Below are 141192 nucleotides of genomic sequence, written 5' to 3' on the forward strand. Positions count from 1 at the left end.
CTATACCACAGCTCATGGCAACACTGGATCCTTAACCCATTGAGCAAGGCTGGGGATTGAACCTGCGTCCTCATGGATACTAGTTGGGTTTGTTATTGCTAAGCCACGAAGGGAACTCCTGGCATCTATTTTTTTAATAAGCTCCCTATTAGCTTTGGGGATCATGTTTGTATACAGTAGGTGCTGTATAGCTGCTGGTGTCCTGGGAAGGGCGGGAGTCATTTTCCGGCTGTGGTTACACTAGCTGGCTTGCAGTTGCCCATGGAAAGAGAGTAGCCCAGACCTTGTGTGGTGGACATGGCCACTTCCTGCTGCTGATCCACATCCTCCCTGGTGGTGAGGTGGCCCTGCTGATGGGAACTAGGCCTCCCGTCCCAGGAGGTATCAGAGCTCCAGGGTGTGGGACACTTGAGAAGACGGCCAGCTTGAAATGGGCTCCTCTGATCAGTTCCAATCAGGCCACCTCAGGATGACTCAGAATGTCAGGCCTTCTAAAATTAATCTGTGGCCACATCTAAAATCAGCACCTTGTTTAGAGTCAACAGCCCCTCCTGGATCCACAGACGTTTTGGGAATGAAACACTGGACTGGGTCTATCTTTCGGCCCCTTAGACATTTGTCTGACTTTAGACTTGCCAGCAGACAGTTTTCCTTCTGCTTTTCCTTTTCTTTTTCTTTTAAAATTCTCTCTCTTTTAACTGCAAGCAACGGCTATTTTTATGACCAGGGGTTTCATTTCTCAAAAAGCAGATGACAGGAGGCTGATATTTTAGTACCATGTTCTTAGTTCTTATTTATGGAATTTAGGTGCAAATTTAATCCAAGATATTCAGAGCTCTTTCTTTTTTTTTTTAGGATTTTTTTTTCTGATTAAAAGGGTTGACTATAATTATTGTAAAAGTTTTAGATAATACTGAAAGTTCTAAAGAAGGAAGCAATAATTACTGGAAATCCCTCCCCCAGAGAGAAATACTTGTTGGCTTCTTGGTGCATTTACTCCTAATATATTTTTTTAACAAATTCCTAAATCCCACAGATTAAACAGATTAAAGTATATGATCTGCACATCTGGGAAGAAATGTTAAGCCCAGGAAAGTCTTTAGATTCTTCGTGCAAGGCAGTCTCCTGGAGGGAGTGGATTTTTAGAGTTTTTACATCAATGTTATTTTAATTGCCTTTCACTCTCATAATTTTTTTTTTTTTCATCTTTTCATGGCTGCATTGTGGCATATGGAGGTTACCAGACTACGGGTCAAATCTGAGCCGTAGCCACTGGCCTACATCACAGCCACAGCAACGTGGGATCCGAGCCACATCTGTGATCTACACCATAGCTCACAGCAACGTGGGATCCTTAACCCACTGAGCGAGGCCAGGGATCAAACCTGTGTCCTCATGGATATGAGTCTGGTTTGTTTCCGTTGAGCCATGGTGGGAATTCCCACTCTCGTAAACTGTTGATTGGATTATAAATGAAAAACTTCTGGAAGGCAAACTGGATTTATGTATGAAAAACCAAATCTGACTACCTTTTGATGCAGCAAGCGCAATTATAGGAATTTATTTTAGAGCAGAGCTTTCCAAACTTCCTCATTTCTTGGTGCTTTCGGTGTCTCAGAAAGTTTTTCACAGCCCCTCCTAGGCCAAAAGAAACACCTAAGAGTTCCATTTAGTAAGCAGTTTGGTCCCCACAGCTGAAGTAGTTATTTCAAAAGGTAATAGACATATTTTGAAAATTTTAAAAAAAATTTCAGACTTAAGTAACATCAGACAGCCACATTGATAACATGAAGAAGGCAAGAGAATAATGTCTTCAAAATTCTGGGGGAAAACGATTTGCTGCCAGAAATATGGTGCCTTGTTTGGTTCGTCCTGGTTTTCCAGAACCTGAGTCAGGGTTTGGCCAGATTAGATGCTCTGTATTGAATATATGAATAAGTGAGAAAATGGAAGAATGAACACATTTACAGGACCTGCCTGTTTCTCCAAAGTCCTTGGAGGAAAGGGGATCACTAAAGCCAAGCCTCGGAAATGTGGGCCTGCATCATAGGCCAGGGGAGGGCTGCAGGGGAGAGGATGTGCTGATGCCTCCAATGATTTGTCCTATTAGACCAGGGAGCCCAAGTGAACCCAGGGCGCAGGGACAGGAAACAAATGGCCCTTTTCAGTCAAAGCCTGTTTGGAGGAGGGTAAGACCTAAGAGCCACAGGGGACTGTGGATATGGACCAAAGACCTGGTTTCAGTTAAATCATCTGCATAACAGGAATAATAATAATACCTATCTTATAGTGAGAATTTAAGGAGATTTGCAGCATCCTGGCATACAGTTAGCATTCCATAAATATTAGCTATTAATACTAGCAGTTACTCATGGAACAGCTTTCTCGACTCTAAAAGGAGGGAACATCTAGCTGGCAGCAAGGATGGGAGCCGCCTGAGGGCATTTTCCAGGCTCACTGCGCCCTGTGGCAGGGCAGGTACATCAGTCCACAGTGGGAAGCCCTGGCATGGTCCTCTTTTGCTTTTTCCCTTCCATCCCAGTCTCCCTTCTTCCTTTCTCTCCTGCCCCTCCTGCTTTCCACACCAAAGAGAAACAGGAAGTGAAAGCAATAAAAGCAGAAGAAACACAGGAGCTTTCCTGTAAATTAGGGATATCGCTGGGGTCCCTTGGTCAGGATCTGGGATTTGGGCTCCTGGAATGCAGCTATGAGGCCTTCCTGTGAGTTCTGTGTGGAATTCCCTAGAGAGTTCTTGTCAGATTCTGGTCCTGTCCAGCCCGGCTCATTGGGGATCAGAGGACTCTGATCGTCCCTCTCCCTCCAGCACCCTAGTCTGCTCACTCCTGGGAACCCCATTGGTCCAGGGACTCCTTGGCGATGGGAGGGTGTTTGGGGGCTAAGGGATGGTAGCAGGGAAAGCTGGTCATCGTGGCTTCCACATAGCCTGGAGTTGGCTCTATTTTGTGACATCCTCCTGGTTCTAGGCTCAACCAAGCGAATTCATTCAGGGAATGCTTGAAATGGACAAAGGGTCCATTTATACTGGGCAGAAAAAGTGCTATGAAATGGGCAGGTCCTGTAAATGTGATCATTCCTCCATTTGCTCTTTCATTCATGTATTCAATACAGAGCATCTAATCTGGCCAAACCTTTACCAGGTGCTAGATAACCAGGGCAGACCAGAAAAAGTGCTGAATCATAATCACCATCACACAGCAGCTGTTCATTCAGCACTATAGTGAACCAAGAATCATACCTGGCTTTCTGTGTACTTTATCTCCTTTAATAAATGAAACAGACCACATGCACTATGTATCATTTATCTCATTTTGCAGATGAGGAAACTGAGGTTCAAAGAGGTTAATGTTTGTCCAAGGTGACAAAACTAATACTGACCACAGTCCCTCTGACTTGAAAATTAGTATTAGGAGATATGAGAATATTAATCAAAGAGTCGATGTATGATAATTAATAAAATAATTAGTGGGAGTTCCCATTGTGGCTCAGTGATAATGAACCTGACAATATCCATGAGGACTTGGGTTCGATCCTTGGCCTTGCTCAGTGGGTTAAGGATCCAGCGTTGCTGCGAGCTGTGCTGTAGGTTGAAGACATGGCTCAGGTCCCATTTTACTATGGCTGTGGTGTAGGCGGCAGCTGAAGCTCTGATCAGACCCCTAGCCTGGGAACTTCTGTATGCCATGGGTGCAGCCCTAAAAATACAAAACAACAACAACATCAACTCCCCGCAAAAAAATCCCCTGGAAATCAGCCTTGATCTCCAGTAATAGGATAACAAATAACAGGTAATACATCCATACAATGATTAAGAATGATGCTGCAGTATTTATTGACATGGAAATATTTACACAGTATATTCTTAAGGATAAATTGTCTATATAATGTGATTTCATTTTTCTAAGATAAAACACATGCTGTAAGACCCTACAAATATTGTTAGTAAAGAAAAAGATCATGCATGTGTAGAAATAAGTCTAGAAGGATACATGCCAATGTGTTAATCTTGGATTTTTTTAGGGTGAGGTTATGGTGATTTCTACTCCTTTCTTCACATTGATCTGTATTTTCTAATTTTCTACAACACCCATGTATTACTAATTTTAAAAAGGCAGAGGAGGAGTTTCCGTGGTGGCACAGCAGAAACGAATCCAACTAGGAACCAAGAGGTTGCAGGTTTGATCCCCGCCCTTGCTCAGTGGGTTAAGGATCCAGCATTGCCATGAGCTGTGGTGTAGGGTGAAGATGTGGCTCCAATCCTGCATTGCTGTGGCTGTGGTGTAGGCTGGCAGCTATAGCTCTGATTCAAACCCTGGCTGGGGAACCTCCATATGCCACAGGTGCAGCTGTAAAAAGGGAGGAAAAAAAAAAAAAGAATTAGGAGCTGTGGTGGGTGGGAGAGTTCCAGAGACACAGTCCTTCAGCATGGTCCAGAGGCATGAGACTGGAGGTTGGTGGATACAATCAATAATCAGGAGACCACTCTGTTACCATCAGTTCATCAGCATTGGAAGCTGGTTCAGAGCTTGGGCTTAGTGTTGAACAGACTTGGATTCCAGTCCCAGTGAAATCTCAAGCAAATTACATATATTTTTCTAAGCTTGCTTTTTCACCTGCAAAATGAGAATAATAATGAATACTGAGCTTATAGGGTTGCTCTGAGCATTCGAACAATCTGTTTGGAAATTAGTTCCAAGTGGTAGACTGACTTCCAGCCACTTTTTCCTATTCCAAATCCTTAGAAACATCAGAAAAGATAAATACATATAATCCATCAGTGTTCTGGCAAACAAGAAGTGGTAACCTCAGTGGATTTGAAATTGTTAGGAATTCCTGAAAGAAGAAGTATGGTGGAGTTGGAAGAAAGAAACCACTGGCCAAAATGTGTGTAGGAGAGATTTGCCAAAGAAGGTGAGACATAGCTTTGAAGGTTCTTCAAGCTTGAAGACCGTGGATGGGGATGGTGGTATCTGGTAGGGTAATGGCTTAAGATGTTGCTGTAGGAACAACCAAGACAATCAGCTACCTACTTCTCCCAGCCCACCTTCCTGCTTAGTCAAATAGCAGCAGTAGCAGAAATATCTGCCTCCATCATGTAAATGAGGGCACTTAAGCCAGAGAGGCAAGGCAGCACCCAGGAAGAATGGGCACTGGATTGGCACCCCTTTTCCATCAGATTTTTTTCTTACCCACTGTCTTACCTCTCACATAGTGACTGGAGACATTATCTGTAGGTTAGGTTAAAAAATAATCTCACATCCAAGGGTCATAAAACACTGAGGAAGAACACTACCAAGAAAGAGGCACAGAGCACAATGAATGAGAACAGAGCAGGCGGAGTAAACATTTAGAATAAGCATAAACATCCTCAGTAAGTTATGAGAAAAAACAGTCTGAGATCTCAGAAATAAAAATGAAGTCTCAAAAGCAGAGTTCCCATTGTGGCTCCTTGGTTTAAGAACCTGACATTGTCTCTGTGAGGATGCAGTTTCGATCCCTGGCCTTGCACAGCGGGTTAAGGATCTGGCATTGTCACAAGTGGTTGCTTAGTCTGCAGATGCGGCTCAGATCCCATGTTGCTGCAGCTGTGGTGTAGGCCTGCAGCTGTAGCTCTGATTTGACCCCTAGCCTGGGAACTTTCATATGCTGCAGGTGCAGCCATAAAAAGGAAAACAAAGCAAAACAAAAACAAACCCCCCAAAAACTAAGATTCAGAGCATACTCAATAGATGATCTATGAACATCTATATGCCATGTGAATAATGGTGTATAAGTGAGCTGGAAAATCAAGTTGAGAACTTCTAGAATGCAGTGGGAAGAGAGAGAGAGGTACAAGTTAGGATTAGGATATATGAAGAATAGATTTAGAAATTTCAATATCCATTCCATAGAAGTTTCAGTAAGAAGGAATAAAGAGAGTGGACATGAAGAATACTGTAATAAAATACATGAGGAAATTTCTCATGTCAGGGAAAGACACAAGTCCTCGTAGTGAAAGGGCCCATCACAGACCATGCAGAACAGAAAATAAGATGACGAATAGACATGTTTTGATGAAATTTAGAACATGAAGGATAAAGAAAAGCAAAAGAGATCACTCATAAAGGAAAGCAGATTCACATCAGATTCAACCGCAGCATTGCATGCTAGACTGTCTTCAGAAAGCCCAGGGAAAATTATTTGAACCATGCCAACTATCATTCAAGCATGAGGGTAAAATATATAAAGACAATTCCAGGCATCCAATGATGATAAAATAAATCACTTTCAGTCTCACCTGTGAGAGGATGTTCTCTAACACAGTGAAAATAAATCCAAGAGAAAGCTACTGAATTTAATACAAAAATTAACTCAAAATGAATTAAAACAGAGTTCCTATTGTGACTCAGTAGGTTAAGAAACTCAGTATCTGAGGATGTGGTTTCAATCCCTGGCCCAGCTCAGTGGGTTAAGGATATGGCATTGCCATGAGCTGCAGTGTATGTCTCAGACAAGGCTCGGATTTCCCCATTGCTGTGGCCGTAGCATAGGCTGGCAGCTACAGCTCTGATTTGACATTAGCCTGGGAACTGCCATATGCCACAGGAATGGCCCTAAAAAGAGGGGGGGAGTTCCTGTCGTGGTGCAGTGGAAACGAATCCGACTAGGAACCATGAGGTTGCAGGTTTAATTCCTGGCTTCACTTAGTGGGTTAAGGATCTGGCATTGCCATGAGGGGTGGTGTAGGTTGCAGACGTGGGTCAGATCTGATGTTGCTATAACTGTGGTGTAGGCCAGCAGCTGGACCCCTAGCATGGGAACCTCCATATGCTGTGGGTGCAGCCCTGAAAAGCAAAAAAAAAAAAAAAAAAAAAAAGGCATTAAAATGCCAAGTGTTAGAGCTAATACAATAAAACTTTTAGAAGAAAACATAGAGAAAAAGCCTCTTGACATGGATTTGGCAATGATTTCTTGCACTCCAAAAGCACAAGCAACAAAAGTAAAAATAGATAAGTTGGATTACATCAGACTTAAAAACGTTTTTGAATCAAAGGGCACAATCATCAGAGTAACTATTCAATCTACAGAATAGGGGAAAATATTTGAAAATCATTCATCTGAAAATAGGCTAATATCTAGAAGATATAACGCCTGCAATTAAACAACAACAAAACAAACAACCTGATTAAAAAATGTGCAAAGGGCTTGAATAGACATTCAACAAAGAAGACATGGCCAGTAAGCACCAAAAATGTGTTCAACATCAGTAATCACTAGAGGAAGGCAAATCAAAGTGACAGTGAGATGCCATTTCACACCTATTAGATGGCTACTGTTAGAATAAACAACAAAGAGAGTAACAAAGAGTGATGAGGAAGGAGAGGAATTTGAACCTTTGTACACTGTTGTCGGGAATGCAAAATTGTTAATTCACTATGGAAAATAGCACGGTGGTTTGCAAAAAATTTGAAAAACAGAAATACCATTTTATCCAGCAATGCCATGTCTGAATATATACTGCAAAGAATTGAAAGCAGGGTCTCAAAGAGATATCTGGACACCCATGTTCATAGCAGCATTATTCACGATAGCCAAAAGTTGGAAGCAACCTCAGTGCCTATCAGCCAATGAATAGAGAATCAAAATATGGTACATATGCACAATGGAGTACTGCTCAGCGTTGAAAAGAATGGAAATCCTGACACCTACTGCAACATGGATAAATCTTGAGGCTTTATGCTAAGTGAAATAAGCCAACTACAAAAAGACAAATACCGTATAATTTCAATTTCATGATGTCAAGTTCACAGAACAGTAAGTAAAGGGGGTTGGCAGGGGCTGGGAAAGAAGGGGATGGGGTGTAGTTTAACAGGTACAGAGTTTCAGTTTTGCAAGATGATGAGTTCTGGAGATGGGTTGCACAACAGTAGAAATGAACTTAGTGCTATTGAACTTAAGTTTTTAAAAACAGTTAAGATGGCAAATTGTATGTCATGTGTATTTTATCACAACTAAAAACAAAATAAAGAATAAAGAACTTTTTCACCTACCATGTTGATAAGAATAAAAAAAATCCAACAACACACTGGTTTGGACACAACATGGGGAAATATTAACTCGAATTGCTGTTGGGGATATACCCTGGGGCAGCCTTGGGGTGCATCTACCGAACAATTCCCCTCCAGATACACTTGCAGGCCTGTGGTTGAGGATCTGCATAGTCCTACTGTTGTGACAGCAGAGTCTGGAAATCATCCAGGTTCATAGCAGCGACTGATTTAACAAAGTAAGGTACCTTCTTGTAAGAGACTGCTGTGCAGCTGTAAAAAAGAATAAGGAAGCCTTCTATCAACTTTATACAAACGTATGTACAAAAGCTTGCCAAGATATAATACATAAAAAACAAGACAATGTACATAATAATGTGGTAATATTGGAGTCCCAGTCATGGCTTAGCGGAAATGAACCTGACTAGCATCCATGTGGGTATGGGTTCAATTCCTGGCCCTGCTCAGTGGGTTAAGTATCCAGCGTTAGCATCCTGTGGTGTAGGCTGCAGACACGGCTCAGATCTGGCTTGCTGTGGCTGTGGTGTAGGCTGGCAGCTACAGCTTCAATTTGACCCCTAGCCTGGGAACCTCCATATGCTGCAGGTTTGGCCCTAACAAACAAGGAAAATAAAAGGTGGTGATATTATTCCTCTGGTAGTTTGAACATATAGCCACACATTCTTTGACACTCCTCCCATGGCGGGTGTGTGTGCGCCCCACTCCTTGAGACCTGGCAGAGCTTTGTGATCATCTTGACAGCAGTGATTTTATGTGATTTCTGAAGGCAGGTCGTAAGTGTTCGTGCACATCTGCCTTCCTCAGCATCTGTTCTTGAAGACCGGACCTCCATGATGTGAGGAAATCCAAGCCATCCTGAGGGACCACATGCAGGATATCTGTTCAACAGGCTGGGCAGAGCATGGGAGCTGGACAGGTGAATGAAGAAGCCCCCAGTTGACTCCAACACCCAGCTGTTTGAGTCTTTCCTGTTGAGATCCCCACATGGTTGGAGCAGAGGTAAACAACCCCCAGAATTCTGAAAAACTCCTCACCCAGAATCTGTAGCATTAGCAATGGCTGTCATTTATGCAGCTAATTTAAAGTGTTTTGTTAGCCAGGGAGACTGCTTCCTGGGGAGAACACAGGTGTTTGTAGACCCACAGACTCTGTAGAAGTGTTCCCTGGTCATAGGGACTCCTCCCAGGGAAGAGCCCCCGGGGATTGGGAGGGGGAGGAGAGACACTACCTTTCCACTTTGGTGTCTCTTAAAATGGACATTCCTTTGACCAAAAAAGGAAATAAAAAGCATACATTCTGGAAAGGAAAAGATGAAACCCTTCTTGTTGGCAGATAGTATAACCTTCTACCTAGGTAACCCAAGAGAGTCATTTGGTAAGTGGTTAAAATGAATTAGAGAATTCAGCATGTGCTAATATCATGAAGCGAACAAGACCTTTCCTGTGTCCCAGGAATAAGCAAGTTGAAAATGTACCAGCACCACTGCAAAAAGCCATCATTGGTGACTTTTATTTTCTTCACCATGCTGTCCTTTAACAAGTAAACTGGCGCAGTGGAAACAAATCTGATAAGTATTCGTGAGGTTGTGGGTTTGATCTCTGGCCTCGCTCAGTGGGTTAAGGATCTGGTGTTGCTGTGAGCTGTGGAGTAGGTCACAGATGTGGCTCGGATCCTGTGTGGCTGTGGCTATGCTGTAGGCCAGCAGCTGTAGCTCCAATTTGACTCCTAGCCTGAGAACTTCCATATGCCACAGGTGTGGCCCTAAAAAGCAAAATAAAATAAAATAAACAAATAAAATAAAATAAACAAATAAAAAGCAAACCCTCCAGAAAAAAAAAGCAAACTTAATCTCTTAGGTCAATTGTCTTTTCTCCAGAGTGAAGGGGCAGATGGGAAGATGGGTGCAGACAGCAAAGGTAGTTTAAACCTCCTCTTCAGCCTGGAAGAGCTGCTATTCCAGGAGGACCAGAGCTGGCAGCACCAAGGGGAACTGGGACAGCAGTGAGAGGGCTGGGAGGCCAGAGACAGAGAGGAAGTTAAATAATGACCGTGGGCCTGCAGCCAAGGGCCGGTTCTTCCTGGTGGGGAGCCCCTCTCCTCTTGACCTCACCTTCCAGGCCTCAGGCTCTCCAGAAGCCACAGTCCAGAGTTGGGCAAAGTCCGAGGAGCAGAAGGGTTAATGCCTAAGCTGGTGGCTCTCAGCCTTTGATACCCCCAGAGCCATCACAGGCAGATGCCAGGACATCCTGCTCTCACGAGCCCACCTCAGGAACTCTGGCGGGGTCCAGCGCACAGCTGAGTAGGGAAACCCTGCCCTGAACTCATGCACTGGCAGGTGTGGGCCTTCAGGAGAGGACTGGAAGCTGCCCTGCCCACAGCAGGTCCAGCCCGAGTTGGGATGAGGAAATGAGGGAAGTGGTCTCCCCACTCTTTGGGGCCCCATCCTCCCGCTCCCTCTGCTCATCTCCCAACTTCTTTGTTTTATCATCATCCTCTTATCATTTCCAACTTTAATGAGGGTAACAACAATTTAAAAAAATCCAAATGCTCAGGCCATTACCCTAGACTAATTAAATCAACATCTCCCTGGCAGGGCAGGGGCTCATGTCTTCTGGAAGATCCTGGATGGTCTGACATGCAGCATAGGCAGCCAGTCCCAAGGGCGACCTCAGCGGCCTGGCTGCTAATTGGTTCAGGGATGGGCACATGACCTAGTCCTCCCCAATGAGATGGAGGAGAAGTTGGGGTGAAGCTTTTGAAATTCTGTCAGTTCTGGAAAATTATTCAGTCACAGCAAGGGTGGAATACTGATCCAAGCTGCCATGTGGATGCACCTCAGAAACATGGTGCAGAGTTTAAAAAGACAGTTAAAAAGACGACCCATTGTATTATTCTACTCACACGAAGTGTCCAGAATTGGCAAATCTATAGAAACAAAGCAGATGCGCGGGTGAGGCTGGGAGAGGAAGAGGAGGAGGGTGGTGCTTGGTGACTCTGGGTCTCCTCCTGGGCTGATGAAATTTTTCTGGGGCCGGACACAGTGGTGGCTGCACAGCTGTGAGTGTGCCTGGTTTTGTTGTGTCTTCTACCATGCACACACGCACCAGGTATAGTTGTTCTCCAGGAGAGTGGGCGGGAGAGCTGGGTGCTGGAGGAGAAACCCCAGGTCCCCAAGCAGCCTGTGGTGGAAGCCAACACTGGGGAAGCATCACAGAGCCTGGGGTACACCTGGGTCACAAGTGTTGTGGCTAAGCCTTGAATCCGTGCCCTGGGGTCTATCCTGCTCCAGGCACGCTGTGATGTTGACAATACCTGCCTTCTGGTTTAAGTCTGTTGGATCAGGGTTTAGGATCAAACATTTTAGGTTTTCTCCTCATTTGTAGTTATTGCTGCCTCCTGCCTGAGCCAGGGTGCCCACAGGTGGGCAGCACGGTGGGACCTGGCTGGAGAAATTGTGCGTCATCAGAGAGGTGGTCAGAAAAGGGGAATCAGCCCAAAAGACTCCTGTTCTGGCCTTGCTGGGGGAGAGTGGGGGTGGGGTGGGGAGGGTACAGAGCTTGGTCCACAAGTCTGCCTTCCTGGTCCTCATGACAGAGCCACACTTAAGATGGGCATCAAGGTGACATAGTTCCAGGATGGGGTCTTGAGTTGGGCCAAGCATTTCCCTTTGCACTGAGCCAGCCTCACCCAGAGATTCTGAGAAGAACTTGGGCTTCCAGTGGCATGGCCCCCCCTCCCCAGTAAGAGGACGTGCCAGGCTGGGGAGGGGTGGGGGGACCTAGGCCCTTGGCAGTGAATTTTCACTGTTGGTTCAAGCCTTGTGCCTGTGATGAGACCACTGGCCTGTCCCCAGTGTGACTGAAAGAAACCTACAACACAAAAGTTGTGAGTTTGAGTTGTCTTTGGGGAACTTACTGAGGGCTACGGCTCTGAGGAGCTGCCCTGAAAAGGTGGGAGAGGGGCCAGAAGAAAGGAGCTTTTTTGCTGGAAAAACATGTCGTCGAGCAACAAAAGATGACTGCTAATCATGGAAAGCAGACAGCTCAAGTTGCTAAGTTTAGTGCTTTTCTGTGGGGAAGATGCAAGACCTGGGGTCATCTGAAATTCTTCCCGAGGTCTGCATCCATCTTAACTATCTAAGGGTCAATATAACTAAGGCAGGAATGTTCTTTTTTTCCTCCATCCTGAGTCCCCCTCAGGGCATGCTATCTAGGGGCAACTGGAGGCCTGATCCCTGTAGAACTGGAAAGATAGGCAGCATTTTTTTCTTTCTACCTGGGACTGGGTGACACCAGGTGGCCTGTAGGCCTGCCAGGCTGAGCCCACCTCCATGTGGAGTGTCCACCAGCCCCCAGGGCCACTCTCCAGAGCCAGGGCTCTGTCCAGAGGGGCTCTGCCAGAGGAAACCCTTGAGTGGAAGGGCAGGGGCCTCCTAAAGGTGCCTCCTGTTTTTCTGGAAGGGGAGCAGCTTCTATCTGATCCTGCACATTCAGCAGCAAGAGATTATTAGTATGTCAGGAACTCCCAAGCTTGCCGGGAAAATCACCACTAGCCTCATGGGCAGCTTCCTCTCAGCCTGGGCCTTGTGAGGGAACCGCGTGTGGGAGGATGCAAGTGGTGGGGGGAGGACTTCCAGGCACTGCCTACAGCTCTCAGACCAGGAGGCATCCAGGCTTATCCTGGGGCAGCCACAACCGCCCCTGCCTCCCCCTCCCCACCCACACTGAGTAAGCAGTGTCCAAACCCTGTGGGGCTCCTGTTTCCCTCCCCAGGGTGTAATATGCACCCCTCATCAGAGCTCCTATTCTGTTGCTGAAAGGTGCCTACATCATTAATATTGGGGTCAACCTCTGTCCCTCATTCACACTGTGGATGGACACAGACACTAGTGCACAAGCTTCCCCTGAGCCCCTGGCTCATCTCCCATACCCCATTCCCTGTGGAGGGGGGCTGCTCCTGACCCCCAGAGCACCCTCATTTATCCCCTCACCCGCCTCCTCCACTTCTCCTCCTTTCCCAAGGCCCCACCCTCTCTCAGTCAACCAGCTCCGAGGCCTTCTTTGTTCACTGATGCCTCAGTCTCTCCATTTAAATCTGGGCCAGCGTTGGGGCCAGCGGACATCTATTCACATGCCCAGCTCCCCCCTCACCAGTCCCTGGCTTCCCACCTGCTGTGTCCAACTTGCACTGGGCACTGGGCGGGGCTAGGCAATTGCCTGCCTCACCTCATCTCAGCCTCACAACAGACTCAGGAGTAGGTGTAGTCTGTGTGATAGCACAGCTGGATGAATGAATGAATATCTGCCTTCCTGCACATGTGGGCTTCTCTAGGGCATCTGCCTGTGCTCTGACACATGGCCAGAGATGGCTGAATTCAGGGTGAACCATTATGTGGTACTGGGGATTCTCAGTGCCTGGATCTCAGGGACGAGGAATGAGAAGCCAGGCTGACTTGTCAGGACAGACATCCTGGACTGGGGGAGGTGGCTGACAGGATGCTGGTCTATTGTCCTTAGATACTTCCTGGACAGGCAGCTGAGATGGCTTCCTTTCTATCCATCTGTCCATCCATCTGTCCATTTATTTGTCCATCCATCTGTCCATCTATTTGTCCATCCAACCATTCATCAGCCATCTGTCCATCCACATGGCTTGGAGTGGCCATCTATGGAATGTGTGGGCCAATGGAGAAGATGAGGAGGAGGACAAGTGGACTGTGATGAGGACCATGAGAAAACAGGGAACAGGGTCTGATTCAAAGGGGTCAGCTCAGCCAATTACTGCCAAGAAAAAATGTGAGCCCAGTGGGGTCTGCTACCTTGATTTTTCTAGAGAATCCAGTAATGTGAGTTTTTACGTAAACTCTCCTAATTGCTATATGTTGACAACTAGTCACATTGTGTGGGTCGAGCAATGTGTACAGGCTGGAATCACCAGGACTTTCTGTGTGCAGTGTCTGGTGTAGGGTCCAAAACTCAGGCTTTGGAGTCAGACGTGGAGCCTGCCCTTCTTCTGGCTAACTGAGAGATGTGCAAAAGGCACTCATCCACTCTGAAACTCAGTCTCCTGCTCTGTGCACTGGGGTGAGATCTACCCACCTCACAGGGCTGAAACGAGGGTTAAACAGATAAGGCAGGACAAGCATCAGCCCAGCGCCTCCTTGGAGCCCTGCTGGAGATGCTGGCTGTTACTTTTCCAGCACAGCGATGAGCAGCTGCTCTGGCCCTGGCCCCGAGGTGGACTCCCAGCCAGCACGGAGACTCCCTTCTTTCCTTCCACCTTCCTCTTGCACCCTTCCCCAGTCCTCTTCCCTTACTTCTCTCGAAAGTGAAAAGGGGAAAAGGGAATTTTTAAAAAGCAGAACAGAGGTTTGGTTTATATATATTTTTTTCTTATTTGGCCATCCTGTGGCATATGGAGTTCCTGGGCCAGGGATTGAATCAAAATCCTAGCCAGAGCTGCTGCAACAACAGATCCTTAACCCCCTTTGCTGGCCGGGGATCTTACCTGTGTTCCTGCCGCTGTAGAGACACTGTAGATCCCAGTGCACCACAGGGGGAACTCATGGGTCCTATTTTTGTCTGTTTGCTTTTTAAGGCTATTTGAAGTCTCAGTTTCCAGAAGAGCCAGCATTCAGTGGGGGTCACGGGGTAAGTGCAGGAGTGTGCATGGTCTGTGCTGTGGTCAGGGCCTGGGGTACTAGGGACGAAGAACCCTACTCTCAGGAGCTCTCCTCCTGGGGGTCTGTGCTCGGTGAGTGTCCTGGGGGAAGGGGCTGCAGTGTGGGGTAGGGTGGTGTGGGGAGGTGGGCACAGGGACAGGAGGGCCCTTGATTTACAGCTGCATGTGTCACAGATTCTGCTAGTTGCTCTCAGTTAGTGTCTGTCATTTAAATACCAGGTGAAGCTGCTTTGGTTTCAGGGAGCAGTGCCTGGCCCACATTCTTACAGGCTGAGGATGGGTTTGCTCTGGTCCACGGTGTCTCTGCTCCTGGTCTGGGCCCAAAAGGCCCCCTCTTGCTTCTTATGATGTCATTACAGCTTCTGTCTTTCCTGGGACTGCTGTCAGTCCAGCCAGCTGCCCCTCACTTTGGCCTGGGGCGGCTCTGCTCTTGCATTCCGTGTGCACTGTGCTTCCCTCCCCTCCCCCGCTTTCCACTCAATCTTTCTCTAAGTGTCTCAGTATCTTAGTCTCTCTGCTTAGTCTCTCCACGTGTTATCTCACTCCTGAGTGTTTCCACCTCAGGCCTCTCATGTTAGCATCCGTTGCTGACCAGAGTTCCCCAGAACCCTAGGGAAGGGGCCAGTGAAGGCTTCTGGTCCCTTGGGTTCACCATCATTGTCCATCAGGTCTTTGGTTGCTGGTCTGCACGCTCATGGATTGACTGTCCTGTATGGGTCAGGTGTGAGTTCCAAGTACTGTGTGACCTTGAGCAAATTCCTTCAGCCTCTCTGATCCTCTGCTTAACCCACCTTAATATTTATCTTACAGAATCTATAACTTTTTATATTTGATATATTATTATATAGAATCTGTAACATTTATTTTATAGAATTATTTTATAAAATGCAAAGAACAAAAATACAATCTCAGTGCTGTGAATTCCCTGAGGTCAGGAACAATGTCTTATTCATATTTAGATCCTTAGATTCGGATTCATGATTGTGCTCAGTAAATACCTTTTTTTTTTTTTTTGTCTTTTTGCCTTTTCTAGGGTCGCTCCTGTGGCATATGGAGGTTCCCAGGCCAGGGGTCTAATCAGAGCTGTAGCCACTGGCCTACGCCAGAGCCATAGCAACGCGGGATCCGAGCCGAGTCTGTGACCTACACCACAGCTCACGGAAACGCCAGATCCTTAACCCACTGAGCAAGGCCAGGGATCAAACCTGCAACCTCATGGTTCCTAGTCAAATTCGTTAACCACTGCACCACGATGGGAACTCCAGTAAATGCCTATTAAATTAAGTTTTTTGTAAGTGGTTTGTGTATGTATGAATTAAGAATGCTTTTTTGGAGTTCCCGTTGCAGCTCAGCTGTAAAGAACCTGAATAGTACCCATAAGGATGCCGGTTTGATCCCTGGCTTTGCTCAGTGGTTTAAGGATCCAGCATTGTCATGAGCTTCGGTGTAGGTTACAGATGCAGCTAGGACCTGGTGTTGCTGTGGCTGTGGTGTAAGCTGGCAGTTGCAGCTCTGATTCGATCCCTAGCCTGGGAACTTCCATATGCCCCAGGTACAGCCCTAAAAAGACAAAAAGAGCCAAAAAAAAAAAAAAAAAGCTTTCTGCTATAAAGAACAGAAAAATCCTCTTTATAGAGGCCTAGAGCAAATTCCTCACGTTAGGTAACTGCTTGCATTGGTTCAGCAACTCATGATATCAGTGCAAGCTTATCTGCAAGTCTCTTGCTTATTGTCTTATGATCACGAAATAGCTGCTGTGGCACCAGACATTTTATTGGCATTCAAGGCAGCATGAAGAAGGAAAAGCTGTACATTTCCCTTTAATCAAGAAAAGGAGAAACCTTCCCAATCCCAGATAATTTTCACTTAAGTCCCAATTCTGTGCCAAATGTCTACTTGGTTCTGGGGGAGACTGGTGAAGTAAGTATTTAAGAGCCTCTCCCAGGCTCTTAAAGGGAAGCAGCAGGGAACAAGGGAGAGAAATCCTGTTGGTTTAGCCAACTGCTGTCAGCCCCAGCCCTGTTCCTCCTGCTCTCCCTTCTGGTGGGATTGTGGAATAGAGCATTTGTAAGGATACAGAAAGTAAAAGTTCAGTTCAGGATTCAGGCCTGGGGGCAGGAGGTTTGTGTGACTAGAAGTGTGGCCACCAGCTAGTCCACTTCCATCTCTGGACTGGGGCTTCCAGGATCCTTAGTGAGAATCCTGGACAGGATGGTATCTGAGGGCTTTCCAGCTCTCATAGTCTAACTTCGTGACATCACCATGTAAAGCCAAGAAGGAAGAGAAGAGTGGGAAGCAAAGAGTTAGAAACAAGTGTGTATAGACATGTGCATAGCTGTGGATGCGTTTTAGGTACCAGGAACTGAGATGCTGGGTTGAAGCATCCTTTGCAAGGGGGCAACCAAGACAAAAGTGAGAAAGCTGTGATTGAGTACAACTTGGGCAGGCAGGAACCTCAGGAGGGCAGGACCCTCAGCTATACTGAGCTCCCAGTGTGGGCATGTTCAGCATGCCTATACATGTAAGGACAAAGGAACTGAAAACAATTCTTTTTCTTTTGCTTTTTAGGGCTGCACCTGCATGTAGAGGCTCCCAGGCCAGGGGTCGAACTGGAGCTACAGCTGCTGGCCTACACCACAGCCACAGCAACATTAGATATGAGCCTCATCTATGACCTACACCACAGCTCACAGCAACGCCAGATCCTTAACCCACTGAGCAAGGCCAGGGATTGAACCTGTGTCCTCATGGGTGCTAGTCAGATTTGTTTCCACTGAGCCACTATGAGAACTCCTGAAAACAATTCTTAAACTCTCTTTAATAGTTTAGTCCAATATATAGGGAGTTTCTGTTGTGGCTCAGTGGTAATGAACCCTAGAATCCGCAGGCTCCCTGACGCCACACGCTATGCGAAGGCGCCTGGCCTCGGCCATCCTACTGGTGGTGACACTCAGTTTCATTGCTTGGCTGAGGAGTGACAACCTGCTCTTCCCACTGTGAAGGAACGTTTTATCTCACAATTAGCATGTGAGAGGGGACAGCGGTTTGGCCCCATTGAAGATCCCTGCTCCCTAGCACGCTCTCAGCCGGAGGAGGTTTAGCATCAATTGAGGACCCACAGCCAGAGCCATTCTTTCACTGGTGACTGCAAAATCATTGCTTTCTACCATTCTTTCTATTTTTCCTGCTAAAAAGATAGTAAAAATGCTTAATACTTTCTCTTCATGTCCAGAATAAGGAGGTGGTATAATAGCCACAAATGGTAGTAAGTGAAGAGGAGGAGGAGGAGGAGGAGGAGGAGGAGGAGGAGAAAAGACAGGATGGTCCCCGAGACAACTGAGCTGGTTTCTTCAAAAGGCAACATCACACCCCCCCAAAAGGTGGAGCCTTGTAGGGTACCGCTGGTCCCCTTCCAGGCTGAGGGTTCCTGTGGGCAGGGGCCTGCCTGATTCTCCTGCGTGTGTGTCCTTGTGTCCAAAGCTCTATGCTGGCTGAATGCTGGCCCAAGAGCTCCCTGCCTGGGAGGCTGAACTTAACTCTCCCCAGCCTTTGTCTGCACTTGGAGGCAGGCTGTGCTAGGGCCTTAGTCCACTGTAAAACACCCGAAACTCTGTGTGTGTGTATACTTGGAATGCTAATCACTGCTTCTCCCCTTAGCGATTTCTGCTACTCCCTACCCTCCTTGGTTCAAACAGGAGTCTCTGCTTCCATGGTCTCCAGGAATGAATTTTTATCTCTTAAGAGCCTGTGACTGTTTAGAAGCCAGTAGGCTGGGGATGCTACCTGGCCAGTCTCAAGCAGGTGTTCTTCTTGACAGGTCAGAAAGCTGTTCTGATGGTGGGATCATGGAGAATCAGAGAAGACAATGTGGATGCTTCCCCAGGCTGCCTCTAGGACCAGTCCCTGGGGACAAGGAGAGAGACAGCAATCCAGGCATGGGAGGGTCTGCGGTCAGTCACCCTGTCCAGAGCCCCCAGCCATGACACGTAAGGCATGCTGGGCAGTGGGCAGGGGAGCTTCAAAAGGGACCTGTGGCTCCAACAGGAGGGAGAAGCAAAGTGATGCCTTATGCCTGTCCAGAGGGGACGCTGTCACAAGAGGAAGCTGTGTGGGTGACACGGGAACCCCAGACTGGAGAGAAAGGGGAGCATGAAGTGAGGTACATGAGTTGCTAGGAGCCCACACATGAGGATGAGGGCTTTTGAGCCTGGAGGGCTGGGAGCTGGGTTGGGGGGAGTTGAGGTGGGAAAAAGATTGAAAGAGGAAGAGGGGAAGGCAGTTCCTTCTTGCATGGCCAGGACCGCAGATTGAGATCTGTCCTCATTACCTTTGAATGCACATCTTTTCAGCCATTTTTTATTTAAGGAAGCATTGTTGTATTTTAGGGGCGGAACCCACTGAATTGGACATTGTCAGATGTTTACTTAGAATGAACAAAAACTATTATTATGTTCCATGTCCTACTCTGTAAGATATAAAATGTGAGAAACATGATTTCATCGCAAGGGTGATGCTGGCCACCTGCACCCTGTGAATGCAATACTGTCTGCTCGCCACACCACTTCACCCAGTATCTGTCCCCCACACCCCTTCACCCAGGGTATGCCTGCCACACCCCTTACCCAGGGTCCACCAGTTAGAGCTTGGCTGAGTCCTCAGGGCCTCTGGCAGCTCCTGGGGGCTGGGAACAAGGCTGGTCTGGTAGAAGCTGGCATTAGAAGCTGTACAGGTCAGGAGGAAGTAAGTGTGTTATGCATGGTCAGTGACATAACCATAAGCAAATGCAGAATAATTACTACAGCAAATATCACTAAGACAGACAGAGAAGGTGACAAGGGTGGGACATAGGGGCATATGTGAAAAGACAAAAAAGCATGTGACTTTGTTTTTAACGACCGCACCAGTGACATATAGAAGTTCCCAGGCCAGGGTTTGAATCCGCGCCTCCCCTGCAACTCTGGATCCTTTAACCCACAGCGCTGGATCAGGGATCAAACCACTGCAGTCAGATTCTTAACCACAGTGCCACAGCAGGAACTCCTAAGCAGGTGACTCTGAATGAATGAAGCCTATTCACCCATGAGCCATCAGTTCCAGGTAGGTCTCTGCCCTTGGGTGTTGAGTGCCTTCCGTGAACTTGGGGGAGGGGGGCTTGTCCAGGGCCAGGGGGAGTGGTAACGTCTTGGGTATATCTGCTGAGTGACTGCTCTGTGCTTAGGTGGAGGGTGTCAGGGGTCAGGACTAATCAGACCCAGTCGCTGCCCCCCAGGAGCCTCAGGTGGAAGCCGTGGTTCTTAAACTGCATGTCATGTCCCCTCAAAAGTGACCACAATTCCATGCAGGGGTTGTCACTGATCAACTCGGAGTCTGAGCAAGAAATGATTCTTCCCCCTAAAGGGACATAGCCTCCTCTCCCAGCTCTTGTTGTTGCCATGCCAGGAGGGGTGTAGAGGGTGAAGTGCTGGGTCCCAGAGTGCCTGACCCTCATGATGGCAGAATGGCTGTTGGAGGGTTGCTAGGTGTGTGCAAAAGGCCAGCCAGCATTCTGGGAGCACAGAGGAGGGTCACCTAACCTGCCCAAGCTCCATGAATGGAAGGGGCTCCCTGGAGGAGGTGGACCATGAGCTGGGTCTGAAGGGTAAGGAGGGGTTGCAGGAGTCTAGGTGAGGAGATGAAGGCAGGAATATTGGGTATGTGTGCATATGTCCTCAGGAAGGACATATTCAAAACCCCAGTGCCCTTACCTGTATGGGCACAGGTGGGATGCGCTGGGCAGCACTGCTCCATCCAGGTGTGTGTCTGCAGCCACAGGACCTTTAGGGTGAAACGCAGCTGGGCCCACAGTTAGCTCTCAGGCATATACAATGAACCTGGGTAGAAGAAGAGGCACAGGTGGGTGGGGCGGGTAGAAAGAAAAGGAAATACTGGTCACGAGGAAAGGAGGAGGAATCTGATACAATGGAAGAAAGAGGTGGTTCTGGGCAGAGTTCCAGTTGCTCCACATCTTCATCAACATTTTGTGTTATCAGTCTTTTAAATTTTAGCCATTTTTGGGAGTGTGTAGTGTTAGTTAGTTGTGGTTTTAATTTGCATTTCCCTAAAGATTATTAATGTTTAGGATCTTCTCATGTGCTCACTGCCACCATCTTTGGCCAAGGGTTTCTTTAAATCATTTGCCTTTTTTTTAAATGGATTGTTTGCCTTCTTGTTATTGAGTTACAACAATTGTTTATATATTCTGGATCTAAGTCTTTTGTTAGACATCTACATCATGATTAGTTTTTATCTGAGGGGATTACTCCATCATTTTCATAATGGTATCTTTAGCATAAATTTTTAAATTTTGAAGAAGTCCTATTTATCATGTTTTTTAAAATTAAAAAAATTTTATTATAGTTGATTTACATTATTCTGTCAATTTCTGCTGTACTATTTATCAATTTTTAATGGGAGCTTAATATTCAAAACATACCAAAATTTAGAAATTAACTTAACTATCCCATGCTTGGACATTTAAACTGTTTTCAACTTTCCTTTTTTTTTTTTTGGCTTTTTCAGGGCCATACCCACAGCATATGGAGGTTCCCAGGTTAGGGCTCAATTGGAGCTATAGCCACTGGCCTACACCACAGCCATAGCAACGCCAAATCCAAGCTTAATCTGCAGCTCACACCACATCTTATGGCAACGCTTGATCTTTGACTGAGTGAGGCCAGGGATCGAACTTGTGCCCTCATGGATACTAATCAGATTTGCTTCTGCTGAGCCATGACGGAAACTCCTATTTCCAACTTTTCACTATTTTTCCTGTAAGGAATGTCATGGTACTTACAATTGTTTCAAGGATATTCTTCAGTGAATCTTGGGATGTCAGTGTTTGTAAGGCTTTTGTTACACACTTGAAAATGCTTTCCTAAAGGGTCCCTTATACACTGTAAATGAAGCCCAGTTTCAAAGAACTGGTCAACCCCCTTAGTGTCCCTTCCCATAACTTACTTACTGGTTTTTGTAGATAAATGAAACTTTAGAAGTGCTTGAAAATGTGCATGTGCAATCTTCTCAAGACATTTTATTTAGTAAACCACTTTTTCCCTGGATAATACAAAGACAGTTATAATAAATCTTCAGCGAGCATTTCCAAAGGCAGGACTCTTATTCCTAAAGGAACTAAGGGAGTTCCCACTGTGGTGCAGTGTGTTAAGAATCCAATTACAGTAGTTTGGGTCAATGTGGAGGGATGAGTTTGATTCCTGGTCCAGGAACTTACATATGCTTCAGGTTTGGCCCTAGGAAAAGAAAAATAAAAGAACTCAGCCATGATTTATGGAAGAAGGGCTGGGCAAAGTGCTGTTTGCTTTCCTGCACCTCTGCTTACCCATCTGTAAACCTGGCAAAGGTCAGCCTACTCGGTTTTACCAGCAAGGAGGGCCACAAACCAGGTGAACGAAGAGACACTAATCCTGACTTCAGGACAGCAACTACCCTTTGCCGAGGCCACCAAGCTGTGGGCAGGGACAGCCAGGTTACCCCCCATCCTCAGCAACAGCCTTGCGTGGTGTGATTATTGCCTCTTTTGAAAGGAGCAGGCACTGACTGGCCCAAGGTCAAGGACTAAGAAGGACAAAGCTGGCTCTGGAGCCTATGTTATTGTTACCCTCTTTTACTTCTCAGCCACGCCACAGACCACACGCAGGTCAACAAAGGATTAAAGACACAGGGGAGGAGCAAGGAAGTTGATTACCTTACACACGTTTTTTTTGCCCTTGAAGACTCCATTTGCTGGTGGCCCAAAGGAGTAGCTGGTTTTGGCTGGAGGCCTTGAAGATGTCCTGGGGCTGGTTGGTGGCCCGGTGACTGGCCTGCACCCCAGGCCCTCCACGGGCCCCCATTAAACTGGTGAGCATCTGAGTGGGCAAGACTAGAAGCCAGGAGGCGAAGCTTGGGGCCAGCTGTCCTTTCAAAAAGTGCCCTGGAGGCCACCCTCCCGTCTCTGCAAGGGTGTCCTCCAGGAAGCTTCCAGGCCTGCATGAACAGATGTACCATCGCCGAGGACCAACTTGAGTACAGGCTGTGAATGGCACGTCCTGAACCTCTTTCCACCTGTACTTTGATCACCCACCCATTAATGAGGTACTTAGACGTCCCAATTTGCCCAGACAGTCCTAGTTTGGGCCTAATATGCCAGTGTAATTATTTTTTCCCCACTTTTCCTAAAATCTATCCAAGTTTGGACATTTATTCTCACTTCAGATGGACTGGGTAAATGTGCTCAAGAAACTCTAACTTGAAGATGCTTGTAGCATTAGGGGCTCAGCAGTGTTGTGTCTCAGAAAGACATTATTTTGGCAACATCATCTTAATCATGACAATTCAAGGTGACCTCAACTTGGCTTTAGCAAGAGAAAATTATGGATGGGTTTGGTTGGCTTGTGCGAGGTGGGAGTGGGCAGGGTTCAGGCGTGACTGGAACCAGGTTCTCAAACAATATTGTCAGGTCTGTCTCTCCGCCCCCCACCTTGCCAGCTCTCAGTTCTTGTTGGCTGCCTTTTTCAGGCAGGATCTTCCACATGTGACCAAGCTGGCTTCACACTCTCCATCTTACCAGCCCCAGTGGGAAGAGGGACTGCCGTGTCCTAAGCATATGTTCCTGCAAGCCCCAGAAAGACTGGCTCTGCTAGGGTGCTGCACACATCCCTGAGTCTGCTGTCAGAGCCTGGGTGAATGGTCCACTGGGGCCTGAGCACGTTGTGGTCCAGGGACAGGGCGGCAGCAAAGCACAGGCAGCAAAGCACAGCAAGCAAGGAAGCAGGGGTTCCTCAAGGCAGCAGGATGGCTGGCCGGGCAGACTAAGCTTATAGCATCTGCTGCTCACTGTAGAGTCACCATTTACAGTCACTTCTAGTATGCCAGGGGCTTTATATATATCACGCTCTGTTTCCACAAAGATAATAGTCTAAAGACTGTAACATACCCCACTACAGCAGATGACACTTGGGCAGTTTAAATAATGTTCCCAAGGGTGGACAAGTAGTAAACTGAGGCAGTGACAGCTGACTCCAGATCTGCTGGCCCTCCCACAATATCATAGTGACATTGTACATGTGAGAGGGAGCGAGAACCCTTCCGGGATCCCATAACACACGTATACTGTCCTGACATAGTGCTTCTAGAAAGATACATCCTCTCTGGTTCTGCCCGCAGTTCCTTCTGCATCCTCCCTGTCTCAGAGTGAAGCCCACGGTCCCAGGAGGAAGTTCCGAAGATGTTCTAGTCCTAACCCTGGACATGGCCAGGCGCCAGGCCATCCCAGCACAGGATGCAGCAGCCAGGTGCCTTAGGGGACACCTGTTCTCCAGGTCTCCATTGGTAAGAGAATGGCAGCAAGTCCCACTGCTGTCAAACACAGGGTCACCTGACAGTTAGAGGAGGATGACAACATATCTTGCTTCATGTGAGAATGAGGATGGTGATGGCAGCTCCAAGCCCCTACTTCAGTTCTTGGACAGAAGGAAAGCATCGTGTGGTGCTCTTTTCTCTCCAAGGGGCAGGAGGACTGCCCTTGGCTCATCTGAGTTCTTCATGGTTTAAAAGAATCACTTCCCCTGACATTGCGGTGAGATACAGGCCAGCAGGCATGGCACATGATCCACCACACTGTGGGTCCCAACCAGCATCCCTGAAACAGTTTCCTCATTTCAACTTGTCAGTATGAAATTTTGCAAAATCAAAAATGAAGAAGAGAAAAAAAGATCAAACCCATGTAGAACTGCTCCACCCAGAGCTATTAACCACGCTGCAATATCAGTTGGCACTTTACCGTTGTGCAGTTTAATGTCCTGCATTATTCTATTAACAACACATCATAACATTTTCCCATCACATTATTGTTTTCATGTTTGGCTATACTATTGCTTAATCACAGCTGGTAATAGACCTTTGTGCAGAGGCCTGGGGGTGGGCTGGACAGGCAGGCTGGAGGTCTCCACTGTGGAGAGCTGGGGGGCCAGGAGGACTGGCACTGAGGGGATAGAGGAAACATAGACCAAGAGTGTGTCAGATATTTGCCTGTCTGCTCACTTATTCCTGCCTCGCTATTTTAGGGCTCTGTTAGGCACCAGGCTCCCCTCACAGTTCTCCTGTCGACACCTGCTGCAGGTGGTCACCATCACTCCCTCAAAACCTTCCAGCACTCCAGACCCCATCCAGTGCACCCCACATCAACTCCAGAGGAAGGGGCTCCATTGCACCCCAACTGGTAGAGCCAAGCCCAAGACTGGTACTGGTAGGGGCTCGGAAGTGTTTGAAGACTGAGGGAGTGAGTGAACACAAATAGTAACAAGAACAATTAGCAAACATCCTGTCCTCAGTTTTGTACAATTAGAATGTGATGAACATCTATGTATTAGAGCTTTGCTACAATTTTAAGTTATTTCCTGTACTTGGGATTCTATGGCTGAAGAATGTGAGCATTTTGATGATTCTTTTTTTTTTTTAATTTTTTTTTGATTTTTTTTTTTTTTTTTGGTCTTTTTGCCTTTTCTAGGGCCGCTCCCGCGGCACATGGAGATTCCCAGACTAGGGGTCGAATCGGAGCCGTAGCTGCCGGCCTATACCACAGCCATAGCAACGCAGGGCCCGAGCTGCGTCTGCAACCTACACCACAGCTCATGGCAATGCTGGATCCTTAACCCACTGAGCAAGGGCAGGGATCAAACCCGCAACCTCATGGTTCCTAGTCAGATTCGTTAACCACTGCGCCACGACAGGAAGTCCTTTTTTTTAAAAAAATTTTTTTTGACACACCCACAGCATGTGGAAGTTCGCAGGCTGGGGACTGAACCCATACCACAGCAGCAACCCAAGTCATGGCAGTGACCACACCAGATCCTTAACCTGCTGAGCTACCAGGTAACTCCCTCGATGATTCTTAATGTATATTAGATAACTGCTTTCCAGAAATTTTGTATCTGTTATATTCTTAGACGAAGTCTGTGAGAACATCTGTTGGTTTGTTTTTTTGTTTGTTTGTTTTATCCTCTTTTTACTGCAGTACCTGTGGCACACAGAAGTTCCTGGGCTAGGGGTTGAATTGGAGCTGCCAGCCTACACCACAGTCACAACAACGTGGGGTCCTTAACCCACTGAGTGAGGCCAGGGATCGAACCTGCAACCTCATGGTTCCTAGTTGGATTTGTTAACTACTGTGCCTATAAAGGCAACATAGCATATTAGAGAATATTTAGGAAATTAAAGGGGAAAAACAGCCATAATGCCTTGACCTTAACACAACTATTTCCTTGTGTGTGGTTTTTTCGAATCTTTGATCATGAGTATTTACGTTTATTTTTATGTGGTTTCAAGGGTAGTGCACACAAAATTTCTCATCTTCTTTTTTTCACTCATAATTATACCTAAGCCTTATTTTCATTTTGCTACACTATTTCTCTAATTGTTTAAAATGATCCCCTAATGGCCTTTCCGGTTGCTGTGCTGTCTAGCTCCTCCTGTCTTGATAACCATTCAAGTTGCTTCCAATTTTTCTGTCAAGGGATATTTTGAAACACCAAAGTCCAGCGAAGCAGAATCTGCCACTGTTCCTTTGGGGCTGACGGTAATACAATTTGACTCCTGCTCATTTCCTGCTTTCCTCAGAGGAGGGCTGGAAGAAATTGCTCTCAGAGAATGGTTAGAAAAATGTCAAACATAAAATTAGGAGGAGAGGGACCATGAGGAGAAAGCTTGATGCACTTTCAGGAGTAATCTGCTTTAGAAACTGCACTGTTTAGGTTTTGTTTTTGTAACTCAGGAATCGGGCATGAATTTACACTAATAATTTTGATAAAATGCTTTCCGTGAATGCAGTGTTTGGAACTCTTCCTGGGAAGTGGTTCCATCTGTCAGCTGAGGGCTTTAATGTGGGAGGGCCCGAGTCTGAATCTCCACTTATCTTTGACTTTCAGCAGCTGTAGAGCCTCAGTCTGTCTTTCTGCAAAATAGGCATAATAATAACCCCAGAAAGTGCTGAGCCTTCTAGGGAAAAACTGGGGTAGTGGCCAGAGAGAGGGCAGAGGAGCCCTGCCAGGGAACCCAGGCCGATCTTTTTATTCCTGGGCCTCAGTTTCTCCACATGTTGGGGGCTTGGCATATGGTCTGCTAGAGCCTCCCAGGGACCCCTTCCCTGGCTCCTGCCAGGTGCTCCTTGAGTCTGGACCTCCTCTGCAGGGCCCTAGAGCTCTCCACTCACCTCAGTCCACACCCTGGGGACCTGCCCTGACCTCCAGGGCAGCAAAGTGCCTGGCACCCTTCAAGACCCCGACCTGATTTGGGGGAGGGGCGTAGGTGGGGTCAGTGGACCCAATATATATTTATTCATTTTGACGACATGTCATTGGTGTGTTGGCAAAGTTGTCATTGGTTGGCTACCAATAACTATCTTCCCTTTGAATAATGACCATTAATCACTTTTCTTCCAGCACGGTGTAGAAGACAACCCAGGCTACGCTGTGGGGTAGTTGAGAGCCTGAGGCGGGGAGTCAGAGGTCCAGTTCCAGGCCTCTGCCTTGCCTCACTTGTAAAATGGGAGAAATAATAGTACCTACCTTAGGGACTGCGTGGAGACTGACCGAAGACAATGCCTGTCGGCGGACACCCAGCAGAGTACCAGGCTCACAATAAGCGCTCCCTGCTGTCAGGCTGTTTTTATTACAATTACAGTGATCTGCAAATTAGAAGAACGAGAGCCTGGTTGGCAAGGGACTAGGCACGGGGGACAGAGAACGGGGGACAGAGAACGGTGGAGCCCGAGAATCCGGGTCGAGAAGGTGGCTCCTAGAGGCCAGGAGGAGGACGAGCGTCCGGAGCGGGGCCAGAGGTCAGCCCCGGACCAAGAGGCTGCTCCGGCCGCGCGCTCCAACTTCAGACTCCGGGGGCTTAGCAGCCACCGCCGCACTTGAGCTTTGGTTTCTGAAAGCGCCTTTGGCCTCCTTCTGGCCTGCTTTCCTGGGCTGCGGGAGGTGACTTCTGGGTGAAAGCCGGGCCCGCAGCAGCGCCGGACTCAGGGCGGCCGTATTAGTCCCCGCCCCGGGGCGGTGTCAGTGGAGGGTCCCTGGAGTCCAGCTCACCACCGCAGCAGCCGCGGCGGTGTGCGCCGCTCCCTCCTCGCCAGCCGAGCGGGTCGGGCGCCCGGGGTGGCCCTTTAAAAGGCAGTGTCTCGTCCAGAGGGGGTGGGCGGGGGGCACTGACCGCCATCCGAGGCCAGGCCCCTCCCCCTCCCTCCCTTCGTCCGTCCCTCCCTCGGTCCCCGCGTCGCTCGCTCGCTCGCCGGGCGGACGCTCCGCCTCCGCCAGTCGGCTCGGCGCTCTGCTGCGCGGCGTGGAGCAGAGCCGGGGCCCGGGGCCGGGGGCTGGGAGGTCGCCGCCCGCCACGGGCAAGCTTGAGCCGCAATGGCTGAGATGGGTAGCAAGGGGGTGACCGCGGGGAAGATCGCAAGCAATGTGCAGAAGAAGCTCACTCGCGCGCAGGAGAAGGTGAGCGAGCCCCAGCCGCAGCCTCCGCGCGGTCCGAACACCTGTCCTCCGCCCCGCTCCAGAGGCCGGTCCTCACCCGGGGCCGGGAGCTGTCACCTCCCGGCGAGCGCTGCCCAGGGTCTTCGGGATACACAGGGGCTGCGCCCCCCGGCGCTCTGGGTGCCCTCTCCCGTTCTCGTCCTCTGTCTTCTCGCCCGGGCGGGGGCAGGGGAGGGCGCAGCTGTCCCCTCACCCCCACCCCCACCCCGGTCGCTCTGTATCTTCGTCGCGCGTCTGCAGAGGAGCGGCGGCCCACGCTCTAATCCCCGAGCGAGGTCCAGGCTAACCCTGCCCTGGGCGCCGAGGCCCAGAGGCTGGGAGGCGAGGTGGCGCCCCTAGCCCTCTGGAACCACGCGGGCCCTGCAGGTGGGGCCAGCACTGGGGAAGGGGCTGCTCCTTATTCCAGGGGTCGCTGAGTTCCGGGAATCCCGAGGCTGCCCCTCCGCTCGCGGGTGCCGGCGCTCTTGCTCCAGGCCTCCAGACGCTTCCTGCGCCCGCCGTTCCCTCCTCTTCACCCCCCTCTCCACCTTCTGTCCCCGCGGGCCATAGGAGGGTCAGGTTTCCTTTCCCGAGAGGTGCCGCGGCCTGGAAGCTCCGGCCGGATCCCCGGGGAGCAGAGCTCTGTGCACTCTTTCGAAGGGGCCCTGGCCAAAGCAGGGGCTTCGCGTTTCCGGGGTCGCGGGAGAGGGAGGCGGCTCTGGCTTTGGGAGCCCGGGTGGCGAGCTGGGCCGGAGGAGGGGCGGCAGACTGCGGGGGACGTGGAGGGCACCGCAGGAAACCTGACTCCTCAGCAGCCGGCCTTAGGCGGGGCGGGGAGGGAGCCGGGGCTTCCCATGGCACCCTGACTGTGCAGGAAATGCAGGATTGGGAGGCGGGGGTCCGCGCCCGCCCGGCTTTCTGTCCCTAGCCACCTCTGGTTTATTGAATTGGATCACGCCAGCTGCTGACGCCACTTCCCCTGCCGACTCCGACTCTGAAATCTGAGATTGCAGAATATGTGCTTCTGCCCGGGTGGCCCCTCTGTGCCCCCTGGCCGGGTCTGTCCCCTCTGCCGCCTGACTCACAGCCGGGCGGGAACCCAGAGACAGGCCGGCATTCCCCCCGCTAGGCTTGTGGCTGTTTATAAACAATGACTTTTGCAGCTGAGACCTGCGGGCTCCCTAAGGATGCAGCCACGTGATGGGAGGGAGGGGGCTAGAGCTTCCCCCGCACCTCCCTCTGAGTCCTGCTGCTCATCCTTGTGGTCCTGGCTAAGAAGGTGGGTGGGTATGTGTGGAGGGAAGGGCCCTCAGCCAAACTCCAGAGCCGGCCCGCCCCAGTTGTCCTCCTCCCCAGGGTGGAGAGAGGGATTAGAGCCCCACAGATAGCTGGCTGGGGGCTGGGAAGGCCTCAGTCGCAGAGGGAGGGGGGTAAGATGCTGCTTCCCTTGCTTCCCCCCCTCCCTTTCCCATGACTGGGTAATCCATTTAGGTGCCTGGAGCAGGCAGCTCTGGGTCAAAGCTTGCTTCCTGCCCCTGCATGGCCTAGGAAGATGAATGGAAGCAGAGGGAAGCTGAGACAGTCTCCCTGCCCTCACACCAGTGAGGTTCTAACTCTCCCTGGCTCCCCTTTGCCCCTCATGCCTTGTTTCTGCAGCAGCATCTTTCTGTAATTTTGGGGGCAGTAGGCATGGGCTATATTCCCTCCCTGTCATTGCTGACCCCACTGAGCTGCCACCCTCACTCTTTAGCTCCTGTTCTGTGGCCACGGACAGTTGGCTGACAGCTGGTCAGCTATGGATGCTGGCCTTGGCCAAGGGCTGGCCCTGCCCGAGCCTGGGCCTCAGGGGGCTAGAGATGCTTAGTGCTGTTGCTGTTCTCCACTCTGTGGGCTCCAGTTGAGACCCCCCCCCCCATCCCTGAATTAGAAGCCAGAGCAGCCCCAAAGGAACCCTGGCTAAGCTGAGTCCCTTGGCTCAGCTGTGGTACTGTCTCCCAGGAAACCTGATGCCCTGGCCCACACAAGTCTCTGCCCTCTGCCCTCCTGAGGTTCAGAGTCTGTGTCACCCTGGGTGCCGCTGACCGGCTGTCACTTCAGCATCTTCCGTTGGTGATCAGGGACAGGTCTAACCAAGCAGTGGTATTGTCAGTGGTCTTATGGCAGCCGCCCCCTGGCCTTGGTCACATCTCTGAGCAGTGGAGCAGTTGCATCTGTCTTGCTACCCTAGCAGGATATTTCCTGACCAGGGACAGGCAGCACTTTGGTGGAGGGCCTGGGCAGGGTCTGCTTAGGAAGCAGGAAGCAGGTCCCAATCTCTCTTTTCCGCTCCCTCAGTTTCCCCACATCTCCTCTCAGCTCAGGTGTCACCAGGATTCAGAGAGTGATAGTGGTGGAGGGAAGTGTGGCTGCTGGTATCTGCAGCTATCTGTCCTATCCCCAGCTCAGTAAGTCCTCCGTGGGCCAGGCTTGGCACTGCCCATCCAGCTGCCAGCCACCCCATGAGTCTGGGTGCCCTCTGGGGGCTGGGCAGATCAGCGCGTGCACCCAGCTTTCACCTGGTCCAGGTGGACCAGAGTGACTGTTGATGAACAAATGAGGGTGTTTGGGGGCTGGGCTTGGGAGGCCCCACGTGGGCCACAGTGGGCTGCTTTGTCCCTGTGCCTCCCTGCCTTCCCTCGTTCAGCAGACCCCCTGGACCTGTGCCATGTGCCTGGTCCTGGGCTGGGCCCGGGGTGCCGTGGGGGCAGGGTGGTTGTGGCCAGTGTGGAGCTTATCATTGTGAGGTCCTATGGCTTCTGGCCCAGTTGTGACGGGGGCATGAGAACACAAGGGAGGGGTCCCTGGGTCCCCCAGCACACCACTGGCGTGGCTTACTTCTCAGCTCAGCTGCCCTGGGTACTGGGGGCAGAGGGTGTGCCTGGAGTTCAGACCTGGGCACCGCAAGGCCATCTTCCCTTCGTGTTTGGCTTGTTGGACCCTCTATAAATGACTCTGTCCATTTTTGGGCCTCAGTAGGTGGCTGGGCAGAGCCAAGCTGGGGTGGAGCCTGGGTCAGATGACAGAGGATTAGAGAGATTGGCGGGCTGGGTCCTCTGGGGGATGGGATGGTTGGGAAGAAGGGACAGCTGGGGTGGGGGTAGAATCTGGTCTGCTGGCCCCTGAGCTCAGCTGCCCAGAAGTGTTCCTGGGGCCTGTGAGGAAGGCCAGCCTGTGCTGGCAGAGCCGGACCCCTGAGGGGCGCAGGGAAGAAGGCCGTCTGCCTCCTGCCCCGCCCCCCGCCCCGCTGGCTCTGAGCCTGCCAGGAGTGGGGAGGCCTGGCTCCGGGGGAGCAGGGCCCAGGGCTCTCCATGGACAGGAAAGCACTGGCATGTCAGAGCAGATGTCATTAGAGGGCAGGTGCAGTGGCAGTTATTTATAGGACCCTGACCCGTGGCCGTGATGGCGCCACACTCATCTGTGTGGTCAAGGTCTCCCACGCTGTAGTCATGGAGGTTGCTCAGTAGGAGCCAGGCCTTTGAGCCCAGACCTTATGCTGGCAGCAGCCTTGAGAGTAGCCATGCCATATGGAAGGGCAGGGAGTGGGGAGCCCACCAGCTCTTCGGGGGCTCTGAGGCCCAGATTCTGCCCTGCTCTTCCCACTGGGGGACCCTCATCCACCCATGTTGGCTTGACCCCATCTCTCTGTACCTCCCTGACCTATGTCTGTTTCCTCTGATCCTGCATAAGGTTTTCTGCAGGCTTCCATCAGCTTCTCCCTGAACTGAGTTATTTGTGTAGACGGCCCATCTTGCCAGCACTGGAGAGAAGGCTCTCCAGCCAGGCGTCATCTCTGGGTGGGGTGCTGGTGGGGGCTCAGTGGATATCTGGCTAAGGCCTGTGGGTGTGGGGAGCTTGCAAAGCTGTCTCCAGACATCCCTGGGCCCCAGTGGGCGGGGTGGGCTGCGGGCTGGGTGTAAGCTGTTGGCTGGAGGCAAGGCCCAAGGCAGGCAGAGGCTGTTTGGCCCAGGGGCCCGTGGAGGAAAGTGGGCTCACGGGGCTGCCTGGGGCCTGGAGAGGGTGTCCCAGGGGACAGGTGTGGGCCAGGGTATGGGTGGGAGTGGGGAGTGAGCTGCTGTCACCAAGGTGTTGGGATCAGTGAGGGGCGGCTGGGTGGTGGGTTTGGGCTTGGTTTGGTCAATCGTGATTGCCATGAGAGCTGTGGATCCAACAGGCAGAGAAGCTAAGGCCTGAACTCTTCCTTCCTTCCTCAAGGGTGATCTCGCGGGTCCCCTCCTCACCATCTCTCTCTGGCATCACCCAGGCTCTTGCCCTGACTCGCCCCTCACAAGTGGTGTGAATTGGACAATGGATGAGACTAGTCCGACCTTGCCTGGTGCTTTTTTCCATGAGGATCTAGAATCCCTGGGTCCTATTTGGGTGTTCCACCTTCTATTTTGTTTTGGGGAAGAGGCTGAAGGGTGTGTCAGAGACTGAGCACTATCTGGGCTTGATGCTCAGGCGGGTGTCCTGGGTTTCCCTGACCAGCCCAGACCTTGGGCAAACTGCTGGACTGTCCTGAGCCCAGCTTCTTTACATGCAAAAAGAGGGATAATGGTGATTTTCTTTCATATGCCCTTCGGGGAGAATCAAGCCTCAGAAAAGAGCTCTGTGTGCAGAGCAAATTTCATGACCTGGAGGCCTCCCTCTGGCCAGCCCCTCTCCCTGGGAGTGTCCATGACCGGCCTCTACAGACAGCTAATCCCCACTGAGCCATCGGATCAGGAAGCATGTTGTCCCAGTCCGGGTGGTGTGGTGCACGTGTGTGTGTGCATGTGTGTGTGTGTGTGCGCATGCGTGCAGGTGTGCCGGGTGTGTGCAGAGGGGCAGCGTGTGCAGGGAGGGAAGTGCACAGTTCCGGGGGAATCTGGCGTCACCTGCACAGAAGTCCTCCAGCCCTGGCTGGTTCCACCCTCTCTGCGCTTCAAGCTGGCCATTGGTACAGTGATCACAGGGTTTATTCATTCTTTTACTCACAGAGTAAATATTGAGCGTGCACTGTGTGCTGGGACAGGGGTACAGGGCTGAACAAAATCAAGTCCCCACCCACTTGGAACTGACATTCTAGTTGATGTCTAGGACACTGGCAAGAAATGGAAAGTATGGTTGCAGGTGGTTATGAGAGCAGGAAGCTTTCCCTCAGTGGAAACTGACTGTTCAGATCAGCCTTTCCTGAGCAGCCTAGGGCCGGGCTGAGGTATCAGGTGTGGATATGAGTCTGGGCACTCACTCCTGGTCTACAGGTGGGCGGGCACCTGGGTAGGAGGGCTTTCTCTCAGATGCCACCCTGTTATGAGAGTGCAGCCAGGCAGCTTGTGGTTGGGGCTTTGGGGGGACAATAAAACAGGAGAGGGGAGGTCCCAGGAAAGCCCCAGACTAGGGAGAATCACTAACATAATTGATTTTCATTTCACATCAAGCAGCAACTTGGGTCATGGAAACCACTCAGTCTCCAGGGAGCTGGGTTTGAACCCCCCACATTTATGCCCTTGGGCACCTCACCTGGACTTCTCTGAGCCTCAGTTTCCTCACCTGAAGTTGGTGGTCATGCCTCAGAGGATGTGGTGCAGACTAGATGGATGCAAGCAAAGGGCAGGGCTGTGGTCTTGAGCTGTGTACGAGGCACATTTCGTGGGAACTGGCTGGCACCTGGGGTCCTGGGGCCTCCCCAAAGGGCTTGCCACCTCCGAATGAAGTCACGTGATTCTGGATGGCGGAGCTGGCCTAGTGCCCAGGGCTGGCAGGGGTCAGGACTGAGGATGCAAAAGAGAAAGCAGCCTCTTCCTGCCCCAAGGGGAGCCTTTGTCAAATATTAACTTAAAAACAGCCTCGTTTGTTGCATACCTGTTGAGTGCCAGGTGCTGGTGAAGATTTCAGTCTCGTGGCAACCAGGGGAGATCACTATGATACCCATCCAGTGGGTGAAGAAACTGAAGTGCTGACCTGTGTGAGACTTGCCCTGAGCTGTCCTGGTCAGCTGGCTGGGGTGCCCCTCCTTTGCTGAACAGGCCTCAGGCCAGGGGGTCCTGTCTGGGGGGTGTCATTTGGCAGATTTAGATCTCAGGATCTCCCTCACTGAGTAAGATCCGGGCTGCTTGCCTCCCCCTGTACACCCACTTGGGGTCTAAGCATGGACTTTGGGGTGTGGCCTTTCTGTTTTGGGTGTGTTTGGTAGGCTCCAGGGTGAGAGGGCAGCTTGGGGTTTCCTGATGCTGGTCCAGGCTTGGGAGTTCCTGCCTATGGGTGAGGATGAAAGAGACAGTGTATGAGCATCTTCCCAAATACGAAAGCTGTCCTGCTTACTCAGTATAAAGGAATACCTTTTATTCTGCAGTTACATCTACTTTTGTTTATATTGTTGCAACAGTGTTTCTTTTATGAAATGATGGTAATACTGGTTGTTTCTTAATGTTCTTGAGGAAATAGTCATGCCACTGGTCCCGCCCCTTAGCCCCCACCCCACGGGAAGGTTTTCCTGGTGTGGGATCTGAAAGCTGGGGCCCAGGGCTCTGGGAGCTTGCTGCCTACCCCGTGGGGCTAGGAGGGACAGAGGACTTGGCTCAGGCCTCCAGAGAGCACAGGAGGCATCAGAACCCAAGGTCCCAAGAGCTCCGCAACCAAATGAGATCTGGACTGCTTGTCTTGTGAGGTCAGGTGGAGGGGGCTCCCCGTCCCTGCATAGGCTGTTCTGAGGGACCCAGGCTTCACTGCTTAGGACCTCTTCTCCAGGAAGGTGATTCAGGACTGTGGTGGTCTTACCTGAACCAGGGCTGCGGTGCCTGACCCAGAAGCTGCAGTTCTCAGGAGTGGGCTGGGGCCGGGCCCCGCTTGGCTTTAGGCCAGATGCCCAAATGGCCTGGGCCATCTGCAGGAGTCCTCTTCTGACCTGAGAAAGCTTGAGATGACAGGTTACTGGGGATCACTGGCCTGGGGGGCCTTGTGATTTGCTGCACCCAACACTCACTGCCTCCCTCAGGCCCATTCGGCTTGGCCGGGCCTCTTTCCTCTGGCTCCTTGCCTTCACCTTTGGGCTCGGTCCCTGACCTATGTCCCCCTGACCCAGTACCACAGCAGAGGGGCTGGGATGGGGGCAGAGAGTGGGGTTGGGGCCTGGGGGTGGCATTGGCCTTAGGTGCTGAGAACTGTCCATGGTGCCCCTGGTGCTGTGCCTGAGCCTGGGTGATCGCGGGTCTGGTGCTGCATCTGTGCTGTGGCAGGGCCACCGGGTTGCAGATGCCTCTGCCTCTGCAGTGTGAGGGCTGCAGCTGGTGGGGGCAGAGCCCCGCCGCCTGCCTGCTGGGCTGGGGAGTGAGTGGGTGGCAGCAGGCAGCAGCCACCACAGGCTAGGGGGAGGGACTTTTCACTTTTGTCACTACTGGGGCTGGGCTGGGGCTCTCAGGCCGGAGTCCCTGCCAGCCTCCCCCTCCTCAGCCCTCAGCGCCCCTTTGTAGGGGTATCTACATGAGCTCCTTGCTGCAGAGGCCTCACCTTCTTATGCTGGGTTAGCTCCTGGATGCTGTGATGACCTGTGTCTTCCCTTGTTACTCTCTGCTTGTGACCTACCCATCATGGACCAGGATGCTGAGGTCTGAGGGTGAGGGAGCAGAACTGGCCCCTGCTCTCAGGGAGCTCCCACCCCACACAGTGCCTGTCACAGCCCTGGGAGGCTAGGGGGAGGGGGCTGGGCCCCTGAGGAGCCTCTCACCAGCCCAGGCATTCAGGGAGGACTCCTTGGAGGAAGTGGGGTGACCTCAGCCAGGTTGGAATCCAGCTGTGCTCAGGAAGGCACATGGGGGTCTGGGCAGGGCTGCTGTCCTGGAGTCCTCTCCATCAGGTCTGGGGTCACAGGCTGGTGAATATCCTGTACCTCTTCCCATTGCGCACACACCTGCTTCTCTATGTCTGTTTCAAGGCCACAGCTGAGGAGGGCATGACTGTGCTAAGCCTGTGGAGCTGGACAGCCAGTGGGCGGGGCCACGGGACTGTCCATGGGTCACCTCACCCCTGTTCAAGGCACCTCAGTGTGCCCTGCCCTTTGAGCAGACCACATGGCTCCTGGATCAGAATGGGGCAGGGTCCTCAGAGGACAAGGGGTCATGCCGGCTGGTGGGGACCTGGGCTCTAGTGCAGATGGTGGGGAGGAGTGGGCAACAGCAGAGTCAGGCTGTGTGGATGAGGCTCAGGATGGCTGGTGAGGGGTTGGGTGTCCACTCAGGCCTGTGTTGGGAGAGCTGTGCAGAGGCTGCTGGGCCGGGATGGCCTTGCCAGCCCTTTTTCCGACAGCTGCTGCTGCTTTCTTTGGACCCTTTGCTCAACTTGGCCTTTCCCCGGGACTACCGCCAACAGGCCTGAGCCCTTGACAGGCTCGGGCCTGGCACTGGGCACTGAGGACAGACTGGGCCCAAGGATACCACACTCCAGGACCCCTGCTGCCCCCAACCCAGCCTGGTGCGGCCCCCACTTCTCTCCTCTGAGATGGCCTCACTTCTCTCAAGATGTGTCCTCCAGCTCATTAATAAGGGTCTTAGGGCAGATATGGGTGATGGGGTGGCTGAGGGTACCTGCCTGGGGCTGGACCCCTGGCACGTGTGCAGGAGTTGAGGAGAAATTGGATGGGGGAAAAAGGGGAGGAAGAGGGTTAGGGGGTGTAGGGGGGAAGACAGGTCTGGACGAAGGGAGAGGAGAGTGACCCCATGACCAAGCAGCTGCTCTGGGCTCCTGGGAAAGTCATACCCTCTCTGAGCCCCCATTTCTGCCTCTGCAAATGGGGATGAGGGTCCCCATCTGTGGGCTCATGGAGAGGATCCAGGAGCAAGTGAGAGTGGTCAGTGCCTGGTCCCTGGTGGGTGGGTGGGGGACATGAGGTGGTCGGTGCCCGGTGGGGGCAGACATACAAGTTCTCTTCCAGAAAGGATCTGGGGGACCCCCAGGAACCCACAGGTAGAGACAAGTCTGGCTTTTTTGTTTTGAGCTCTTTATCTTTGGTGATGACAGGATTCTTGAAATTGAACTTCAGTGCCTTTTTTGTTTCCTTTTTTTTTCCTGTTAGAGGTTGAAAATGCTAAACTGGGAGGGGTGGTGCTGCCTCCCCCAGGAGGGAAGCCAGAGTCCCCCTGAGCCAGGGCTTGATTGAATGGAGTGGGGAAGGGCAAATGGGTCCTGGTGGGCTGGATTGAGGGACTTAATGAGGAGGGGGACTTGGGGACAGAGGTGAGGGGTCGCCCATCATTCATTCATTCATTCATTCGAGGAGCTGTGTAGCAGAAAGAGCCTTGGCCAGAGAAGCCTGGGTTTAACCCTGCCTCGGCCACCCTGGGAACAGGAGGCATGAGGTTCCCCTCTCAGTGGAACTCCTGAGAACTGAGTTCTGCTGAGTCCTGCTGGCTCTGGATAATTCTGGAGACAGGACAATGTAAGCATTGCCATGCATTTTGTGATTTACTGAGAACCCTCCCACCTGCCATTTCTCATTTGTTATCTCAGTGACCCAAGGTGGGGAGGGCTGGATTGTGGTTCCACTTGGCAGTGAGAACACTGGAGCTCACTGGAAACTGGGGTTTCCTCCTCCCTTCATTGGCCTCTCCCCAGCTGCCACCCCCATCCCTGAATCTGGTTGGGGGCTGCTTAGAAGAAACAATTGTAGTGCAAGTGTGAAAGCTTAGTGTCTTCAAATGAAAATGCTGTGTGGGTGTGTGGGGGCTGCTGGTATGGGGCAAACACCTGGGGAGGGGTGTGTATGTGTGCGTGCGTGTGTGTGTGTGTGTGTGTGTGTGTGTGTGTATGGGTGGGGAGTCTGCCACTCTAGAGGAGAAGGTGACTCTACAGAGCCACATTGGGCTTTCCACAAGGCCTTAGGATCCCCCACAAGCCACCTGGGAGATGGGGGAACCTGTCTTCCTGCAGAAGTTATAAGACCCCAGAGGGTGGGTTTGAATGTGAGGGGGGCTTGCCTGACCCCGCACTCCACAGGGAGCCTCAGGTAGAGAAAGACTTGGGCATGGACACCTTAGCTCCCACCCCACGTGAAAACAGCATTGGGAGGGTTGGGATCCCAGGGCAGGGAAGGGGAGACTTGAGGAGGAAGTGATGGCCAGGAATACAAGCTGAGTCTTGATCTAAGAATCCACAATTAATTGGGCATATTTGCTGAACCTGGGACGGGGTGAAAGTGTTGTTTTCCTGAAATATAAACTAAGCTGGGAGCATGTGTGTGTGTGTGTGTGTCTGTGTGTGTGTCTGTGTGTGTCTGTGTGTATCCTCTCCAGGGTCTTAGGAGTGCAGTCTCTTCTGAAAGTGGGCCTGGCTGAGCTGGACTGTCACCACCTTCCCCACGTTGATCCACCCAGGCCTCTGGGTTGGGTGGACTATAGGCCTGGAGGGGTCTTGACTGAGGGGGGTCCTGGGCCCTTCCTGTGGACATAGGGGGTGGTGCTGCCCTGGATCTGGGGGATAGGTGGGAACATCATGGTGCTGTGTGGGGAAAGCTGCTCTGAGGCGGGGGTGCAGGGCTGCAGGCTGAGTGCTGAGTCAGCACTGAGGGAAAACCACCAGTCAGCAGTAGGACAGAACCTGGGGCCTGTGTCTCGACTTTGAGTCACTGTACTTGGGTCACCCTGACCCGCAGTGCACAGTGAGCTGTGAGAGATCGGGAGGATGCTCCCATGGCCTGCAAGTGAACAGCACAGTGGGAGGCAGGCCAGTGCTGTCTGGCTCACCCCCTCCAGCTGGGACCCAGGCTGGTACTAGATCCCATTCCATTCGCTCCTCAATGAAATGGGGTGACCATCCTTCCTGCTCAACCCCAGGCTTGGGCGGAGGCTGGTCCCCCCTGTGTGGCTGTGATCCTGGCACCTGCACAGAGCAGGCACTGCCGCCAAGTGAGCTGGGAGTGAGGCTCCCCAGCAGGAGGGACAGAAGGGCTATGAGAAGCCTCTCATCCATTGTGGCGAGGGGGCCCCTTGTTCACTTCCCAGCTCTGGGGGAGGGAGGGGGCCTGGCAGGGGTTGGGGGACACCATGGGCGACTTCCCACCACTTCCAGACCTCCCAGCCTGACCCCTCTCCCTGTAACAGCAGGAATCCCTGCCAGCTGTTTTTATTTATTTATTTATTTATTGGCCATGCCTGCATCATGCAGAAGTTCCAGGGCCCAGGATTGGCCACAGCAGTGACAACACTGGATCCTTTAATGGCTAGGCCACCAGAGAACTCCCCCTGCCACCTTTTAGATGCTCCAGAAGTGTCCAGGTCTGTGGCATGGGGCTGGCCAGGGGCCGGCCTCCTGGGAATCTGGGGCTGGGCGCCCACCCCAGGCCATGCCTTGTGCTGCCCTTTTCTGCTTTTCTCCTTTGGCAAGTCCCTGTGATTTTATCTTTTAAAAAAAGAGAAATCAGTGACCCCATCTGGCTCTCAGCTTCCCCTGGCTGTTGAACTCTGGGAAAGACGCCCTGGAGGGATGGGGGGGTGCACGGGGAGGCGGCACGAGGCACCCCCCCCCCCCACACAGCGTAAGGGGTGAGCTGTTTATTGTGATTCTTGCGGGCAAGTGCCCTCTTCTGTGGGAGGTGTGTGTGTGTGTGTGGGGGGAGCTCTGGTACCCCTCCCCCTCCCGTCCCCATCCCCTCCCCTTCTACACTGCCTCCTTGGCTTTTCTCAGGCAGGCTATGCCAGACCCTGGGAACCTCCTCAGACAGCGAGACATACTCCAGGGCTGGTGTTCACCTGGACCTCCTCCCTCACTGCCCCCCACCCTGTCTTTGATTGTAGAGAAGGGACGTTGGGTGGTGACCTGCCCAGGCCTCTGCACTGTGGCCCTTGCATCACCCCTGTGGTTTCCCGGCTGGGAGTTTGGGGCCCCGGTCCTGTCCACCCTCTGCTGATGTCCTACATCTGCTGGGGTGGGAGGACATGGCCTTCCATCAGGCCCCTCCCTGCCCTCCCATGTTCCCCAGCACAGGCCTAGATATCAGGATTAGCAGGAGGGAGCCTGGAAGAGCCTCTCTGTCCCCTGAACATCACTGTCACTGCATCTGCAGGGGTGGGGGCGCCATCTAACTCCCTGATTGTTCTCAGCCCCCCCCCCGATTCTCCCCCCCCCCCCTCCCCGCTCTACCTGTGATTCCTCTTCCTCAGCCCCCTCCCAGCCTACCCACCTCTGCTCTGGTGGAAATCTCTGGAACTAACCCTGGACTGGGAACAGGACCTGCTGCCCATTCTGCTCTGGGTCCTGAGCCAGTGAGTCCTCACCATTCAATTCTGCACCTGCAAAGTGGGGTGTCCTCACTGGTACCAGGAGCTTGGAGTCGGTCTGGGGCTTAAGTTGGGAAGGCCTGGGCAGGAGGGCCTGATAGTGACTGTGAGGCTGGGGTGGCCTCCCCACTGCTGTGCCCTGTGCCACATGAACCTCGCCAGGTCGGCCTGGGTGGAGCTATTTCAAGCTGACTCTGGGCATCAGCTCTTTTGAATAACACAAATAACCACAAGAGCCACAATAATAGCAACAACGTGTTGGGGAAAAACCGCTATGTCTTGTGCCCTTTAGGTGCTGTTGAATAGTCCATGTTCACAGATGTCGATACACAGGATTCAAGTATAAAACAGAGGAATAGCCTGGTTGCACATTTAGGTTGAACAGACATAGGACAGAAGGCATCCAGAGGGACCAGAGAGCCCTTGTTGGGTCAGGGAAGGCTGCCCAGAGGAAGTGTGTGAAGGGGCTGCTTGGTCTGGTTTCCTGATGAAGACTGGAGGGTGTCTGTGTTCTCTGGGGGTTCAGACCTTTGCTTGGCCCAGGGTGGGGATGGGGGTGGGCCCTTCACTTCCTTGCCCCCGCTCTGTACTCTGCTGAGCTGTGGGCCAGGTGCCTGCTCTTTGGCTCCTCCACACAGGCTGTTCCCCCCTGAGCCCAGGAAGCAGCTGAGGAAGCGCTGGTGGGAGGTGGCCAGGCTGGAGGGCAGGTCCCTCCCCTCTGTTGATGCCGAAGTCCTGGAGCCTGGGCTGAGAATAGCACCCACACTTGCATGGAGGGGACAGGTGGATGGGCGGTGGCTCTGGGGGTGGTGGTGCTGACATCTTGGAGCAGGTGGCCTGGGTGGGGCTGTCCTGTCCTCCGCAGGCCCCGCCGAACACCAATACTACAGCCAGCGGGTGGCCTGGGGCCACTCACATTTGGGGCACCCTGCCAGGAAGACCTCCCTGACCTGTCTGTAGGGGGCTGCCTCTGGGCCAGGCGGTGGGGCTGCTCATGGTGGCTGGTCTCCAGAGGCCAGAGCTTTCAGCTGCTGTTTGGGCTGCAGGGGTCTTTATTGTATGATTCCTTTGTTGAAGGGCAGGGTGAAGGTGGTGGGCTGTCAGGGTCTCTGCACAGCCAGAGGGAGGAGGCTGCCAAGGGCAGGTGGGTGGGGGTGGGAGGTGGGCAGCCGCTGTTTGCTGCCCAGTGCCCTGTTAAGCCCGAGTGAGTCATGGGGAGCAGGTGCAAGGGTGGCGGGCACCAGGCACAGGAGGGGCGTGCGGGGCTGGGTGGGTGTGGGGTGGGGAAGAGGCTTCCTGGCTTGGGTGGGAGGAATCCCAGGTTAACGCAGGAGTAAAGGGGAAGGAGGGACCCCACCCTCTGTGCAGGACCCTCCTATCCTCACACCCCCCACCTCCATCCTCATGGCCCCTGGAGGGAGATGCCTTGGTTCTGTTTACTTGGCTTAGGGCTCAGAAAGGTGAAGTTCCTGCCCAGAGTTACACAGCCTGGGCCTCTTGCCCCAAGGCCTCCCCATTTAAAGGCGCTGGACGTGCCCTCCCCCTCTTCCCTACTTTTCATAGCTGCACAGTGCACAGCACAGACCCTAGCAGGCTACCACCCTGCCCTGGGAGCCACTGAGGGGCAGGTGGATGGGGAGTGGGAGCAGTACCAGGTCTCTGCTCTCATGTCCCCACCTTCCTTCCCGACCTCTCTGGGTGCTCCCAGCTCTCCGTGGCCCCCCAGTGTGCATCTCCAGTCTGCAGCCTCCTTCCCTCCTGTAGCTCAAACCTGGAGTCCCACTCGCTTCTCCCCCGTCACCCATTCTGCACCACTTGTCATATCTCCCGTCCTTGTCCTCAACCATCATTGCCTCTCACCTAGGTCACTGCAGAGCCTTACCTGCCCCAACCTGCTCTATGGTCTGTCCCCCACAGCAGCCTGGGGGTTTACACAGTGGGTCCAGTTACCACTCTCCAGAGCTTCCTACTCTGCCAGGGCTTCAAAGCCAGAGCCTCTGAGAGAGGCTGCCCAGGTGGTCTGTGCCATGGTTAGAGCATGTAGCCTCTGGAGCCAGGCCTGGAGCTGGATCCTAGCCACCCTGCAGCTGGCAGTGTGCCCCCAGAGTTTTTGGGGGAGTGCTTTGGTTTCCACATCTTCACAGTGGGGATGATGATAACATTTCCTGGGAGAGGTTCTAGAGGTTTGATTGATGAACCCAGGGAAGGAGGGCTTAACGCCTGTGACTCAGAGCATTTTCCTCCTGCACCCTCCTTCTGGCTTCTTTTAACTCTGGCCTTGCTCTTCCCACCCCAGGGCCTTTGCACTTGCTGTGCCTTCTGTTGCCCTCTCTCCTTCCTCAGGTCTCAGTCAGTTCCCTGAGCCCCACCCTCTTGGTGCCCTGCTGTGTTTTTGCTCAGAGACTTCCATGGCCTCCCCCTTGGACTACTGGCCCATCAGGGCAGGATCCTTGTTCTGCTTTCTGTAGGGTAGAGCCAGGCTGGCTGGGGGAGGGAGGGAGTCTAAGCCAGCCAAGCCCAGGCCTTAGCTGCAGGGGCCACGTCCCAGAGTTCAGGGCTTGGGACTGTGCACTGTGGAGGGAAGATGCCTCTGGGCTGTGGGGCCCCGGAGGAAGGAGCAAGCCCACCCTGAGAAGTGGTGAGAAATCTCTTTCTTCCATTGGAGTGTGGGCTGGATGGGGTGAGGGCTAGAGGGGCTGGGAGTGGGTGGGGCTTGATTGTAGAAGAGGGTGGCCATCTTCTGTCTGGTGGTCCTGGCCCTTCCAGAAGCCCTCCCACCCACAGGGAGGCCTGCTTCTGGTTCTGGTTCTGTGGATGTCTAGGAGTGGGCTCAGTCTGGAGGGTGGTCCCTCAGGGGAGGGGAGCAGGTCTTGAACAACCCTGGGCCCCCTTCTGCACCCCCTTGAGCCTCCAGGGCACCTCGTCTGGCCCTCCACACTGCCCGCGTGGAAGGGGCTCCTTCAGAGAACTTGGGTTCAGATGCTTCTTGCGTACTGAGCCCTGAAAGCTGGGTGCTGAGCCTTGGTTTCCTTACCTGTGCGCCCCCCCCTCCCCCACGGGGTAGATAGAACACTTGTAAAGCTTTGGGACACTTTTGGGTTGACCGCCTCTGTTCTGTGGCTACTTCCCCAGCAATCCCCCCCCCAGCCCCCCAACCCCTTCCCCATCCTGACTCTGGCCCCTGTGCTCTATTCTGGGCTGTCCAGCCTCCCCGACCCACCCCAGCCCACCCTAGTTTCCTCCTGGTCTGGGTGGCCTTCTCTGGCTGCTGGCCACTGGCTTATCTGCTGAACCGACTGGAATTTCAGGCTTCCTGGGGGAGGGGGAAGGGGGGAGAAGAGAAGGGAGGGGGAGGGCTTTCTGGCTGGAATTATCTGGAAACTCCTTACCTGGGGTCAGAGCCCTTCCCTCCACCTGGCAGTGGGGGTGGGTGTGCAGGAGGGGAGATCTGCAGCCCTGACCCTTCCCAGTGGCCAGGCAGGGGTTGGCAGGGAGGGCTGGGTACTTTCACCAGCCAGTCGTTATGTCAAGGCGCTGCTGTGGGGCTGACACATGTGGATGCCAAGTTTTTAGGTACAAGTTAAGGATATAAAAAAGAAAACCAAACATCACTTCTCACTCTCGCCAGTATCTCAAAAAGAAAGGGAAAATCTCTACAAAAGAGGAAGGAGGTAATTTTAGAGCCAGAGTCTTCTGAGAAAGGCCAGTTGGCTTCTTTGGTCAGGCAGCCGTCTGGCCAGGGCCCTCAGGAAATAATGAGTCTCTGTGGACAGCCCGGAGGCGGGTGGGGGGCGGGCAGCAGCTTCCAGAACATGAGGACATGTGAAAAAAATACATCACCAAGGGGGTGAGGCCCTGGAGCTACAGGGCAGAAAGGGGCGATGGGCCTGGAAATGGTTTTTTGTTTTGTATTTCATTGCAAAAATCATGTCAATCTGTACATTCCTTATGTCACAAAAGTGTTTTTTTTTAATTTGTAAAAAATTGAAGCATAGCAGATTTACAATATTGTGTTAGTATCAGGTTTACAGCAGAGTTATTCAGGTATCCATATATGTAAATCTATTCTTTTCAGATTCCTTTCCCTTATAGGTTATTACAGAGTATTGAGTAGTTTCTTGTGCTGATAAAAGTGGCTTTTTTACCAGTGACATCTTCGGAAGGCAGCAAGGTGGAGCAGGGAGCTTTTGCAGGGAACAGACATGTTGCCTGTTACCTCCAGGCATCTATGCAGCTCTGTTTCAGAACCACAAGTTGGATTTGGGCTTTGAAGTCCATTGGGTTTGGGGTCCTGGCACTGCAGCTCGTGAACTGAGGGACCTGAGCCTGCTCCTGGATCTATAAAATGAGACGAGTGTCACACCTTGGGGTCCTGCAGATATGAGCCCACCTGTAAGGGGTGTCCAGTGTGGTGGGCCCCTCCTGGGGTCATGCCTTGAATTGTGATCTGTGAGGCTCTTTGAAGGAAGGGTGGGTGCATGCCGACTGCTGGGGGTGCGGGGAGCCCGGCCAGATGGGTTGGTGTGGCTGAGATGATGGGTGGTGAGGGGTCCTGTCTGGAGTGTGGGGTCCTATGGCACTTCCCCAGAGAGGGACGCGGGGTGCAGCCTCTCCTGTCACCACTCTCAAGCCACCTGGGGAAACAGGGTTGCAAGCAAGGACTAGGTGCAGCGTGCGGGGTGCTGTCTCTTGGGGGCATCCCTGTGGGTTGGGGTACTGAGGAGAGACCCTCTCTCCTCTCTGAGGCCTGCCTGCCCCCTGGGAGACTTGCTTGCCCTTTTCTAGTTTCCTCTCCCCACCCTTCTGCATTCTGGGTTCTTCTCCCATCTCTTGCCTTCGTGCTGCTTCTTGTCTGGCTCTGGGTCCTCCCTGTGGATCCTTGCCTCCTCCTTCTGAACCAGGAGGTGACTGAGAATTGTGGGCAGGACCTGTCGGGGAGTGTAGCTGTGTGTGTGTGTGTGTGTGTGTGTGCAGACACACAGGCAAACCCAGCATGTGCACATGCGGTGGGGACCCTGCATTGGGGGGTTGGTTTCTGGGCTCCTGGAGTTGCAGTGCTCCTGCCCAAGGCTGGTGTTTTAACATTTCTCTTTCTTCAGGCTGAGCCTGAGCAGTGGCTAGCCTGGCACGGCAGGAGGGCTGAGAGGCCTCTCGCCTTTGCTCTGGGCCTTCTCTTGGCCTGGCTCCGCTTCTCCCCACCGCTGGCCACAGGGGCCCAGGCCCCACCCCCAGAGTGGTCCCCTCCCAGCACCAGGGCCTGGGGCAGGGTGTGCTGGGCCTGGCACCTTCCTCACAGTGTCAGGAAGCAAGGGAGAGCTCAGGGGCCCCCACTGGCTGATGTCAGGACAGTTTGAGCATCGATGATGGTAATGGATGTAACCGAATGCAAGATGGGGGCCAGAGTCTGCAAGGCACGACCAGGGCAGGGCTCCTGTCCAAAAGGCCAGGTCATGGAGAGGAGGTGACAAGGCCCTAGACAGCGGGTGCTTCAGGCAAAGATGGAGGGCCGAGCTCCTCAGGCATCAATGTGCGGCGTGTGCGGCATGTGGACCACCAGGGGGCATGTTAAAATGGAGTCAAACCCAGCAGGTATCAGGTGAAGACTGAAATTCTGTGTTTCTTTCTTTTTTATTTTTATTCATTTATTTATTTTTTAGGAGCCACACCTGTGACATATGGAAGTTCCCAGGATAGGGGTCAAATTGGAGCTGCAGCTGCTGGCCTGTGCTACAGCCATAGGAATGCAGGATCCAAGCCACATCTGTGACCTGCACCGCAGCTTGTGGCAACATTGGATCCTTAACCAAGGGATTGAGGCAAGGGATTGACTCCACAACCTCATGGGTACTAGTTAGGTTCATTACCACTGAGCCACAATGGGAACTCCTAAAATTTTGTGTTTCTACCAGCATCCTAGGTGGCTCGGAGCTGCTGGTCCCTGGACCCCACTCTGAGTAGTAAAGTGTTATGTGGGTGTAAAGGCGTCAGGGTGGAACGTTATTGGCTGTGGACGTTACACAGTGACAAGGCATCACCCCTCATGATGTGTTAGTTATTGGGAGAAAAGTCACCTTTACAGCGGAGGTCTGGCAAATGACCCCAAACAAGTGGTCAGGCTCGTCACGTGGAGCAGGGGCCACCCCAGCGGATGCTGTTGAAGGGCCAAGGTCACACCACCTTGCAGTGTGCTTGCCAAAGCTGCGTTTAACCTGTGCTCAGTGACGAGACAATGAGCAGACTAGAGTTCAGGGCACTCTCAAGGGAAAAAATATCAGCATTAGGAGAGAAATAAGTGCAGTGATAGATGTGTGTGGGAATATTCTGGATTAAAGGGCACAGGAGACACAGCAATCAAGGCAATGTGTGGACCATGTTCGGATCCCAGATCCAAATCAAATAACCCAGGGAGTTCCCGATGTAGCTTAGCGGTAATGAATCTGACTACTACCCATGAGGACTCAGGTTCAACCCCTGGCCTTGCTCAATGTGTCGGGGATCTGGCATTGCTGTGGCTGTGGTGTAGGCTGGCAGCTGCAGCTCCAATTCAACCCCTAGCCTGGGAACTTCTATATACTGCAGGAGCAGCCATAGAAAGCAAAAACCAAACCAAACCAAAAAAACCCAGACATAAGGAAGACTTGGAGGACAAGGAAGGACACTTGAGTGTGAATGGACACCGGGTCATAGTAGTAAGGAAAGCATAAGCTATCAGAGATTTAGGAGAACATTCTTGCTCTTAGGAGGTGTGTGGAAGTAGTTGGGGTGAGGGGCTGGGGTGAAGGGTCATGATGTCTGCAGCCTGCTTTCCAGTTGTTGGGCTGACACACAAACAGACTAACCAAACTGTTTAAATAGAAAGAAAGGTGGCCTTGGGGTCACAGTGGGTGAGCTGGGGAAGGGCAGGTGGCAGTCAGCAGGACTGTTGTCTCAACTTGCTCTGTAGAGTGATTTCCAAGCAGAAGAGGGGAAGGGGCGCATGCAAAGAGTCCATGGGCTGGGGCTTGCCTCCCCACCCCCTGCCCTGTGGAAGCCCTGCCCAAGGGGCTCCCAGGTTCCCAGGGGGTCAGGAGGAGTGTGGGGATGGGCTCAGGCCCCTGTGACATCCATCACAGGGGGCCAAAGGCTGGAGGACCATGACCGCCATGACCGGCTGTGTGGGGGAGGGAGGATGAAGCAGGTGGCAGAGATGGGGACACCCCAGGGGATTGGGGGGTGAGCCAGAAACCCCGAGGCCCTGGGTTTGGGCAGGATATCCTACCCTGGCATGTCTGCCTGGAGAGGGGCAGCTCCAGCCACCAGGTGGTCTTTGGCCCAATTCTGGTGACTCCCTCTTTACTTCTGCCTCTTGGGGTGCCTCCATTAGGACAGGTCTTGGCTGTGGGTGCTGAGAGACCTGTGGGAAAGCCTGGCCTCCACTGCCCTTGTATCTTGTGCCCGTCTGCCAGGAGCCTCTTTGAGGCTGCGAGGACATGCATCCTGTTGCTGTGGTCCCCTGACCGCAGGCCCTGCTGAAGGAGGAAGTGCAATGGTAACGCCCAGCACCAGTCGAAGCTAGTTGTGTGACCAACCTGACTGAGGCTGTGGCCCTGGAGACGACAGAAGGGATGATGAGAAAGGTGCAGGCCTGCGGGGGTCTCAGCAGCTGGGTGGTGGGTGCCAGGGGCTGGACAAGGCCCCAGTGTGTGAGTGTGGGCTCTGGGGGCTGCGGCACTCTGGGGTGGGGGGTGGTCTCTGTCTCTGCTGGTGGTTAGGAGAGCTTCTGCCTGGCTCAGGGCTGGGGGCTGGGGGACCAGGTTTCCCCTGAGCCTTGGCTTCTCGAAGTGTTTATTCCTGCCTGGGGCCAGGCTGTTCTGATGGGCGGGTGTCCCTACAAAGCAGGGGCCCAGCCACTCTCTGGGCAGAGGGCCGAGATGAGGGCCTGTGTTTGGCCAGGCTGGGGGTTTTGGGGGAGCAGGTCTGCTGGGTATCCCTCCTTCATTTTGGAGCTTGGGAGCAGCCCTGTGCTGTGTCCTGATTTACCTGCCATCTGTCACATGGAGGTGAAGACACTTAACCTTGGAGGAGGGGACCGTGTGCTCTGCTCTGGGTTTGGTGGCCGAGCCTACAGCAGGGCTGTGTGGAGGCATGTGTGCACTGTGGGCTGGACTGTCCTCCAGGCTGATGGCCGGCCAGGCGGAGAGGAGAGGGCTTGGCAAGATGGCCAGGATGATGGATGGGGGCTGGTGCCGGCCTCTGGAGGCTCTGGGTTGTGAGAGGCTGGGGAAGGGCCCCTCCCCCACAGCCCCCCGGCACAGGAAGCTGTCGCTAAGGCCCCAGAGATGTGAGGCACTGGGTTGTGTCCTGGGGAACCTCCTGCCCTGCCCAGGGAGGGGTCAAAGCCCAGCCCCAGAGGCTGACCTGGGGATGTTGTCAGGAGGTTCGTTCTGCACCACCCCCCACCAGATTGGTCCTCCCAGACACTTCAGCCTCTTTCCTATCTGGCCAAGCTGAGGATGTGGTGAGAGCAGACACAGTGGCACTGATAAGGCTGGGCTTGGGCTCTGAACTGCGAATTTGTTGTGGTGGGCTGTGGCCTGTCCTCTGTCACATCATCTGAAAGGCTCCCCTGTGTTTACAACAAGTGTGGATAAGTGTGACACGGCATGTCTGGGGCTCCCTGGACAGGGAGGGAATGCTACCTGCCATTGCTGCTGTTCATTCTTCCAAAGCCAGTTAGTGGCCTGCATCCCCTAAGCCCCTGAGGGCCAGGCCCCTCCTGATACGCTGGGTCCCTGGCTGCTCCCTGCGGCTGTCTGAGCTCCACACTGGGTGCCCTGCTAACCATGTGTTGGATGGATAGAGAGTCTGGGTCCCCAAGGCCCAAGGCCAGGCTTCCCTCTTGGTGAGCGGGGGGAACTCTGAGCATGTGTCCCAGGTGAGGGCCCTGGCGGAGTCTGGATAGAGCAGTCTTAAGGCATCTGTGGGCCTGGGAACAGATGGCACAAGGCCGAGAAGCTCTCAGGTGGCAGGTGGGATGGGGTGTGGTCTGGGCAGTGGTGGGGATGGGGGTGCAGCTGAAGCCCAGTTGTGGAGGGTGGGAGATGGAAGTTGGTAGCCTTGATGCTGTGGGGTTTACTGCACTGAATTTTGTTCCTATCCATGTGCCTGGTCAGGCACCTAGCTTGCCTTTTCACTGTGGCCACACCCAGAGCTCCCTGGGGACAGGGGTTCTTCCCTGGTCTGTATCGTGGGGTGAGTAGAGTAGGTCCTCACGGGCTGCCCTGAGCCTCAGTGCCATGGCTTCAGTAATGGCTCCTTGCTGCCTGGGCACTGAGGTGTGGCCACTTTTGGAGCTGAGCAGTCAGCTCGAGGTCACCCCCCCGCCCCCGCTACAATGGCCCCTGCAGGGCTGGACCCCACTGGGAGGCAACACGGGTCCCCCACAATCAGACCTCAGATTAGTATGAATCCTGACAGCACCTTTCACGGCGAACTTTCAGCACAGGCTGTGTACTTTCCATAACCAACCCTCCCATTTTATGTAATGGGAGTCGGAGGCTGAGAGATGGGCTGTTTTGTTCAAGGGCATGACAGCCTTCAAAGTTCATAGCTCAGATGAGAATATGTTGCATGTCTGCCCTGTGCCCAGTGCTGTCAGGGAGCTGGGGTCACAGAGAGGCCTGGACCTTGTCCTCGACCTCAGGCTGTTCAGGTTTGGGCAGGGCCAAGGCAGACACTCCGCCAGTGAAGAGACTTGGTCCCGGGCCCTATGTGGTACAGAGTACTGTGGAGGAGGGAGGGGGCAGAGGCAGCTTCATAGAGGAGGTGTTGCCTGAGCAAGGTTTTGAAGGATGAATAGGAGTTTGCTGTGTGCACATGCATGCCCATACAATCAAGTATGGAGTCTGTGCCTGTGACTTCTGTCTGGCATCTTGGGAGGCCATCAGTGTGGACTTGGGAGGGTGGGTTCATGTCAGGCCCAGCCCCTGGCTGTGTGAAGCCTTTCAGAGGACCCTCAATACTTCAGTACCTGTTATGGGCCAGGTACAGACCTGAGCCTTAATGTTCTCTATTTCCAACGAGGCTGCTTTCTTGAGGCTTCAGGGCCTCCCTGGTGGCTTCAGCTGCTGGATGAATCACACAGCTGTGTTTGATGACTGGGGCCACATATGCGTGTCTATGTGCACATCTGGGGCCTCGGTGCCCTCAGGAGTTGCTGGTGGTGGGGCAAGGGCTGGCAGTGCTGCTGACTGAGTGCACCTCCTTGGGGAGAAGGAGAGATGAGGGGGTGGACAGAGTTACCTGTCCAGGGCTCCTGCCTGAGCAGGTGACCCTGCCACCCAGGAGCTTCTGCTCTAGCCCTGGTGGCCCCTGCTGACTTCCAGAAGTTCTTTCCCGGCTGATGGTCCTTTCCCCTGGTTGTAGGGTGGGGGAATGTGGCTGGGGCAGGGCGGATGGTGTCGGTCACCTACCCATACTCCGTGTCCAGTGGGCCAGGCTCCTCTGTAGCTTGCAGGCACGGCTGCCAGGGGAGTAGGGAGCCTGTGGGTTGGGGGAAATGCCCATTTTCTTGTGTGTGTGGTTTGGTTTTGCTTTTTTGTCAGCTCTGTGTCAGTACTTGACCTACAGCTGCACTTGCCTGACGCACAGCATCTGACTGTCGTAGCACCGAGTTGTTGGCGGGCTGCTCCCAGGGTCCACCCCTGCCTATCCCCTCAGCCCTCACTTTTCCTCTTCTTCCTCTGTGACCTATGGTCACCTTCAGTGACTTGAAATTCCCTGGTAATGGACCTCATTCTTGTTGGTTTGGCTGTTGTCCCTGATGGCCATCTCATGTCCTTTCTGCTTCCTGTGGGGACGCCAGCCCAGGCTGTGGAGGGGAGTCCCTGCCTCCCTCTCCCCACAAAGCCCACCTCCTCTGGGACCAGTGTCCTTTCTGCACCTGCTCTCTTGTTCCCATGCTCTCCCTGCTGCCTGCCCTTCCCCTCCCATGTCTTTACTTTCTGCCTGACCACAGAGAAGGGATTGGGGGAGATTGTACGGGAGCTGACGGGGGACCTGGGAGGCGCTGGCGGGTCTGGTCAGGGTTTCTTCCCAGGCTCCTGGTCCAACTCCCTCTTCTAGATCTTCCCCTCACTCCTGGTCTTGAGTTCTCCGTCTCTGCCTTTACCTACCCCTGCCCATCTGTGCCCTCTGTGTCCTTTCCCTGACATGGCAGAGATGGGCAGCTATGACTCACTGAGGGGTGGGAGGGTCTGAAGTTCTGGGAGAGAGGAAGTGGCCATGCCCTGTGTGCCCTTGGGTGCCTGTGTGCGTGCTGGGGTGGGGGTCTAGAAATGGGACAGTCTGCTGACTCCAGCCAGCCCTCTGGCCTCCTGGTCCCCTGCTCCGAGGCCAGCACCTCCCTGCCTCTCACTTAGGGCATGCACAGGCCTTGGGCCCCAGAAAGAGTCATGTGGGGGTTGAAGTGGCCCTTCATACCCACTTTCAACCACCAGGGTGAGGTGGGGGTGGAGCACCTCGGGGTGCAGTGTGAGACCAGCTAGTAGGGGCGCCTGCCCCCTCCTATGGCTTTGAAGCCCCCCTCCTGGTTTCTCCAAACTCCTCCTCTGGACTGATGGTGAGGTGAGGGGTCCCAAGGCCTGGTGTCCTGGGGGTCCCAGCATCTGCAGGACATCAGACAGCTCCAGGGCCCTGGGTTGGGTGATACTGGCTGTGGGCCTCCTGGCCCCTGGCTGTGGGGGAGGGTCTGCGATGTTGGTGACTCTTGGTACAGCCATTTCCCTTCTCTTCTCTAATGCTCTTTCTGTCCCCTCTGCTTTGGCAGGTCCTCCAGAAACTGGGGAAGGCGGATGAGACCAAGGATGAACAGTTTGAACAGTGTGTCCAGAATTTCAACAAGCAGCTGGTGAGTGTGGGTGGCCCTTGGCCTTAGGGAGCTCATGAAAATGAACTGTGCCTGCCAGGTTGGAAATGTCAGCAGCTGAATTTGTGGAGTAGGGGGCTTGAGAAGGGGGATCAACAAGGGTGGGCGAGGTCATGGAAGACTTCTTGGAGGAGAGAGCACTGGTACTGGGTGTGGACTGTGGGAATGAGAAGGATATGCTTTAGGTCCTTGATAAGGCTGAAGGGGTGGGCATGGGAGTTGGCAATAGACTGTGGCCAGACTCTGGAAAACCTTGGACTTCAAAGCAAGTGAGAACCCTGTAGAAGCTTCTCACATGGAGAGTGGTATCTGCAGGGTTTAATACAGGAGCAGAGCAGACTGGATTTGGGCACTGGCTGAGTGGCAGGCTCCAGCCATGTATAGGTGGCTTTTGGATGCCTCCTGACAGCCCTGTATAGCGGCTTGTGTCACTGTTCCCCTTTTGTAGATGAAGTGGTTGAGGCTCAGAGAAGTTGGGTACTTTGTCCAGTGTCATCCAGCTTTGGGAGTGGACCAGACCTAGACTTATCTGGCTGCAAAGACTGTTAGGGGCTTAAAGGGCATCCTTAGCAATTCCTCCTTGGGGTACAGTGGGAGGTCAGGGGCTGGTGACAGAAAGACCTTAATTCTGATGGTAGTCTGGTGGCAGTGGCTAGATACAGGGCAGGACATCCTGATCAAAGGGCTCTAAACACCCTGACTGGGTTGTACCTGAACCTTCCCCTGCAGCTCTGCCACATCTAGAAGAAGCCGGTTTGGTGGCTGTGTCAGAGGGCAGTAGAAGAGGGAAGGGAGATGACCCTGGTGGTTCCGCTTCCTGGGGAGGGCCACAGAAGCAGGGAGAGCAAGCTGGGCCATGGCTCTGTGGCTTCTGCAGACCAGCCCCAGGGAGTGACAAGTGGGGATGGAGGTCAGAAGAGGCCACAGGAATGCGCAAGGGTATGGGGGTGGGGCAGGGTCCAAGCTGTGCTAGGAAAGGGGCCCAGACTCGGGGCTGGGAGGGTCCTGGCATCTTCACACTCCTTTTCCACATCAGAGGCCTCAGAAAGCACCGAAAGTGTCCACCAACACTTCTGCAGCTGGAATGGATGCCCCCTGCCGCTGGCAGAAGAGTCTTCCTTTGGAGAACTCTGACAGCCCACTGCCCAGGGTCTGGGAACAGCTGGGAGGGGGCAGGGGCCCAGGGCCCAGTCCACTCTCCCTGCAGAGAAGCTCTCTGAGGGTCCCCAGAGCAGACTGGGAGCCCCATGGCTACCTGTTCCCCAGCCAGTGACTGGAGGTATTTCAAGGCCCATAACTGAGACATCCATTTCTTATGTGGCTCCTGTGAGCCCTTGACCCTGAGGTCTCAGTTTTCTCACCTGTAAATGGAGGCTTGAACATGAACTTCTGATTCTGTCTCCTGGAAGCCCCAGGCCGCGTCTTGTGTTCATCTGCTCTCTCCGGGTTGTTGGCTGCTCTGAGAACCTTTTAGAGAGGTGCCGTTTCTTGTTTCTTGGGGACCTACTACAGCTGAGGCACTGCTCTGTTTTACACAGATGTGAACCTTGCAGCCTGGAGGTGGATGCTCATATATCTTTGTTACAGATGGGGGACCCGAGGCTTAGAGAGGTTAAGCAAGTCTTCCAAGGCCACATAGCTGCTGTGGGGTGTGGGGGTTAAGTCCAGATCTGTTCCCTGTCAGGTTCCCTCTCTGGAGCTGAGCCCCTGGTCTTGAGGGAGTGTTAGGGCAGCTCCTGAGCTGCAGCCCTGGTATGTGCGGTGGCCTCGGTGAGGACAGCATAGGTCTGCCGCCTGGCTCCAGAGCTGTGACTGGAGCATTGCTCCCTCCTCTGGCCTTTCAGAGTCACCCTCCTGGTCCCTGGCTCTAGACGAGGCATCACTCACTGATCCTTGCACAGAGGGGCTGGGGAGTGAGGCCAGGGCTAAAGAGAGCCAGTGCTAGGGGCTGCCCATGGCTCCCTGGTTGTGGATAGGGTGGTCATTCGATCTGATGCCCTGTCTGCCCTTGCATTGGGTAGGGTGGTTGGCTTCTTAGGGGCCCAGTGTGGAGGCAGGGTGGGGGTGTTTGAGGTCTTGTTGGAGGTGTGGGGTAAGCCTCCTGGAGGAGTTAGGGCAGCTGGGCAGTTGTAGGTTTGACTGGTGTGTGGGAGTGACTGGGGGTGGGGGTCAGGGTTTAGGGAAGTGTGAGGTCACTGTTCTAAGGGAGCTGTTGGGCTTGGGGGGCCCTAGAAAAGGCCAGGTGAAGCTTGAGCCTGGGGAGCCTGCTCTTCATCAGGGACTACCCGATGTGGTGGGCCAGTGCTGGGCGGGGCTGAGGACCGCAGGGAATATGAGCTTCAGGGAAGTGCGTGTCCTACCCTCCTTGTGGAGGTGGCCCTGGGAGAGGGTGTAGGGCCCCTCTACACTGAACCAGTGCAAGCCGCCACACCCCTGCCCTCTATTCCTGCACTGAAACACTTCAGGGCCACTAGCACCTCCACCCACCTGAGTGCTCCACCAGCATGGCCTCCTGGAAGCATCCTGGGTCCTCCAGGCACTTCCTCCTTGGGGCCACTGGACCTTGCACCCCAGGGTTCATCATTGCTGTTTGTGTCGCCAAGGTGGGCAGGTTTGATTCCTTCTTGTACCCCAGGGCCCTCCCAGGACTTTGCTCTAAGTGGACTTCCTCTAATCGTGTATAGACCCTCTGGTGTTGACTGCAGGGTCAGAGTCACCTGGAGCTGGTGGTCCATGCAGGAGTGCACTTCCCTGTCCCCTAGCTTCACTGGAAGGGTGGGAGCTGATGTTAGGGGAGTGGGCATAGCCTCTGGAGGGAGGTCTGGGGGGAAGTGGGTGCCTGCCAGGCATGCTGTGGAGCCACATCTGATGTTGGTCCTGGACTGTGGTGCCACTTCCAGACCCTGAGTCTGGAGCCAGGAGAGGGGAAGTGGCTCCAGAACATCCTCAGTTGCTCTGTGAATGTGTGTTAGAGCCCAGGAACCTCCAGTAGGCTGTTTCTCAGAGCCATTGTGGAGGGCAGCCAGGCTGGGTTCTGTTCAGTGGGAGGAGCTGGCTGGGGACTGGAGGGGGGGGGTGCCGATGCTTGGGGACCAGCTGCAGTTGGCATAGGGGAGGCAGGGCTCCGGGTGCCCTGTGCATCTGTGCCCAGCCTGCCTGTTCACAGCGTGGCCTTGTTTCGAAAGCACAAGGGGCCCTGGTACGGCCTGAAGCCCAGGCCAGCGTGGCAACCTGCCCTGTGGCGACCCTTTCCTCGGGGTGCAATGTAGACAAGATGGGGCTGGTGGGGAGGGGCGAGATGATGGAGGCTTGGTGGGAAGAGAAGGTGGGCCTGAAAGTTTCTGTGACATTGGAAGAATCCAGTAGCATCACCTCGCAGACACACTTTAATCCTCATCTCTACCAGCCCAGCATTTAATAGTGAAGATGAGGGAGGCTGTGATGAGAGTGGGTGGACCTTTGCCTTGCTCCTGAGTCCACGGGGTCCACTTGTGATTCCATTCCACATTCTGGATGGAATTCTGGAGAGGTTTGAATGTTTGTGGAGTGGCCTTTGGTTTTGTCCTTTAATCTTTAATCAGCACGCCTCAAACCTGGGTGTTCTTAAGAATTATGTGTGGCCAGAAGTTCCTGTCGTGGCTCAGCAGAAACGAATCCCACTAGGAACCATGAGGTTGCGGGTTCGATCCCTGGCCTTGCTCAGGAGGTTAAGGATCCGGTGTTGCTGTGAGCTGTGGCGTAGGTCACAGACGTGGCTCGGAACTGGCATTGCTGTGGCTCTGGCGTAGGCCAGCAGCTATAGCTTTGATTAGACCCCTAGCCTGGGAACCTCCATATGCCGCGAGGCATAAAAAGACAAAAGACCAAAAAAAAAAAAAAAGGGATTATGTGTGGCCAGGGTCCTGTGCTCTATGAGGACTGAAGGAATTTTTGGAGAGGTTTCCTTTTTTTTTTTTTTCATGTGGAAGTTTCCAGGCCAGGAATCAAACCCGAACCACAGCAGTAACCTGAGCCGCTGACCAGAGCTGCTACAGTGACAACCCCAGGTCCTTTACCTGCTGAGCTACATGGGAACTCCAAGATTCCCTTTTTTAATGCAGTGACCTGAAACCCTCTCTGCACCCACCATCCTGTGGAAGCAGCATCATAACAAATAGGCAGCTGTGTGACTTCTCCGCCCTTATGACCCATTCAGCGAACTGTGGCCGAGTGCCCAGGCCTTGGAGGGTCTCGCTGGCTGTGTAGCCTTGGGCAAGTCAGGTGGGTCAGTAGGTGTCAGTGTGTGGAAAGTGCTGGCCCCAGTCTGCCGCTGCTGCCCAGAGTTCTGAGGACACCAGGACAGGAGGAGCAGGCGGTGGCCATGAGGAGGGCATCCTGTTCATGGGTACACAGGAGGGCTTTGGGGGTTCTGGGGGTGAGCCTTTGCAGGGTGGCTGCATCCTGCCTGCCCTTGGCTGGATCACTGACCTGCAGAAGTTCTAGGCTGGCCCAGGTGGAGCTCTGCAAGGGTGCCGGTCTCCCAGGACTGTGGCTAGCTGCTGTGGTCTAGCCCTCTGCCAGGGAGAAGGGCTTGAAAACAAGGGGGGTCACTGAGACAGGGGCTGGCCTGTGGGCAGGGAGAGCCTGGGAGGTCAGCCTCAGGTTCACGCGCTCCGGGGCACCCTCTCCTGTGCCCTTCCGCCCCCATCATTGTCCTCCGTGGCACTGCCCTGCCCCCTATGGAACTGATGGCCAGAGGGCGCTGAGGCTTCACTGTGCATCCTGCTCTTGGGAACCCTGGGGGCTGCCTTCCCGGCTTGGGGGCCCCGCTCCCTGGCCCACTCCCCCTTCAGCCTTGCCTCCTTCATCTTCCCTCTCAACTGGGCCAGTGTCCCAAAAGGCCTGGACGTGACCCCTCTCTTCTCTGCACCCCTTCCAGACCTCTCCTCTCTCCGCGGGCTGGCCTTTGTCCACAGGGCCTCCTTCCGTGTGGGATACAGGGGCGCCCACTGGCCTCAGGCACTGCCTGAGCCTTCAGAGCAAGGTGCTCCCTGGTCCCTTGGACCCTGGTCCTCCTCCTGCTCCTAGTGCTCCTGGGCTCCTCGAGGGCAGGCCTGCAGTGTGGGCCATATCATACATGCGGGTCATGTGTGTGTCTTGTCTAGGGTGTGGGGTGGTCTCTGCCTGCCGTGCGGGTTGAGAAGAGTGCCTGGGAGGGAAGATGATGACAAACGCGGGATGAATGTCCCTTTGGGCACAGGGCTCCCGAGGGGTTGCATAGCCTGGGTGTTTGCACATCTGCTGTCCGGGAGCTCAGCTGCCTTAATTCGGATGGCTGATGGGTGGGGTGGTCCACAGGGGTGTAGGAGGCTGAGGGCAGATGTGGGCTGTGCCCCTGGCCCTCACCCTCTTGTCTTTGTCTGCGTAGAGTGAGGGCACCCGGCTGCAGAAGGATCTCCGAACCTACCTGGCCTCAGTCAAAGGTGAGGGCCAACCTGGCCTGGGTGGGTGGGCTCCCTGGGAGGCAGAGGGGTGCCTTCCCCAGGGCAGCTGATGGGCGAGGAGTGGGAGATGGGTAAGGAGCAGTGTTTGGAGGAGGCAGGGGCTGTTTTGGGGTGGGGGTGGGGCTGCCCCCTGGCTGCAGCTGTCTCTTCTGCCCGCAGCCATGCATGAGGCCTCCAAGAAGCTGAATGAGTGTCTGCAGGAGGTGTACGAGCCTGACTGGCCGGGCAGGGACGAAGCCAACAAGATCGCAGAGGTGAGTATGGCCGGGGTCTTGGCTGGTCCCTGAGAGCCCTCCTGACCTCCTTGGGCAGCCTCTCACCTGCCAGGCCTTCTGGAACCAGCTCTTCTAGTTCTCAGGGCAGGCCCCCTCCCCGCTCTGGGGGTCCTTCTCTCCTCTGATATGGCTGCAGGCAGAAGCAGGTTTCCCATGATATCCCAAGGCATCTCTGCCTCTACCTCATGTCTCCTGACTCTGGAAGCCTCCCTCCTGGCCCACCAGCCTGGGCTTATCAGCCCCACAGTCACTTTGTGCTCAGGCAGGAGTCCCACTCCGCATTTTGTAGATGAGGGAGTGGAGGCTCTGAGGAGCTGCAAGTGGTGCAGTGATCGGGAGTGCTGACCCTGGTCCCTGGGGAATGAGGGTGGGGTGGCCCAGGGCCAGGCACTGTGTCCACCCCCTGTTTGCTCTTGCCCTGCAGAACAATGACCTGCTCTGGATGGATTACCACCAGAAGCTGGTGGACCAGGCGCTGCTGACCATGGACACGTACCTGGGCCAGTTCCCGGACATCAAGGTGAGAGGCGCTCTGTGGATCTGCCCTGCTCCAGGCCCTGCTCCAGGCTGGAGAGCAAGAGAGGCCTGGGGGTGGGGTGGGGGGCTGAAAGCGGGCATCCCCCTTGCCAGGTATTTCATCCCTCTAGGGATGCTCCCCCTGAGGCTGCCCTCTTGCCCCCTCACCCAGGCCACTGAGCCAGAAGCCCTGTAACTTTAGGTCTCTGGCTGTGGAGAGAGACCTCATAGGGCTGTGTCTTAGAAAGCGACTGTAGGGTTGTCTAAGCAGAATTAGGGGGGTAGGAGGCCTGGGTGTGTGTGCTTAGAAGGGATGGTGCACCCAGTGGCGCTGCCTCTCACCTGTGTATTCGTGTGATTGCACTGCTCAAAAGCTGACTGCCTTTGCTGGCCCAGGTGAGGCAGGAGGTACCAGTGTGCCAGAACCTCCCTGAGGCCGGTGGGACCCCAGGTGCCTTGGGCAATGCAAGCAGGGTTGTCTGGGGCTCAAGTGGTGGCCATAGTGCTGACCCAACCCTCTAGGGGCATGGCCCATGCTGGCCCCCTTGGCCACCAAGTCAGATGCCTCAGGCTCCTGAAGGTGCCCTGTGGGGAGTAGACGGAGGCTGGTGGCAGTGGCTCAGGCGGATTCAGGCCTGAGGCCCATGAGGGTCTTTCAGCAGCTGAAGGTCTGGGAGGAGGCTCACGGGCATGGCTGGCAGGACCTGACAAAACTGGGTACTGTCACAAGGGTCTGCGTATAAGAAAGGGCAGCAGAGGGCATGGGCTGCCCTGCAGGTGACGGTGATGGTGCCTCAGGCATGTGTCAGAGTGCCTGGTGCAGCCTGGGGTCTGCGGCCCTGAACCCCTGGTTCATTCAGATCCCCACGCCCACCACCCATTGTCCCTAGGGCAGCAGCTCAACATGGGGGTGAGGGGTGGGGTCCAGGCCCTGTTCAGCCCCTTCCTTCTCTGTCCCCAGTCACGCATTGCCAAGCGTGGGCGGAAGCTGGTGGACTATGACAGTGCCCGGCACCATTATGAGTCCCTCCAGACTGCCAAAAAGAAGGATGAAGCCAAAATAGCTAAGGTAAGGCTGGGGGTACTGGGGGTGGGGTTTGGGGGGCTTCAGGGCATCCCAGCAGCAGGGGCTGAGGGTGCCCAAGCCCCAGGGCCTTCCCCCTGCACTGTGTACCCCGGCTGGCTGGCAGGATGCTCAACCCCCTTCATGGAAGGGCTTACAGCTGGTGACTAGTTCCTGGTCCTAGAGCTGGGTAGGGGGTGGTGCTGGGCCCTGGGGCCCCAGCCCAGCCCGTTCTGTGGTGCCACCTGGCCCCAGGCCCCTCCAAGTCCCTCTGCCTGTTCTCAGGCTGCTGTCCAGAATGAGAACACGCCTGGCTTGGGTTTCACCAGCCCGGCTACCCCCCTCCTACAACTGGCGTGCACTGAGTGGAATTCCGTCATGGGATCTGATGTGGCCCATCTTGGCTGGAACAAGCGTGGGTGGCAGGGGTGGGATCTGAGGGCGGGCCCCTAACTGGAGGGGCAGGACCCAGTTTGCTGAGCCCCTCTGCTAACAATTCTCACACTTTGCTTTGCAGTTTGGAGTTCACCCCTTTCTAGCCCTGCTGAGGGCCCCCTAATTCTCACAGCCTGGGGGCCTTTATCTTTTGGGAGTGCCCCCTAATTCTTGCAGCCTGGGGGGAGCGTTTATCTGCTGGGGGGACCTGCGTGGCAGCTGTCACTGCACTGGAGACGTGTGGGCGTGGTGTTTAATATCTCTGTCTGTTTCTCTCTTCCCATCTCCCTCCTGTTTCTCTACTCTCCTTGGCCTTAACCCCCGCCCCTCCCCCAGCCTGTCTCGCTGCTTGAGAAGGCCGCCCCCCAGTGGTGCCAAGGCAAACTGCAGGCTCATCTGGTAGCTCAAACTAACCTGCTCCGAAATCAGGTGACACTGGCTTCTAACCTTGCATGTGCTGGCGCCTTCTGGTCTGCTGTCCTGTCCTTGGTGCCGGGCTCCCATCTACCTGACCACCCGGGTGGGGGAGGACTCGTCCCCTTTCTGAATTGGGAGGCAGGGCTGTTTACAGAAGTCCCCGTGGGGACAGCTCCTGTGAAGAGAAGTGCGGGTCATTAGAGGTGGTGGGGATGCGAGGGGTTGTTGCTGGCGGGCCTGTGCAGTGTGTAGGGCTCTGTAGTACAGGAGCCTTGGAGCTTCTGTCCTCGGTGAGGGCTCCTGCAGTGAGGGCAATGGTGTCCTTCATGACTCACGGGAGCTGTGAGGTCATCCTGAGCTTCCTGAGGACACAACTGCCCAGAGAGGCCAGGTCTCCTGCCCAAGGTCCCAGGGGTGCTTCCTGGATGAGCTGAGCTCCCTGACTCAAGCCCCCACTCGTTATCCTAGCTCTCTACCCAGGGCTCCACATGGAAGTCCTGCCACCCTGGCCAGACCTGAGGTGACCCTAAGCCCTCTAGGTCCCATGGTGTCCCTGGTAGGGACACCAGGAAGGCTTCAGTCTGGCTGGGATGCTGAGTCCTGGGGCCTGGAGGACTGGTTCTTGGGGAGTTTCACGGAGGGCAAACAGTCCACATCACAGTGGGCTTCCTGGAGGAGGCTCCTTGCACAGGCTCCTGAGTGATGCTACCACCCTGCCAATACTTTGCTCTTCTCAGCCCCCAGCTCTGGGGATGGATGCATCCTGGGTGAGCACAGTGTGGCCAGGGACTGAGATGCAGTGCCTTGGGAAGAGTGGCCTTGTGGCTCTCAATCCAGAGAAAGCAACATGACTGTAGCACCCCGTCCTGGTCCTGGGTTGGGGGCAGGCATGGAGGCCTTCCTCAGCAGGCTGGTTTCTCTCTGGGCAGCTGTGCCATTTTTTCTGGGCCACCTTCTGATTCTCGCCCACTGGTATTTTATGACTATGATATGGGAGCTCTGGGCTCGTGGCCCAATTTCTTACCTGACCTGCTGCCTGGCTGCTTTTTTTTTTTTTTTTTTTTTGCTATTTTTTTTTTAGGGCTGCACCCATGGCATATGGAGGTTCCCCGGCTGTGGGCTGAATTGGAGCTCTAGCCACTGGCCTACGTCACAGCCACAGCAACACCAGATCTGAGCTGCATCTTTGACCTACATCATAGCTCACAGCAGTGCCAGATCCTTAACCCACTGAGCAAGGCCAGGGATTGAACCCATGTCCTCGTGGATCCTAGTTGGGTTTGTTAACCACTGAGCCACGAAGAGAACTCCTGCCTGCTTGCTTTTAGGCCAAAGCTGTGGACTGATGTTGGAGGCCCTGAGCCATGACCAGCCTCACCTGTCCAGGGTCAGGAAGGTGGCCTGGGGAGTCTTAGACCGGCTGTGTCCTCTTCTGCTTCAGGAGGAAGGCCTGTCCTGCTTGTGGAGCTCAGGACTTCTGGCTGGAGGGGGAATGGGCCCCTGACCCAGAGCCAGGATTTCTGCATAGTTTTTCCTCAAGCGGGTTTGGCAAGAGGCCAGATGAACATTTTTTCTGGTGGGAGAAGCCCCTGGGAGACTGTGGGGCCTGGGGTGGTGGCTGTGGCTGCTTTGGGCTCCTGGAATGGGTGTGGCTGGGGAATCCCACTGGGAGGGCCCCACAGCCCCTCCTGGGGTTGAAGGGGAGGCCAAGGCATAGGGTCTGCTGGCTGGGTATTGGACGATAAATGTCCCACACTCAGCCAGACTGACCTTCCCACCTGGAACTGGTTTTTATTGAGCCTGTCCTCCTTCTGCAGGCTAGGCAGCCTTTAGGAAGCTGGCTGGCAGGAAGCTGGGCACTTGGGGTCCTGGGGCTGCCCTGCTGGCCAACTTGACTTTGGTGAGACTGTGCCGCCTCCTGGGGCTATGGGTTCCCGAGTCGGCCGGCCCCAGGTGTCCCCCCAGGCCGGTTCCGATCTGCTCTCCATGGGAGCTGCAGTCCCCCAAACCTGCCTCCCTCCACTTCTGCTCCCCCAGGTGTTTCTGAAAGAGCCAGAATAGGAGAAATGTGACTCAGAGGGAATAAAAGACATAGGCCCTGACTTCTAGGAACTTTAAAACGATGCTGTCCTTTGCAGGGATGTGTGAGCAGATCTTGGCACGCAGCTCCGAGCTGCTGTGCCATCCTCATCATCTTGGCCACGTGTGTCCAACTGGGGAGTTAGGGCCAGCCTTGTGAGGTGGCTTCTGCAGGTATAGGAGCCAGGGTGGTCAAGGTGGTCCCCAAGGACCTGGGACTTGAACTGGCTGATTGGCACTTGGGCGGGAGGCACGCATCACACATGGCCATGCGAGGAGCTCTGGGCTGGAAGTGTGAGGGTCACTTTTGTGGTGGGTGGTAGCCCCCCTTCAGGCACTGGGGTTCTCAGAGGACTAAGGCAGGGCTGGTCTGGCCCATGGTCTGGAGGATGCTCTCAATCTGATCTATTCCAGGGGCGGCCCGAGGCATGCATGCCTAGAGACATTTCTTTTATTTCCTATTCTTCTATTTTTAAGAAGATTCTTTTTTTTTTTTTTGTCTTTTTTGTCCTTTTAGGGCCACACCCACGGCATATGGATGTTCCCAGGCTAGGGGTCTAATTGGAGCTGTAGCTGCCAGAGCCACAGCAACGCCAGATTCGAGCCTCGTCTGCGACCTACACCATAGCTCATGGCAATGCCAGATCCTTAACCCACTGAGCAAGGCCAGAGATCGAACCCGCAACCTCATGGTTCCTAGTCGGATTCATTAACCACTGAGCCACGAAGAGAACTCCAAGAAGATTCTTAATATTTAGGCCTCATGGTTCCTAGTCGGATTCATTAACCACTGAGCCACGAAGAGAACTCCAAGAAGATTCTTAATATTTAGGCAGGGTGCTTGTGTTCACTCTAGCAACCTGGAGGTAATGTAGTCAGGAGCCACAGTGGCCCCCTCCTCCAGCACCCCCCCCCCCAACTCACCACAGCGGGGATAGAGCCTGAGTAGGGCTGAATCTGGGGCCGAAGCTGGACGGACAGCTGGGTGTGATCTGGCAGTTTGCTGTTCTGGCCAGTTGGCCTGAAAACGTGAGGCTGTGGAGAGAGCTTCTCTCACGGGTGGGGCAGCCACGTTCCTGGGCTGTGACTCAGCCCCTGAATCCAAGTCACCCTGAGTCACTGTTTCCAGCAGCACCCTCCAGAATGAGCTAGCAGAGCTCTTCCTGGGGCCGGGGGCTGTGACTCACCCCCACCCTGGCCTTAGCTCCTGGAGCTCCCTACTTTCTCCAGCTCTGAGGTGGGGCCTTAGCGCCACCTCCTGGTTGCTGTGCCCTGGGGAAGGCACCTGGGCAGGCATGTGGGCAGCACCTGTGCCCTCTTCCCAACTTCTCTCTGCCCATCCTGCATGTGCCAGACCTGCTGCCTCCAGCCTCAGTCTGGTGGGGACAGGTCATAGGGGACAAAGGGTCAGGGAGGGAGGAAGGACCCCCAGGAAGGCGAGGTCAGGCCAGTGGGTGAGGCAGATTAGGAGTGGCCTTGGGAAAGGGGGAGGGAGGTGTCAAGGGGCAGAGAGTGGGGCTGACAGGCGGAGGAGGTCACATTTGGCTGGGTCTAGGGTCTGCCCCTTGTCTCGTGCCTTCTAGTGTCCTGTCCTCCCTCCTGCCTTCCTGGCCCACCTGTACCAGATGGGGCCCCCTTGCCATGGCTTCTCTGCCCCTCTTCCTGGAATGACCCCTGTGGGCTGGCTGCAGGGACCCAAGGGGCTGTAGGGGCAGGTCCGCCTGGGCATCCACATCCAGTTCAGCCTCTGTCTTGCCCAAATTCCTGGTCCCAGTGTGCTGGGGGGAGCAGGTCTCAGGGGTCTGGTCTAGCTGGGCTGGATGGGACAGAGGCCTGGCAGAGGGGAATGACCTGTCCTGCCCTCCAGGCCGAGGAAGAGCTCATCAAAGCCCAGAAAGTGTTTGAGGAGATGAACGTGGACCTGCAGGAGGAGCTGCCGTCCCTGTGGAACAGGTGAGGTGCATGCAGGCTGTGCCTGCGTGGTGGGGCTGCACCCTCCTGGGCTGGGTGGGGGGTTGGGGGTCAGAGGTGCTGTGCCCTGCTGGGCTGGTGGCTCCCCTGGGCTGGCCTGCAGCTCACTTGCCCTCCGTCCCTCCCACAGCCGGGTGGGTTTCTATGTCAACACTTTCCAGAGCATCGCGGGCTTGGAGGAGAACTTCCACAAGGAAATGAGTAAGGTAGGCCCCAGGTGCCCCACCTGTGGGGCGGGGTCAGACGTACGGTGGGCCCAGCATCCTCCCCTGCGGGAGGTGGACACGCTGTGACCATGGCCCCCTCTGGTCCCTCCAGTAGCAGTGTCAGGGCCCCATGGGAGTGTTAGCCACCGGGGTGCAGCCCGGCCCTCTCCCTGCTCCAGTTCTGTTCTCCCACCTGAGCATAGCCAGCTCCCCTCAAACTGTAAACATTTGCAGGCCACCTTGGCCCAGGGAGCTGGCAGAAAATGGTGGCAGTTTCCCAATTTGTAGGCAGAGAAGATGTAAATTACCAGAATTTTCCCAAGTGAAAAAAAAAAATTTTTTTTTCATGTTTCTTAAGACATTCAAACAGGTCTGCTTTATCTACCAGAATCTGGTGTGAGGAGCATCTGGTTAGCTTAAATTCCTATGCCATGTTGTTTTCTTTCTTTTTTTTAGGACCTCACCCATGGCACATGGAGGTTCCCAGGTTACAGGCTGAATGGGAGCTATTGCCTCTGGCCTACACCACAGCCACAGCAACACCAGATCTGAGCCACGTCTGCAATCTACACCACAGCTCATGGCAACATCGGGTCCTTGATACTAGATCCTTAAGATGATGGATACTAGTCAGATTTGTTTCTGCTGAGCCACGACGGGGATGCCTATTATTTTCATTTTGATTTAACTGACAGTTAAACTGCAAAGCTGAGGTGGAGGAACCCACCTATGTGAAGGGAAGATCTGACTCTGAATCCTGGGCCTAGAGGGGAAAAGCCATTGTGCTGGGTCCCAGGCCCAGGGTAGGAGGGGGTGTTTGCCGGCCTGGGGCCTCTCCTGAGTGACCACCCAGAGTAGGGTTTCCTGCCTGGCAGGCCTTCCCTTTCCTTCCTGCTTTTCCTTCTTCCCTTCAAAGATTTGAGACAGCTTGGAAAACTTAGCAAACAGAGAGGTGTTATGGGAAGAAATCCTTTGTGTAAAGTGGGAGGAGTGTTCAGCCCTGGGCTCCTGAGGGGCTAAAGCAGAGAGATGCATTCTCTGTAAGAACCATGAAGTGCGTGGGTATAAACTCCTGTCTGGCCTGTGCTTTTGGTGAAATCTCTGGCAATGGTAACATGGCCTGAAACCATCTCGGCAAATGACTTTAACAGGATCAACAGCTAACCTGCAAACACAATCGAAAAAAATTAAAAACAATACAAGCTTTCCTGGCATTTGAGGAAAAGCCTATAAATAGAAAGAAGAAAAAGATGGTCCCCAGAAAAAGTAACTGTTAGCAGGGCAGCCCACTTCCTCCTCCTCTTCCTGTGGGTTTTCTGGGGGTGGTTGCTGGTTCCCAGCCCCCACTGCAGGAGAGAGGAGCTCGCTCCTGCCTGAGCCCGGGGTGAGGGGTGGGATCGGGGAGGGCCTGGGTGGGAAGAGAAGCAGGAGTGTTACTAGGGGAGGGGGGCTGTCTGGTGGCCTCAGAGGCCCCCTCCCCATGGGCTTGCTTTTCCTACTACAGCTCAACCAGAATCTCAATGACGTGCTGGTCAGCCTGGAGAAGCAGCACGGGAGCAACACCTTCACGGTCAAGGCCCAGCCCAGGTATGTGATGCTCCCTGGGAGGGCGGTGGGGCATGTGGTCTGGGGCAGGACTCGTTCCTGTGGGCCCTGTTGGCTTGTCCTTTCAGGTTCAGCCTCCCTGTGCTCAGAGGAGCAGAGGGCTTTCAGGGCCGGGAGACCTCCTGGGCAGTCTGCAGACCCCTGGCCTTCCTGGCTTCCTGCCTGTGGAGCAGCTTTGCTGGCAGGGCCCAGGTCTAAATGATCAGCCGTCTGGAAGGCAGCCTCTTGGTAGAGTGGGGCGTGGCCTTTCCCAGCTCTGCTTCTGGGAAGCCCCTGTCCCTGGATGGTGGCCTCTGCCCAGAACAGAGCCCTGCTTTCTGGGGGAAAGCCTGGCCCTTGGCGGCGAGTCTGAGGCTCCCCTTCCTTTCTGTGCTGTGCAGTGTGGCATGCAGAGCACCGAGGTGCCTCAACTTCCTCCCCTGTAATGCAGGTGATAGCACCTGGTTCTCGGGGTTACTGGGATGTACCTATGGAGCAAGAAGGCAGTTAGTGTTCAGTGAAGGTCATTGCCCCTCTTCTCCCCTAAAAACCCAATAGTGTGACTGAGAGGGTAGGCCATGGTGCCCCGAGGACAGTAAATGCCAAAAGCCATTTCGCATGTCTCCTGGCTGGCCTGGAGGAAATGGTGGGACCTCCGCGATGGGCCATGCAGGTAGCTGGGGCCAGGCTTCCCCTGGGAAAGGGAAAGGGCTGTTCTGGGGGTGGGCAAGGGCCATGGAGGGTTGTTCGCCTCCCTTACACAAGAGGGGTCCATTACGGCCAGGTTACCTCGTTGCCCAGGGCCCCACCCTGGCTCGCTGACCCTACTCCTTCCTGGCACTCTGGGTTCCCAGAGCTCCTGTGGCTGGATCAGCGGCTGGGTAATGCCCAGTGCTGTCCCAGCCCGAGCCTCCTGCCATTCATAGGCCCCACTTCAGGGCACTGGCCTCTTCTGTATGGCTCAGGGCCCTGGCAGAAGGCAGAGGCCTGGGGTGGGGGGACTGGTCAGCAGGGACCATGGGCAGGCTGGGCCCTCTTCCTGACCTCTGGGAGCTAGGGGAGCTGCTGATGAGGGAAGGGACCAGGCCAGCCCCACATCCTCATTTCCCCCAAACGAAGGCCTCCATGTCCCGTCCGTCCCCACAGAAAGAAAACCAAACTGTTCTCCCGGCTGCGCAGAAAGAAGGGCAGGTACCGGCAGTGTGTGCGCTGTGGGGCCTCCGAGGCCGCCAGCCTGTGCATGCGCCAGCCCTGCCCCTGGGTGCCACTAACCCCTAACCTGCCCCTGCGTGTGGTGTGCGTGGGGGGTGGTGGGGCAGACTCAGCACGTTCCCCTTGGCCTCGACCCGACCCTGAGTATAACAGCAGAGGAGGTGGCCAGGGGCTCTCAGGGAGGGCTGCTGCAGCATGATGGTTTGCAGGAATTCTGTGTGTGTGTGTGTGTGTGTGTGTGTGTGTGTGTGTGTTTAAGGAGGCAAAGGCATTCCCATAGAACCCGTTAGGAAAGATATTTAGGAACCAGGGTGTCTGTTCATCCTTCCAGACCTACCCTGTCCCACATGGTGACATGGGGGCAGGGGCGGGTGAGCACTAGGCGGTAGGAGCTGATTTTTTTTTTTTTTTTTTTGCTTTTTAGGGACACGCCCATGGCATATGGAAGCTCTCAGGCTAGGAGTCAAATCAGAGCTGCAGCTGTTGGCCTATACCACAGCCACAGCAACGTGGGGTCCGAGCCATGTCTGTGACCTACAGCACAGCTCACCGCAATGACAGATTCTTGATCCATTGAGCAAGGTCAGGGATTGAACCTGCATCCTTATGGATACTAGTCAGATTTGCTTCTGCTGCGCTGCAATGGGAACTTCCTGAATTTTTAATTTCATTTCATTTAAGCATAAATTTAAACAGCCTCCTGTGGCTGGTGGTAGTCTTGGTCAGGACTGTTTTAGAATTTCCTTATGAAGTACAGATTTTTATTTTCCCTACCTCCGTGCCCAGGTGGTGGGCTGTGCACACCAATTGTCCTTGTTGGTACTGGACACGTCTTGGGAAGGGACCTTGCACCCTCACCTGCTGTGAAGGCCCCCCTTTATTGACTTGTCTGCCTGTGATCTCCAGCTGGTCTCCCAGGTTTCACAGGGTAGAGTGGGGGGCTGTGGGAGCAAAGGCTCAGAGACAGTGATGGTGTGGGGTGGCCGGGAAGCATGTTGGTTCCTTGCTGGCTTGAGGTGTGGACAGCAGACAGGCCAGCCAGGAACCTGTGAGGTCAGGCTGAGGAGCGGGCCTACCTGAGTGTCGGGGCTGCTGTGTGACTTGGGGCTGAGACTTACTGCCTCTGGGATGATTGGCTTTCTCATGCTGTGGAGTCCCGAGGACCAACCTGGTGGAGGCCAGTGGATGCTGGCTGGCCCTGCGGCTCCAGGAATCCGCCCTGCTCCCTGGGGCCAGCAGACCTCAGTTCTGGTTCCACCCCTGCTGTCACTGTCCCCTGCCTATTCCCAGGGCCAAACCTGTCCTCCTCATTTTCTCCTGTTCTCCTGCAACACACATGCAGTTTCATAGGGGGAGGCATGGGGACACACACTCATGCACAGGTGGACATCATGTTTTCATAGTGAGTCTGGGGATACACACGTGCGCCATTTCCCAGGATCCACGTGGACACACATGCGCACACACACGGTCACACAACGTGCGCACACCTTTTCACACACGGGTCCCCAGGCCACTCACATCTGCAGGCCCCTCTTGGATGCCGCCACCTCCCTCCATCTGGCGCCCTTGTCTCCCCCACAGTGACAACGCCCCTGCAAAAGGGAACAAGAGCCCCTCGCCTCCGCCTGATGGCTCTCCTGCTGCCACTCCCGAGATCAGAGTCAACCACGAGCCTGAGCCAGCCGGGGCAGCCACACCTGGGGCAGCCCTCCCCAAGTCCCCGTCCCAGGTAGGTACACAGCTCGTGGCTTGTCCTCTCTTTCCCTCTTGGTCCAGCATCGTTCTCTCCTCCCCGGCCACTCTGTCCCTGCCTGGCCTTCAGGTGTGGAGCCAGAGCTTTTGCCCAGCAAGGGCCATGTCCTGCCTGGGGCCCTACTAGGCGAGGCTCCTTCCAGGGCATCTGTGACTGTCAGCCCCTCAGGTGTCCCCACACTGCCCCCGCCCCTCAGCTGCAGCATCCCCTTCCTCTCTCCCTGGCTTTTGGGCTGCTTGACTCTCACTGTTTTCCTTTCTCCCACAGGCTCCAGGAGCCCCCCAAGGGGGGGGGGGCTGCCTTCTTTCTTGCTTGGGGCCATGCAGGAGGGACAGCAGAGGAAGGGCTGTGAGGGGGGAGGGGGAACTGGCTCCCACCCCACCGGGGTCTCCAGGGTCCCCTGGAGTCGGGGAGAAAGAAGGGAGGCATGGGGTCCACCGTGCAGCCCCGACTGTGCCCCGCTAGGCTTTCCTGCAGCTGTTCAGCTTAGAGGGAGGGCCCGTACTGTCAAGGGCTCACTCTGGGCTGGACGTGGGTCAGCACTTTCTGTGTTTTCATTCATTGTCCTAAGACGCAGCCTGTTAGCACCCCAACTTGACGGATGAGGAGATAGGCTTGGAGGTGGCTGACTTGCCTGAGGCCCCCATGTGGGCAGGTGTGTGACTGTTTTCCCTGGCCGTCCAGGTGGGGCCCTGGCTCCACACTGGCCTGCAGGGGGCCGGAGGCTGGGCTGTAGCTTCTGGCTTTGAGGGGCAGAAGGTCTGGGTGTATCTGCAGAGCCGGTGGGAGGCAAGCACGGGCTCTGTCTCAGCTCCTTTTCTCTCCACAGCCTTTCCTACAGGCATTGAGACCAGCTGCCCTTCCTTCTCTCCTCTTCTGTCCTGCTCTGTCCTCTCTGCTCCATCCCTCACCCCCACCCCTTCTCTCTGCAGCTTTGGGTCTCGGCCTGGTGGTGTTGGTGTCCTGGTAATCAGAGGCTCTTCTCGTTTCCTCCTGCTCAGTTGCCGGGTGGGGACGTGGCCGGGTGTGACTAACTGTGGCTTTGTCTCTGTCTCCCACCCCCACGCTGTGCTGTGCTTCCCCCTGCGGCCCCCTCACTCGCTGCTGACCCACAGCTCCGGAAAGGCCCACCAGTCCCTCCGCCTCCCAAACACACCCCGTCCAAGGAGGTCAAGCAGGAGCAGATCCTCAGCCTGTTTGACGACACGTTTGTCCCTGAGATCAGCGTGACCACCCCCTCCCAGGTCAGCCGCGGCGGCCGCGGCCCTGCCCTCTCCCGCTTCTCTTGCTCTTTTGGGGTGTGCATGACCAACTCCCACCCCACACCCTGGGTCTCTGCCTCAGGAGCCAGGAATCTGAGACTTCCTTGCAAAGCTCCCTCTCCCTCCACCATCCCTCGGCTCTCTCTGAGCATGTTCTGTGGCCAGCTGTGAGGACACAGGTAAAGGGTCCTAGGAGACAAAGTCAGTTCAGCAGTGGCTTCTCAGTTTCACTGACGCTATGGCCAAAAGAGGTGGGGAGCACGGAGGACCTGGGTCAATCAGGGAAGGCTTCATGGAGCAGGTGACTTCGAGCAGAGGCAGCAGCTTGTGTGTAGGTACAGAGGGAGGAGTGAGGAGCTCCCAGGAGTTCAGTGTGTTGGGAGAGGGCTGCTGTGGGAGGCGGGAAGGACAGGAACGCAGTGGGGAAATCCCTGCAAGGCACGAGATAGGCTGTGGCTGGGCCACAGGCAGGGCTACCTCTGCACCTGCCCAAGGAGGCGTGTAAGGCCATCCCCAGGTGCGGGAAGGGAGGGCAGAGCAGAGACAGTCTCTGGTAGCAGAGCTGGGCCTTGCCTTTGTGCAGGCTGGCTAGCTCCAGGCTGAGGAGCCCTGTGTTGCAGCACTGCAATGGGCTTGCTGTGCTGGGGCCTCTCTGCTGGGCCTCTTGTAGGCTCCTTTGCTGGAGTTCAGAGGCCTGGAGGGGAGGGGCAGGGTCTGAGGGTGAGTGTGGAGGGAGAGGCAGTGGAGCTGTTCTCTGCCAGGACAGGCCTTGGAATGGTAGGCTTCAAGCCCCCCTGGGGGCACTTGGGTCAGAATTAGGAACTTTCAGTACAGGCAGGCAGGTGATGCCCCAGCTCGGGACCGGGAGGGAAGCACCTCTGCTGGCCCCTAGGCTCCTGAAGCTGGGGGTAGGCATGACCTCCAGGGCAGCTTGTGGCTGGGATGCTGGCCGCCCCCAGCCTGCCTCCCCTCCAGGTGCACACGAGGGACATGAGGTGACTTGAGGGCTAGTAAATGCCCACGGAACAGTGCTGGCTGCTTACCTTCACTGGCTGGTACCTTCACTGGCCCCTGGGAGGGATTGTCCCCTCTGACGGGTGAGGGTCTCGGGCTCACCTGCAGCCAGGCCACCCGCAGAGTGAGGCTCCGTGCTCCCCACATGCTTCCCCTGCTGTCCCTTTGTCTCTGGTGGGAAGCCGGTCTCTGCTTGGTGGGGTGGGGAGCATGTGCCCCAGGGGTTCTTGCTGGGGCTGGGGGCTGCGGTGGGCTTGTCCCTCCATGATGCTCTGCTGACTGGGCTTCTCTGCTGGGTGGTGGTGAGTAGCCTGTGTCCCTTCCCTGGAGGATGGTTCTGGTCCTGCATGATGGGAGGCTGGCCTGTGGGAGGTGAGGTATATGCCCTTGGAGCATGAGGGGGCAGCTGTCTGGGCTTGGCGGACTTCTGAGAGGGGATGGGTGGGGGGCCCTGTGGGGGAGAGAAGTGCCTGAAGCAGGTGGGAGAAATGCCCACAGTGCCCTGTGCACTTGTCCCTTGGAGATGGCAGTGAACTCCCCACAACCCCCCAGCTCACTGGACAGGGCTTGACTGAAAGGGAAGTCAGTGGGCAGGGGTGCATCCTCTTGGCCTGGCTCTCTGAGCTCCGTGCCTTGTCCCCTGAGCAGTGGGATGGCAGCACCATCCTTTTAGGACTGGTCTGGGGTCTCTCATGAAGGCCTCTCCGGGGGGCTCCTTCCCACAGTCCCAGGTCTCAGGTGCCCATCTTGGAGTGGGGTGGGGTGCTCAGGAGGCTATCCAGCTGGGGCTTTTGGGGTTGTGGCTGTCCCATCCCTACCTGGGGGGAACCCTGGGCTGAGCCTGATAGTCATGGTCCTCGCTGCCCAGGGAGCCCTCATGAGATGAGGCTACAGAGAAGCCCCCTCTTGGGCAGGCAGTGCTGGGTGGCTTGTCCTCCAGGCCGGCTCTGTGACAGACACTTTTCTTCCATGTCTGGCCCAGCTTACTGTGGGGCCAGCTTTTTACTGTGTGCAAGGGGCCACTGTGTCCTGGTGCCCTGGGCCATACCTGCTGCAGGCAGCTCCCTGGGCTGCAGTCAGGGTTGGTGAGGGGAGGACTTTCAGTGTGAACATAGGTTCTCAGGTGTTGGGGACCCCCGCCTTTAAGACGGACAGTGTGTGCTGGCTTAGCCCTGAGCTGGCTGGGGGCAGGTATCACTACAGGACCACCAGTCAGCAGGGGGCATCAAGGGAGGCCAGTGCCTGTCTAGGGGTCCTCACTGTGGCTGCTGCTGGCGGGTTGGGAGGCACGGGGTCAGGGGAGCTCTTGGGTGCAGGCGCTGGGGGGCCTCTTAGGTCTGCAGGATGGAGACAGAGTTGGGGGCTTGCTACTGGTCTGGCAGGTGGCCCCAGACCCTGGGAGGGTGGAGCTTGTGCCCTGTCTTGGTGGTGGGTCTGGGGACAGGGTCTGCTGTGCATGCCCTTGCTGAGTGCTTGTAGCCCCTCACTAACCACCTCTTCCTCTACTGCTGCTGCCAAGTTTGAGGCCCCGGGGCCTTTTTCGGAGCAGGCCAGTCTGCTGGATCTGGACTTTGACCCCCTCCCACCTGTAGCAAGCCCTGTGAAGGCGCCCACGCCCTCCGGTCAGGTTGGTGTGAGCCCACCACTGCCCATGCGCCCAATGACCTCTGGGCACTGGGGCCCAGGTTCCTGTCTGCCCATCTAGGCCCAGGCCTTTGGGGTCCTGGGGTCACCAGGCTCTCCTCCCACTCACTGTCCTTCCCTGGAGCCCCAGCTCTTGTCATGACCTCTGGTCGTGACACAGTGAAAGGAAGAAGGCAGACACAGGTCAGCATGAGGATCTCAGGAGGAGGTCAGCTGCACACCCACCTGGAACGTACAGTCCATCTTGGGTCCTGTCCCTCCCTTGGTGGCAGCCCTGAGTCCAGACACTCTCTGGCCTGGGGTCTCAGCCCTTGGAAGGTGCCTGGGACTTGGCCCCTGGAGACTGCAGAGCCTGGCTCTGTTCTGCTCTACACGCACTGGGCTCGAGGGCCCTGAGGTGGGCGTGGGGTGGGGGCCCTCGAGGTGCTTGCTGCCCTGTCTCTAACCTCTGTGCTAACTCTCCTTCTCCCTCTGCTGCACTCAGTCAATTCCATGGGACCTCTGGGAGGTAAGCTGTGCTTGCTTGTGCCCACCCCTGAGGGCCGCCCTTGTTTGTGTGCTGGGCCCACCCACCTTGTCCTGCACCTGGGCGGCTCACAGGTGCATGCATACAAACCCATGGCCGTGCACATGCACAGGGAGCTGGCTGCAGCTGTTCTGCTGCCCCTCTCCCCACCCCGGGAGACACTGTGCCTTCAGCCAGGCCCCGTGGGAAAGGGCTTCTCAATTTAGCCTTTCAAGAGTCCTGTGGTGCGGCTCAGTTGTCAGAGCTGTGAGAGGCCCCCAGACAACCAGGGGGTCCCCCAGGATGGATGGGGTGTCCCCAAGGGGGGCCAAGGCCTGTGGGGCAGTGGCACCACGAAATTCTGGGGCAGAGCAGGGAGGAAGAGGTGATTCGAGAAGTAGGACAGGCAGAGACAGGCCAGGTACCTGTCGGACAGGTGCCATCCTGGCCTGGTGCTCAGATATGGGGGCCCACGAGGGGCAGGTGTGACAGTGCCAGTGACCTAGGCTCTGGGGCCTGCAAAGCTTCATAGTATTTCCCTGAAGGAGGCCAGAGCTGGCACAGGCAGAGCCATTCAGGATAGGTCTTGGTAGGTGACGGGCTGAGCCACACATTTGCTTCCTATCCCGTGGGCAGGTGGGAGTAGGTGTCCCTCCTGGGGGGCTTCGTCTGTCCTCTCCAGGTCTCCTTCTGTCCAGTGCAGGGGACTTCTTCTGTCCCCCGAGGGGCTCCAGCCAGACTCCTGGCCACAGGGCCCATCCACTCCCCTCAGCCCTCACAACCATTTCTCTTGTCTCCGGCCCCTGCCCCCTGCCCCTCCCGCCCTGTCCTCCCTGGTGGCCTGTCACTAGCCCACAGAGAGTCCAGCTGGCAGCCTGCCTTCCGGGGAGCCCAGCGCTGCCGAGGGCACCTTTGCTGTGGCCTGGCCCAGCCAGACGGCCGAGCCAGGGCCTGCCCAAGTAAGTGCCCCCCCAGCCCTCCCTGCCCCCTGCCCCTGGGGGGGGGGTGGGTGGTAGCATGGAGGAAGAGCCTGGAGGAAGGGGCCCAGGATGGACAAGGCCACCGAGGGACCGAGGGTGAGGTGAGGCCCTGAGCCTCTGGGACAGGGCCTATCACTAAGCCAGGGAGGCTCCCATCAGGCCAGTCTCTTACTTGCTGGCCAACCCTGCCCCTGTCTCCAGCCCAAACCCCTCAGTGGGAAGGAGGAGCATTTAGAGCACTTGATTTATGGAGGGCGCTATCCAGAATTCTTCAAGCTTCAGCCTATCCCAGACAATTCCTCCTTTTACAGCTGAGGAAAGGGGCTGGGGTCGAGTGACTGCTCCCAGAGCTTGGAAGTGGCTGCGTTTCAGTGCTGGCCTGGGTCAGCTGGACTGCAGCCGGCCAGCGGTGGCTGGGCCTGGCCTGGGCCCTGATCACGGGGTGCCTGTGACAGGCCAGCTGCCCCGCGGGTGGGGAAGCCCAGGCTTGGCCAGGCCTTGGGCTTAGAGGGCAGGGCCTGTGAGGGAGGCTTCCTGTGGCCTCAGGGGCCTGTCCCTGGCTTCTCAGCAGTGGCCCCTCGCCGTGCCTGAGCCTGCCCTCACGCCTTCAGCTGCACCCTGTGCGGGCAGAGGCGCTGGTTCTCCGCAGCTTCTCTTGCCCCGATCGCACGTCTGTCCTGTGTCTGACCCCGTCCGTGGCCGCGTTTATGTTGCAGCCAGCAGAGGCGTCGGAGGTGGCGGGTGGAGCCCAGGAGCCTGGGGAGCCGGCAGCAAGTGAAGCAGCCTCCGTAAGACAACAGGACGGAGCTCCGTCTCCTTTCCGCGCCGCGGCTCCCGAGCCCTGAGTCTTGCTCTGTGCTGGTCCAGGTCGTGGTTCCTGGCGAGGAACCTGGAGGCAGGCTGGTCCGGCATCGGGCACAGACACCCCCTCCTCTGCCCGCGCGGCCCCTGCCCCTTGGGGACCCCTCCCAGCCCTTTTTCTCGCTCCCCCCCCCCAGAGTTCTCTCCCGGCGGTGGTGGTGGAGACCTTCTCAGCAACTGTGAACGGCACCGTGGAGAGCGGCAGCGCGGCAGGGCGCCTGGACCTGCCTCCAGGGTTCATGTTCAAGGTGAGCCAGGGCTCCTGCCTGCCCGCGTGGGGCGGACCACCCCCCTTTCACGGAGGGGGACGCTGGGCCTGGCTGGCGCTCCGTCGGCCCAAAGTCATCCTACCCGACTCCACCAGCTCCCCACTCCGCGAGGTGCCGTCGGGCTCCGGTCCTGCTGCTTTCCGGGGGCTGCAGGCGGACAAATAGCTGAGTCGAAGGGCTGAGGTCTTCCCCACCCTCTGCAGGTACAGGCCCAGCACGACTACACGGCCACTGACACGGACGAGCTGCAACTCAAGGCTGGCGACGTGGTGCTGGTGATCCCTTTCCAGAACCCGGAGGAGCAGGTGAGCCGGGGTTGCGGCGAGGCGCGGCCAACAGGGGGCAGCAGAGCCCCACCGTCGGGCCGCGGCCTCGCCCCTCCCTCCATCCGGTCTCTTCCCCTTCTCCCCCCACCCCGCCTCCCCGCCCGCCTTCCGTGCAGCGCTTTGCTGCTCTCCCTGTCTCCCCTTCCATCTCGCACTTCCTTTTCCCGGCCTCCTCCTTTCCTCGGGCTCTGCCTACAAGTTGCTTGGTCCTCTTCTCCCTTCCTTCCCTGCTGTCTCCTTCCTCCCCGGTAGGATCCCTGGCTGCCCCGCTCACTGCCCAACCCCCAGCCTGCTCTGCAACCTCCCGGTGGGCCCCATGTGCCACCCCCCCCAACCCCGCATCCCCCCCCCCTCGCCCCCGCCGAGGCTGGACCTGCAGGGACTTTGTGCTTCCCTGCCCACCGTAAGGGACCCCTGAATCCCCAGCCCTGTCCCCAGCTGGTCCTCACCCCGTGCCTCCTGGACCCTCTGCCTGCAGCCTCTCCTTGTTAGTGGATGCCATCAGAGTGGGCCCCGCTGAGCTGGCCTGGTGCAGAGTGAGCTGGGGCAGGACTGCCCTTAGGTCTAGACTGGCTGCTTTGCTTCCCCCTCAGCAGGAGCCTTTGCTTGTTTGGGGGTGCCCCCATGGGGAACAGGGGACCTGGTGGCAATCCCATCTGCTTGTCATCAGCAGCCCCTGTGACTTGTCAGGGGGAAAGGGGGACTGGGTGTGGAATGAGGCCAACCTGCGTCCCTGGGCTGGGACTTGAGGACTCTGGAGGGCTGCTGAGTAACAAGGAGGTTTGAGTAACAAGGCTTCTGGGACCTGGCACTGAATCAGGAAAGCCCCAGGTCTCCACTGCTCTTCCCAAGGGCCCACCTGGCTGCTTTCAAAAGCAGAATCCTGGCCCCCAGCACAGTGGGAGTCACCTGGGGAGGGTGTAAGAGGCCTGTGACAAGGAAAATGATCGTGCAAAATGAGACCAAGAACCAGGTGGGTTCCAGGCCTGGCCTGGCTGCAGGGGCAGCAGTGGCCTTGGCCATGGGCAGGGTGTACAGTCACTGTAGGCCCAGGGCCCAGGTCTGGGGCCAGGGAGGTTGTCAGGGCTGCAGTAGGTGGTCCCTGTGAGGGATCAGTATTCAAGCAAAGGTCAAGTGGAGTTGGAGGCCTTGGTAGCATGGCCTAAGGTCATTCTGGAACCTTTTAAGTGGTCCGTGCTCAGCAGAACTTTCTGGCAGTGTTTGTGGAAGGCCAGAGAACAGCTGATGTCCTTCTAAGTGATGTGTGAGCACTGGCTGGTGGGACACGCCGAGATGGGGGACAGAGGGGGTTGTTTAGAGGTGGTCAGGCAGGTTGCCTTGCCGCAGGGAAGAGGGCTCAGCAAACACAGAGTTAGATGCACCTGCACCTACTACAGGGGATGGCTCCTGGGGTGAGCTGGTTGACGGGTCGCAGGAGAATATCAGGAATGCTGCCTGGAGGAGGTGACCTGTAGGGCAGGTGTAACAGTCTGGAGGGGATGAACAGGCAGGAGGAGGCTCATCATCCCGTGTGGGAAGGTCAGCGCCCTCTTCCTGACCCTGTGACACCCGCTTCCCCTCAGGATGAAGGCTGGCTCATGGGCGTGAAGGAGAGTGACTGGAACCAGCACAAGGAGCTGGAGAAGTGCCGGGGTGTCTTCCCTGAGAACTTCACAGAGCGTGTGCAGTGAGGGTGTGGCTGGCGCAGCACCTGGGAGCGTGAAGAACACCACCTTTTCCCGAAAAATGTGTGTTTCTTTCTTTCTTTCTTTTTTTTTTTTCCTCCTGTTTTCGTTTGTAAACTTTTGAAAAGCAAAGGGAAATTGAAGGGAGAGAGCCAAGCCAAGACGTGTTCTCCCAGAGACAAGGTTGTTTCCAGAGAACCTGGTTTCAGCAAGTCCTGTGGAGTCACCGTGTTCCTGAAGCTGCTGTGTCCCCTAGTTGAGCTCCTGCCGCACCCGCCCACGCACCGCTCTCGCCGGGTGTCGCAGCCTGTGTGCCCCTGTGGGGCGGGCCTGGGGCCTGAGCCCCCATGCTTGCCTGGGCAAGGGCCCTCTTTTCCTGGCAGCTGCCGTGGGTGGGGTCCGGTGTTTCCAGAGACCTTGGGCCCAGACCATCCGGGCCTGGCCCTGCCCTGCAGACCGTCTGTGTGCTGTTTGAAAATAAATCTTAGTGTTCAAAACAAAATGAAACAAACAAACAAACAAAAAACCTGACAAAAGCACTCGGGAATTGTGTGTTTATTTCTTCTCCCTCAATTGCCACCTGCTTTGCAGTGAAGCCCTGATGTCTGCGCTTTTGCCCTGAGAAAGTCCACCACTGCCCTCTGCTCCATGCTGCTGGGTGGATTCTCCAAAGCCCCCACTGCTGGTGTGTGACCACTGCTTCCTTGAGTTCATTTGGGCGCAGACCTGCCAGGGCTTCACCCCTGTCTGCTAGAGTTGAGATGCTGGCGATGGGGCCAGGTGATGGGAAGGGCAGACAGGGGGCTTGAAGAGCCAGTTCTGTGCCCACAGCCTCTGGGTGCCACCGTCAGTGACTTTATCTAGCACATGTGAGAACTCTTTAGACTGCATTTCATAGATGGGGAGTCTGAGGCTGAGGGGCTTGGTGGCTTGCCAGTGAGTGGTGGGCAGGCTGGGTAGAAACTGGGTAGTTGGTCCCAGGGACTGGAAGGCCCGAGCCTGGCATGCCTCCCCCTCCCCGCCTTTCCAGCATCAAGGCTCCTGCTGCCTGCAGCCCCGCCTGGTCTCCAGCTCCGTCAGCAGATGGTGCTGCTCTGAGTGGGCTGTGGCACGGGTGGCATGTGCAGCCGTGGCCTGGAGCTGCTAGAGCTCTGGCCTTGGGCCCAGGGACCGGCCTGGACTTCTAGCTCAGGCCCTCTAAGTTGCTCTTGGCCCCCATCCCCAGGCGTCAGCTTCATCATTGGGTGGTTCCTCAACGCTGTCAGGGTGATGTCTGCGCCCTGCACCTGAGTGGTGGGGACCTCCTTCCCAGAAGCCACGGGGGAAATCTTTGTCTGGTTGGCTTGAATTGGGTCAGGTCTCCAGTGCTGAGCCTGTCCTGTGGCCAGAGCTGGAACCTCTGGATTGGCCCCAAACTTACCGTGCCTAGAGATGGAGGTGGGAAGAGTGGATACCCGAACAAAAATCTGGATACAGTTTCTGAGGAGACAAGGGATGGATTCTAGGTGCTTAAGCCAGTGATGCACCCCATAGGGGATCAGGGAATCACAGAACCTGCCTAGAAGTTTGTGTGTGTGTGTGTGTGTGTGTGTGTGTGTGTGTGTGTGTGTAAGAATGTTGACATCAGGGAGACCTTGGTTTTATTCACCCCATCCAGTCTATCCAGGGCTGACCTCCAGGTCTGCGTCTGATGGTGAATACAACCCATGCAAGTCTGCTCTTTATTGTTCTAGGGGTAGGGGCCACTGTGGGCCTGTGGAGAACTTGGGCAGGCGGCTGGCCTGGCTCTGGTTGTGCAGACAGTGATCACTGAGGAAGGCTCTGTAAAACTAAAAGGATCATTACTGGTGAGCAGGGTTTACAGAGGAGGATTCCCCACTGCTGGAGGGGAAGGGGAGAAAAGCCACTGCCCCTTCCCAGCCTGCCAAGGTCACCGTACTTTGGGCAAAGATGGACATCCAGTCTTGGAGTCCCAGGGTAGGCGGAGGCTCTGTCGCTCAACTTCACCCTGTCATGTCCCCACAGTGTGCACTGTCAGGCTGCCCACGAAGGAAGCCCAGCTCCTCCCTCAAGGAGGCCTTGAGCCCAGGGTGGTGGAGGTTCACAAGGGGGACTGTCCCAGATCTAGGGTGGGGTTCCAGCTTTGGAAGCCTGATGCAACCCCTGTTCTCATCTTAGTAGGTCTGTGGGGCAGAGCCATGGAAGGGGCTGGGAAACTTGTGGAAGGTCATCCTTCATCATGAGCTGGCAACCCTGAGTTTATGGCTTCAGGCCAGGGTCTTCACCCAAGCTTCAGCCTGCCCATCTCCCCTGACGGCCTCGGCATCTCCAAGTGGGTCTTCTCAACCCTGGGGTATCCTCCCCCGCCATGTTGCTGGTGGCCCCCATGCTCATTGGCTTCTCCTCCCTGACCAAACTCTGATTTTGTTCAGGTACCAAGAACTTCACTGAGGCCACTCAGCTTTCTTGCAGTGTGGTGGCTTTGTGATATAGAGATGAGGGACAAAGAGGTGGCCTTTTGGCACAAAGATGAGGGACGGCATCCTTTCTCCCCAAAGTCAAAGCCTTCTTTTTATTTGTTTGTTTTGTCTGCACCTGCAGCATATGGAAGCTCCTAGGACAGGGATCGAATCCAAGCCACAGCTGCGACCTATACCACAGCAGCGGCAATTCAGGATTCTTAACCCACTGTTCCAGGGATCATCGAACAAGCATCTCCACAGCGCTGCAGAGACAATGCTGGATCCTTAACCTGCTGCACCACAGCGGGAACTCCAAAACCTTCTTAAGAGAAAGGCTTTTGCCTCCCTCCTTGCCTGGAATGAGACAAGCCTGTCAGGTTTGTGGGGTTTCTGTTACCGGAAGGGTCCTGCTTGCTCTGTGCTCCTGTGTCTGTCACCAAGGCCTCTGTCCAGCCTCCTAAAGAACCCTGAATCCTTTTCTTCGTCCCACCCCCTCCCAGTTCAGCCTGTCACCTCTCCTGCAGGAAGGTGACAGTCAGGGTCCTGGCTGGTCCTGCTGCCACTGTGGGCATCTCCCTCTAAGCCATTCCAGGAGTTGACCAGGGCTGCCAGGGCGATTTTTATCAGAAACTCATGTTTAAACGCCCCAGCACTCTCTGTTCCTCCCACAAGCCAGCATTCCTTACCCAGATCCTTAGAATCTGGCCCCTGACCACAGTCTCCGGAAACACAGACCCGCCTGGCCTCTCCAGCTGCAGGGGCACAGAAGCCCTGCCCCCTCTCCGCTGACCCCGCCCCCTTTCGGTCCACTTGCCTGGGCGTAGGCGGCCTCCTCAGAGTTCGCCCCTGCTTGTCTAGCTGTCGTGTTGTTTGTCAGGGGCGTAGGAGGATTGAACTGCCAGCTGGTCCGCCCTCCGCCCAGGCTCCAGCTCACGATGCTGGCTGCCAGCTCAGAACGCTGGGCTCCCCACGCGCTGCCAGGACCCTGCGGAGGCTGCTACTTCTGCTTCATGCTGACTAAAACTTGCGTGAATGAGTCATACTCCCGGCACCCAGCGCGCGTAATCAGTTTCGTGTTTGCCTGTTCTGGACTGTGGTTTTTGCTTTTTATTAAAAAAAAATTATTATGGTTGATTTACAATGTTCTGTTACATATATATACATTCTTTTTCTCATATTGTCCTCTATCATGTTCTATTACAAGTGACTGGATGTGGTTCCATGTGCTGTAGAGCAGGACCTCTTTGCTTATCTGGACTGTGGTTTTTAAAGCTCCAGGGCAAACTGATGACTCCCCTGGCCAGGTTTTCCCAATGGCTGTTACTTGTACCAGCGGCCCTGGGCTCTGAGCTTGCAACAGCGACTTCCGTCAGTGTCAGCCAGTGTCAGCCAGTGTCCTACGTAGACGTCGCCAGGCACTCAGGGCATGTCCTGATCTGCTGGGAGCCCTCTGGGCACTTCCCCCAGACCGCTTAGATATTTAAGCAGGAGACTGATGGCATAGTTGGTTGTGATAAAGACCCCAAAACCCTGCCATATTTAAGCAGGAGACTGATGGCATAGTTGGTTGTGATAAAGACCCCAAAACCCTGACCCCTGTGGAGACCTGAGGACTCCGAGAGGACCACGCTCCTCAGATGGTCTCTTCTGGTTTTCCCCCTTTGACCCCCCGCCTCCTGCCATCTGCCAATCTCTATTTTGTTCACAGGGATTTCGTGAGGGCCCATGAGCTCCTAAGGCAAGGGTTGCATTTAAAAACGTGCATCCATCATTTTTTAAGCCAACAGTTCAACAAACCAAACATTTATCTTCCAACATGGTGTGTCTGGCGGGTACCTCCTTATTCCATCAGAAGACTAGGCTGCTCCAGGTGCACCAGGATTTCCCCTCTGGGAGCAGCTTCAGGCCTTGGTACTGCAAGTGCAGAAGCTTCTGCACTGGAGGGTTACCCTCTTCTATATGAAGTCCATCCTTGTCTAAGGAAGAGAGCAGTTTCTATTGGAGACGTTTGTCTATGGTTTGAAGCTGGAACGGTAAACTAGGAGGAAGCAAAAATTCCTCTAAATGAATAAAAAGGTCATTTGTTGAGAAAAAGAATCTCAAAAATTATGTTTGGTTCATTTGGCTCTAACCCTGATTTCTCCCCCTATTCTGCGGATGGGAGGAGACAAAGAGTGGAACTGTTCTGCAGGGAAGTGCTTTCCTGTGTCTGGGGGTGGGGATGGGGGGGAGGAGGACCCTGGATGGGGAGGGTGGAGGCAGAGGGGCTTGAGGATGGAGGGAGACCAGGCCCAGGAACCCAGCCTCCAGAACATCCCTGGCAGTGAACACTTGAGTCTGTGGGACACTGAAGACTAACATTCAATTTGTTCCTAATTCTATGCTGGGCTGAAAATCCCACCTTTGACCCTGAGACTTGTGTGTGTCAAACCTGCTTTGAGAAAAACAAGGAGCAGGAGGCTGGAGAGCAGACCGTGGAGAAAACGGCCACCTCTCCTCAGCCCTTGGCCCCGCAGAAGCCCTAGGAGACAATGGGGCAGGGTCTGAAATCTTCAAAACTCATAGGAAGGGCAGAGGGCCATTTCTCTCCAGAGCAAAGGGAAGGGTTTTTCTAGAAGGGGGCGAGTTCCAGGGCAATGGCAGGGCAGATATTTGGGTTGCATTCAGGGCTCTGGAAGCTGGTGTTCTCATGGCTCCTCAGGTTGGGGAGGCACCGGCCTTTTGCAGGCACCTTCCTCGTTGCCCATGTGGCTGGGACCGGCACATTCTCCTGTGATGCCCGTGGCATTGTTTCTGCCTGTAATGTGGCTTGTCACATCCGAGTAAATGAGAATCTTCTCCAGTACAGCCTCCCAATGCACAGTCCAATTACACTCCAGGAAAAAGGAGGACAATTTTTCACTGAGACTATGACTTTCTATGGAAAGTTCAGGGAACTCTGGGGGCGGGGTGGGGGGGTGTCTGTGAGAATTAGATGAAAATATTTCTTTTCATCCCCAGCTATGAAGCATCTAGCAGCTAAAAATAATGCCATTTCCGGGAGATCCTGTTGTGGTGTAGGGGAAATGAATCTGACTATTATCACTAAGGATGCGGGTTTGATCCCTGGCCTTGCTCAGTGGGTTAACAATTTGGCATTGCTGTGAGCTGTGGTATATTAGGTCGCAGACGCAGCTTGGCTCTGGCATTGCTGTGACTGTGGCATAGGCTGGCAGCTGTAGCTCTGATTCAACCCCTAGCCTGGGAACTTCAATATGCTGCAAGTGCAGCCCTAAAAAAGCAAAACAACAATAATAATAATGCCATTTCCATCTGAGGTTGTTCACTCAACACATAGGTCATCAGCTCTGTACAACATGTTTTGTGTAGTGTACATGGATATATAATATAAACAACCTAAATATCCACCAACAGAAAATGGTTAAATTGTAGTCACATGATGGCATATACAGAAGGGAAAGTGAATAAGCAAGAACTAGAGACCAATACAGAAGCATCTCAAAAACAATATCCAGCACACTCCCCCAAAAGAAAACTGCTGAAGGAGAGGTACGATTCTAATTTCAGGAACCTGTTGAAAGCTTGCAAAAAATTTTGCCACATATCGCTAATGGCTATCCATCTATAATGAAGTGTTTAGGGGAGTTCCCATTGTGGCTCAGCAGAAAGGAATCTGACTAGTATCCATGAGAACGCAGATTCGATCCCTGGCCTTGCTCAGTGGGTGAAGGATCTGGCATTGCTGTGGCTGTGGTGTAGGTCTGCGGCTACAGCTCTGTTTTGACCCCTAGCCTGGGAACCTCCATATGCCACAGTTGTGGCCCTAAAAAAAAAGACATTAAAAATTTATAATGAAGTGTTTAAAAATGCATGGGAGTAATAGATGTCATAATTAGGTGAATAAAGTACCACTGGGGGGGGGGTGTGCAGGAAGGGCACCTGGGCCTTAAATCATCTCTGAAAAAAATGTTTCTTTTCAATTTACTAAGTGAAAGTGTAGTAAATTGTAGGTTAAGAAGGAAGAGAAAGGGCTTCCTCACAGATCTGTAAATGAAAGACGACCAATGCAAGTCAGTGATATTCCCCCCAAACTCCCATAAAATGGCTCATTCAATCCTAAGTCAGTAATTCTCATTCCCTGGATCCTGGGCCAACAATCTGCTTTCTTTTTTTTCTTTCTTTTTTTTTTTTGTATTTTGTCTTTTGAGGGGCATATGACGGTTTCCAGGCTAGGGGTCTAATTGGAGCTGTAGCCGCTGGCCTATGCCACAGCAACGCTGGATGCTTGACCCTCTGAGCGAGGCCAGGGAGCAAACCTGCAAGCTCATGGTTCCTAGTCGGATTCATTTCTGCTGCGCCATGATGGGAACTCCTCACTCCCTGGATCCCTGGCCAACTGTCTGCTTTCAAGGAGGGTCTGCTCTGAACGTCGAGTTCTACAAGTCCAGACAATCTGGGTTTGATGGTTGTGCAGAAAGGTCTGCTCACCAGTTTGTCCCCAAGAAGTGATTCAGTGAGTCTTCAGCAGTCAGAGCAGCAGGTGCCAACTTTCACATGGCCATCAGCCTGCACTTTCCTGCTGCAGACACAGCGTCCAGCCTGTAGCTGACAGCAGAGCTTCCAGGCAAACAGCAGAACAAATAAAGACCCTGTGTCGACAACAAAAACTGTGGTTCCTTTCTGACAGTAACCAGCCATGCAAACATGGAAGAGAGTAAAAATCTTATTGGAAAATATCTGTTTCATAAGAGTTTGGATCTGTGTTTCCCTGAGGGTAAAATAGATTATGAACAGCAAGGGCATGGACGAAGGTGCCTGTGGTATCTGAAATACTTTCACGGATGACACTGACACCAACTCAACCTCAGGAAGGCGAGGGGTCCCCTCTGATGTGACAGCTCTGATGAACTGAAGGTGGAGCCCATTAAACATACAAGTCCTTCCAGCATGTCTCCCTCATTTCATAAGGTCAAAGAACAAATCTTTGTGAGTTTCCCCGGCCCTTTTGAGAAGATTCAAAGGCTGTTTGAATTAAAGATATCTGAAAGTTTACTTTATTTTACTGCTTCTGTATTTAGGATCTGATGTGGGGGGCAGGGGAGAAATCAGAAGAGTTGTCAGAGAAGATAGTGGGTGTGTGATGAAAAGGTATAATGGAGCAGGACCCTGTAAGGCTTTCCCAGAGTGGATCCCAACTCATGTCCTCCACCTGCCTTTTAATCTATAGAAAAACGTTAGTCAAAGAACCAGTTTAATCAGAGAAGTGGAAAAAAAAATGCAGAGAAAAAAGAAAAGAGTAATAATAATTCAGCCATTCAACAAAATCAAGGACTTTCAGTTCTTCAAGGACTGCGGGTAATATAATGATCTTTGCCCTTGGAGCTGTTTCGTAGGTGCTAAAGCCCCCACTGGGTGGTAGAAGTCAAGTGTGTGCTGCCCACAAGCATGTAGACCCCAGACCAGTTGGAACCAGAAGGCGGATGACAATGACTCCCAATGACCTCACCATCCACCAATCAGGATAATGTCCGTGAGCTGACCACGCTCCACGATACTCTAAGACTCCTCACTACTCCCTCTGGGGGTGGAGGGCACTAGCCTGCTGTGTCCCCTCTCTGCCTGGCAACTAAAGCTACTTTTTCCGTTTCCTCCAACTCTGTCTCCGCATTTCTCTTTGGGATGGGTATGAAGAGGTGGCTGAGGTTTCAGCATCAGGGAGTTTTCATGGGGGCTGAGAAACACTTGCTCTCCTACTTTGGAGTAAGAAAACGTAAAGCCAGCACAGAAGGTGAAGTGATTCTGAAGAGCCGCATCTCTTTCCTAAGTAAGGCCTTGTATGTGTTTCATTTCTCATAATCAGGGACAAATGAAGGTGACCTGAAGCACAGCTGTCTTTAAGGTAAGACACAGACTCTTATTTGGGCAGGTTACCCGCAGGGTAAAGAGGCATCTTTTGCAGCATGGACAGAGGCGCTGGTCTGTAAGACAAGGCAGCAAGCCTGTCAACACTGAGTGAACTCAGCCAGTTCTTTAACCTGTTCCATGATTTCTTTTCAGACTCAGGTATTCTGAACCAGGGCAAATATAGTTGACTTTTCCAGTTTTGCCAGTTTCCTGTTCTGGAACAAAATGTCTCCTCACTGTGTAACAAAACAAAGGCATTAGGCAGTTGAATTTCTTTGTTGCTCTTGCATTGCAAAGCAGTGCATTAATGGCAACAGTTATTCAAAGTAACCAAGTTTGGTTTTATAGAAAAAACCAGGAGGTGGGTGGAAAACTGAGAACAAGCCTGTGAGCTCGCCAGCAGTGCACACAAATCCCCTCCTCCTGCTTCCAGTGGAAAATGGGAATATGTTTATTTTTTTGTAATTTTTATTTTAAAATTATTGCTATTTTTTTGGCAGCACCTAAGGCATGAAGAAATTCCTGGGCCAGGGACTGAATTTTAGAAGAGTGTTTCACATGTGCAGGTAGCTGATATTGTCCTTATTTTATTTTATTTTTTATTTCATTTCATTTCTTATTTTATCTTATTTTTGGCTGTGTGCACAGCATGTGAAAGTTTCTGGGCCAGGAATGGAATCTGCGCCACAGCAGTGGCAATGCTGGATCCTTAACCCGCTGTACCACCAGGGAACTACAGGAATATATTTATTAACATGATCCAATACAGAGCCTTTCTGTAGCATACAGAACTAAGAAGCAAAATAACATAAATTTAAAATTAGGCTTAGTAATTTTTTTTTCAGTATTCTTACATAGAAATTACCTAATTAGCCAGTGATTATCCATTCATTGGCTCTGTTCAATATCAGATTAAGATTTTAAGTTATCTGAAGCTCTTGGAACTTTATTTAATCTGTTACACTGCAAAACATGTAAGTTTGTCTGAATAATAACTCAATCTTGAGTAACACTAATAATTGAAATATTGTATACAAGTAATGTTAGTCTTTTGATCAGTAAGTTAAGTTCAATTTCTTTTTTTTCTTTTTTCTTTTTTTTTTTTCTTTTAGGGCTGCACCTATAGCATATGGAAGTTCCCAGGCTAGGGGTCAAATTGGAGATATAGGTGGTGGCCTATGCCATAGCCATAGCAATCTGGATCCTGGACCAACTGAGTGAGGCCAGATATTGAACCTGAATCCTCATGGATACTAGTCAAATTGTTTCCACTGTACTGCATTGGGAACTCCCTCAATTTACTATTCTCTTTATGAGAAATAAAACCAAATACAATGTGCCCTTGCATTATATTTAACCCTGATAAATCAAGGAGAAGACTCATCTGTTTTTTAAAAAGCAAAATCATTAAGCTAATATGATTTACCTTATTTATATGAACTTTGATTTATGAAATGTTTCTAAAACTAGCAATTATTTTATGAAGGATATTTTTATTCAAATACATTGAAAGTATTACAAATTAGGAGTATTAGATTTATATACATCCTTCATTTTTATTTTACACAAACAAATAAGAACAGAGCCCCTTTAACAGTCAAAATCTATTAACATATTCCATGCTCACACATCAAGAAGTCAAAGCCTTTCTCCACAAGGGACACACAGACATAGGGATACACAGATGTAAAGAGAGATTTGGCTTCAGAGCTATGACTTAAGTCATAGGCCAAAAGCAAAGACAAAATTTGACCAATCCCAGATCTCAAAGAGCTCTTCTTCCCAGTGGGCACCAAATTCTTAGCTGACTGGAGCTCAAAACAGACAAACAAACAAGAAAAGACTAACAGTGTGTTGAAGATACATGCACCCCAATGTTCACAGCAGCACTATTCACAATAGCCAAGACATGGAAACAATTTAAATGTCCATCAATAGATGAGTGGATAAAGAAAAAGTGGTACATATATATAATGGAATACTACTCAACCATAAAAAAGAACGAAATAATATCATTTGCAGCAACATGGATGAACCTAGAGAGTATTGTACTGAGTGAAGTAAGTCAAACAGAGAAAAAAAAATCATATGATATCACATATGTGGAATTTTAAAAATATAATAAACTAGTGAATAAAATAAAAGAGAAGCAGACTCACAGATATAGAGAACAAACTAGTGAGTGCCAGTGAGAGGGAAGTGGGGAGGAGCAAGAAAGGGGTGTGGGATTAAGAAAAGGGATATTATGGGATTATATGAAATCATGTATGTGAAATTTTTGAAAATTGTAAAGCACTACAGAATTTGAAGAATCAATTTTTTAAAAGTTTGGTTTTTTTTATTTTGTTTTTTGTTTTTTTTTAAAGGACTAACAAGGTGGATTTTCTGTTGTCTCTCAACAGAAGGGACTAGATCTCTATAATCCATCTACGGAGACCACCAAATGCTCAGACCATAAAACAAAATTCACAACCACTGGTGCCAAGAATGGAGAATGAATTATGTCAGGCATGAACCAGAAACAAAAACACAAACGCAAATCAATAAAGATTAAAAAAAATTGAAAGAGAGAGTTAATCAAGTCAAAATTCTACTGCTGCCTGGGACCCACCCTGGGGCCAGCATAGCTGAGACCCAGGCTAGCAGCCCAGGAAGTGCCCCTCCCCAGCATGCAGTTTTCCTGGCTCTGGTCACCGGACACCTCAGTGGGATCTCTGGAACTGCTGAAGGATAATTTTCAAAATCATGACTCTCACACAAATATAAAATGAATACACATCAAAAATTGTATTTAGGTACAAATTAACAGAAGGGTCAGTTCAAGTGATGATTGGATTTACAGGGATTTACATACCCCACTGGATGAAACCCATCTGCATGGCTGTGAACATCTTTGCATCACTAGCACAGAAAACATCTGCATCACCCTCAACACCCTGCAAGTTAATTTCCTCCTCTTCAGAGTTGCCAAATAGACGACCCTCCAAAAAAGGCAGCCCAAGGCATGTACCCCTCAGAATCAGACAGTTCCCAGAGGGTCTACTACCCATCAGCCATAATTCCATTGAAAGGATACCCTGGAATTTTTTCCCATTCCAAAGTCCTTTTCCTGGCAGAAGGAACCACTGGTCAGTCCATTGGTTCAGGAGTCACTAAGTGATATTTTTTAAGCAGGAAGTTGCATGCTATGGCCCCAGAATTCTGTACATCCTTGGGTTTCAGCTCCCCTGAGTTGGGTTCTTTCTTCCTGGGGAAGGAGATGGAAAGTGCTGCTAAAGGTGGGGTCCAGGAGGGGGTGAAAATGGAGGCAGTGGAACTAAACAAACCTCAGCTAAAACTGAAGGCTGGACAGGTCCATAGGAGGAGCTCTCACACTCCACCTCAACAATGCCCAGGCAGGAGAGATCTATGCCTTCTGTCTTTGGCTGAACAGGTATTGGCTTCTTCCCATCCAGCAGGAAGAAGAAAACCCTCCACTCTACAACAGCCCAGCTAATCAGAGACTGTAGCCGCCCAACCAATGAGAAGCCTTCATCCTTTGGACTCCACTGGACTTGTTACCGAACCAAAGTGGGAGTCCTTCACGCTCACAGTAAAGCCAATCTCTTGACCCTGGTTTGTGGTAAAAGAAAGTGCAGCATTTATTGCAGGCACCAAGCAAGGAGAACTGGCAGCTCATCCTCAAAAGACCGGAACTCCCTGCTGGCTTTTAGGGAAGGAGTTTTAAAGACAGGATGAAGGAGAGGGGATCTGTGGATCTGTGATCAGCTCGTGTATGTTCTTCTGATTGGTTGGTGGTGAATAACTGGGAGTCAGCATCATCACTTCTGGTTCCAAACCCATCTTATCTACATGCTTGCAGGCATCAATTATATAGTTAACTTCTTCTACTGGGTGGGGGTTTCAGCTTCTGCAAAAAAAGCTCAAGGACATGGCTCGGAATATTATCTATAGCCTTGAAAAGGAACTAAAAATCCTTGACTTTGTTAAATGGCTAAACCATTATTATTTTGTCTTGCATGACTGTTTTCTTTCTGCATTTTCTCGTTAAATGTATTCTTTGGAACTCAGAGAAGGCCTAGGAGGCTAAAGTGCTTTTTACACACAAGAGGTGGGCAGAGGACATGGGAGGGGGGTTCTGCCCTGTGAAGGTCCCACAGCGTCCTGCTCAGTTACAAACTCTTTGGTTATTACGACCCCTTCCAACTCCCCCTCTTCCCTATAAAAGCAAGTTCCCCTTCCTTGTTCTCTGTATTTGCCTCCGGCCCACCATGTTGGCATGTCCTTACCTGAAATTCATGTGGCTATTCCAGAATAAACTGGTGACATGACTGGCTATTATATTATTAAAGTTGACAAGAGGGACATCAGCAAGCTTGCTAGGTTCCCTCAGATGTGCATTTATCACCTCTCTTCTCCCTGTTTTTCTGGAAATGTGCACAGAATGTTAAATTTTTGCCTTAAATGTGTTGGAGGATTTTGCACAGAACTGCATGTTGTAAAATTAAAAATGAGTATACTACTTTTTTTACTGAGAAGTAAGTTGAAAAGCTTTTAACAACCCAAATGGCAAAAACAGTAACAATTAAGCTCCTGTGCTGACCAATTAGAATGGATGTGATAGGGATGGAGTAGGCACATGTGGTTGTAGAAGTCCCAATAAGGGGCCATAGATAGAGAGAGAAACCTAGGGTACTTTGAGGGATCATTGTAAGTTAATAATTTCTTAAGAAAGCCATCAGAACAAGGCAGGTTTGCTTGACTAGTGCAAGCAGGAGATTTCCCTCAGGTTGTTGGGTGCAGGATGGGGTGAGTCCTGCATTCAGGTTCAGACCAAGGGCAGGAGTTTGAGGACTGCCCTTCTGCTGATTTGAATACACATCTTACCAGATGCTAGGGAGGGGCTACTAACTGAAGAAAGAGGAAGAGGCAGTCTTTTCTGACCCCCACTCCTCTCAGATGATAAAACCTTAATCCCACCAGATCTTGGGGGCAAAGCCTCCTTGCCTGCCTGCTTGCATCTCTCACAAGCGTCCTATCTTAATAAATCTATTTCTTGCCTATCCCTTTGTCTATCACTGAATTTATTCTGCATGGAGGCATGAAGAACCTGAACCTCAGTGGGTCCAGATACCAGGTGAGTAATTCTAATTTAAAACTGTGGATTTGGAGTTCCCGTCATGGCTCCAAATTGGAACCATGAGGTTAACGAATCTGACCAGGAACAATGAGGTTGCGGGTTCAATCCCTGGCCTTGCTCAGTGGGTTAAGGATTCAGTGTTGCCGTGAGTTGTGGTGTAGGTCGAAGACGAGGCTCAGATCTGGCATTGCTGTGGCTATGGTGTAGGCTGGTGGCTACAGTTCCGATTAGACCCCTAGCTTGGAAACCTCCATATGCTGCAGGAGCGGCCCTAGAAAAGGCAAAATGACAAAACAAACAAACAAACAAAAAAACACAACCCCCCAAAAAACCCTATGGATTCGAGTCCCAATTTGGGTTCTGGCTAGGTTCAGACCATTAGGGCTGTCAGTTTCAGATGGAGCTACAAACGCAATCGTTCCTTTGATCAGACCAGTTGCTTCATGCTTATGACAGAAAAGTCAGAAAGGGACCCAAAGAAACCCAGCCTCAGTTAACACTTTGTGTACATACTTTGAAGTCTATTTGTCTATATTTTACTACATTTATACTTTCAAATATGGCTTAACACTATCTGTTATTTTGCAATTAAAATTAAGGATGGGAGTTCCCTAGTGACGCAGTGGGTTAAGGATCCTGCATTGTCACTTCTGTAGCTCAGATCACTGATGTGGTGTGGAGTCTACCCCTGGTCTGGGAACTTTCACATGCTGTGGTTGAAGCTGAAAATAAAATAGCACGCATTAGACTAGACTAGACTAGATGACTAAAATAAAATAAAATAAAGGGGGACAATATCAGCTACTTGCACATGTGACATACCCATCTTATGTCTGATGATGGTCTGTAGCTTGTGTGGATCCATAACTCCTCACTCCCTAATGTCTTCTGTTGTTAGGTGTTAACTTCCCATTTGTAATTATTCTTTCTTTATATCCTTATTTCCTCAGAATATATGTCTGCTCCCCCCAGCATCCCCCTTCTCCCGCTCCTGGTGCCGTTCCTCATCCTGACCTGGGGATGCTGGCAGCTCTGAGATACTTAGCATCCTGCATTTTTACTCTTGTTCTGTTCTCTGTGTGAGAGACTCTGCCCACAGGGCTGGGGTTTAAATCCTGCCGCCCATGCTGTGCCACCCAGGCCTGCCCAGCTGGTGTCGACCCTCTCTCTCCCCTTTCCTCACCCTACACCCCTCATCCCCTGGTCCCCGCTCATTAATCTTTCCGTTCTGGCAGCTGCTGCAGAGCCCTGTGTGGCTATGTGACAGCATGACCCCATCAGACTTCGATAGCTCCCTTGCTTCCTGGCACAAGATGGCTCAATCACAGTTTGTCATGTTGAGCCCTAGACCTGGGACTAGCAGTGTAAGTGAGCTCATTGTTAGTGGATGGGCATTTCTTCCAGAACTTTTCAGTGGACAGAGCTAGGAAACATTTTTTTTTCCTTACTCAGTGAATTTATTATGTTTATAGTTGTACAATGATCATCAAAACCCAATATTATAGGATTTCCATCCCATACCAACAGTGCATCCTCCCACGCCCCAAACTGTCTCCTTTGGAAACCATAAATTTTTTCAAAGTCTGTGAGTCAGGATCTCTTCTGCAAAGAAGTTCATTGTGTCCCTTTTTCAGATTCCACATGTCAGTGATAGTATTTGAAGTTAGTATCTCATTGTCTGACTGACTTCACTTAGCATGATAATTTCTAGGTCCATCCATGTTGCTAAAAAAGCCCTTATTTCATTCCTTTTTAATGGCTGAGTAATATTCCATTGTGCATATGTACCACATCTTCTGCACCCACTCCTCTGTTGATGGACATTTAGGTTGTTTCCATGTCTTGGCTATTAAAAATAGTGCTGCAATGAACATTGGAGTACATGGATCTTTTTGAGTCATGGTTTTCTCAGGATAGATGCCCAGAAGTGGGATCATTGGATTAAATGGTGATTCTATTTTTAGTTTTCTGCAGAATCTCCATACTGTTTTCCACAGTGGTTGCACCAATATACAATCCCACCAACAGTGTAATAGGGTTCTTTTTCTCCATACCCTCTCCAGAACTTATTTTTTGTAGACTTTTTGATGATGGCCATTCTGGCTAGTGTAAGGTGGTACCTCATAATGGTTTTGATTTGCATTTCTATAATAATGAGTGATGTTGAACATCTTTTCATGTGTTTTGTGGCTATCCATATGTCTTCTTTGGAGAATTGTCTGTTTAGATCTTCTGCCCATTTTTTGATGGGGTTGTTTGTTTTTTCGGTATTGAGTGGTAGGAGGTGTTTATATTTTGGAGATGAATCCCATGTCAGTTGATTGATTTGCAAAGATTCTCTCCCATTCTGTGGGTTGTCTTTTCATTTCATTTAGGGTTTCCTTTGCTGTGCAGAAACTTTTCAGTTTAATTAAGTCCCATTTCCTTATTTTTGTTTTTACTCTCATTACTCTAGGTGGATATGAGAAGATGTTACTGTAGTTTATGTTGGAGAGTGTTTGGCCTATTTTTGTTTTTGTTTTTGTTTTTTTTCTCTTTTTGCCTTTGCTAGGGCCACTCCCGCAGCATATGGAGGTTCCCAGGTTAGGGGTCTAATTGCAGCTGTAGCTACTGGCCTATGTCAGAGCCACAGCAACGTGGGATCTGAGCTGTGTCTGCAAACTACACCACAGCTCACAGCAATGCTGAATCCTTAACCCACTGAGCAAGGTCAGGGATCAAATGCACAACCTCATGGTTCCTCATTGGATTCATTAACCACTGAGCCACGACGGGAAATCCTGGCCTATGTTTTCCTCTAAGAGTTTTATAGTATTTGGTCTTATATCTAGATCTTTAATCCATTTGAGTGTATTTTTGTGTATGGTGTTAGAGAGTGTTCTAATTTCATTCTTTTATATGTGGCCATCCAGTTTTCCCAGCACCACTTCTTGAGCAGGCTGTCTTTTCTCCATTGTATATTCTTGCCTCCTTTGTCATAGATTAGTTGGCTGTAGGTGCATGGGTTTAATTGTGGGCTTTCTGTCCTGTTCCACTGATCTATATGTCTGTCTTTGTGCCAGTACCATACAGTTTTGATGACTGTTGCTTTGTAGTATAGTCTGAAGTCAGGGAGCCTGATTCCTCCAGCTCCATTTTTCTTTTTCAGGATGTCTTTGGCTATTCTGGGTCTTTTGCACTTCCAAACAAATTTTAAAATATTTTGTTCAAGTTCTGTGAAAAATGTCCTTGGTAATTTGATAGGGATTGCTCTGAATCTGCAGATTTCCTTTGGTAGTATAGTCATTTTGATAATATTGACTCTTCCAGTCCAAGAGCATGGTATGTCTTTCCATCTATTTGTATCATCTTTGTTTTCTTTCATTAGCATCTTATAGTTTTCAGACTGTAGGTCTTTTGTCTCTTTAGGTAGGTTTACTCCTAGGTATTTTATTCTTTTGGATGTGATGGTAAACGAGATTGCTTCCCTAATTTCTCTTTCTGATCTTTCATTGTTAGTATATAGAAATGCAGTTGATTTCTGTGTGTTACTTTTGTATCCTGTGACTTTGCTGTGTTCATGGATGAGCTCTAACAGTTTTCTGGTAGAGTCTTTAGGATTCTCTAGGAATAGTAGCATGTCATCTGCAAATAGTGATAGTTTTACTTCTTCCTTTCCAATTTGGATTCCTTTTATCTCTTTTTCTTCTCTGATTGTTGTGGCTAGGACTTCCAGAACTATGTTGAAGAGTAGTGGCAAGAGCAGACATCCTTGTCTTGTTCCCGATCTCAGTGGGAATTCTTTCAGCTTTTCACCATTGAGAATGATGTTCGCTGAGGGTTTGTCATAGATGGCCTTTACCATGTTGAGGTAGGTTCCTGTCATGCCCACTTTCTGAAGGGTTTTTATCAGAAATGGGTGTTGGATTTTGTCAAAGGCCTTTTCTGCGTCTATTGAGAGGATCATATGGTTTTTATTCTTCAGTTGGTTAATGTGGTGTATCACACTGATGGATTTGCAGATATTGAAGAACCCTTGCATCCCTGGGATAAATCCCACTTGAACATGATGTACAATCCTTTTAATGTATTGTTGGATGAGGTTTGCTAGTATTTTGTTGAGGATTTTTGCATCAATGTTCATCAGTGAGATTGGCCTGTTTCATTTTTTGTGGAATCTTTGTCTGGTTTTGGTACCAGGGTGATGGTGGCCTCATAGAATGAGTTTAGGAGTGTTCCTTCCTCTGCCATTTTTCGGAATAGTTTCAGAAGGAGAGGTGTTAGCTCTTCTCTAAATGTTTGATGGAATTCTCCTGTGAAGCCATCTGGTCCTGGACTTTTGTTTGTTGGAAGTTTTTTAATCACAGTTTCAATTTCAGTTCTTGTGATGGGTCCATTCATCTTTTCTATTTCATCTTGGTTTAGTCTTGAAAGCTTGTACTTTTCTAAGAATTTGTCCATTTCTTCTAGGTTTTCCATTTTATTGGCATATAGTTGCATATAGTGGTCTCTTATGATTCTTTGTATTTCTGTGATGTTTGTTGTTACTTCTCTTTTTTCATTTGTAATTTTATTGATTTGAGTCCTCTCTCTTTTTTGCTTGATAAGTCTGGCTAAGGGTTTATTCTTTTTGCTGATCTTTTCAAAGAACCAGCTTTTCATTTCATTGATCTTTTCTATGGTTTTCTTTGTTTCTATTTCATTGATTTCTGCTCTCATCTTTATGATTTCTTTCCTTCTATTAACTTTAGGTCTTGTCTGTTCTTCTTTCTTGAGCTGCTTTAGCTGTAAAGTTAAGTTGTTTATTTGAGCTTTTTCTTGTTTCCTGAGGTGGGCTTGTATTGCTATAAACTTTCCTCTTAGAACAATTTTTGCTGCATTCTGTAGGTTTTGGTGTCATATCTTTGTTGTCATTTGCTTCTAGTTGTTTTTTAATTTCCTCTTTGATTTCTTCAGTGATCCATTTGTTGTTTAGTATCATATTGTTGAGTCTCCACGTGTTTGTGTTTTTTGCAGTTTTTTTCTTGTTGTTGATTTCCAGTCATGGTGGTCAGAAGAAATGCTTGAGATGATTTCAATTTTCTTAAAGTTACTGAGGATTGATTTGTAGCCTAGGATGTGGTCAATCTTAAAGAATGTTCCATGTGCACTTGAGAAGAATGTGTATTCTGTTGCTTTTGCATGGAATGTCCTATAAATATCTAATAAGCCCATCTGGTCTAATGCTTCATTGAGGCCTGTGTTTCCTGATGATTTTCTGTCTGAATGATCTGTCCATTGCTGTAAGTGGAATGTTAAAGTCCGTACGATTATTGCCTTATTGTCGATTTGTCCTTTTAAGGTTGTCTGCAGTTGCCTTATATATTGTGGTGATCCTATGTTGGGTGTATAGATATTTAAAATTGTTATATCTTTCTCTTGGATAGACCCTTTGATCATTATGTAATGACCGTCCTTCTCTCTTCAAATATTCTTCATTTTAAAGTCTATTTTGTCTGTTATGAGTATTGCTACTCCAGATTTCTTTTGATTCCCATTTGCATGGAACGTTTTCTTCCATCCTCTCACTTTCAATTTGTATGTATCCCTAGAAGTGAAGTGGGTCTCTTGAAGACAGCATATATATGGATCTTGTTTTTCTATCCATTCAGCCAGTCTATGTCTTCTGGTTGGGGTGTTTAGTTCATTAACATTTAAGGCAATTATTGATATGTATGTTCTTATTGCCATTTTATTAATTGACTTGGATTTGTTTTTGTTGCTCTTTTTTCCTCTTCTTTTGTTCTCTCCTCTTGTGCTTTGATGACTATCTTTAGTGTTGTATTTGAGTTGATTTTTCTTATTTGTTTGTGTATCAATTGTTGATTTTTGGTTTACTGTTATTCTGAAGTTTTTATATAAGAGTCTGTATATATACGAGATTTTTTAAAGTTGTTGGTCTCTTAGTGGCAACTGCATCACATGTCCTGCATTTGTACCCACCTCTTCTCATGATTTCTGATTTTGGTGGCATAATTGTGTGTGGATGATTTTGTATCTTTACTGTGTGTGTGTGTGTATATATATATATTTACTGGTGAGCCTTGTCATTTGTGGTATTTTTGTTTCCTGTTGAGGCCTTTTCTTTCCTGCCTAGAGGGGTTCCTTTAGTATTTGTTGTAAAGCTGGTTTAGTGTTGCTGAATTCTCTTAGCTTTTTCTTATCTCTGAAAGTTTTGATTTCTCCTTCAAATCTGAATGAGAGCCTTGCTGGGTAAAGTAATCTTGGTTGGAGGTTTTTTCCTTTTATCACTTAATTATATCATGCCAATCCCTTCTGGCCTGCAGAGTTTTTGCTGAAAAATGTGCTGATAACCTTATTGGGGTTCCCTTGTATGTCATTTGTTTCTTTTCCTTAGCTGCTTTCAAGATTTTCTCTTTGTTTTTAATTTTGGTCAGTGTGATTAATATGTGTCTCAGGGTGTTCCTCCTCAGGCTCATTTTACATGGTGCTCGTTGTACTTCCTGGATTTGAGTGAGTGGTTGCTTTCCCATGTTAGAGAAGTTTTTGGCTATTATGTCTTCAAATATTTTTTCTGTCCCTTTCTCTCTCTCTTCGCCTTTTGGCACCCCTATAATACAAATGTTGGTGCATTTAACATTGTCCCAGAGTTCTCTGAGACTCTCTTCATTTGTTTTCAATCTTTTTTCTCTTTTCTCTTCTGCATTCATAATTTCTTCTAATCTGTCCTCCACCTCACTTATTCGTTCTTCTGCCTCCTGTATTCTTCTGTTGGCTGCTTCTAATGAATTTATTATTATTATTATTATTATTGTCTTTTCTAGGCCACTTCCTGCGCCATATGGAGGTTCCCAGGCTAGGAGTCTAATTGGAGCTGTAGCCACTGGCCTATGCCACAGCCACAGCAACACGGGATCCAAGCCGCATCTGCGACCTACACCACAGCTCATGGCAATGCCAGGTCCTTAACCCACTAAGCAAGGCCAGGGATTGAACCCGCAACCTCATGGTTCCTAGTTGGATTTGTTAACCACTGTGCCACGACGGGAACTCCTGCTTCTAATGAATTTTTTATTTCAGTTATTGTACTTTGCATCTCTTCTTGCTTAAGTTTTATATCTTGTATCTCTTTGCTTAGTGTTTCCTGTAAATTATCCATCTTTGTCTCCAGTTTATTTCCAATGTCTTGCATCATCTTCAGCATCAAAAGTCTATAGTCTTTTTCCTGGAGGCTGAGAATCTCCTGATCACTTAGCTGTTTTTCTGGGATTTTTTCCTTTCTCTCTTATCCGAGTTATAGTTCTCTCTCTTTTCATTTTTATAGGTTTTTGGCATGGTGACCTTTTAAAAGATATTAGGGTTGTAGCCTCTCTTACTTCTGGTGTCTGCCCCCCTTGTGGCTGAAATTGGTATAGGGGCTTGCTATAGGCTTCCTGATGGGAGGGACTGGTGCCTGCCCACTGGTAGGTGGAGGTGGAGCTGATTCCTATCCCTCTGGTGGGTGGGGCTTTATTTCTGGGTGAGATTAGAGGCAGCTGTGTGCCTGGGGGGTCTTTAGGCAGCCTGTTTACTGATGGGTGGGGCTGTGATCCTACCTGGATTGTTGTTTGGTCTGGGGCTTCTCAGTGCTGATGGGTAGGGACACATTTCCCCAAAATAGCCACCTCCAGAGAAAGGCACGGTGATGAATATTCCCAAGAGCTTTTCTTCCAATGTCCTTCCCCCACAACAAGCCACATTCACCCCTGCTTTCCCAGAAGGTCCTCTAAGAACTGCAGCCAGGTCTGACCCAGATTCCCATGGAGATTCTGCTTTGCCCTGGCACCCAGTGCACTTGAAAGTCTGTGTGCACCTGCCAAGAATGGGGTCTCCACTTCCCCCAGTCCTGTGGAGCTTCTGTGAACAAGCCCCACTGGCCTTCAATGCCAGATGCTCAGGGGGCTCTTTTTCCCAGTTCCAGATCCCCACGCATGGGGGTTTGATGTGTGGCTCAGAACTCTCACTCCTGTAGGTGAGTCTCTGTGATACACTTACTTTCCAGTCTGTGGGGCTTCTCACTGGACAGGTCTGGGGTTGCTTATATCGTGTAATCGCCCCTCCTACCTCTTGATGTGGCCTCCTCTTTGTCTTCTGGAGTAAGATATCTTTTTGAAAGTTTCTAGTCCATTTGGTTGAAGTTTGCTCAGCATTTGGTTGTAAATTTTATTGCTTTTAGGAGAGAAGTTGAGTCCCAGTCCTTCTATTCTGCCATCTTAATCCCATCTCAGGAAACATTTTTAAAGAGAACAATACTCCATGAATGCATACTGCTATTTCTAATTCATTTTTAAGATGGTGGGATTTTGCCTAACTCCCTTGATTTTTTACTGTATCATTTTTATGCTGAAAATTATGGCTGCTAATGATGGTAACATAACCATTTAATAAAAATCAATACTAATAATATGACTACTGATTGCAGTCTCTGATTTCTTTCTTTTTTTTTTTTTTTTCCCAGGGCTGCACCTGTGGCGTATGGAAGTTCCCAGTCTAGGAGTTGAATTGGAGTTGCAGCTGCTGGCCTGCACTGCAATCACAGCCACAGCAACACCAGATCTGAGCTGTGTCTGTGACCTACACTGCAGCTTGTGGCAATGCATCCTCATGGATAGTAGATGGGTTCTTAATCTGCTGACCCACAATGAAAACTCCCTGCAGTCTCTGATTCTATTTTTTTTCTTTATCTTTTTTGCTTTTTAGGGCCACACCCACAGCATATCAAGTTTCTCAGGCTAGGGGGTGAATTGGAGCAGCAGCCACCAGGCTACCACAGCCACAGCAACAGAGGATCCAAGCCTCATTTGCAACCTACACCACAAGTCACAGCAACGGCAGATCCTTAACCCACTGAGCGAGGTCAGGGATTGAACCTGCATCCTCATGGATCCTAGTCAGGTGTGTTAACTGCTGAGCCACAAAGGGGAACTCTGTCTTTTTTTCTTTTTTATCTGTAGAATATCTCTTATTTGGGATGTATAGTGAAAGCACTGCTTTAAAGTCACTTCAAGTAATTGTTTTCTTTATGTGGGTAAGCTACAATTTACATGTGGTCACGCTCATTCATTTTGGTTTAATTTAAAATTTTAAGAGTTTTTTTCTTTTGTGACTGAATTTTCAAAAAATTATATAAGATTCTTAAAGTCCAAAATATAAACAATTGGAATTCCCATTGTGGCTTAGAGGTAACAAACACTCCTAGTATCCATGAGGACTCAGGTTTGATCCCTGGCCTTGCTCAGTGGGTTAAGAATTCGGCATTGCCCTGAGCTGCAGTGTAGGTCACAGACAAGGCTCAGATTTGGTGTTGCTGTTGCTGTGGCTGTGGTGTAGGCCGTCAGCTGCAGCTCTGGTGTAGGCTGTCAGCTGCAGCTCTGATTTGACCCCTAACCTGGGAACTTCCATATGCTGCAGGTGTGGCCCTAAAAAGACAAACAAACAAAACAAACAAATCAAAATATAAACTATTTAACAAGTTAAATCCATAGAAGCCTTGCTTCCATAGCTGGATCCTTGATTTGTTTCTTTTTTATCCTAGTAAATATCCATTAAAACAAAAAGTTTTTATTTATTCTTTCATTGTTTCTTATGTCACTATAAGCAAATTATCTATCTATCTATCTATCTATCATCTATCACATGTCAATTTCTATTATCTCTCTTTCCTTTCCTTACATAAAACATTCCATATTATAAATATTCAATTGCTTGCTCTGTTCACTTATTTCCTTGCCATATCATGCAATAAAACTATTCTAATTACAGCTGCTCAGTACTTCCTTGTGTGGTTGTAACTTAGTTTATTCCATCAGTCCCCTTTATAGTGACTTTTCTCTTATGATTTCTATCTTTTGAGTTAATTTAATAATTTTTTATTAAAATTATTAGAGTGAATATTGCAAATAAATAATAAAAAATCCCCTCCCATGGTTTGTCTTAAAATTTTGTTTATCTTAGTTTCTTAGTTCCTTAAATTTTTGTTTATTTTAGTTCCTTAAATGAGACATTAAAAAAAATTCTGAGATCCTGTCCTTATGAATATGCACAAGGCAGCTGAAGCTGTCCACATGAGAATGGTCACTGCTGGGCTTATTATGCATGACCCTTGTCCCCACCCAGGCACCTCTCACAGCTGTGGACCCTGTCTCCTGGCAGCCAGCCAAGATACAGCACAAATATACTGCTGAGCCAAATTAAAGTCTTATATAAGGTGTAAAATTTTGCAGAACAGTTAAATGTGACTTTGCAAAACTCTTATGTGCAAGAGAGGAGAACAATTTGAATATTAAAACTATGGGGCTAGGATAGTGTGTGATTGTACTGGACCAGTTCAGTATGAAGGTTAGAACATCTAATCACACCACAATACTGTCAGCACACACTTTGTAAGAAAAATCACGCCCAATCCTCAAGCAACATTGATGCTTTCCCTGCTGATTCTAAGAATTAAATTGAATCAAGCTTTTAGCTCTAACTTTGAGTTTATAGGCAAAAGTCAAGATTATATATAGTCAATATTATATATGAAAAGATGAGAGAGTGAACAAGGGGAAGGTTCTGGATCAGCAGTGCCCAATAGGATTTTCTGGAATGATGGAAATGTCCTATCAAGTAGATGTGACTGTTAAGTATTGAGAGTGTGCTGGTGACACTGAAGAGCTATATTTTTAATATTACCTCGTTTATTATTTATTTATTTTCAGTGAAATCAGATGACCTCATGTGGTCAGTGATCATTTCAGACAGTAGATAACTGGATAGCATTGCAGCTTCATGCAGTGAGCGGTTCTTGATTGGATCTTTGTAAGACATTTTGGTGAGAATTTTCTTTTTTCTTTCTTTCTTTTTTTTTTTTTTTTTTTTTTTTGCTTTTTAGCACCGCACCCATGGCATATGGAAATTTCCAGACTAGGAGTCAATCGGAGCTATAGCTACCAGCCTATGCCACAGCTACAGCAACCCCAGATCCAAGCCGTATCTGTGATCTACACCACACAGCTCATGGCAATGCCAGATCCTTAACCCCCTGAGTGAGGCCAGGGATTGAACACGCATCCTTGCGGACACTAGTCTTATTTGTTTCCGCTGAGCCATAATGGGAAGTCCCATGGAGAATTTAAATATGTTCTGAGTATAAGATGATTTTAGAAAATTTTTGTTGATCTTCTTAGGTGTGAAAGTGGCTTTGTGTCTATGTAGGTGATGTCATTTTTTAAAAAGATTCACATTGAAATATCACAATAGCTGTAATTTATTTTGCTGAAAATGTAAGTATAAAAAAAGTTAACAGGAGTTCCTATTGTGGCTCAGTGCATTAAGAACCTGACTAGTTAGTATCCATGAGGATGTGGGTTCCATCCCTGGCCTTGCTCAGTGGGTTAAAGGATCCAGCATTGCCATGAGCTGTGGTTGTAGGTTGCAGACATGGCTTGGATATGGTATTGCTGTGGCTGTGGGGTAGGCCAGCAGCTGCAGCACCAATTCAACCCCTAGCCTGGGAACTTCCACATGCCACAGGTACAGCCCTAAAAAGCCAACAAAAAACAAAACAAAAAAACAATAATGATTGATCTCAGTAATGGACATATAGAGATTTGTTATACCATTCTCTACTGTTCTGCTTGAAGTTTTTCATAAAAAAGTAACAAATATCCATGGAATGGGTCATTAAAATTATAAACCAGGTTTTATTTAAGATAAGATGAAATGGTTATTTAAAAATAAATTTTAGCTTTATTTTTCAAAATGAATCTAAATAAAAGCTCTTCTGCCTAATATTTCCTCTAAATTTTAGTTTCTGCTTTAAGCAAATTCACTTTTAGGGGACTTTTTTTTTTTTTTTTTTCAGTGCCCATATTTTTGAATAACAGGCTGAGTGCCCACAGCTTCACATGTTAGAATTCTAAAAAATTCCCTTGGAAAACAAAAGTGAAAAAATTTCCCTTGAAAGCGAAGCCAAAGCAAAGATATAAATTCGTGTTCTTGGTCACAGCCAGGAGGCCATGCTGGACAGTTTTCTTCACAATTGGCTTTCCTCTCCCTGGTGCAGGATCCAGTGTGAGCACAGCTCCCGCCTGCTGTGTTCTGGGCAGGTGCCAAAGCAGGCATCGGGCAGCAGCAGGATGCCCACAGGCCCTGCATGATACAGCACTCTTAATGAGACTTGTGGCCCCCAGCTCCCCAGCTACTTCCAGCCCTGGTTAGCTGGAAGCCCTCTGAGTACAATCCTGCTGAAGGAATTTCCAAAGGAAACTGACCAGGGCTGGAAGGGTCCGGACAGCGGGAGAAGGGCCAGAGGTAGCAACGCTATAGCCCAGAAAGACGAAGTGCTGGGAGCAAAGAAAGCATATGAAAAAGTTTGGTGGGTAAATGCATCTTTCCCTTCCAAGCACTATCACAATTCTTCGGGCAGCTGTGCTGTGGTTGAAAGAATGAGCCAAACTCCAGCCTTACTCCAGCCCTACTGGAGGCCTCGAGGGAACTTGGAGGGGCTGTGAGGTGCAAGGACCACACATGCGCATATGAGCCATTTCTTTTCATCTCTAGCCCACACTTCTCCTCTGTGCTTTGAGCATAAGCATCCGCTGCTGTTCTGGATTTCTCAAAGGCGCCTCAGATCTGGCCCCATGCAGGAGACAAGATCATGGCCCAAGGCCGCCAAACCTGCTCCTCCTTCATCAAGAGGCATCAGTTCCACTGGCCATGGGGAGGCACTTTGACCTTCCTCCTCCTCCCCCCAGAGCCCATCCTAACCAGGTCTGATAGGTTTCTACACCACGGCCGGCTGCCTCCACTTGTGCCCCATTTCCTTCCCCTTCAATCTTCCAAAACCATGGATCTCTGCATATATTCCTCACTGGCTGGCCACTGCCCTTGCCTTTAAAAACCACAGCCACCAACAGGGCCTTGGAGGCCAAAAAGTGTGTTCTGACCCTCCCTCACAGCGCCTGCCCTCTCTCCTCCCAGGCTCTGCACTGGCTCTAGTGCCCCTGAGGAAAACAGGCTTAACCAAGAAGGGATGTAATTTGTGCCAGCCTTGTGGAACACAGGCCCTGGGAGAGGAAATTTTTTTTTTTTTGCTTTGTAAGTTCCCAGGTTTGGGGTAGAATCAGAGCTACAGCTGCCAGCCTACACCACAGCTCACTGCAACATCAGATCCTTAACCCACTGAGCAAGGCCAGGGATCAAACCCACATCCTCATGGATACTAGCCTGATTCTTTTCCAATGCACCACAATGGGAACTCCGAGGAGAGTTATTCTCATTGAATGTCACAAACCTACCACTTCAGCCCAGGAGCCACATGCTTGTGGTGCTTGAGGGTGTATTTGTGTGCTGACATCTGTGACAACTCTGACCTGGTTTTGAAGTCTGTCAGCTTTAAGTTGTTATGTGAACCTGGATAGCAGTCACGTGCCCTGTTGGATCAACCTTCAAATACCAGCTCTGCAGTTTAACAGCTCTATGAGCTTGAGTAGGACCATAACCTCCCTGACCCTCAGTTTCTTCATCCATGAAACAGAGGGGATTCTACCTGTCCTGCTTGCCTCAAAAGGTTGCTTTGAGTCTTAAAGAACTCATGTGGCCATAGTGCATGGATAACTGACCGCACAGGTTACTGGTCCAGGCTGGACCAGATTAGAGAGTGATGGGGTGTAATTACAGAGGGAGAGTAGGTGTGAATGGAACAACACCAAGTGCACTGGGACATCTGGTTGCCCTGAGTGTGGAGGGCACATTTTCCCTGTACTTTGGCCTTTATTCTTCTAGGTTATCAGCAACTGGGAAGGTGAACAAATCTTTCACAGTGGTGGAAGGAGTTTGTAAATCAATTCATGCTTTAGGCCCTCGCAGAGGTGATGTCCACCCCTTGGGGAACCAGGGTCAACAGTGGACTTGTTTCTGGAAGCTACTAAGTTTCTCATAGTCCTGCTGTAGTGCCTGGAGGAATACAAACCTTAGGCAGGATGGGGCTGTCTCTGCAGCAAGGACTCATTCACACAGGCCCCTGCATCCTGGCTCAGATGGGTCCTTGCTCGCCTCTTCAAACTTTGCGTCTTCTCCACTCCCATCTTTCTGCCTTGGTCTCTGTGGGACTTTGAGACCTCTTCAAGGAGATAGAACTCAAATCCTCTGGCCAAGATAAGAATTACCAGACCCTTATCATCACCCCACCCATCTCATTGTAATGCCCCTCCCTGACCTTGAGCAACCCGCCTACTCCTTCCTACCTCTACTAGGAAATGCATGTGGCCCACTCCTCACCCTGCCCCTATAGGGGCCTTATATGCCCCCTAGCCAACCAGCAAGTATATTGTAAGACCCTGCTTTCCCCAAGAAATCAGCAAGCCAGCAGGTGTATCATAAGACCTCTTCACTCCCTGGGCTATAAAAACGACACAACTACGTGCTTGTGTCAGTTCTCCTTGACTATCAGGAAGCTGTCCCACTACTCTGGCAGCATCTCTTATCTCAATAAACTCTTTTTCCTCTTTACCTTGCTATGCTGGAAAATTCTTTTTCCGTCCCACATTCAGGGACCATGACAGTCTATGTCTCTCCTCTCTCTGCTCTCCCATCCTCCCTGTATTAATTGCTTGTGGATCAGATTGATTTGTCATCCCTGTACACAGAGCATGACAGGGACCTGCTTGGTCTAGGGACCCCTCGGTTAGAAGGTCCAGTAAAGTTTTGCAGGGACAGGGCTGGCACCATGGTGAGGGAATGAGGGAGTTTCCTTGGGTGCAAAATTTAAAAGTTCACCTCAAAACTCATTAATCAAGATATGTATTATTTCAATGCAATATTAAAAAAACTAAAACTATGGTCAAATTTCCAAGATGAACCAAAAAATAGCAAAAATTTAAAATAAAGACAGGATCAGTGCCACATCACATTGGAATCTGAGGCAAAAAGAAAAATCAATAATATTTATCCTGTCTTTAATGAAAAATTTGATATTTTGTGTGTTGTGGATTTTGTTGTTGTTTTGCATTAACTCTATGATGGGGAGTGGGCTCTGGAGCTGAAACTCCACAGGGACACCCACCCCATTACTATTGGGGTGTCTCCCTGGAAGGGCTGGGCCCAGGAATGGACCACCCATTTCCAGCTATGAAGTGCAGGGGGAGAGCAAGGCCAAGATAGAGTTCCCATGGGGGTGGAGCAGCAAGGCCTGTGCTTAATGAGGACAGTGGGAGGAGACAGGGGAACAGGGTTTGTGTGTTGGCGGGGGGTAGGGGGCTGCTCCATCAGGGCTGCATAAAGAAGACAGCCTGCCAGACATTGTGAGAACTTGGGTTTTACTCCAAGGCAGTGGAGAGTGAAGGCCTTGAGGTGCTGGGTTGCCCCTGCTTAGAAGCACCTGGAGGCTGCACTCAGAGCACAGGACATGCTGGCTGTCTGGAGCCCTCAGGCCAGCTGGGAGGCAGGGTCTGGGGAGACATCTGCTCCATAGGTAGAGAGATGCCCTGTCACGTACTCACTCCCAGCACACACTCACAGCACTGAAATCCGTGCTGGAACCGAAGTGGGAGACAGATGGATCCCAGGCTGAGCTGATGGAGTCTGGCCCCTGAGGGCAGACACTTCAAGATAAAGATAAGGCAGGAGCAAGGAGGAGCTGCGTCCTACTGGGATAAAAGATGGAGAGACCACATATTTCTCATTCTTGGGGTCAAGGAGACCTCCCAAACCACACATGGACACAAAGTTCCTCAAGGGTCTAAGAAGGGAGGGGTGCCAGACCATAGGACATCCTGTCAACTTCACAGATCCTCATGCCAGAATCCTTCTTGGCTAAAAAAAATGCATGTGCACACAGGGGAGACCTTGAGTCAGGCCAGATGTGGGCTCAAGGCCAGACAAGCAAGATGATTGCCAGGGGAAGCCTGGAGGGACTGCCCCATACAGTGATTTGAACCATCCCCAAGTACATGGCTCTCTGTGTGTCTGTGTGTCTGTCTGTGTCTCTGAGCCCACCCCTTGCTGTCTCCTTACATATCTTCTCTCCTAATAAACACTTTACTTGCCTCACTACTCTCAGTCTCTTTGCCAAATTTTTTTCTCCAAAGAGACAGGGACTGAGGACCTACATGAAGCCTGCTGGCCCTGGTGGTCAAGTGTTAGATGCCTGAACCAGGAGCTTGCATTCCAGCAGGGATGTGGACCACACCTGCAGTGAGTCAGTCCATCGGGTGGGTGTTGGATGTGATGAGTGAGGAGAGGTAGGCAGGGGGCAGGATTCAACAGGGCCATCAGCACAGGCCTCACTGGGAAGTTTCAGGAGGAAGAGAGGTCCAAATGGAAAGCAGCTGCTGCAGAGATGTGAGGGTGAGGGTGTACCTGGGTGGCCCAGGAGCAGCTAGGGGGCCAGCATGGCTGCAGTGGAAGGTGGACAGGGGAGGCAGGGAGAGATGCTGGTGGGGGTGATGGGGCAAGGAGTGGCCTTTTTCAGGACTCTGAGTGAGAAGGGGGTCATGGCAGGGTGTACAGAGCAGTGCTACAGTATAATTTGCTCTTTGAAAGGCTCTCCTTGGCTGCTGTGGCAACAGGGGAACCAATTGTCTAGGCTTGGACCAGGGTGAAAGCAATGGAGGTGGTGGGCGTGGGCAGGTTCTGGACACATTTTGAAGTCAAGGCCAGTAAAGTGTCCTGAGGGCTCAGAGGTGGGGTGTGGGAGGAAGGGAGTAGTGGAGCTGACTCTGGGCTTTTGGTCTGACCAACGGAGGGGGCATCTGTTGTACCCATTAGGAATGGTGTGCCCATGAGGCATCCGGCAGAGACATGGAAGCAGCAGGTGTCCAGGTGGCCTGGAGTGGGGGGCAGATGTCTCCGGTGGAGATCTATATTCAAGAGCTGTGAGAATGTGGGTGGTCTTGGTGCCAGGGCAAGAATGAGGCTAAGGGGTGAGTGTGGAAAGAGAAGATGGTCCTGGACTCTGGGTCTCCATCAGGAAGAGTCAGGGGGCAGATGACTCAGCAGAGAAGCCTGGTAGGGGCATAGGGTCTGAGCAGTGCTGGGGAAGGATAGCCAGGAGAGCTGGAGGCTGTGATGTTGTGTTTATAATAAGAAATGTACATGTGGTCTTTGTCCCCTTTTCTGGCACGGAGCTTCTAAAACCTTTGGGACTATGGCTTTATTATGTTAACGAGGTGAGTTTTGGAAAGCACCTAAAGATGGGGGCTGGTGGCCTGGGAAACCAACCACATGGTGAGGGAATTGGAACTGTAAATCCTACCCCTTATCCCTCCAGGAAGGGGGAGGGTGGCTAGAAGTTGAATCCATCAATGCAGACAGTAATTTAATTACCTACCCTGTATAATGAAGCAGCTATTCAGGATCCAAAAGGATAAGGTCTAGAGAGCATCCAGGTTTGTAAACATGTGATTTGGGGAGAATGGCTCTCAGAGCACAGAATCTCCTCCCCCTCCCGAAATGCCTTCCCTACAGAGACACGTATGCCTCTTCCATCTGGCTGTCCCCAATTTATATCTTTTATGATAAACCATTGATCTAGGAAGTAAAGTGTTCCTCTAAGTTCTGGGAGTGGCTCTATAAATCCATCAAACCTGAGGAGGAGGCCCTAGGACCCTCCAATCTCCAACTGACTGGCCAGAAGCCAGGTAAGCCCCTGGACCTATGACTGGCCTCTGACGTGGGGGAGGGGAGAGCCTTGTAGGAATGAGCTCCTTGGCGTGACGGATCCATCCTTTCTCCATGAACAGTGTCACATGGAGAGACCTGAGCGACACTATAGCATACCCCACTGTGGCCGAGGGTGGCTGCTGTGGGGAAAAACCCCAGATCCTGAATTGGTTTACTGGAGTCTTAGATGTTTGGAAGCCAGTGAAGAGCAGGCTTGGAGTAAGGGGTTTCCGGCTGTGTCCAGCGCCACCTAGTGGACAGGGAGGAGGAGGAGGACTGCGGTGAGATTTAGCCACTTCAGGTCCCCTTCGCCTGGCAGGTGGAGTGAGTGGTTTGGGGCAGAAATCCCATGAGTTTAACAGGGAGGGGGAGGGGAGGCTTTGGGGGCTGCCCTGAACTTTGCTTCAGGGGGAGCAGAGAAGTGGGAGGACCTGGTAGAGGGGATACCCAATCAGGTCTGGCTGTTCGCCAACTCAAAAACTCAATGCTCAGAGAGAGACCAACACTGGTAGACAGGAAAGCTGCTTTTTAATCAGAATGCCGGCAATCTGGGGAGACATCGAACTGGTGAACTCAGTGTCCCCCAAAACCATCTCTGAAGATTCTGCTCAGCTTTGAAAGTTTTTGAAGGGAAAAGGGAAGTGATTTCACTTAATATCTGAGATGGAGGGTCAGGGTCGTGACCATCCTCCACTGTGTGAGGCCTGTCCATTCCTTGTGATCTTTCTTTAGGCGCTGTCTTGTTAACACGGCTTGTTCCGCGACTGAAGGGGGAACTGGGGAAGAGAGCTGGTCACCTGTTAATGAATTTATTCATTTCTACTTCTTTCATTTACAGAAAGAACTGACAAGTTAGGCAATGTTTTTGAGTGGTTAAAAGATTTGTGTTATTTTTTTATTTTTTATTTATTTTTTATTTTTTATTTTTTTTAGGGCTGCACCTGCAGCATACGGAAGTTCCCAGCATATGGGTTGGATCAGAGCTGCAGCTGCTGGTCTACACCACAACCACAGCAACACGGGATTCATAACCCACTGAGCGAGGCCAGGGATTGAACCATAGTCCTCATGGATACTAGTTGGTTTTGTAACCCACTGATCCACAGGGGAACTTCTGTGTGATCAAAAGATTTGACAGATGTGCTTGGGCTGGAGATGAGCAGAACACGGGGGTGCCTGGTTTAGGCGTTAGTTACAATCTAGCTTTGCTTAAGTGACAGGAAAAGGGGCTTCCTGCTGAGGGCAGTTTCTGGCAAAGAGACACTTGCATTTCTATTTAGGAAAAATGGGAAAGAACTACAGTTGTCTCATAAAAATACAGTAGCAAGCGCTTTATTTTGGAATATTTTTTAATCAGAGCATAAAGGGAAAGGTTGGTATATTTGACTATGTTAAAATTAAGAACTTCTTTCATCAAAAGCTATAATAAATAGAACAGGAGAAGGTATTCATGAATGTTCACTTCATAACAATTCATTAGGCTCTGTATTTATATCTTTTATGTACTTCTCTGTATTTTTTTTTTGTATCCGCAAAAGCAAATAAAAAGGTTAAGGTTGACACTGGGTTATAGAGGACAGTGGCTTTGTCTCAGCTGCTAGGGACTCTAAGAAGGATTTTCTTGTGCTTATTAAATGGCTCACTCAGCGGCAGGGAGGGGTGGCATTGTTGCTGGTGGAAGTGCTAAAAACAAACTCACAATAAAGCTAACAAGCAATCTTCTCCAAAGTGCTCTGGAAGAAGAGCCTGAGGCTGGGAAAAGGTGGGGGCCCTCCTGCCTGAGGTGCCCCGCCTGGAAAATGGGAAACATCATGAAGCCAATTAATTTCCCCTGATTGGCATGAAAATTAATTTGCCTAGAATTATTCATGCTGGAGGGTTCTAATTATTCACCTCCATCGGGATGCAAATTGAGTTTTGCACAAAGAGAATAAGAAGTGGGGCCTGCGGGAAATGGTGGGGTGCGGTGGGCAGGCCTGGATTGAGGGAGAGGCTGAGACCCAAAAGTTCAGGAATTCCGAGCCACCTCTTGGTTGGGGGGCCACAAGGCCAGCTGTTGTCTACCTGAAGTCCTTCTCCTCTGGGAAGAGACACTGAGGTATAAGAGGCCCACCATGCTTCTGATGCTGGAAACAGTGGGAAGGTACCTGGTGCTGGGAGAAACTCACCTGAGGACCCACTGTGCTCCTGATGCTGGAAACAGCTGGGAGGTGCCTGGTGCTGGGAGATCCCAGAGATGCTCTTGGCTGGTGCCAGTGCTGAGGAGAGGGGTGTGCTCTGTGTGAATCCTTGCCTGAGATGGGTGTTCAATAAATGTTTAATGACTCACTATGCATTATTAATCTTTTGACAGACCCTCTGTATAAATAATACAGTTCATTAAATTATGTAAGAAGTAGTTCCCATTGTGGCTCAGCAGGTTAAGAATCTGACATAGTGTCTGTGAGGATGTGGGTTCGATCCCTGGCCTCAGTCAGCAGGTTAAGGATCTGGTGTTGCTGCAAGCTATGGTGGAGATCATAGATGTGGCTTGGATCCAGCATTGTTTTGGCTGTGGTGTAGGCTGGAAGCTCAACTCTCATTTAACCCCTAGACTGGGAACTTTCATATGCCAAAGGTGTGGCCCAAAAAGAAAAAAAATTATGCAAGAAATGTTTGTTACACAGCTACTCTGGGCCAAGCCTGTGTTAGGTGCAAGGGATGAGGGGGAAGTCAGCATTTATGCCCTCATGGAGCCCCCTGTCTGGCAAAGAGAAAACCATAGAGCATTAGAGTGGCTGGGATGTCCTTAGGGAGAAAGATAGAGAGATCTCTATCACTGAAAAACAAAGCATCACTGGGGAAAATGAAGAAGACCTAAATGTATGGAGATGCAAAGACCCCAGATTAAAGTGGATTGACGTACTTTAATGGCTATTAAAACATTGTAAAAGATAGTAGAGTAGTCAGGTTCTCCAGACAGAGCCAACAGGATGTGTATATGTAGAGAGAGATTTACTCCAAGGAATTGTCTTGTACAGTTAAAGGAGGTTTGGTAAGTCCAAAATCTGCTGAGCAGGCAAGCAGACTGGAGACCCAGGGGACAGCTGCAGTTCAAATCCAAAGACAGCCTACCAGCAGAATTCCTTCTTGCACAGGGCAGTCCTGTCTTTGTTCTGGGAAAGGCTTTGACTGATTGGATGCGGCCCACCCTATGGTGGAGGGCAATGTGCTTTACTCAAAGTTCACATCTTCACCAAAATATCCAGAATAATATTTGACCAAATATATGGACACTGCTGATACATACATATGGCCAAGTTGACACGTAAAATTAAACAACACAGACAGAAAAGAAGAAAGCATGGTATAGGGAGTTCCTGTGCATGGTATAGGTGCAGCAGAAATGAATCCAACTAGTATCCATGAGGATGCAGGTTTGATCCCTGGCCTCTCTCAGTGGGTTGGGAGTCTGGCATTGCCATGAGCTGTGGTGTAGTCATGGCTCAGAGTCCACATTGCTAAGGCCAGCAGCTATAGCTCTAATTAGACCCTTATCCTGGGACCTTCCATATGTTGTGGGTGAAGCCCTAAAGAGCAAAATAAGAAAAAAAAAGAAAGCATGGTATAGGCACAGGGGGGATAGACAAATAGGCTAATGGAAAGTATTAAAAAAACAAATTCATAAATACATAAACATGTGATTTATGATAAATGTGATACTGCCAGGTGCTGGAGCAAGGCCAGCTTTGTTTCAAATGGCACTAGGACAACTGGATATCATATGAAAAAAAATAACTTAGATCTTTACCTTATCCCATTCCCCAAAATTGATACTGGCAGATCATAAACCTTAAAGTGAAAAGCAAAACAACAAATATTTGGGAAGACAACCCAGGAGAATGTCTTCCATGACTTCAAGGTGGAGAAAGATCCCTCAAACAGGATGCAGAAGGCACTAGACTTTGAAAAAGGAATAGTACATTTAGCTACATTGAAATTAAGAAATTTTGTTTACAAAAGACACTACAAAAAGTGTGAAAAGCAAACTCTTGAGTGGAAGAAGATGATAAATGACAAGAAGCCTGTTACCAGAATATGTAAAGAGTTACCCCAAATCAGTAAGAAAAAGGCAAAGAACCAAGTAGAAAAATGGGCAGGACACTTAAACAAGAACCAAGGAAAAGTAATACCCAGTGGTTGATAAATATATGAACATGGACTCATCCTCATTGGTAATCAGGGAAATACAAATTAAGACCTGACTGAGTCATACTACACACATACCTGATTGGCAGAAATTCTAAATTCTGACAATACCAAGTGTCAGTTACAAGCAACAAGGCCTTGTCCATGTGTAAAATGATGCAGCCATTCTGAGAAAAATATTGCCAACATCTAATAAATCTGACAATTTTACCCCTAGATATATGCCCTATAGAAATACCTGCTTGTGTGCATTTTGGAAAATGCCAAGATAGCCAAATTGGCAACAACTCAAATGTCCATCTGTGGTAGAAATGACAAGCAACAGGTATAGTCATGCAAAGGAATACCATACAGCAGTGAAAATGCAGGAAACACAGATAGACATACAACTTAGATTCATCTTCAAAAAACTGCCTCAAGCAAAGAGAAATCAGACACAACAGAATACCACTGTGTAATTCCATTTTATAAAATTGAAAAAATAGTAATATAAATTTTATGTTTAGGGATATGTAACAAACACATAAAAACAATAAAAAGATTACCCTAGCAGTGAGATTGTGGTTACTTCTAAAGTGAGGGAAAGGTGGTTGGGAGGTTCATGTGGCTGCTAGGCCATGTGCCACTCTCATTTCCTCACCTGGTCAATTACACAAGTGTTTGCCCCAACGTTGTGAACTAATATATTTGTGTTTTACATATATGTCTGTATGTTTACTATAATTAACAATAAAAAGTAAAAATTTAAACTTTTATATTGTGCCATGAAAAACAAAACACTCAATGAGTGGATTAAACAGCATGTTATATACAAATAGGAAATTGTGATGAAATAAAATGGATTTTTTTTTTTTTAAGGGCTGCACCCCCAGCATATGGAGGTTCCCAGGCTAGGCGTCCATTCAGAGCTGTAACTACCGGCCTACACCACAGCCACAGCAACATGGGATCTGAGCCACATCTTCGACCTACACCACAGCTCATGGCAATGCCAGATCCTTAACCCACTGAGCAAGACCAGGGATCAAACCTTTGTCTTCATGTATGCTGGTCAGATTCGTTTCCACTGAGCCATGATGGGAACACCTAAAATGAATTTTTAAAGGCAGGACAAGACAGTTTAAACATAAAATTCTCTCTCTGTCCCTTTGGGCCTCCTGCCTCCCTTCTTCCTTTCCTAATGAACAGTGTGCATCTGCAGCACATTAACCAGAGCCCTTCAAACATGGGAGGGCTGGCCCAGAGTAAACATCTTCTGACACTAGAAATGTACCTTCTTAAAAGAATAGCCTACAGGGGGTCATGGTAACGTGCTACTTGCTTCGTGTGTGCTTACTTGGACTGTCTAACTTGGTGATTTTCATGCAAAATATCAGGATGTCACTTTGATGTACGATCCTTTCTCAAAAATGTATATGATGATGCCTTTGACCTCTAACAGGGGGAACATTTCTCAGAGCTTCTGAGAGCCTGTCTCCCATGTTATGATCCTCAGTTTAGTTTGAATGAAACTCTTTTTTTTCTTTGTAACTTTATTATTAATTGACTTTCCATTGACAGTTGGTAAACTGGAAAAGATATTGAAGCACAGCCTGAAGAAACAAAGAGATGAGAAAATATGAAAGAGAGGTTGAGTTTAGAGTAAAAAGGGCTACTTTACATCTAATCAGGTTTTCAGAGTGAGATATTAGAGTTAGAGTTTAAGAAAGGATATTTAGGAGTACCCATCATGGTGCAGCAGAAATGAATCCGACTAGGACGATCCAGGGCCTTGCTCAGTAGGTTAAGGATCTGGCGTTGCAGACACAGCTCATATCCGATGTTGCTGTGGCTGTGGTTTAGGCCAGCAGCTGTAGCTCCAATTAGATCCCTAGTCTGGGAAACTCCATATGCTGCGAGTGCATCCCTAAAAAGAAAAAAAAAAAAAGGATTATGTATATATATATGATATTTGGAAAGGTAATGGCCTAGAAATTTCCAGAATTGACACACATCCTCAGATGCAGAAATCCAACATGTCCCAAATAGAATAAACAAAAAGAAACCCAAATCCAGGCATTTCTTAGTGAAAGTACAAGTAGCTAGGGACAAAGACATCTTAAAACCCAGTTGAGGAGGAAAGAGAAATTGGTTACAGACAACAGTTAAAGCAATAGTTAACTTCTCAAGAAGAACAAAGGAGTTTCCTCTGTGATGCAGTCAGTTAAGAATATGACTACAACAGCTCAGGTCACTGCAGGGGTGCAGGTTCCATCCCTAGCTTGGTGCAGTGGGTTCAAGTGGTATAGGTCACAGCTGCAGCTCAGATTTAATCCCTGGCCCAGGAACTTCCATATACCGGGGGGTGCAACCATTAGAGAAGAAGAAGAGGAAGATGAAGAAGAATAAAGAAAATCAGAAAGACTATGGAGTAACCTCCTCATTATGTTAAGAATAAAATAGCTGTCAACACAGAATCATGTAATCAGTGTATTTGTTTCCTAGGATTGCTATAACACACGAATAGAAACTGAATGGCTTGAAATAATAAGAGAAATACAGTCTTTCACAGTTCGGGAGGTCCAAAGCCAAAGCGTAGACAGGGCCCTGCTCCCTCTGAAGGCTCCAGAAATGAATCCTTCCTTGCCTCTTTGTGGCTTCTGGGGGTGGCAGCATTCCTTGGTGCTCCTGGGCTTGAAGCTGCATCAGTCCGATCTCTGTCTCCATCCTCATCTGGCCCTCTGTCCTGCGTCTCTCTGACACATTTCCCTCTTCTTAGAGGGCTACTTTCCTAATCTTGGGGGGGGGGGCGCGGGAAGGGGGCAAAATTCAACACATAGCGCCCAATAAAACTATCGTTCAAGACAGAGAGAAATTCAGAAATTTTCAGACCCAAAATGGAGAAAGTTTGCCTTCACAGAGAGAATCTAAAGAATATACTTAATACAGGAGTGAAATGATGATAGCTCTAAGCTGGGAGATGCAAGAAGCACTGAACAAAAATGTGGGTAAATTCAAGCAATTAACTTACAAAGCAATAACATCTTACAAAGCAAATAATGTCTTATTTGTTCCAAGAGAAAAGAAAATATATGTTCACAAAAAAAAACTTGAACAAAAATTTTCATAGCGGTATGATTTGTAACAGCTAAAACAAGCAAACAACTCAAATTTGCATCAACTGATGAGTGGGTAAATGAAATGTGGTCTACTCATACAATAGAATATTATTTGGCAAAAAAAGGAATGAAGTAGCGATACAGACTACAACATAGATCAACTGTGGAAACATGTTCAGTGAAAGAAGGCAGTCACAAAAGACCATACATTATATGATTCCACTTATAAAATGTCCACAATAGTCAAATCTCCAGAGACAGTAGATGCAAGGTTTCCAGGGACTCGGAGAAGGAAAGAGTGAGGGGTGACAGCTGGTGGGTTTGGATTTCTTTGGTGAAGTCTATCAAATCTTAACACCAACAATTTCAGAAATAGAGGAAAGGGAAACATTTGGAACTCATTTATAAAGCCAGCAGAACACACCAACCTCTTTTAAGGACCATGAGCAAGTGAAGTTTAACCCAAGAATATAAATTTGGATTGATATTAAAAAATAAATTACTGCATTCACACATAATCATATCAATTGATGCAGAAAAAAGCATTTGACAAAATGTAATATCTATTCATGAATTTTTAAAAATTAGGAATAGCAACCTCATAAAGGGGATCTACAAAAATCTACAGTCGAATATCACACTTAATGGTACAGAAGTGACTGCTTTCCCCCTAAGATGAAGAGCAAGGCAAGGATGCCATTTCACTGCAGCATAATTATGGAGGTCCTATCCGAGATGCAACGGGCAGAAAAATAAATAAAACTATGAAGATTAGAAAGGTGTAAAACTCTCTTTTCCACAGAAGACACAATTGCATCTGTATAAAGTCTTAAAAGAATCTACAAAAGCTGTGAGAACTAATGAGTAAACTTAGCAAAGCTGTAAATACAAGATCAGTTGAGAAAACTTTTCTTTATTGCCCCAGGGGATTCATTCTCTTAAAAATTTTCTTCAAGCTTTCCTAAGGTATACTTGATATATAATAAACTGCACATATTTAAGTTGTATGAGTTGTTAAGTTTTGACCTAGGGATATGCCTGTACACCAAAACAAAATCAGGATAATAGGTACATCACCACCCCTAAAAGTGTCTTCACAGTCCCTGTAAACTCTCTCTCCATTTTGCACTTCCTCAGCTTCAGGCAACCATTGGCCTGAATTGACAGACATTTGCATTTATTAAAATTTTCTCTAAATGGACTAGCCTGTATGGCATACCCTTTTTTATCTGCCTTCTTTCACATAGCGTGACTATTTTGAGATACTTCCTGTTGTAGCATGCATTAACGGTCTATTCCTTTTATTTGCTGAAGATTTCTGTTGTATGGATGTACACAGTTTATCTGTTCACCCGTGGGTGGACTCTTTTTTTTTTTTTTTTGGCCTCTTTAGAGCTGTACCCTTGGCATATGGAGGTTCCCAGGCTAGGGGTTGAATTGGAGCTGTGGCTGCTAGCCTACACCACAGCCACAGCAACCAGGGCTCTGAGCTGCATCTGCAACCTACACCACAGCTCATGGCAATGCAAGATCTTTAACCTACTGATCAAGGCCAGAGATCAAACTTGGATCCTCATGGTTACTAGTCAGTTTGGTTACCTGTGAGCCATGATGGGAGCTCCCTTGTTGGACTTTTGAGTAGCTTCCAGTTCGAGGCTCTTATGAATAAAACTGCTGTGAATATTGGGTACGAGTCTTTAAATCAACATATTCAATTTTAGTTCTATAAGTAAGCAGCAAGACCATTGGAAAAGGACTTAAATAATATAATTTATAGCTTCCAAAAAGCATATTTTATTTCTATTTGAAAAATAGTTTTAAATTTTCATAAAAGTCTTTCTTAAAAGTGTAAAGAACTAAGCCCTTTAATTAACTGGAAGGCTCAGTTGCCCCTAGCTCTCTTGTCTAGAGCATTTCAGGTACATTATTTTTTTTAAGGCCAAACCCACTGCATATGGAAATTCCCAGGCCAGGGACTGAATCCAAGCATGGCTAAGGCAATGCTAGATCCTTTAACCCACAGTGTGAGGCTGAGGATTGAACCTGCACCTCCACAGCAATCAGAGACACTGCAGTGGGATTTTTTTTTTTTTTTTTTGGTCTTTTTAAGACTTCACCTACAGCATATGGAAGTTCCCAGGCTAGTGGTCAAATTGGAGCTGCAGGGCTTACACCACAGCCACAAAAATGTGGGATCTGAGCTGCATCTGCGAACTACATTGCAGCTCATAGCAACACAGGATCGTTTAACCCACCCACTGAGCAAGGCCAGGGATTGAACCTGCATCCTCATGGATACTAGCCGGGTTCATTACCTCTGAGCCACAACAGGAACTCCTGCAGTGGATTTCTTAACTCCCTGCTTAGTGTGTCTCTTACTCCCCGACCCCTATCTTGCTCCTCCCCTCCCCTCCCCTCCCCTTCCTGGTGACCACTACTTTGTTCTCTTTTACAGCATCATTTGGTGTGGCCACAGCTGTCAAGCAATGCTTATCATGGTCTCATTATAGGTTCTGTGTCTATGTCTATAATTTTCAAACCCCAAATCATGATATATTCACTGAAAATAATTATTTTCTGACTCAGTGTTGTATTATATAAAGTTCCAGATTAATTATACTTAGTTTCACACTTTCAAGAAAGGAGGGAGGAGAAGAAGGAAAAGAGATAGGGGGAAGAAATGATCTAATACTGGATATTGTCTGTTATTGAAAGCCGAGAAGTAAGGACCTGCAATTACAGAAAGCCTAAGACACCTCCTTAAACAGTGAAAATCACCAATCACAGGTGATCCTTCTGATGGTTATAAGCTTATTTGTTTCTCTTTTTTTAAAGTCTGGTTAAATACACATACAATTTACCATCTTTTTGGCTGTGCTCATGGCAGCACAAGTTCACGGGCCAGGGATCGAACCTACACCACAGCAGTGACCTGAGCCACTGCAGTATAAAACCTTAACATGCTGAGCTGAGCCACCAGGGAGTGCCTCAGTTCACCTTTTTTTTTTTTTTGGTCTTTTTTTGTCTTTTTAAGGCCACACCTGAAGCATATGGAGGTTCTCAGGCTAGGGGTCGAATGGGAGCTACAGCTGCTGGCCTATACCACAGGTCATGGCAACGTCGGATCTGTAACCCACTGAGCGAGGCCAGGGATGGAACCCACAACCTCACAGTTCCTAGTCGAACTCATTTACACTGTGCCATGATGGGAACTCCCATCTTCACCATTTTTAAGTAGACAGTTCTGGGATATGAATTATATTCTTAACTTCTGTGCAACTATCACTGCCATCCTTTCTGAGAATTCTTTACATCTTTACATCCTGCAAAACTGTAACCCTATATGCATTAAACAGTAACCCCTCCCCTGCCCCCAGTCACTGTCAATCTCCATCCTACTTTCTGTCTCTCTGGTTTTGACGGCTCTAGGTCCTCGTGGAAGTAGAACCATACAGTCTTTGTCTTTCTGTGACTAGCTTATTTCACTTAGCATAGTGTTCTCAAGGTTCATCCATGTTGTATCTATGTCAGAATTTCCTTCCTTCGGTAGGCTGTGGAATACTCCATTATGTATAAGCACTGGTTTGTTTATCCTTTCATCTCAGTGGACACTTGCATCGCTGCCATCTTTTGGCTATTGTCAATAATGCTGCTATGAACGTGGGTGTACAAATCTCAAACCCTGCTTTCAATTCTTTTAGGTATATAGGTAGAATTTCTGAATCATAGGGTATTTCTCTTTTAAATTTTTTTCAGGAACTGCCATACTGTTTTCCATGGCACCTGCACCATTTTATATTCCCACCAACAACACATCAGGGTTCCAATTTCTCCACATCCTGTCCAACACTGGGTCTTTTATGTGTTTTTTCTTTTTGTTATAAGTAGCCATCCTTAAAAAAAAAAATCTGCTAATGAATTCAACTAGGAAACATGAGGTTTCTATTTTGCTCAGTGGGTTAAGGATCTGGCCTTGCCGTGAGCTGTGGTGTGGGTGGCAGACTCGGCTCAGATTTGGCATTGCTGTGGCTGTGGTGTAGGCTGGCAGCTGTAGCTCTAATTAGACCCCTAGCTTTGGAACCTCCATATGCCGCGGTCCTAAAAAGCAAAAAAGCAAAAAAAAAAAGCAAAAAAAGTAGCCATCCTAATGGCTGTAGGATTGCATCTTACAGTGGCTTTGTTTGATTTGCACATCCCTAATGATTGGCAATGCTGAGCATCTATTCATGGTTTATTGACCATTTGTATCTCTACCTGGAAAAAAACTCTATTCTAGTCCTCTGCCCATTTTATAGTTGGGTCATTTACCTTTTTGTTGTTGAGTTGTAGGGGTTCTCTACATATACCTACCTCTTGTTAGGTATATCATTTAAAGTACTTTCTGCCATTCTGTGGGCTGCCTTTCTACTCTGTTCATGGTGTCCTTTGGTGCACAAAATTTTTTAATTTTGATGAAATCCAATTTGTGTATTTTTTGTTTTGTTGCCTGTGCCTTTGGTGTCACATCCAAGAAATAATTGCCAAATTCAATGACACTTTTTCCCTATGTTTTCTTCTCTGAGTTTTATAATTTTAACTCTTACCTTCAAATCTTTGATATATTTTAGCTTAATTTTTTGAATATGCTCTTAGGTAAGGGTCCAACTTCATTCTTTTGCATCCGAACATACAGTTTTTCCCACATCGTTTGTTGAGAAAACTGTCCTTTCCCCACTGCACTCTTGTCAAAAACTATTTGATCGTATATGTGAAGGTTTTTATCTAGACTCTTTATTCCACTGATTTATGTCTCTCTCTCTCTCATTTTTTTTTGTTGTCTTTTTGTCTTTTCTAGGACTGCGCCTGCGGCATATGGAAATTCCCAGGATAGGGGTCTAATCGGAGTTGTAGCCACTGGCCTACGCCAGAGCCACAGCAACTCGGGATCCAAGCTGCATCTGCGACCCACACCATAGCTCATGGCAATGCCAGATCCTTAACCCCCTGATCGAGGCCAGGGATCGAACCCACAACCTCAAGGATCTTAGTCAGATTCATTTCCGCTGCATCATGATGGGAGCTCCTGTGTCTCTCTTTTATATCAGTGCCACAGTTTTGATTATAATAAATTTGTAGTAAGTTTTGAAATCAGGAAGTGTGAGAACTCCAAATTTGTTCCTCTTTTTCAAGATTGTTTTGGCTATTTATGTTCCCTTGAGATTCTATATGAATTTTAAGATGGATTTTTCCATTTCTACAAAGACATCATTTGGGTTTTGATAGGAATTGCATCAAGTCTTTAGACTGCTTTGGATATTATGAACATCTTAATATTAAGTCTTCAAATCTATGACCATGGAATGCTTTTCATTTATTTGTATCTTTAGTTTCTTTCAGCAATGTTTTGTAGCTTTCATTGTACAAGCCTTTTGCCTCCTTGGTTAAGTTCACCCCCACCCTCCAAGTGTTTTATTCTTTTTGGTGCTCTTGTAAATGGAATCTTTTTCTTAATTTCCTTTTGAAATTGTTCATTTTTCATGTGTAGAAATGCAACTTATTTTTGGCATGTTGATTTTATATCCTGCTATTTTGCTGAATTTGTTTATGAATTCTTTTTTTTTTTTTTGTCTTTGTGTCTTTTTAGGGCTGCACCTGCAGCACAAGGAAGTTCCCAGGCTAAGGATCTAATCAGAGCTATAGCTGCCGGCCTATGCCCCAGCCACAGCAATGCCAGATTTGAGCCGAGTCTGCCACCTACACCACGGCTCATAGCAACGCCGGATCCTTAACCCACTGAGCGAGGCCAGGGATCAAACCTGAATCCCCATGCTTCTTAGTTGGATTCATTTCCACTGTGCTACACGGGAACTCCCGTGTCTTAATTCTAATAGTTTTCTGTAGAATCTTTAGAATTTGCCATAATAAGATCATATTACCTGGGAACAGAAGTAATTTTACTTCTTCCTTTCTAGTTGGATGCCTTTTACATCTTTTTCTTACCTAGGTGTTTTTGTTAGGACCTCTAGTACCATGCTGAATAGAAAAGTGGGCATCCTTGCCTTGTTGCTGATCTTGGAGGAAAAGCTTTCACAGTTTTACCACTGAATACTGTGGGCTTTTCATATGTGGCTTTTATTATGTTCAGATTGTTTCTTTCGGTTCCTAGTTTGTTGAGTGTGGTTTTTTTTTTTTTTTTTTTTTTAAATCATGAATGTATGTTTGATCTTGTCAAATGCTTTCTCTGCATGAATTGAGAAAGCATGTGTTTTTCTTTCCTTCATTCTGTTAATGTGGTTATTATGTCAATTTTGCCATATTTGCCATATGTTGAAACATCCTTGAATTCCTAGCATAAATCTCATTCGAGTATGGTATGTAATCCTTTTAATGTGTTGCAGAGTTCAGTTTGTTAGTGTTTTGTAGAGGATCTTTGCATAGGTTTTCAGAGTGATGTTAGCCTGCAGTTTTCTTTTCTCACTGTGACTCTGGCAGCTCTGCTAGCAGAGTGATGCTGTCCTCAGTGGGTTAGAAAGTATTTCCTCCTTTTTATTTTTATTTTATTTTATTTTGGGCCACACCTGTAGCACAGCGTATGGAAGTTTGCAGGCCAGGGGTGGAATTGGAGCTGCAGCTACTGGCCTACACCACAGCCACAGCAACTCAGGAACTGAGCCTGGTCTGTGACCTATACTACAGCTCATGGCAACCCTGGGTCCTTAACCTACGAGTGAAGCCAGGGATCAAACCCTCTTCCTCATGGATACTAATTGGATTTGTTATTGCTGAGCTGCAAAGGCAACTCTTGTTCCTCCTTTTCTGTCTGTGGGCAAAGTTTGAGAGGGATTGGCACTGGTTCTTTAAATGTGTGATAGAATTCACCAGGAAACCTGTCAGATCCAGGCTTTTCTTTTTTGGGGGGTTTTGGATTATTGATTCAATCTCCCTACTAATTATGGATCTATTCAGATCTGTTATAGATCTTCATGATTCTACCTTGGTACGTTCTGTGTTTTTAGAAGTTTGTTCCTTTATCTAGGTTATCCAATCTTTTGCCAGGCCATTGTTTATAGTACTCTAGTAATCTTTTTGTGTCTTTGGAACTGGTAGTAAATAAGCAATTCCACTTCTGATTTTGGTGATTTTAGTCTTATCTCTTTTTTTCTTGTCAGTCTTAGTTTTTTTTTTTTTTTCTGTCTTTTTGCCTTTTCTAGGGCCACACCCATGGCTATGGAGGTTCCCAGGCTAGGGGGCTAATCAGAACTACAGCTGCTGGCCTACACCACAGCCACAGCAACTTGGGACCCAAGTCGCGTCTGCGACCTACACCATAGCTCATGGCAATGCCGGATCCTTAACCCACTGAGCAAGGCCAGGGATCAAACCCTCAACCTCATGGTTCCTAGTTGGATTCATTAACCACTGAGCCACTACGGGAGCTCCCAGTCTTAGCTTATTTTTAAAGTGTGAGTTTGCTAAAACTAGCTCCATCAGTGAGGTAAATGAGTAAGTGGGTGACAGCAGAAATGCACCATATAACTCCTTTCTTAATGTGTCAAATGCGCCTGCTCACCATGCATGGATGTTAAAAAAAGGATCAAGGCTTAGAAAAGAATAAAACCCTAAATGTCACTTTTGTGTACAGACCCATTCAGTGTCTCACATCATCCTCCAGGACTGGTCTGTTCTCACCTTTTCCTTTTCTTTAGACCTCTTTGAAAAGCTGTCAAGAGTTCTGAGCCAGGTTTTTCCTGGCAGAAGAAAAGAAAACCCTTCCTGCGCAGCACAGACTGGACTGCTACTTGGCAAAGAAGCTTTTTGCCTCTACACCTCTGCCTCTCTGCACGGGACTTGCTCCTGCTTCAGGGTGGCCTGGACCCTCGTCTTTTACTCTCAAGCAGGGAACACTTCTCTTCCAGGAAGAGACACTGCTAGGGGCTGGCCTAGTGCAATGAAGTCATCCAGGCTAACGCCCTAATGAGGCATACAGCTTAATGGACTCTGCCTTTCATAAAACACTTGAATTTTAATTCAGCCTGAGTGCATTAAGCCAAAGGAGGAAATAATTGAGATTCATGCGTAGTGGCAGGTCAGTGGAAAAAGAGATTTGGGGGTGTGGGAAAGGCCCCCATTTGGGCTGACAGCTGAGAAACTGGATGCCTTGGAGCATCCAGGGCCAGCAGTGTCCAGCAACAGTCGGGCTGGAGAGTGGGAGGGGAGAGGGGAATGAAGCAGAAGCTCGGAGCAGCTGAGGACATGTCACAAAATAATTTCATAACTGTCTCATCCATCAATCCTCCTTCCAAGGATTTCAAAAAAGCACGCATTATGCTGGTCGCCTGGGCGTTCCTGAAATCAGTTCAGACTCTAAGTCTTATCCCAGCATTCTTTGTAATGTCATAGTAGCTTGATGTGATATTACAAAGAATGTTCCTAGACCAGGGACTGAATCTGGCCACAGTGGTGAAAGCTCCCTCTAGACTGCCAGGAAACTTGCCAAGACATTCTCTCTCTCTCTTTTTTTTTTTTTTTTTTTTAGGGCCATGGCATATGGAAGTTCCCAGGCTAGGGGTCTAATCAGAGCTACAGCTGCTGGCCTACACCACAGCCACAGCAACAACAGATCCGAGCTTCTTCTGCAATCTATACCACAGCTCATGGCAACACCAGATCCTTAACCTGCTGAGCGAGGCCAGGGATCGAATCTGCCACCACGTGGTCTCTAGTCAGATTCGTTTCCACTGTGTCACAACGGGAACTCTGGACATTCTTAATTTTAGCATTGAAAGCCTTATTTCCTAGGAAACTGCTCAGTTTCAGGTAGACCGAGATGGTTAGCCACCCAAGATCTGAGATGCCTTTGGGATGCTCACTTAACCCACTCCCATCTCTCTAGAGGCCCCATCTCCCCCTCCTCTCCTGTCCTCATGGGTTGTGCCCAGTGCAGGCTTCTGCACAATCTCCTGGACAAATCACTCCAAACCTGCCTGACTAGCGGGCCAGTCGGAGTCAGATGCCAACATTGACTCTGGAATTCAGGGACAGCAACAACGGTCCAGAGACAGGACTTGCAGCCTCATTACCTTAACACTTCTGCAGGTAAGTTCCTTAATCCTCACACTAAACCCCATGATGGAAGTGTTACTGTGCTCAGGATTTCGTTGGAGAAGTGAGGGCACCTGCCTCGGTTGTATAGCCAGTCAATGCTAGACCTGGGGTTGAAATCCAAGCCACATGTTTCCAGAATTTTCTCACCCTGAAACATTTGGGGTTGGGCTCACCAGTCACCCCATCTGGCTGTGAGAACTGTGAACTTGAGATGGGCACTTGCCACCTGCCTCTACACAGACTGAATCCTGAGCCACCGCAGCTGCTGACCCTCAGCACCCCTGAAAGAGCTCAGGGTGGAGATCAGGAGTGAGACACTCTGTGATCTGGGGAAACTGGCAGAGCTTCAGATGGTGGGGTATTTTCAAGAGAAGATTTTATGCACCCAATTCTTGCATCTCCTCTTATCTGGAAAAAATGCTGAAATCCTTCATGGTGATGTCTGCTCCAGGGCTGTGCTTCTCAAAGTGTGTCCCCAGCATCAGCCACAGTTAGAAATGTATTAAGAATGCAAATTCTCAGGTTCACCCAGAACTGTGTGGGAAACCTGGGGGGGGGGGGAAGACCCAATATTCTGTGTTTTAATTTTGCCTGTGACAAGAGCCAGACAAGCGCTCTGAGTCTGGCAACAGCCCTAAGGAGATGGTGAGAGGCCCCACCTGGCTCACCATGGCCTGTGACCACCCCTGCTGCACACAAGAGACAAGCCTGCAGGAAGTGGGTGGCCCTGCAGGCAGAGGTTTCCCCCACACACACCTGGACTGGGGCCACAGAGACTGGGGTGGGGGGGGGGCTCTGAGGAGGCTGATCAATGGGCTGGCTCTAGAAGGAGCTCTAAGCCTCCCCCCAGGCCTGTATGTGTTGAGGACCTGGGACCACCATGAGCCCCCCCAACTCCAGGTCTTCCACAGCAGGTAGGGTTTTCTCTCACCTGCTCTCCCGCTCCCAGTTCCCACTGCACTGTGCACATCATGTGCTCAAGGCTGACTAGCAGGTCTTTCAGTACAGGCTCCACCTAAAGGCCATCCACCTGCACCTGATGGATCCAGACACAGAGGTTGTGGAGCAGGTGCCAAGGGGGTGATGTCCCAGCATTATCTCCTTTAGGGGAGTGGCTGTGTGTGTGAGGGTTTCTGGAGGCTCAGGGACAGGGGGTGTGGTAGCCAGGGATGGACCTTCGTGGACAAGGACAGCTGCCTCCTTTGTATCCATTTTGTCCTTCTGTCCCCCCTCCAACCCCCGTCATGCTTCAAGGGAACTTGGCCTGCTCCCAGAACTGGCTCCAGAAGATGATTCTGGGAGTTCCCGTCGTGGCTCAGTGGTTAATGAATCCGACTAGGAACCATGAGGTTGCGGGTTCGATCCCTGGCCTTGCTCAGTGGGTTAAGGATCTGGCGTTGCTGTGGCTCTGGTGTAGGCCGGCAGCTACAGCTCCGATTCGACCCCTGGCCTGGGAACCTCCATATGCCTCGGGAGTGGCCCCAGAAAAGGCGAAAAGACTAAAAAAAAAAAAAAGTTAAAAAAAAAAAAAGAAGATGATTCTGAGCAAACACAGCCTCCACTGCATGAGGAACAACTCCCAGAGGGGCTCAGTCAGAGCTCCTAGGCTTGTATTCTTACACTTAAGAAAGAACCACTGGGGGAGTTCCCACTGTGAGGCAATGGGATCAGGAGCCTCTTGTGAGCACTGGGTTGCAAGTTCGATCCCTGTCCCAGCATAGCGGGTTAAGGATCTGGTGTTGCTGCAGCTGTGGCTTAGGTTGCAGCTATGGCAAAGATCTGATCCCTGGCCTGGGAACTCCATATGCTGTGGGGTGGCCAAAAAGAAAAAAACATTGGAATTTCTCTCTCTTGTATCACAATTTCCCCCTCTCTGGATAAACCCTATCCCCAAAGAAACTGTTATTCATCTCATCTTAAAAAAAAGACTTTTCAGTCATACAATGAGACACCAACATCAAATGCTTTCACTGACATGTGGAATCTGAAGAAAGGACAGAATGAACTTCTTTGCAGAACAGATACTGACTCACAGACTTTGAAAAACTTATGGTTTCCAAAGGACACAGTTTAGGGGGTGGGGGGGATATGCTGGGGTTGTGGGATGGAAATCCTATAAAATTGGATTGTGATGATCATTGTATAACTATAAATGTAATAAATTCATTGAGGGAAAAAAAAAAAAAAGACTCTTGATCCCTTTCCTCTGTAAACAGCTTTTGGCAGGAAAGCTTTCTGCAGAAGTTCCCTCTATCTTGTCACTAACCTTAAAGTAGGCACCCAGGCTCTACCCACATCTGACCCAAGCACACTTTTCGAATCTTTATTGTTTTGTCTTTTTAGGGCCACATCTGTGGCATTTGGAAGCTCCTGGGCTAGGAGTAGAATCAGAACTATGGCTGCTGGCTTACACCGCAGCCACAGCAACACCAGATCCTTAACCCACTGAGCAAGGCTTGGAATCTAACCCACATCCTCATGGAGACAACGTAGGGTTCTTAACCCATGGAACCACAGTGAGAACTCCCATTTTCAAATATGTTGATCACCCAATACTTTGCCTAACTTGTCAGTTCTTTCTGTAGATGAAAGAAGTAGAGATGAAAATAAGCCATAACAGATAACCAGCTTTCTTCCCCAGCCTCCCATTCAGTGATCTCAGGAACAAGCTGTGTGAACCACACAACACCTAAAGGAAGATCACGAGCAGTTGACAAGCCTGTACACAGTGGGGGATGGTGATGACTCTGACCCCCCCATCTCAATGATTATCTGAAATCACTTCCCTTTTCCCTCCAACAACTTTCAGGGCTGGGCAGAATCTTCAGAGATGTTTGGGGGGCACTGAGTCCCCTACCTCCCCAGAGTGCCACTGTTCTGATTAAAACAACTTTCCTTTTCACCAACAATTGCCTCTCAGGTGTTGATTTTTCAAGTGGTGAGCAGCCAGACCTGGTTCAGTAAGAAAAGGTGTGTCATTTGGGTTCTAGAAACAAGAGGTACAGTTTCAGGTTTGAGAGGAACAGGTGGGGGTCATGTAAAGAGTTTTAGTGACCAGGCCTGTGGAGGAGCTGGTGGCTGGCATTGTGTTGCCTCACTCCCATGGTGAGGAGCTGTGACATGCAAAAGTCTATGAGAGCAAGGAAGGCCAGGATATCTGAGTGGGAACACAGTCGAAGCCTGTCAGGGACAGGGGAAAGAAATGAGAATACTGGAGGTGAAACCGACAACACTTATGACTTGAACACAGCCAGAACCCAGATTGGGACTTGCACCCACATGCTGGGACTTGAACCCAGCCAGAGGCTACACTGGGACTTGAACCACTTTTTTTTTTTTTTTAAGTTAGAATCACTCACTGGAATTACTGAAGTTCATGATCTTTGTTTCTCAGCACAGAAGAAATTCAGTGAGAGGCAAAGAGATAGGCAAGAAATAGATTTATTAAGATAGGATGCTTGTGAGGCATACAGCAAGCAGGCAAAGAAGCTCTGCCCTGAGGATTAGGTGGGCTACATTTTTGTAATCCAAGGAAAGTGGGGAGAGAGAAAAGACCACCTTCTTCCTTTGTCTAGCAGATTGTTGGTGAAAAGGGAATTGTTGGTGAAAAGGAAAGTTGTTTTAATCTGGGGCGGTGGGGGACTCAGTGCCCCCCAAACATCTCTGAGGATTCTGCTCAGCCCTGAAAGTTGTTGGAGGGAAAAGGGAAGTGATTTCAGATAATCATTGAGATGGGGGGGGTCAGAGTCATCACCATCCCCCACTGTGTGCAGGCTTGTTTGTCTAGAAGATGTCACGCTTACATCACTAACTCCTCCTTCATATTGGGTAATGATAGGTTCCCAGGAGGATGGAGACAGACCCCCACCCCCCACCTTGGAGACCTACTGTGGACATGGGTACAGCCCAGCACAAGATCTACACCATCTCCTGGAATGTGGAACATAGATTAACCACGTATAAGGATTCACTGCCCTCTGTCATGGGACTCAACCACCTGTGAGAATTAACATATGTCTTTTCTATCAAAGAACATCTTGGTTACTGTACTTTGTTCCTGCTTTATCAGAGACACCCTACTCCACCTCCCTCTTTCCCTCTTCTCCCAGTAACAATTTGTTTCAAATTAGCCAACCGAGAAGAATGTGCACCCTCACCTGACCAATGGAAAGGGGACAGGTATACCACCTGCATTAGGGATAAATAGGGAGGGTCTTCTTCTGGGTGCTTTTTGAGTATCTGCGCCCTTCTGCAGCAGTAAAGAGCCTTGTTGAGATCTCCCCGCGTTCATGTGTCTCACTTTCCAACACTGGTGATCGACGATCCAAGCCAGAGTCATTTTAATTCTCCAACACACCTACCCCTCCCCAGCTACCCATCCCTTGACCTTGCCCTCCTCCTTCTTCATCATTCTTGCCACAAGTTCCCTCCATGAACTCCAGCCACAGATTCCCACCACAGATCCTTTATAAGCTTAGCACCTCCTCACAGTTGGGGCTGGCACCACCTTGAGCTCAGCCCAGGCCCCTCTGATGCCTTAATACATCTCTTTTGCTTTACCAACTAGGCCTTGTGCATGTTCCTTCCTCAGCAAACCTAACAGGTAAGAGAGTATTTGACCCTATGAGGTCAAACTAGGACTGTCCTCCTGCTTATTCGGGTCAGCAGCAGGGTGATAATATAAGCTAAAATATGTTGAATCATCTCAGGTTTCTGTATAATGAGGGTCTCCTACTTTGGAATCTCATCTTTCCCTTAAATTCCTCTCCTTGATCCTAAGGATCATTATCTTGCTGAACCTGAATACAGGCCTTGTCTTATCTTTCACTCAAAGACAGGAGGCATATCTCATGCTTTTATTTATGGTTTTTATAGTTTAGCAGACCTGCTTCATTCCATGACATTCTGATGACTTTCTTGAGCAATTATTAACTTACAGTGATCTACCAGATTCCCCTAGGTTTTCCTCTCTATCTGCAGTCCCCTACTGGGACTTCTGCAACTACCTGTGTAACTATCCTAGTCCATCCCTATCAGAGGGGCAGAGAGGAGGGTGAAGGGACACTGTGAACTCCACCCTGAGATGGCTGGAGGATTGTCCCATAACAAGGAGCCCAGCTCACTCAGTCTCACTGTGAAGCATAAAACCAGGATGGAGGGTAGTTCTTTGGGGAGGAGATATCTGCAAACAGGAAGAAAATCCTCCCAGTTGGGATGGGCTGACAGCAGGGCTGCTGCTCCTGGAAGAATAAACCACCCCTGCTGCCCCCAGCCTAGAATGCAGCAGAAGCTAAGGGGCCATCATGTCAGCACGTGGCAGAAAGGGGCCAGCTGGACTCTGAGGTCCTTCCCACCTGTGAAACACTGGTCTGTCAATACTTCTCAGTTCAGATCTGCTGGGACTTAACTAAAAACTTACTCCCTGGAAGCCTGAATAAACTCAGGTGTAACACTGAGAAATATGAAAGCTCTTTCTAAATGCTCCCGGGATTTCTCTTTGAAATGCTGAAGTAGGATGTAAGCATCTGGGTTTTGGAACTCAGAGCTATTCAATTTCTTCCTCCGGTGATAAAAAGCATCAGGCCTGGAGCGAAGATGTGTGAAAATAGATTAGGTAGTGTGTGAAAACACTTCCCATCAGCCATTTGACCTTTTTTTTTTTTTTTTTTTGAAATGCTAATGCCAGTCCTACAAAGCTGCTACCTTAGAATTCACACCTATTCAGTCTTATGTCCAGGTAAATAAACATCCCCTGTGATCGAGGAAGTGTGAAGCAAACTGCATAAATCCTGGACCTAATCTATCCTAAGGAGGAAGGAAAATAAAATGGTCTTCCTTCTTTATCCAGGATAATTTATCTGTGAAATATTTGAGCTTGAAGGGCTATAGGGGAAATAACTAACTAGTATCAATTGAACACCTACAAGCCAGGGACCTGTCAGTGTATTTATATTTAAATATCCCTAGCCTTATGTTTTCAGTTGTGTTAGGCCTGCAAAAACTTAAACAGAAACCTCAATTAACCAGAGTTGGAGACCAAAGGGGAGCTTTTACACCATGTGACAATAGCAGAGCCTGACAGAAGGGAGAAAGTGTCCCCTTCTTTCCTGGTGAGGATGCGGCCCATGAGAAGCCAAGGCCTCCTTGCTTGCTACAGCCTCCTGACCTACTTTTCCTCTGTAAAATCATCCTCCTTTCCAAGTTGTGGGGATTTGCATGTGGCTCCCTGTGGCTGCAGATCCTGAATTGTAATTCTCTGCTGTTCCTGAATAAACACATTGTTGATTTGTTGTTGTTGTTGTTGTTTAGGGTCACACCCACAGCATATGGAGATTCCCAGGATAGGGGGAGAATCAGAACTACAGCTGCCAGCCTACACCACAGCCACAGCAACTTGAGATCCAAGCCACATCTGTGACCTACACCACAGTTCATGGCAATGCCGGATCCTTTACCCACTGAGTGAGGCCAGGGATCCAACCTGCATCCTCATGGATCTTAGTCGGGATCATTAACCGTTGAGCCATGAAGGAAACTCCTTCATTGTTGATTTTTAAAAATGCACATGGTGAAAGTTGTGAGGTAAGGTTTTTGGGGGGGCAAAATGAGGACTATATCCTGGGAGGTAGCATTTGGTAGTGTTGAGAATTAAAATGACTCTGGCTTGGATCGTCGATCACCAGTGTTGGAAAGTGAGACACATGAACGCGGGGAGATCTCAACAAGGCTCTTTACTGCTGCAGAAGGGCGCGGATACTCAAAAAGCACCCAGAAGAAGACCCTCCCTATTTATCCCTAATGCAGGTGGTATACCTGTCCCCTTTCCATTGGTCAGGTGAGGGTGCACATTCTTCTTGGTTGGCTAATTTGAAACAAATTGTTACTGGGAGAAGAGGGAAAGAGGGAGATGGAGGAGGGTGTCTCAGACGAAGCAGGGAGGAAATGGAGTAACCAAGATGTTCTTTGATAGAAAAGACATATGTTAATCCTCACAGTAGCATCAGTAGCTCTGAGAAACTGATCCGAAAGGCAGGGGAAGGTGAGTATATATGGGATTTTCATGAAGTGGGTGGTCCATGCAACAAAGCACACATTTTATGGAAGGTCGATGTGAGGCTCCTGAAGGTTACTGCTAGTCACAAGGAGCAGAGGTCGCCATGAAGGATGTTAGTGCTTTTCTAGATACAAGAAGATGCAAGAATTGGGCTCATAAAATCTTCCCCCTTGGGAACTTCCATATGGAGTTCCCATCGTGGCGCAGTGGTTAACGAATCAGACTAGGAACCATGAGGTTGTGGGTTTGATCCCTGCCCTTGCTCAGTGGGTTAAGGATCTGGCGTTGCTGTGAGCTGTGGTGTGGGTCGCAGACATGGCTCTGATCCCGCGTTGCTGTGGCTCTGGCATAGGCCGGCGGCTACAGCTCCTATTGGACTCCTAGCCTGGGAACCCCCATATGCCGCGGGAGCAGCCCAAGAAATGGCAAAAAGACACACACACACACAAAAAAAATCTTCCCCTGAAAATATTTAACTATCTGAAGACCTGTTCTGCCAGTTTTCCCCAGAGCACGGAGTGCCTCACTCCTGAGCTCCACCCTGAGCTCCTTTCAGGGGGTGTTGAGGCTGATAATTCAATCCATGTAGAGGCAGATGGCAAGTGCCAACCTCCAGTTCACACCATCTTTGCTGGAGAAATATCTGTCCATCTATTTGTTTAAGGCTAACAGACCCATTTTGTTATGTGTTAAGTCACAGTTGACATAGGTTAAATAACTTTCTTCAAAGGAGGAGATCTTATGAGTAGGATGAGGATAACTTAAATCAGGGATATTGACATAAAAAGCTGAACATGGAGTTCCCATTGTGGCGCAGTGGAAACAAATCTGGCTAGGAACCATGAGGTTTCGGGTTTGATCCCTGGCCTCGCTCAGTGGGTTAAGGATCCAGCATTGCCGTGAGCTGTGGTGTAGGTCACAGACATGGCTCGGATCCTGTGTTGCTATAGCAGCTGTAGCTCCGATTAGACCCCTAGCCTGGGAACCTCCGTATGCCGTGGGTGAGGCCCTAAAAAGACAAAAAAGACAAAAAAACCCCACAAAAAACCAAAAAACTGAACATTAGTTGCTTCAAGTCTCAGAGACCTTCCATATTGATTAGGGAAGCAATGGCAGTTGTTTTAACAGAAAGCCCCACATCTCAGTGGCTTAAGACATAAAATAGTATTAACTGCTCAACTCTGATGTGGTTGTTGAATGGCTAGTGAATAATCTGCTCCATAGTCTTTCAAGGGCTCTTTTCCTTCTAGCTCATGCTGCTATTGTCTTCAAAATATGGCCTTCAGTGTTACTATAGAGGGAAAGAGAACGGAGTGGAGATTTATATGAGCTGGGCTGGGGTGGCACACACCTCCAACTCACTCCCTTCACCTCAGCAGTCACATGGCTTCAGACACCTCTTGGGGCTTAGGGATGTAGTGAAGTTGTGTGCCCCCGAGGAAGATAAAAGGATTCTGGGAACACATATATGGTGAATTTTTTCATTTTTTCTTTTTCTTTTTTATGGCCATACTTGTGGTACATGGAAATTCCCAGGCTAGGGCTTGAATAGGAGCTGTAGCTGCAGACCTAAACCTCAGTCATAGCAACTTGGGATCTGAGCCATGTCTGTGACCTTCACTATATCTCAGAGCAATGCTGGGTCCTTAACCCACTGGGTGAAGCCAGGGATTGAACCTGCATCCTTGCAGACACTATGTCAGGTTCTTAACCTGCTAAGCCACAATGGGAACTCTAATTTTTTCATTTTGTATGGTCAATAAGACTGCGTTGCATATATAGCAGGCACTTTAATATGTATTTTTCAGACAATATATGAATGAAAGAATGTATGAATGAATGCTGGCTCAACCCTACAGTAACAACAATCGGTTTGTTAAAAAACCAGAAAATCAAAGCTGAGTTTGTTGGAGCTGTTAAAGCCCATGGGTTACTTCAATCAGATTGAACATGTTAGTTAATGAGTGTGAAAGTTTGGGAGCAGTAGCTGGCATGTAGTAACTTACCTGTGTTTGCTGCTATAAGGACTAGCTCATGGGTTTCCCCTGCTGCTTTTCCGTCAGACACTGCCAATCTCCACTGTCTCTGATCTGTTCTCGACATCCCTCCTCAACCAAAGTGTGGAGTTTTTAGTAATAATTGGTGCTTAGTGGAGAAACATGGACATCTGGGGAATTCTGAATCAGTCATGGTATTCTTAGTCACTCAGAAATAGCCTTTGGCTTTTTAACTGACACAGGAAATTTGCAAGGGCAGAAGTAGAGACCCATTGACATGTTTATAAACACATTATTAATGTTTATTGACATGTTGTTAATTTGAGGCCATTAAAATTAATAAATTTTTCCAAGAGTGGGGCAGCTTACTGAGTGCTGAATTCTTTTCCTGTAGAATTCTTGGTGGTTTATGGGGGAAGCAATTTTATCTTCTAAAACACTTGTTATTCCCAGGCTAGTGGGATGTCTTGCTCAGCAGATCCTCCTTCTCTCTTGCTGTGGACTTGATGCTGTCCAGCCAGGACAAAGGGATATGAGTTTAGAGATCTTGGGAAAAGGGATGAAACACAATCAGCTTCCTTTGCAGAATGATGATGAACGTGAGAAGCAGGGTTTGAGATGCAGAAACCGAGAAAGAGTCTGAGAGGATGAAGTTTCACAGTGGTGGTGGTGGGGATCACCTTTGCAATAGGAATGATGTTCCTGTCAGAGGGACTTTGCTGCAAAGGGCACAGCATACCCAGCAGTGAGATCTGGGTTGGGAGCAACAGGAGATAACTCTGGTCAGAGAGCTCATCTGACAGGCTTGTCCAGGAGTCTGGACTTGGTCTGTGGACAGTGGGAGCCATGGAAGGTTTTTAAGCAGTGGAGTGAGTGATCAGAGCTATGTAGAGTTCCCATTGTGACTCAGCAGTTAATGAACTCGACTAATATCCATGAGGACTCCAGTTCGATCTATGGCATCGCTCAGTGGGTTAAGGATCCATCCTGGCTGAAAGCTGCAGTGTAGGTCACCGATGTAGCTTGGATCCTGCATAGCTGTAGCTATGGTATAGCCCGGCAGCTGCAGTTCCAATTCAAACCCTAGCCTGGGAACTTTTATATGCTGCAGGTACCCGTCCTAAAAAAAAAAAAAAAAAAATCAGAGCTATGCCCTGAAAAGCACAATCTAGCAGTTGAGGAACCTGAATTTGAGGAAAACAGTGTTGAGCCTGTGGCAATGGTCCAGTGAGATGACGGGCACTTATATTAGTTGACACGGTAGGTAGGCATGAGGCCAAGAAGTTAATGCCAGAGCCACCCCCAGAGACTCTTAATGCAGGGCAGCAGTTCTCATAATGAGAGCATAACTGAATCAGCTGGAGGGCTGTTGGACTCAGATTTCTGGGTCTTACCCCAGAGTTTCTGATTCAGAAGACCTGAAGTGGGGTCTAAGAACTTATCAATTCTGAACTAATGCTGATGTTGTTGGTTTGGGGGCACATTTTTTTTCTTTTTACGGCAGCATATGGAAGTTCCTGGGCTAAGAGTTGAATTAGAGCTGTAGCTGCTGGTCTATACCACAACCAGAGCAAAGTGGGATCCGAGCCACATCTACAACCTACTCTAAAGCTTGTGGTAATGCTGGATACCTAACCCACTGAGCAAGGCCAGGGATCAAGCCCAAATCCTCATGGATATTAGTCGGGTTCTTTTTTTTTTTTTTTGTCTTTTAGGGCCACATCTGCAGCATATGGAGGTTCCCAGGCTAGGGGTTGAATAGGAGCTGCAGCGCCGACCTATACCAGAGCCACAGCACCACGAGATCTGAGCTGCGTCTGTGACCTACACCACAGCTCAAGGCAACACCAGATCCCTAACTCACTGAGCGAGGCCAGGGGTTGAACCTGCATCCTCATGGATGCTAGTCAGGTTATTAACCTCTGAGCCACAATGGGAACTCCCCTAGTCGGTTTCTTAACCCACTGAGCCACAATAGAAACTCCTGGGAGCACATTTTGAGAACCACTGGGAAGCAGATTAGTTTTGCTGAGACCCTGAAGACTGCACACTGCTTTCAGTCTCACCGAGATGCGGCACCAAGTCCAGTTTCTTGCACATAATCACATTCTTCTACTCAGGTGTGGCCACATGGCAAAGGGGCCTGAACAGAAAAGTTTTCTGGGGTTGAAGTTCCTTAATGGTTTCCTAGGCTTTTCAATTCAGAGTCCCCACAGAAATGCACCTGACCTGCCTTTGGGTTGGCTGAGAACCAGCAGGTAGCAGAGCCTCTGGGAAAGGGACAAGCTGGAACAGAGGAGAGAGGTTTTTAATGGGGAAGAATGGTGGTATTGACATCTTGTGGGATTCTTAACCCTCTGTGCCAAGGCGGGAACTCGTTTTTTTTTTTTTTTTTTAATTTTATTAGGGTGTAGTCAATTTACAGTGTTGTATTAGCTTCAGGTTCACAGCAAAGTGAATCACTTATACACACACACATATCTGTTCTTTTCCCACCTAGGTTATTACAGAACATTGAGTAGCCCTCACTGTGTTTTCCCCTGAGGTCCCATCCTCTACAGAGATGGACATGAAGGAGCACTGCCCACAGCTTCCTTCAGGGAGGATCTGCTGCCCAACCTGCATGCTGTTGGCCTAAAGCCATCTCCAGGGACTCCCTCAGATGCAGGTCATCTTGCTGGGGTAGCACGCAGCCAGTGATGGGTGGGGGGAGACATGTTAGGGTATTTTGCCCTGTGCAGGGCACCTGTGCCCCACAGTGTTGGCCCCTCTCACTTCTGCCTCTTTCTCTCCTGCACAGGTATGGGTTTCCAAGGCAGTGCCCTGGTGAACACCCTCCCCTGTGACCCCACCTCAGAGAGGGAGTCCTGAGGATCCACCTGCCATGTCCATCCCTGGACCTCCCCCTCCTCTGTCTCAGACCTGCTGAGTTTAGAGACTGAACACAAGTGCAGCTTTGTTTTCCTGCCATTTGTCTTCCATTCTCTAAGGACACTTGCTTACCTTACACTTCTTTTTTTTTCCTGCTTTTAGGAGAAAGCCCTGGCGAGTCCCTTGGGCTGTTTCTGAGAGCGGGTGACACAGCCAGCCCTTTCCTCCTGGCATGCTACCTCACAGATTCTTATCTCTGTGTGAGGTGACATGGGCATGGCTGTGATTACAATGTAGGTGGCAAGAGCAAAGCAAGGGGTGCAAGCTGAAAGTTCACCAAACTTGACTGTTGACACAAATACATTCACATGTGTTCAAAATACACCCCTGAAAAGAATAAGGATGCTCTTTTAAGCACTGATTTGAAATGATCTCCAATATACATTACTATATAAAAAAGTCAAGGTGCAGGGAGTTCCCTGGTGGGCTAGTGGTTAGGACTCGGCACTTTTAACCTTGTGAACAGGGTTCAACCCCCGGTTTAGGAAATGAGATCCCACACCAAGGTGCCACACACTGGGACAAAAAAAAAAAAAAAAATCAAGGTGCAGATCAGAGAGTGCAGTCCACTGCCAATTGTGTGGGAATATGTGTTAAGTATATACTCACGTAGCCAGAAAAGGCAGCTGGAGCGGCAAACTTGCTGCCTGGGGGTGAGGTGGAGGCTGGGAACCTGTATGACAGCGGAGGAAGGAAGATGTTTTCATGGCTTTCTTTCTATCGTTGCAGAATTTTGAATTGTGTGGGTTTTGTACTATGTGCTCTCTTAGCTTATTCAAGAAATAAATCTACAGCAGTTCCCATTGTGGCGGAGTGGAAACGAATCTGACTAGGAACCATGAGGTTGCAGGTACGATCCCTGGCCTCGCTCAGTGGGTTAAGGATCTGGTGTTGCTGTGGCTGTGGTGCAGGCTGGCAGCTGTAGCTCTGATTCAACCCCTAGCCTGGGAACCTCCATATGCTGCAGGTGCGGCCCTAAAAAAAAATAAAAGAAAGATATAGGAGTTCCCTTGTGGCTCAGTGGGTTGAGGACCTGGCATTGTTGCTGTTGTGGCTAGGGTCACTGTTGTGACATGGGTTCAGTCCCTGGCCTGGGAACTTCTGCATGCCACAGACATGACCACAAGAAAGGAAGGGAAGGAAGGAAGGAAGGAAGAAGGGAGGGAGGTGGGGAGGGATCTAACCCATCCATGATAAGCTGTAGTGGAGATTACACTTCTTTGGAGAATGGCAGGGGATGAGTGCCTTTGGTGGCCTGGGGGTGCTGGGTGGGGGCTGGCATGCACTTCATGGGTGGTAGCTCTGAGAGGGCTCTGGAGGTAGTGGCTGGCAGAGCAGGCAAGGGGTCTAGGTCAGAGTCTGCTGGGGCTGAGCCTGGCATGGAAGCAGGGGACCGAGGGTTCCCTCCCCTCCCTAGACACTCCGCTTTGCCCCACTGCTCAGAACGGAACCTAGCTAGGGCACCCTGGGCAGACCAGTCCTTTCTGCAGCAGCTCCGGTCCCAGGGCTCTGGTTGCACTGCCAGGAAGTGGACCAGCTCCCTTTTGGTCTGACTGAGTCTCTGGGGGTCTTGAATGATTGAGGACACAGGGCGAAGGTGGCCCAAGTTTGTGGAACTGGACGTCTCGCTGATCCGGCCGGCTACTAGTGGTTTGGAACACGAACACACTCCACGCTGATGGCTGCCAGAGCTGTCTGCACCTGGAGCCCCGAGTCTGAGCTTCACATTGTGTCACTTGAGTCTGAGCTTCATATTGTGTCACTTGTGTCTGGGATGCCTTTGTGTGGCTGTCTCACAGCATCGACAACGTCTGTGTGTCCTGAACTAAACCTCGACAACATCACCCCCTCTGTTTTCTCCCCTCAGGTCTCTCTTGGTTAGGGCCAGAAGCCCTGCATTGTTCCCAACTTCCCCCATCTCGCCTTCATTTTTTACAAGCGCAAGTCACGCCTTTGCCTTGAGAGGAGCTGTGCTAGCTGGGGGACAAATGCCAAGCCCCTGAGCCTTTCTTGCAAGTCCCTGTGACGTGATGGGCCCTCTATCTTCTCTCTCACCCAGCTCCTCACCCCCCCCCCTCGGTCCCCGCTGTCCCCGCAGCCCTCAGCCCTCAGCCCTCAGCCTTCAACCTGAGTTCTCACCCCCTTCCCACCTAGGGGCTCCTCCTTGCCTTTACATCTCCAGCAGAGCGGCGGCTCCATGGGTCCTTCTTGATCTCCAGCCTGGGGTTGAGGCCCCTCCACCTGCTCCCTGGTCCCCCACCCTGCTACAAGCTTCTGCACAGCAGGGGTCACTCTGAAGGGTGCATTCAGTCTCCTGGCCTTCTGGGAGCCCCACAGGGCAAGATGCAGTCGGAGCCCAGCGCTGTGCTGGATGACAGGTGGGTCTCAACAGCGCTAAGTGGCTGCAGCCAATGATCTGCACCCCTCCTGCTGGTGGAAAGAAGCTGGGAGGGGCCTGAACTCTACCACCCGCCCCCAACCCAGCCCAGCGCTCACTGCAGGCAGCTCTGCTGTGGACTCTCCGACAAGGAGGTGGAAATGCCCGGTAAAAGCACTCTTTCAGGTTTCTAAGGTCCCCCCCCCCTTTTTTTTTTAAAAAAAAACCCTTTCAAGGGGCTTTCCCTGAATTTCCCAAGCTTCTAACCGCTGTGAAATTAAGGAAGAAAGTGAATTGGCACTTACTGGGGTCCTGACCTTGAGACAATTTCCTCTCTAGACTCGACATTAAAAACAACAAACCTCTAGGGTGGGGACCTAGAATCCCATTTCCTGGCCAAATACATCCTGTCCTATTTCTGGGACTGATCGCACCACTAATTAAGGAGGTAGTACAGTTGCCCTGCTCTCACACACCTGTCTCCTGCTGACAGGACTGGCTACAGAAAGGAGATGAACTGTCTAAAAATAAGTGGGTTGGAATTCCCCTCATCGAGCAGTGGAAATGAATCCTATGAGTGAGTACCCATGACGATGAGGTTTGATCCCTGACTTTGCTCAGTGGGTCAGCGATCTGGCGTTGCCAGAGCCAGAGCTGTGGTGTAGGTCGTAGAAGGATCAGATCCCCGGTTGCTGTGGCTGTGACCTGTAGCTGGGTAGCTGTAGCTCTGATTGGACCCCTAGCATGGGAACTTCCAAATGCTGAGGGTTCGGCCCTAAAAAAAGAAACAAAACAAAAAACAAAAAAACAGCGAGTCCACAAGCCCGTCCTCAAGGAAGTTGTAGGTTTCCTCTGGGCTTGAGTGGGATGGATACGATGTGGATATTGGGGAGGAGGGGTGGTGGGGTGGGGATTGGGAGGCAGAGGGGCAGAGTTCCCATGGCCAGTGGCAGGAGTGGGGATGGGGATGAGGGGTGGGGGAGGCAGAATTCCAGGGCTGGCCTGTCCTCCTCCACAGCCAGACTCCTCTGCTTGGCTCCAAGTTCCTGTCTCTGGGGTAAGAGGGCCTGGTACAAACAGAGGAAACATTTTGAGGACCTACCGCCTTTCCTGGCCCCTCTGCCTCCTCAGCCGAGGCTGCATCTCTCTCTACATGGGTGGGGAGGGTCCAAGGGGAGAGTCACTGATGCCAGAAGAGAGGTTCTGCCTATACCCTGGCTAGTTTAGACACAGAGACTCATTTCTCTCTGCTCTGAGCAGCTGAGCTCAGGTT

General features: G+C 50.5%; 1 protein-coding gene and 1 long non-coding RNA gene across 19 annotated transcripts; one reads left to right on the plus strand and one right to left on the minus strand.

The window, feature by feature from the left end:
* Nucleotides 1–4380: 4380 nt before the first annotated feature.
* LOC125123024 (uncharacterized) lies at nucleotides 4381–29419 on the minus strand. 3 transcript variants are annotated; one of them, XR_007133959.1, is made up of 5 exons: nucleotides 28350–29419; nucleotides 27347–27465; nucleotides 20492–20617; nucleotides 19370–19468; nucleotides 8053–8318 (listed from the first exon to the last, which is right to left on the minus strand). It is a non-coding gene; the product is annotated as an uncharacterized LOC125123024 (long non-coding RNA). The 3 variants fall into 3 exon arrangements; XR_007133960.1 differs by lacking the exons at nucleotides 8053–8318; nucleotides 28350–29419 and adding an exon at nucleotides 4381–4631 and having other exon boundaries at nucleotides 27347–27963; XR_007133958.1 differs by lacking the exon at nucleotides 28350–29419 and having other exon boundaries at nucleotides 27347–27963.
* On the plus strand, nucleotides 28140–78562 carry BIN1 (bridging integrator 1). Of its 16 annotated transcripts, none has more exons than XM_047772143.1 (19): nucleotides 28140–28273; nucleotides 52382–52462; nucleotides 57888–57942; nucleotides 58123–58217; nucleotides 58663–58758; nucleotides 59716–59823; nucleotides 60589–60681; nucleotides 64616–64701; nucleotides 64850–64925; nucleotides 66430–66512; nucleotides 69306–69453; nucleotides 70593–70721; nucleotides 73273–73380; nucleotides 73882–73905; nucleotides 74754–74861; nucleotides 75599–75670; nucleotides 75881–75991; nucleotides 76216–76317; nucleotides 77922–78562. In XM_047772143.1, the coding sequence occupies exons 1-19, from the start codon at nucleotides 28190–28192 to the stop codon at nucleotides 78027–78029; spliced, it is 1767 nt and encodes a 588-aa protein (XP_047628099.1). In that variant the 5' UTR covers nucleotides 28140–28189; the 3' UTR covers nucleotides 78030–78562. The 16 variants fall into 16 exon arrangements, with proteins under 16 accessions (XP_047628099.1, XP_047628083.1, XP_047628084.1 ...); XM_047772127.1 differs by lacking the exon at nucleotides 60589–60681 and adding an exon at nucleotides 67656–67700; XM_047772129.1 differs by lacking the exons at nucleotides 28140–28273; nucleotides 60589–60681 and adding exons at nucleotides 48118–48191; nucleotides 67656–67700.
* Nucleotides 78563–141192: the final 62630 nt, after the last annotated feature.

This window comes from Phacochoerus africanus, chromosome 3, assembly GCF_016906955.1.
Source record: "Phacochoerus africanus isolate WHEZ1 chromosome 3, ROS_Pafr_v1, whole genome shotgun sequence".
In the NCBI taxonomy this organism is placed as follows: Eukaryota; Metazoa; Chordata; class Mammalia; order Artiodactyla; family Suidae; genus Phacochoerus; species Phacochoerus africanus.

What these genes read in the sequence shown, in the direction of transcription:
- BIN1 (XM_047772143.1), top strand. Translation starts at nt 28,190, where the DNA reads ATGGCTGAGATGGGTAGCAAGGGGGTGACCGCGGGGAAGATCGCAAGC. An exon ending in TCACTCGCGCGCAGGAGAAG is followed by an intron (nt 28,274 to 52,381) that starts GTGAGCGAGCCC and finishes CTGCTTTGGCAG; the next exon opens with GTCCTCCAGAAACTGGGGAA. An exon ending in TTCCATGGGACCTCTGGGAG is followed by an intron (nt 73,906 to 74,753) that starts GTAAGCTGTGCT and finishes GCCTGTCACTAG; the next exon opens with CCCACAGAGAGTCCAGCTGG.